Raw genomic sequence first — 136350 nt, 5'->3', positions numbered from 1 at the left:
ACACTTCTGGGCAGATAAGAGATAAGGGCTGTCTAGCGTGTGACGTTAGTTTGCTGGAAAGATTAACTCCTTTGTAACTGGTTAAAGAAATAAGCTGCTCTCTGTTTGGGACATTGAAAATTGAAGGAGTTTTGTTCCTTTGGTTTTAAGAATGACAATTAAGAAGATCATGGATGTACAAGAAGGGACTTTATCTCTAGACATGTTTCAGAAAATAATGAATGGGATTAACTCAATAAAACAAGAACTGAGAAATAATAGACAAGCGTGGAGAATTGAATTTCACGAAATGAGACAGGAGCTGAAAGAAACTCAGGATTCTATGAGAAAGGAGAATAAAGATAGATCTGGAAAACAAAAAAAGGATGGAAGAGAAATTAAAGGCAAGGTTCAAACTATGGAGATTGGCTTAATTATGGACATGAAAAAAGATTTGGATTTTCTGGCTGTGATGGATCCTGGAGACAAATATTATAGTTTGGAATTCAGCGCTGTCCTTGAAGGAATTGAAGAGATTGGAGATAAAGATATTATCGGTTCAAGAAAATTCTTGGACTGGAAGGATTTGATGGAACTTGAAATGGAGAAAGTTAACAGAATTAATCCCTGTTTTGTGTCAATGGAAAAACCTTCAAGAGATGTACTAGTGTATCATGTGGAAAAGAGGAACAGAGATGCGGCTTTGCAACAACACTTCAGTGATACGTTTGGATTTGATGGTAAGAAAACATCTGTGATGGAGGAAATTCCTATCAGACTTTTATTATATGACTATGACAGCAAGATTTTTGGGTGCGTAAAGATGGAAGATGGAAGATGGACCCAATATGGATAATGACAGAAGAGCGATTTAAAATTACTGGACTTAGTAGATTTGATGAGTTGGATTAATTGGCATGTTTATTTAGAAAAAAAATTGATTGACATATATCTCAAGGATTGGAAACTTCTCTTTGACTTTTTGTGGAAGATTAAAATGATATGATGTTAATGAGATTTGAAACCAACTAAGATAACCGTTGGAGGAAGGTGATTTTATAATCTATTAAGAGATAGGTTTGTTATATATTATAGATTTATAGCTGAACTATGACAAATCGGAAGTCAATATTCTTTCTTTTTTATATATATATATATATATTTTCTTTCTTTTTGTATTGTACTAGTTATTGATCTGTGTTGTTTTCTTTTGTATTGTTTTGGTTTTGAAAATTGGAATAAAAATTAATTGAAAAAAAAAAAAAAAACAAAGTCTAAAGAGAGAGAGAGAAAACCCAGACTCCTTTTGGACTTTTTTCTCTGAGTTCTCATAATCTGTTGAAATTCATTAAAAATCAGCCACATTCACAGAGGACCTGTAATTCTGTTACTGACCTTGCCCCACACTCTGACCTTCATCTTCTGCAGTTTTAAAGTTGAAAAAATGCCTGGCTGATTTTTAATTAATTTAATAAATTTTGTATTGAACTGAATGATAATGTCAGGCATGCTCAGTAAGAACCAACTGTCAGTGTTCTAAAAGCCAGACTCACAGCTGCTTGGCTTGCCTAATCAGGGGGCCACACCCACACCAGACTTTGATTTCATGTGAGACAGTCATGGCTTCCCTCAGAGAATCCTGGGAAGTGTAGTTTGTAAAGGGTTCTGAGAGGAGACTCCTATTCTCCTGACAGAGGTCCAGTGGCCAGAGTGGTTTAACAGTCAGCCACTCTGATTGAAGCTCTGTGAGGGCAACAGGGCTCTCCTAGCAACTCTCAGCACCTTTCACTAACTACACTTCCCAGGATTCTTTGGGAGAAGCCATGACTGTCTAAAGTGAAATAAAGGCTTGGTGTGGATGTGTCTAGGGACAGCTTTGGTTTAAATTTGTGTAGGAGACTACATGTGCCTGTTGTAAAATAAAACGGTGGAGGAAATGCTGAAAAGCAATGATACTGTTCACAATGTTTTCCTTTTGGAAAGGAAAGGGGCTTTCCCTCTGCCCAGTGCCCACCCATCCAATCTTCTCCCCTCCCCCTCCTCCCCTTCCTGCGCCTCCCCCAGGTCAGTGTTGGACTACGACCTGGGAGATCAGGGTTCAAATCTCCACACAGCCATGAAGCTCACTGGGTGACCTTGGGCCAGTCACTGCCTCTCAGCCTCAGAGGAAGGCAATGGTAAAACCACCTCTGAATACTGTTTACCATGAAAACCCTTGTCATAGGGTTGCGATAAGTTGGGATTGACTTGAAGGCAGTCCATTTTCATTTTCAAACATGATTACACAGAAATAAATCCCATTGAACTCAAAAAGTACACAACTGATCAAACCCACCCTCCCTTCTCCTCCCTCCTATCCCCTCCCTCTTGCCCCTTCCCTCCCCCCTCTGCCTCCAATCTCCTCCCCCTCCCCTCCTTTCCCCATGGTCAGTTTTACCTATCTTAAGCATGATTGCATGGGAGTAAATACCATTGAACTCAATAAGCATGCAAATGATCAGACATGCCCTCCCCTGTCCCTTCCTTTGCCCCTTCCCCTCCAATCCTCTCCTTCACCCTTCCCCTCCTTCTTCTCCCCTCTTCCCTCCCTTTCTCCTTCCCTCTTCTCTCCCCTCCCCCTGCTCCTCCCCCATGGTCAGTTTTACCTATCCTAACCATGATTACATAGGAGTAAATCCCATTGAAATCAATAAGCATGCAAATGATCACACCTGCCTGTCCCCTCCTTCCCCTCTCCTCTCCCTTCCTCCTCCCCCCTCTTCCTTCTTCTTCCTTCCCTGCCTACTCCAGCCATCCCTCCCTCCCCCCCAGTCAGTTTTACCTATCGTAAGCATGATTGCACAGGAGTAAATCGCACTGAACTCAATAAACATGCAACTTATCAAACCTGTCCTCCTCCCCTCCCCCTCCTTCCTGCTCCCATCCCCCTCCTCCCCTCTGCCCTTCCTCTCGTCTCTCCTCCCCCTCCCCTCCCCTCCCCATCCCCTGTGGTCAGTTTCACCTATCCTAAGCATGATTGTAGGGGAGTAAATCCCATTGAACTCAATAAGCATGCAAATGGTAAATCCATTCTCGGCAAGCTTGCACAGGATCCCATTTGTTACCTCTCGGATTAAAAAGCAGAGAAATTCACTAATAGGCAAAAACCCTTGTGGTTTAAGAATGCACCTATAGCCCACATATATTTCTATGAAACTTTAAAAAACAGAGAAATTGGGCAACTATAGTGAATGCACCAGGGGAGCAGGAGACCTGACCTCCTCTCTGAGATATTGGAGTGCCCTACAGATTTGTCAAAATGCAAACACAATTTGGGTTGGTCTTTCACAGTCCAATCCACTTTCTGTGTAGCTTGGAAGAATTTGGTAACATGTGCCTCTGAGCATATGGTGAGTGGTGGCAACACCTGCAATCAGTCCAAATAACAGAACCAAGACATGTGCTGGTCTTTTTGTGCAAGGGTTTTTGCCTATTAGTGAATTCACTTAACATTTTGATACCAATGTCCATGACACTGTAATATCCTTCTGCTGATACCTAATTCAAGTTCATTAGTGAAAGCAAAAAACTACAAGGGATTCAGAGCCTACATCTGCTTCTTCCTTTAAAATGTAGTATTTTATTTAATGTACATTTTTGTCTTAATCATCATGGATAGAGAGGAGGAAACACCATGTAAAGACAACTCCCACCACTATATAATTGTAACTGCAGGATTTTTCTCTCCATTTTTGATGCCTATATAAGCTTACAGATAAACAATCAAATGTGTCACTTAGGTTAGTTTATGTAAATTGATAACGCTTTGAATTTTGTTTGTGTATGCTGAAATGGAAGTGAGATGAAAAGTACAACCTAATAGTGGTTTTGCAGTGCAGCAAAACAGTTTTCATATACTTGTTTCCTGTGTAAATATGAGTCACAGAAAACGCTGTGGATACTTATGAGAATTACAAAGCTGAGAGCTAATGTGCTCTGTGGGACTTCTTTCCTATTATAATAAAGATTACATAAGCATGTCACCCAAATAAAATGGTTGCCAGTGAAAATCTAGAAGTGAATGGGTACAATTCAGCAGACACTGTATATGGGAGACTTTCATTCATTTCAGTGTTCAGTGGATTCCTTCTAGAATTACAGCTTCTTATTCTTGTTATGCCCTCAGAGGTCATTTGTGAAAGAGATGCTACATATAGACCAGAAGACTATTATAATAAAATCAGTTTGCTTATCTCAAAATTATTAGGTCATGACAGGGAGAGGGAAAGCAAAACAAAAGCCAGAAAAAGACCAAGAACAGCAAAAAAAACCATAGATACAGGGAAACAAAAGAGGGTGAGTGGGGTATTCCAAATCTATTTCTCTATTATGAAGAATTTCAGATTCGCCACCTAATTTCCTTCATGGATCTTATATGTGAAAAACACTGGGTACATATTGATATAAATTTGCTAAAACAACACAGTCCTAAAGGTATGCCCTATATTAAACAAGAAGTAAGAAAAGGTGCCAAAAATATGAATTTAACCATGACCTCAATATTTGGAGTATGGAGATATAGGAAAGAACTTATACTACCTGGAATTTCCCCTCTAATTCCAATCAGTAATCACCCGGAGTTTTACAGATTAGATAGACAGTTAGATGATAAAATTCTTATTGAAAATAAACTGTTTAGATTAATGGATTTTTATGCAAATGGTCACCCTTCCACGTGACAAATGGAAAAACAAACTCAAGGATGCAGGTATATCATGGATGTGCTGGTACCAACTGAAATCATTTATTAGGAAAAATCATATTATAACACAAGGAACCAGACAGCTGATGGAAGGGGAAAAGTTGATACTAAACATAGAGGGAATGGGAAAGGGCATGATCTCTAAACTATATTGATTCCTAGTAGGGAAAGATATGGGCCCCAACCTAGCCTTAAAACAAGTGTTGGAATCAGATTTGAAATGCCTGATTGAAGAAGAGGAATGGAAAGCGGTATATAGTAGCGGTGAGGGCAGCAAAAAAGAGATATTTTGCTGCCACAATTAAGGAATCTCTCTCCCGCCCAGCGGAGCTCTTTAAAATTGTATGAGGGCTTTTACATTCTGGCCCTCGGGATATTATAGATTCATCTGTAGCCCGCTGTGATGAGTTCGCGAGGCACTTCCAGGATAAGATCGCATGCATTCGCCGGGACTTAGACTCCAATATTATGGCAGTGGGATCTAATGAAGCATCCAGAACACGGTCTTATCCTTATTTATTGGATGAGTTTCAGTCTGTGCAGCTTGAGGATGTTGACAAGATCCTTGGACTGGTGCGGGCGACCACATCTGTGCTGGACCCTTGCCCCTCTTGGCTGGTGAAAGCTGGCAGGACCGGAACCGCCGGCTGGGCCAAGGAGATAATAAATGCCTCTTTGAGAGAGGGAGTGGTCCCTGACTGCCTAAAAGAGGCGGTAGTGAGACCGCTCCTGAAGAAACCCTCTTTGGACCCAGATAACCTGAACAACTATAGACCTGTGGCGAATGTTCCATTCTTGGGCAAGGTGCTGGAACGGGTGGTTGCCAGCCAGCTCCAGGGGCTCTTGGATGACACTGATTATCTTGATCCATTTCAATCCGGTTTTAGGCCCGGTTTTGGCACTGAAACAGCCTTGGTCGCCCTGTATGATGACCTTTGTCGGGAGAGGGACAGGAGGAGTGTGACTCTGTTGATTCTCCTTGGTCTCTCAGCTGCTTTTGATACCATCGACCATGGTATCCTTCTGGGAAGACTCACGGAGTTGGGAGTTGGGGGTACTGCTTGGCAGTGGCTCCGCTCCTACTTGGTGGGTCGCCACCAGAAGGTAGTGCTTGGGGAACATTGCTCGATACCCTGGACCCTCCATTGTGGAGTCCCGCAGGGATCGGTACTGTCCCCCATGCTTTTTAACATCTACATGAAGCCGCTGGGTGCGGTCATCAGGAGTTTTGGGGTGGGTTGTCATCAGTACGCTGATGACACGCAGCTCTATTTCTCCTTTTCATCTTCTTCAGGTGAGGCTGTTAACGTGCTAAACCGTTGCCTGGCCGCAATAATGGACTGGATGGGAGCTAACAGACTGAAGCTCAATCCAGACAAGACTGAGACGCTGTTGGTGAGTGCCTTCTCTGCCCAGATGGTGGATGTTCATCCTGTTCTTGATGGGGTTACACTCCCCTTGAAGGAACAGGTTCGTAGCTTGGGAGTTCTTTTCGATCCTTCCTTGTCTCTTGAGGCCCAGGTGGCCTCGGTGGCACGGAATGCTTTTTACCATCTTCAATTGGTAGCCCAGCTATGTCCCTATCTGGACAGTGACGACCTCGCCTCAGTTGTTCATGCTCTGGTAACTTCTAGATTGGACTACTGCAATGCGCTCTACGTTGGGCTGCCCTTGAAGACTGTTCAGAAACTACAGCTAGTCCAGAATGCAGCGGCCAGATTGCTGACGCGGACCAGAAGGTCCGCTCATATAACACCTGTTCTGGCCCGTCTGCACTGGCTTCCTATTTGTTTCCGGACTAGATTCAAAGTGCTGTTTTTGACCTATAAAGCCCTACACGGCATGGGACCACAATACCTGGTGGAACGCCTCTCCCAATATGAACCTACCCGTACACTGCGCTCAACATCTAAGGCCCTCCTCCGAGTGCCATCCCATCGAGAAGCTTGGAGGGTGGTGACTAGAACTAGGGCCTTTTCAGTGGTGGCCCCCGAACTGTGGAACAGTCTTTCCGATGAGGTGCGCCTGGCGCCGACGCTACTATCTTTTTGGCGCCAGGTGAAAACCTTTTTATACTCCCAGGCATTTTAAAGTGTATTTTAACAGTATTTCACTATTATCTTGTATTTTGGATATTGTTTGGTTCTTTTATTGTTTGTTTGTTTTTGGTTCTTGATTTATTGTATTTATTGTACTTATACACTGTGCTTGTTTTATCTTTTATGTACACTGCCCAGAGAGCCTTCGGGCTTAGGGCGGTATATAAATTAAATTAAATAAATAAAATAAATAAATAAATAAAGGTATGTGGACAAAATTTCCATACAGATCCATATTCACTTCCCACAGAGAAAACGCCTTAAAATTATACAAAAATGGTATTTAACTCCCCTATATTTAGCACGGATTTCTAAATCAAGTTCCCAAAAGTGTTGGTGAGATTGTGAAGTACAAGGCTTGTATCTACATATGTGGTGGGAATGTTGTTAAATTAAAGGCTTTTGGAATGAGGTACGGGAGGAAATACAAAAACTGACAAAACAACAATGTTATTTTAGCCCAGAATTAGATTTAGCCCAGAATTAGTGAACATTTTCAAGGGATAAAACTTGGATCTGCAATACAAAAACCTGATAGGTTTTGTGCTGGCAGCTGCCACATTGGTGATTACCAGACATTGGAAGACTTTGGACGGACAGACTCTGCAAAAATGGCACCGGAAACTTTAGGAAATAGCCCTACTAGAGAAACTGACATAGAAAATAAAGTTGGCAGAGGTGGAAAAGAAAAACAAGGACTCTTTTGAAGTGGAATGATGGCATTTTATTTTAGCATCCACATCAGATTTGAGAATGGGATCGGTACCTTCCCTATTTAGTATCACTATGGCTTTCTTGAGGTTGGAGGATCTCATCTGCAATATCTGTAAAATAAAATATGAAAATTATTAGTTATAAGGGGTGGGGAAGAGGAAGAGCGGATAAAGGTGCATTTGTTGTTTGTTATATGTAAAATGGAAATAAACAAATAAAAAAGGCAGAATAATTATAAAACAATGTATTTATTATTTGTTTCTTAATTAATTTATTATATTTATTAGTTGCTCTATAATGAAAGTTCATAAGATGAACAATAATATAAAACCACAGAAATTCAACAAATACACAAATTAGATAACAGTACAAAATAAAACTCAGCCATAAATGATAATGCAGAGATTAAAACAAATTCATCCATAATCATAAAATCAAAACAAAGAGAGATACAAAATAATTAATGGAGCTCAAATATATAATGACAGCATTGTACATAGGAACAGAGAAAGCTGATTTGGGCCACCTAGCTCAGGATTGTCTACACTGGCAGTTAGCAGCTTTCCAACTTCTTTCCCAGCCCTAGCTGGAGAAGCTGAACCTGGGGCCTTTTCGTGAAAAGCTTATGTTACCTCTGACAGATTCTAAAAGGAGATCGGGGCAGCAGCAGTCTTAATCTGGCACTGTCAGTGCCAGTGCCAGGCTATTTTGCGCCCTAGACAAGGCTAACTACTTGCACCCCCCAAAAAAATTGCTAACTTCAATTTTCAAAAACAGATGTCTTGTAGAAAAAATTAAAAGCACAAAACTTGAAACTGCTAAATTTATTTTAGTTGCATTTTTTCCACGGGTTAAAAAAACTAATCTGTATAAAACTGTGCCCCTCAAAGGCAGAGCTTGGAAAAGTTACTTTTTTGAACTACAACTCCCATCAGCCCCAGCCAGCATGGCCACTGGATTGGGCTGATGGGAGTTGTAGTTCAAAAAAAGTAACTTTTCCAAGCTCTGCTCAAAGGTCAGTACTGAGCCCCTCTGAGGTCTGCGCCCTAGGCGGCTGCCTAGTTGGCCTAATGATAGCACCGGTCCTGGGCACTGTAAATATATTACATAGGCACCATGCAAGCCCCTCTGGGGAGGACATTCAACAACTGGCAGGCAACTACTGAAAAGACCTTCTCCCTCATAATCAGACAGTCTCCCTAGATCAGATTGAGGGGGCCACTCGAAGGAGGACCTCAGCTGATGACTTCAGGGCCAGGGAAGATATTTGGAAAGAGATGCCACTATATTCTGCACCTACTGAAGTTGCTGGGCTGTCTTCAAAGGCTGCCCCTTTCATGCCATAGAGGCTATATGTGCATGTAGTGACAATTACAAATCCAAAAACACCCTCAGACTATGAACTTGATCCTTTATGGGGAGTTCATCCCCTGCCAGAACAGGGTGAACAATGTTTATCTGGAAAGAGAAACCATCCACTAGAAGCATCTGTGTCTTATTTGGACAGAGATAAATTCATTACTGGAATCAGGCAGAGTTCTAGCTCCTCCACCACTTCACCTGGTTTAATTGAAAAGAAGAAAGATGTGTTATCTGCATATTGATAGCTTATCAAATAGTTGCATGTTATCTGCATATTGATAATGAAGGGTTGCTATAACCTCTTCAAGTTAGCTTGGCATATTGATGACAACACTCTAAATTCCCGGACTACGTCATATTGAACAGTGTGGAGGATAAGATAGATCCCTGTGGGCCCCAAAGCATAAGTGCCATGGTGTCAAACAGAAATTGTTTAACACTGCATTCTGGAAATGGCCATCTAGATGCAAGTAAAATCACTGAAGCAGAATACAACCCATGACATCTTACTCAGACAACCTCTTCAGAATGTTAATATGGTCAATGGCCTGGAAAACTACTGTTAAGATCCAAGAAAAGCAAAAGGATCACACTCCCCCCATCTCTTTCCCAACAGAAGTCACCTCAAAGGGTGAACAAAATGGTTTCATTGCCAAACCTAGGTCTAAACTCCATTTGAAATGGAGTCAGAAATTCTGTTTGGAGTTTACTTCAATCACATGCTCAAGTACCTTCCCCAAGCATGGGATATATAGGGTGGTATCCAACTAACTCATTTTGTTGTCCAATGGCCTATAGCTGTTAAAGGTTTCCCAGTCCAAAGGGTTAAAGTTTTCCTAGTCCAAAGTCGTGAGGATTGACTCACAACTGCTCCTTTAAGGAAAATGGGATCTTCATAATTTACTACTTCTTGGACCCAGTTGACTGTCCCCTCCTTGCCAGAGGTAATAAGCCACAAGGGGCAAGAGACAAGCCAACAATGAAGAAGGGCTGTAGCTTAGTAGTAGAGCACATGTCTTCTATGCAAAAAGCCCCAAGTTCAGTACCCAGACTCTTCAGGTAGGGCTGTGAAAAAACCCCTATATAAAATAATAGGGAGCCATTACTAATCAATGCCAACAATACTGATCTAGATGGACCAATGGTTTCACTAGGTATAAGGTATATGTTCTTATCTATCTATCTATCTATCTATCTATCTATCTATCTATCTATCTATCTATCTATCTATCTATCTATCTATCTATCTATCTATCTATCTATCTATCTATCTATCTATCTATCTATCTATCTATCTATCTATCTATCTATCTATATCCCTCCCTTCCTCCCAGTAGGATCCCAGAGCAGCAAACAAAAACACTAAAACATCTTAAAAACAGACTTTAAAATATATTAAAACAAAACATCTTTAAAAACATATTTTTGGAAAAGGTTTAAAAACATCTTAAAAAGCAATTCCGACACAGATGCAGACTGGGATAAGGTATCTACTTAAAAGGCTTGTTGAAAGAGGAAGGTCTTCTGTAGGTGCCAAAAATATAACGGAGATGGTGCCTGTCTAATATTTAAGGGGAAGGAATTCCAAAGGGTAGGTGCCACTACACTAAAAGTCCATTTCCTATGTCGTGCGGGATGGACCTCCTGATAAGATGGTATCTGCAGGAGGTCCTCACCTGCAGAGCATAGTGACTGACTGGGTATATAAGGAGTAAGACAATCTTTCACGTATCCTGGTCCCAAGCTGTATAAGGCTTTTACACCAAAACCAGAACCTTGTACTTGGCTTGGAAGCTAATGGGCAGCCAGTGCAATTCTTTCAGCAGCAGGTGATATGTTGGTGATACCCTGCCCCAGTGAGCAGTTGCACCACCCCATTTTGCACTAGCCACAGCTTCTAGACCAACTTCAAGGGTAGTCCCACATAGAGTGCATTACAGTAATCTAGCCTGAAGGTTACCAGTGCATGGACAACAGTGGTCAGGCTATCCTGGTCCAGAATAGCCACAGCTGTCTTACCAGCCAAAGCTGGTAAAAGGCACTCCTAGCCACTGAGGTCACCTGGGCCTCTAGCAACAAAGATGGATCCAGGAGCACCCCCAGACTACGGACCTGCTCTTTCAGAGGAAGTATGACCCCATCCAAAGCAGGCAACTGACCAATTATCTGAACTCGGGAACCACCATCCCATAGTGTTTCCCTCTTGCTAGGATTGAGAGTCAGTTTATTGGCCCTCAACCAGCCCACCACCGATACTAGACACCAGTCGTGCTTACATGGCCTCTCTTGATTCAGATGTTACAGAGAAATAGAGCTGGGTTTCATCACACCTTGCCCCAAATCTCCTGATGACCACTCCCAAGGGCTTCATATAGATGTTAAACAGCATGGGGGACAAGATGGTACCCTGCAGCACCCCACAGCACAACTGCCAAGGGGTCAAAAGACAATCACTGAGTACTACTGGAGCTGGGATTGGAACCACTGTAAAACAGAGCCTCCAATATCCATCTCACCAAGTCAGCTCAGAAGAATGCTATGGTCAATGGTATCAAAAGCTGCTGAGAGATCAATTTAAGAATAACAGGGTTGTAAGGGAGCAATCATTAATACAAATCTTTGTCCATACAGAATGTCAGATTATATTCCTATAATGACTATTTGTCAGAAGGAGGATAGATAGTTAAGTGTGTGTGTGTGACACTGGCCAGTCAGCTAGGTAAGTGGGTAAGATGGTGAGTTAGCCATTCTTCATGTTCAGACAGAGCACAGCAACTTGTTTTTTTATTTTCAACCCAACATTTACCACCATCTGCAGAGAAGCCAAATGTCACCGAAGTCCCCTTTTTAAAGAGGATTTAATATTAATGATCAAACACATTTTCATGACAAATTTTGTTTTCATGACAAATTTTCACAATAAATTTTTGCCAACAAGCTTCTTTTCAGTTTCCTTGTCTGAAACTCAACAATAACAAAGTTGCCAAGTTACAGCAGTACTTCTTCTGCACTTTCTTTCAGAATAATCACATTTCCCATAGGGGGTATTATTCCCTATATTTATAGTGTGTATGTTAAAATATGTGAAAAATTAGTTTGTGTTCAAGACTGCCTTTGATAGGATTATACTGTTCTCTGAGGCAAGGCAAGAGACCTTCAGCTCCATGGATGATTTTTTGTTTTTCTAGATGACTCCAGATGACTCCACCTATTCAGCCTAGCTAGGGAGAGCCAATCAGGACAGGCCTGCCTCCTTGATACATCTGAGGGGAAGCTAGTAGAAGCTTCTATATGTTTCAAGAAAGGGAGGTGGAGGTGTAGCGGACAGGTATAAATTCTACACTTTCCTTAATCACACCCAGGCTGAAGTTTACCTGAAAAGCTATCTAATTGCTACATATATTAACATATAATTATATTATCTTTCTTCTAAAAGCGATAATGTATGTCCACCCTCCCCTTATCTGATGTGTCTGTCAGACTGTAAGCTTATTGAGGGCAGGTGCCTGTCTCTTTTTGTAAGAACTCAGTAAGATGCTATACATTGATGGTATGGTTCAAACAATAGATCTAATAATTATTAAATTCTCAGGGAAAGAATTATGACAAAAAAAGGATTTCAATGACGCACATGACAACACGTTTGTTATGTAAGTTGCACATTGTGGTGTTATGTTGGTCACAAGAACTGTTGCATGTAAAACAGACTTCAGGTGATATGTCATATTTTCTTAATGATAACAACCTTAATTGTTAACTTAACAATTACTTAATTTAATGATAAATAATCATATATTTATTAATTTGTATTATGTATGTATTATTTGTATTATGGTCTTATTGTGCATTTTTATAATACTTGTAGTTTTACTTTTCTGTGCACTGCTTAGAGATCTTTTTATATACTAAGTGGTATAGAAATAGTCTAAATAAATAATAATAATAACCTCAAAGAAGAGAATAAAGTTAAAACTTAGACTTTTTTATTTTCATTTGTTGAGGGGGGAGAAAAGTATGCCAACAAAACACACTCAACGAACATTAGTTTTACTGTCCTAAGTTCATCTGACTTTGTTCCTAACATAAAATTTCTTTTCAGTTTACCAAATGAGAAAGCAAAACTATAAATATAATAAAAGGTCATAAACCTATTGCCTATTTTATTGGAGAAGTCTTTAACTGAAGATTAGAAAAAAACAGAGAAGTTCTGAGTCATCTTGCAAGCCACACTTCTGGTTTATTTATTTATTTATTTATTTGATTTATATCCCGCCCTTCCTCCCAGCACTTATCTGTAAAATGCCATCTTTAAAAATTATTGCCAGATAATGAAACTCTGCAAAATTATATTTAAAATGATATGAACATATTAATTATATATGAAAATGAAAAATGGGTCTGTAAATTGACATTTTCATGGAATTACCCAGCACAGTCATATGCAGTCTTCTTTGTTCCAGCTTGCCACATGACCTCATGACAAAGCATTGTCAGTGAGGCTACAGTCTTACAGTTCTACTGCTTTCTTGTGGAGGAACTTAAGGGCTGACATGATAATCTGTATGGACCTCTAATTCCATTTTATCAGAATCTGTTGTAACCATACACCAGTCTGCTTGACCCTTGTGGGTAAGGGTACAGAAACAGAAACTCCTTAAATCTGTTCAACCTAGCATTTGTTTGAAATGGGTAAATACATGATTGACAGAATGAGAAAAACTCACATCAGTTGTTATCTGAGCTTGTGAGAGTAGGGTGGAGAGGGCTGCTCCTGGTCTCTGTAGCCTTCCTCTTGCTGTATGAAATGCAGGTAGTCCAGGAGAGGATTGCCAAGACAGCAGCAGATTAGAAGATTTGCTCAGGCACACATATGTATCGGGGCAGCATCACAGGAGCAGAACACCCTGAAGCACTGCTATAGAGGAATGAGGGCAAGAGAAGAACACAAATCAGAATTTAGGATAGAGCTCAGGGAGAAGTATATGTCAGACAGAAGCCCGAAGAGGCAGAGGACATGAGAATACAGAGTTAAAGGGTTAATGAGAGAAGACCAGTCAGTTCTGGATGAAAAACCCTGGTGGTGAGCCAGTCAAAGGTAGTGCTAGAGAAGGATAATTTGAAAAAACAGAACCAGAGAGAGATTCTGTGATGAGAAGGTGCCTAAATCCATGGTGGAGTTTGAAGTAAGAGAAGGCTCTGAGGGCTCTTCAGATAAGGAAAACTGTGATGCAGATGAAAAGCAAAACCTAACAGTGTCTTTTTTCTTCTATCCTATGAAAGCAGCAAAATTATTTTAAAAAACACACTTAAACTTGATTATAGCTGGGGATGACAATTAAGGGATTATGGATAGAGACTTAGGCTACAGTTGTAACTCCACTTACCTGGGAGTAAGCCACATTGAATTAAATAGAACTTACTTCTGAGTAGACAAAGTTAGGATTGGATATACACCATGGATTCATTGGCCTTAAACATGATCTATTTGACAAGTATGAACTGTCTGGAAGCATGGTCCATTCTAAATGCAGAAGTTAAAGTTATTGTCCATGGAAATCTTTTTACACAGTAAAACTGGCACGATTGCTTTCCTATTAATCCTGCCAATTGAGGGGAAAAGCAACAGAAACATACATTGTGTTAACTTTCGCATGACCAGATTAGGAGCACACAAGTCATTTCCACAAACTTTAACAAAGGGAACATCTGCTTCAGCTGTCTTGTGGCAAGACATATTAAGGTTGCTATCTGATGGTCAAAATTAAAAAGTATATTTTCTGCATTTAAAGTTATAATTATTATTTATTATTTAAAATGTATATACTGTACTGCTTTTAATTTCAAAAATAAATGCCAGGGCAGTTCACAAACAAACAAAAGCCAATTATAAAAATACAACTACCTACATTGCTTGTTTGTAACGGTACTCACTGTTACGGAGTGCCATCACCTCTCTTTTTGCCACCCATGGCAGCCATTTTGTGCTGGTACTCATGCCACTGTTACCACAATATGAGTATTGGTGCTTCATTTGCCCCCAAAATACACTGACTGTCCATAATTAAAATGCATAGTAAAACAACTATATTGAAACATCCATGATTAAAATATATAATAAACAAGCCCACTGAAACAGCATAACAGTTAAAACAATCAAAGTAGGAGATTCAGGTCAGGAGATCAGGGAAATGCTTGTCTAAACAGGTGTGTCTTTAAGAGCTGTCTATCAAGTTAGATACAGAGTTGAGCATGGATCTGAAATATGTAGGTTTTTTGGACCTGTATTGTGACTGTTGCTTGTAAATTGACTTTTTCTGGTTTCACCTGTGATATCAGAATAATTAAAACCAACTGGAAATGTGATGGTGAGGGCAAATGTATTTTTTTCTCATTACATCTATGTTCCCAAGATAAACTTGATCTAAGCTTCACTTCCATAGCTTTCACTGAAATTAATATAAAGTTTTATACTGCTTTTGAATGGATAAATATTTGCCATCATGGAATGCAGGGGAAGAATGGCAAACATTAGCAGTTGTCTTTGAGATATATAGAGTTTGTATTGTGATGGCAATTATGATCATAGGAATCAAAGCTACCAGTGGGTTCTTATGGATATTACTATTATTCATTTCAACATACAGCACCATCAATGTATACAGCACCTTACAGTGTTTTGTAGATAAGACAGGTCTTTCCATGCTCCAGTTGAACTTCCAATCAAAATTAGATAACACTGAGGAAGACAACAGAGGAAAGAGCCCAGACACAAAGGAAACAAAGAATGACTGTATTTAAATTTAGTTAAGCCAGGTTGAAGATGAAAAAATTGGATAAAGATTTGGGATTGTATTAACACCATGGACTCACTGGATGACCTTAAATCATAATCTAGTTAATATTTCAGTACCTAATACAGACTCTTGTTTAAGCCACTGCATTAATTCTTTCTGCATTCATTCATTCATTCATTATCTGTTCACATTGCTTTTTTATTCCTATCAAGTCAACCCCAGAAGGTGCATACTCCATATTTCTCTAAATTGATCATATAATCTCCACTCAATAACATCCCTCTTCCAGACATTGGCTTCCAGTTCCTGCTGGGAGGAAGGGCGGGATATAAATCAAATAATAAAAAAATAAATTGTCGTAACCTTTTATCTTTGGTGCTCACCATCTTTAAGAAAGTCAAACATACCCTTTATATGTGTGAAAGGCTGTAAACATTTATTTTCACCACGCTGAGAATCTAATAAGTGTTCTAGTCTAGTTGCACCTTGTACATCAGAGCAAAAGAGAACTGGAGCTTGAGAGTCTGTGGTTACAAGAAGGTTGCGTGCCTGTCCACAGAGGCTTACAAGGCATAAGAATTAGTTCTTGTAGGCCAGAATATAGCTGCTTTTTGACACCCAGAAGGAAAAGCATAGTCAAAGTGATTGCTATAACAAGAGGAACCAGCAGGCGTCTCCATAGTTTCTTTTTCTGCACTGAACGGTGTGAGAGGGGGATTCCTCAGATGTAGGGAGTGTGCATTTGCAATAACAGTTTATATGCCCTACAGAAGTTAACAAATAGCACTTTTTCCTGAAAATTATTTTAAATTGCTGACCCTGAGGAATGTGTTGGCATAGCACAATTAAGCTAATGCAGCAAGTCTCAGGAAAGCTTCAGATGATACCTGGCTGCATCTGAACAGGATGTGCAGTTTCTCCATGCTTCCTATTCTTCTGGAACAACAGTACATCTAAATGCTGCCTTCCCATCTGTCTCACCTTGTTAGAGAGGCACAAGCTTGTGAGTCCTTGATCAGATTAATTCAAATATATACTAGAATGTAGTAATTATACTGTCAGCAAAGGTGAAAATGAGAGAACAGTTGAATTAATACAGGTTTTTCCTTAAAGAAATGGAATAGGTTTACATTATATTGTTGGGAAAAGGGACTTAATTGGTCTGCTTGTCTCAAGGTATCCATACTGAAATTAATGAGTTTGCCCCTCTTTTCCTGTCCATGGTACTCTGATCTGGATTCATTCCAATAGCTGGTTGACCCTGCTTTTGTCTTCTCTGACAGCCCACCAGCTGAAATTGGAATGGGAAAGTTGTAGCTCTCTAAATGTTATTGGATCAGCTCCCATCAGCTTCAGCTACTATGCCAATGGCCTGGAATGATGGGAACTGTAGTCTAACAACATCTGCATGGTCACAGGTTCCTTGTCTGCGATTTACAGTTTCCACGTTTCACTATGCTACATGTGTATGTATAGATGCATTTTGCGCTAACCTACAGTTAAGATTCTGTACTCTGAGCTACTTAATGCACCTTAATGGCAGATCACTTGTATATAGATCCAGCCTTGTACATAAACTGCTTATACCTTCTCAGTATTGGCTTGTTTTGTAGGCACATAGACAAGAAATCTGCAAAGATACACATAGTGCTGCCCCAGACTAGTTCCTTCCTCAGCAAAAGTGCACTGCTTGTTCACTACTGTGATCCTTAATCTAGCTTCTCTGCTGGTGTTGGGATACTAGTGGGGAGTGCTCAGGGTTATTCTTGGAAGACAAGGAGGAATCTGCTCTCCCTGAACTCAGCACATTGCATCCAAGCAGCAGATCCCTCTTTGAGCAGGAGTGTGCTTCTTTCATCATTTCTGTGATTTTTAACCTATCATTTTCACTGGTCTCCTGAAAGAGAATGATTTATCTTATGCTGGATTTATTTCTTTGCAGACTTATAAAATGCCTCTCAGCAAAAAGTTACCAAAGGGTTGCACAATAAAATAAAATAAGAAATACAAAAAGTTACAAACTCAATAAACTAAAGGCAATAAAATCATTTCTACAAAAAAAAAATATGGACGGCCTTCAAGTTGATCCCGACTTATGGCGACCCTATGAACAGGGTTTTCATGGTAAGTGGTATTCAGAGGTGGTTTACCATTGCCTTCCTCTGAGGCTGAGAGGCAGTGACTGGCCCAAGGTCACCCAGTGAGCTTCATGGCTGTGTGAAGAATCGAACCCTGGTCTCCCAGGTCGTCGTCCAGCACTCTAACCACTATGCCACACTGGCTCTCAATTACACAGTTATTAGTTTCAGCTTTAACAATTCAAAGTAGGTATGAGGCAAGAATCAAGAAGAGTACCACCTAAACTTTAGGTTCTAAAGAGAAGCATAAGATTTCAATACTGGAAGCCGGAATTCATGACTGGTAGTGATGCAGTTATGACTATGCAGATGTATAACTGCCCTCCTTTTGCTTTTTGTATTGTTTTACTAATTGTACTACTACTAATTTATTTTAATAGTGTCTGCACATCTGCTTTTTCAAACAATAAAGTACTTTGCATGAATACTTAAGTGGGGATTAACTGTCACTGTTTCTCTTTGCTTTGACCCTATGTGGTGGACATTTTGCCTGTTCAGTTTTTCTTGTATTGAGTCAGCAAATATGGAAGATGCTTCCTTGGAAAAGGCCCTTCAACCAAGCAATTTTTGCTTGGAAAGGAGAGACAGAAGCAGGTTTTTTTTATACTTCAAATGTCTGAGGGAACTTTTTCCCCCTAAGTCTCACAGTCACATGGAATGGGGGGGGGAGGGAAATTGTCCAGATCACAATGGGGAAGGAAGGAGATAAACGTCCCCCCTCCCTGTGCCGCGGTCACAATTAAAAACAGGACTCCTCCTGCCTGTAAAACATAAAAACAGAGAGATCACTGCTGCTCAATTAACATTTAGTGTGATATGTTGATTGGCCCTTAAAAACTTGTGCTTTGTAAGATTTTCATTTTCTAGCTTCTTTAAGTCTTTCAGACAAGGAACAGAAAACATAAAAGAGAATTATAATGTCAGAGTCATTCACTGCAAAACCATGTGTCTTTTCCTAGAAGTTGATCACTGAGCAACTGTTCTACAAAGTTGGCAGATTTTCATGTTTGACCATTGCCTTATGACAAATGTACAGTGTGTATAGTCTATGACAGAATGTTAAGCCAAATTTGCGAAGACATGCGTGGGTGTTCATGTTGATTTGTAGCTTCTAAGTGGAATGAACTGCATTATATCTGAGAAGAAAACTGGGGTCAGGAAGGATAAATAGATGTCATTAATGGAATTATTGGCTCATTTCTAGATCTGGACAACATCATGCTAAAGGAAATGTCACAAGATTATTATTTTTTAAATGTAAGCTACATTTGAAGGACCACTGAAGGATCAACGCTAAAATGAGTTTAGTCAATTATACCATCTAAGGGTAGAAATATATTCAAACCCCCCACCTTTTTAACTGTAAAACCTAGAGGGAGCAGCTTGAGTGCATTTTTTTTAAAATTCAGCTTCAAAGAGATTTTGCAACTGATCAGCAGATCAACCCTTCCCCCTCCAGGTGTGGCTAATGGAAATGCTTTGATCTGGCAACTAGTGTGTTTACAACCTATATCTATATTTATCTTTTAATCAGTACTGTTAGGTCCAAACCCAACACGCAAGTCGCCCTGTCAACCCCAACTTGCTTATTACACCCGGGAAGAGTGTGGAGTTGAGTGCAAATGAACCCACTATCAGAGATCAAGTAACACGAGACAAAAACCTTTGCAAAGGGGACCCAATACTTACAAGCCGAAGCAGGCCAGCATGGGAACCTCGTTTATTGGTGTCATAGGGTTTATATAGGCTCACCCCGAAGTTTACAGTATCGGGCATACGTCACAAAATACAAAAGAAGCAGTTGCTAGACACTATAGCTTTGGGGCAGACAAAAGGAGGTAAAGGGGTGTAGGGGGAAGGACGAAAGTGGAAACACTAAGATTATCTCTTAGATTCCATGTCTGCATACTTCGCATGTCCTAGAGATAAGCACTATGCAACTACAGAAGAAGGGAAGAGTAAAGGGGTGGCCGGCTGCAACCGGGCGCCCCATGGGTAGGAGACAGACATGAAAATTACTACGCTTGCATATCAAAGGGTTTCACAAGTCAAGATCTGAGGGGCAGCGGAACAGCTTATAATATTTCTATGCAAGGCACCTTTATAGCAATAAACAAGGTCATAGGCATGGATGTGATACAAGAGATACATAGTAGGGAAGTTTCCAGCTTAAACCGGCTTTTATTATGCGAGCCACTGGAATGTAGGTAAGGGTCAGGTCACCAGGAAATAAACCGACATTTTATATCAAAAGTCAAATAAAGGCCACTTTGGTTCTATTTCCCATAAAGCCCAAGCTGGTTTAGATAGGACAAGTGAACTATAGTTTTACAAGCACTGGGGATTTCAATTTAACCCCAACAGTACTAACTACATTAATACATTTTACTCAGAAACAAAAGGACATGTTAACTTCACTTTTTTTGTCTGATTGAAGAAGACAGGATATTAGAATGGTCAACTTAAGAAGAAAAACAATCTACAGTCTAAATTGAAGGAATACAACATTACCTCCCATGAGCTTAGGGATATACATCATACCACTACATGACCATCATGTGATCATTGCTCAGTATCATCTTCAGTCTTCTCTGCTCTGGAGAAAGAGCAGGCAAAGAAAGCATAGGGGTTGCAAGTCAGGAAATAGGAATCTTACTTCTGCTATTAACTCCAAATGGCCTTAGGCAAGGCACTCTTTCTCAGCCTCATTCTCTCCCCTGCCTCCAAATTGCAATATGGGGATAATAATTTTGACCTAGGGTAGAGTACATATAGCCCTCCAGATGTTGCTGGATTCCAACTCTCACTAGCCCCCTGACCATTGGCTCTGCTGACTGGGTCTGATGGAGTCCAACAATATCTGGAGGGCCACAGCTCTCCATCCCTGTTGTTCTAAGGATTACAGTACAACAGACAATGCATGTGAAGGAGTTTGAATGCTTGAAAGTGCTATATAAGTGTTAAATATTATTTATTTTAAAGTGTCTGCTTCTCTTTCTCCAACTATATCTAGTATCCCTCATTTCCCTACATTCCTGCAACTCCCACTGATTTGCCTAATTTCATGTTTTCATATATTTAAGTATCTATTACCTCAAACCTTCTAAAAATCAATGGGTAAAGTTAAATGTTTTGGCTGAATCATACCCAAAGCCTTTGCTGAACCTTATCAGCTATTCTGCTGCCCTTCTTGCTTTTCAATCCACTCTCCCACTAGCCATCTGCTGTCCATAACTAGTAAACCTTTGAAGCAGGAGCTATGCCTTTTCTGTTTTGTACACCATCTAACATATTACTGGACCTATATGATGATTATTACACAGTAGCAGAAACAAAGGTAGCAGAAGATAGTACTGAATATCATGGGAGGTTTAGACCATAGCCACAAATTTAGTTTTATATATATTTGGCAATACTTTCCCCATTGTCAGTTAGTGTGTTGTGCATCTTTGAAAGGAGAATCTCATCTCTTCTAAGGTCCAAACCTAATTGCAGGCCTTACCTATTCCCAATATTAAATCAACCCACTCTTTGCTGGTGCTAGCCAGATGCTACATTCTCTCATGGGAGATATGCTTTCTCTTACTGCATCACCATCCACCATGGAAAGCTGGGAGTGATCAAGATCCTCCCCCCCCCCCGGGTTTTCCTTCTCCATTTGACACTTCCTTCTGCAAACACTAGAGCATACCATAAAGGAAATGCATGTCAAAGGAAATGTGGGACTCTAGAGACACAATCTAAACAAGTTAATTATAAAGCTATCCAGACCAGAGACCAGAATGAGGGATAAGGATAACTGTACTGCCAGAGATTGTTATCACCATGAGCCTCCTCAACACTGACAAAGAGGTAGAACCCATTCCTGAAGCTGCAAATAACAACAGCTGTAGAGGGAAAGGGTTCAGATTTCTGAACCACTGAAATGTTAAAGCCTCTAGTATCCAACTCAGTGGGAGGGCTCACACTTAATGCTAAACTGTGGTTTTGCATATGAAAATGACCCATAGCAAACCTTGAGCATTCTTGTCACTCTCCTCTTTCAGCATGGCCACAAGGAGGAGATTGGAGATCAGAAACTGCCTCTTCTGTTTTAAATTAGCCAGTTTTGTGTTATATCAAAGCTCTAAACTGTGGTTAATTTTAACTATCATTTGTTGAAACAAACCAGCTTCTTAAACTATGGTTTGAAGTTGCTTTGTTTTAACAAAACATAGATAAGATTAATCACAGTTTGGATGACACAACAATCCTTGTTAATCTAAAACAGAAGCAAATGCTTCCAAACTCCTCCTTACAGCTATGCCAGAGAAGGAGGCTCCAAGGGTTTAGCATTACATCCAATCAGCCCAATGCATTCAATATTAATCTAACTGTGGATATGATACTTGGTCAGTATTAAGCAACTGATGATGGCACCACAGTAGTGAACATATCCCATAGTACATAATATTGTTGAATCACATTAGAAAGTACTATGTCAGGCTACACTATACAACAGGATTGTGTACTGCAGCAGGCCTGCATAATTTGTGACGTCCCAAAGTGAACACAGCCTACCAATCCAGCAGTGTATTGTGGTTTGTGTTGAGCATTTGTTTTTCAACCCTAGTCAGGAGGTTTATCAAGCCCCTGATGAGCCACTATATGCAGCTAGTCTAGTGTGTGGGCTGTAGTCAGCTTGGCAGCCGCAGGTCAACAAATTGTGCAGGTCTATTGCAGAAGTGCCTCTCTTTAAAATCCTGCAGTCAAGCATCACTTTACAAAAAACTGCCACTGACTCCATCTTTTACTTTAATAAAATAACTTTATGTAAAAAAAAAGTTTTAAGTTTTGATGTATACTTCAAATGAGAGTAACTAGTGCAAGACAGAGTAGGAAACATATGTATCCTTTTGGTCTTGTAATCTTTTTGAGTATAGCCAACACACTATACATTCCCAACTAAACAAGCTGCTGAAAGACCCCTCTTACACTCTCCAGTATAGCATATATAGTTAGATATATATTGTTTTGTTGATAGAAACCTAGATATTTAAATTCAGCCAACTCTCGTTACAGGTTCCAAGAAAATGTAAACCTAAATTCTACTTACGAGTTAAATTGCAACCCAACTGATAAGACATGACGGGAAAATATTTTACTCTGTCATTACATCTTTGGATAAATCCCAATGTGGAGAAAGTCAATGAGTTGTGTCGTTGTTATGCCCTGTTTTCCAGTACTTAGTGAGAAAAGGGACTCTTTCATGAAGAGAGTGAACTATTGCTTACTGTGATGCTGTATATGAAGGAGGGATCACCTGTGGATATCTGGACATTTTAGGGGTTTGAAAGTGCAGACACATGAAAAGGTTATTAAAGAAGAAGATCTTATCAGGAGACCATATATATTTATTGGGCTGGCAATAGAGATGGATAGAATCAAGTGCAAAGTATTTAACTCAGTGTCAAAATACATTACAGGTTCTGCTCCATAATTAATTCAGAAGACAATATGGACTCCAATTAATTACAAATATGTCCTTATAAGGAACAGATTTGAGGCTTTAAACTTAGTTGACAGAGAACCAGAAGAACTATGGAATGAAGTCAGAGATGTTATCAGGGAATAATGCAAACAGACAGTACCTCTAATTAAAAAGAGAAAAAGACTTCAATGGATGACTGAAGAAACTCTTCAAATGGTTAAAGAGAGAAGGAAAGCAAAAGCAAAAGAAGATAAAAACACGGTCAGAACCCTAAATGCAACAATACAGCAACTAGTACATAGGGACAAAGAGAACGATTACAATAGTTATTGTATAGAAATAGAAGAGGACAACAAAAAGGGTAGAACAAGAGCCCTATTCCAAAAGATTAGAGAAATTAAAGGCAAATTTAAACCAAGAGTAGGGATGTTGAATAATCCACAGGGATGACTGACCGAGATGAAATAAAAGGAAGGTGGAAGCAATACACTGAAAAACTCTATAAAAGAGATGAGATACAAGGATGACAGATTCATTCACGGAGGAACCGTATGATGAAGAACCAGACATTTTAGCATGTGAGGTAAAAGCTGCTCTTTAAATACTTGGAAGAAACAAATCACCAGGAACAGATGGCATACCAATAGAGTTGCTACAAGCTACTGAGACTGAATCTGTCCAAAGTTTGACAAAAACTGGTCAACAAATATAGAAAACTAAACAATGGCCCACAGACTGGAAGTGTTCAATGTACGTCCCAATTCCAAAGAAAGGAGATCCCAGGAAATGCATACATTTTTGAACTATTGCCTTAATACCCCATGGAAGTAGAGGAATGCTTATGATTCTACAACAAAGGCTCTTACCATATATAGAGCGAGAAATGCCAGCCGTCCAAGCTGGATTCAGAAAGGGAAGAAGTACCAGAGGTATATATCGCAAATATACGTTGGATAATGGAACAGACCAAGGAATTTCAGAAGAAAATCACGCTGTGCTTTATAGATTACAGCAAAGCCTTTGATTGTGTAGATCATGAAAAACTATGGAATGCTTTAAAAGAAATGGGGGTGCCACAGCATCTGATTGTCCTGATGCTCAACCAATACTCTGGACAAGAGGCTATTGTAAGGACAGAATACGGAGAAACCGATTGGTTCCCAATCAGAAAGGGTGTGAGATGGGTGTATATTATCACCCTATTTGTTTAATCTATACGTGGAACATATCATATGGAAAGCAGGATTGGACCAAGATGAAGGAGGTGTGACAATTGGGGGGAGAAATATCAATAATTTAAGATATACAGACGATACCATACTACTAGCAGAAACCAGTAATGATTTGAAATGAATGATGATGAAAATTAAAGAGGAAAGCACAAAAGCAGGATTACAGCTGAACGTCAAGAAGACTAAAGTAATGACAACAGAAGATTTATGTAACTTTAAAGTCGACAACAAGGACATTGAACTTGTCAAGGATTGGCACAGTCCTTAACCAAAGGGGAGACAATAGTCAAGAAATCAGAAGAAGGCTAGGAGACTGGGGAGGGCAGCTGTGAGAGAACTAGAAAAGGTCCTCAAATGCAAAGATGTATCACTGAACACTAGTCAGGATCATTCAGACCCTGGTATTCCCAATCTCTATGTATGGATGTAAAAGTTGGACAGTGAAAAAAGCGGATAAGATAAAGATCAACTCATTTGAAATGTGGTGTTGGAGGAGAGCTTTATGCATATCATGGACTGCAAAAAAGACCAATAATTGGGTGTCAGAACAAATTAAACTAGAACTATCACTAGACGCTAAAATGATGAAACTGTGGTTATCATACTTTGCAGACATCATGAGAAGACATGATTCACTAGAAAAGACAATAATGCTGGGAAAAACAGAAAGGAGTAGAAAAAGAGGAAGACCAAACAAGAGATGGATTGATTCCATAAAGGAAGCCACAGACCTGATCTGAACAAGGTGGTTTATAACAGATGCTCTTGGAGATCACTGATTCATAGGGTCGCCATAAGTCGTAATTGACTTGAAGGCACATAACAACAACAAAAATGTACTTATGCATGGCGATGTAATTGGCTTATTGCAGGGCCCTGTCTGACCAACTCAACAGGTATGAGGGGACTGGCTCTTCCACCACTGTCCAGAGAGCCATTTAGCATAAAGGATCTGTTTAAGAGAGCCTAACCCCCTCTGTGTTCAGAGCCTCTGAATGCCCTCTGAAGTGTGTCTCACCTCAGCTTTGCTGTCCTTTCATCAACAGGTGAAGCTACACTGGTTTGTCTAGGCCTTTGGGAATAGGTGAGGTGCAGTTTACAAGGCAATTTGCCTTCCTAAGAGAATGTAGTCCCAACAGATATGCAGTTCCCCCCTCTCTATTCAACTGACTAATACTACCTTCAACAATAATCAATAAGTGGTTATATACACTCCTCTACCCCAAAGGCAAACAAGTATTCACACATGTAACAGTGTTCCTCTTTCCCCCCTCACCTCCGTTGCCCTTTCTACACAGAGTAGGAAACTATCATGTGATAAGAGGTCATGAATCTGAGACTTCCTGTTTTAAGGCAGATGTGAGTTTCTCAGATTCCTCATCTTCTGGCAATGGTCCTTAATGGTTTCCTGCTTTGGAATATGGGCCTGACTTGTAATTGCTGAATTCATAAGGGTGAATGGAATGTTGCTATTGTTCCTGCTACTGTGTGTAGTGAGCAGTGAATTCCCTGCATCAAATACAATTCTCCTTTCAGTCAGCTGGTGCCCATTTCCACAGGGGCTCTTTACACTTGGCAAAGCAGCCACATTCATTCAAGTAAATTAGAGCCAAGCCCAATTTTTTTGTAACAAGATACATTTTTGTAGCATTTTGTACATATTTTTCAACCAGCTCAGAAATAAATGCATTTCTATTCTCAAAATAACTGTAAATAATAACGCTTCTGTTGTTGATCAGCAGAGACCACAATGAGAACTGCAGATGCACTTAGCTATTGTTAAGTTATACAATATAGTTTGGTTGCTATTATTCTTATATGTATTGTTCCTTTAACAAAACATCTGCCAGATATCTTCAAAACATGAATTTTACTTTAGAAGATCTTCCACAAATGTTGGAGGCATATTAAAGGCAGGATATTCAAGAAACAGTGTCAAGTATTCAGATCAGTTTATTAAAATAAAAGTCCTGTACAAAGATTTATTTATTTATTATTTTAATATTAGATTTATATCCTGCCCTCCCAGTAGCAGCCGAGGTTAAAGGTGTGTGTGTGTGTGTGTGTGTGTGTGTGTGTGTGTGTGTGCATCTGACTAAATTAAAAAGACTTCCCAGTAACTGCCGAACAGAATTCTGTGTCCCCACCCACCCCAGTTCCCCTAGGATTATCTGATAAAGGGCAAACTGGAGCCAAAGGAGAATGCAAAAGTCAATAGATAAGATTTAACCCTTAATTGGATGAGTGTGTTTGTATCTAAAACCTCATAGGTCAAAGTTCTTCCTAATGATGTAACTAGTGACAAAGCAGTATGTATCCCCATGTACCTTATTCTCTAGAGTAGTAGCACCAGATCTTAGTCATAAAGCATATTCTGTGTAGCTAAAGGGATACATCAATGTATATCCCCCATCCTTTCCTCACTTTTATTTATTACATTTATATCTCACCTTTCCTTTAAGGAGGTCATGGTGGTGTACATGATTCTCTTCCCGCTTCATTTTATTTCCACAATAACCTTGTGAGGTAGGTTAGGCTGAGAGATTGTGACTTGTCCAAGGCCACCAAGCAAGCTTCATGGCAGAGTGGGGATTTGAACCAGGGTCTCCCAGGTCCTACTCTAACCACTACACCACACTGGCTGTCTCAACAGAGGACCATATTTCTACAAGAGACTATCTTTTTCTAGGAGCTTATACGTACTTCAGAAGTTCTGTAAGTGTATGCTACCTGCAATTTGGTGATAATTGTTGCTGGCAAAAGCTATACATGTGATCATCAAATAATTATATTTCTACTGTTACAGTGATGGATATGTGAAAGGAGTCATCATATTAGGTCTCTGTCGCCTTAAAGGCCTAAGGTCCTTGATTTGCAGATTAAGCTATATGGAATTTCATACACACATTTGCAGAGAACAATATGTTTATTTAAGATGGTGGGTTCAATACGTCTGTTGCATTTTTCAGTGTTTGGCTAGTACAGAATTACATTATAGATCATAATCCCAGGATCACAGTCAGATTCCTGTATTGTTCCTGCGTCTTACCATTAACTGTCACGTCCTATGCTAATAGCCTCCAGGTTCTTCTTAGCAGTGCTCCTCCCTTCTCTTTATCGTTAAAAGTATTTGCAGTGCTTCTTGTTCTTCTGTGTGTGGATATGCTATATGTCAAATGTATGCTATGAGGCCTCAAATTGGTATACCAGTCATCATGTATTGACTTGACTGGAGGATATAAGATAACAATATTTTAACTGAATAGCCAAGCTCTAACAACTAACGTAAGTCCCATTGATTTCAGTGGTTCTACTCTAAACATGTCTACTTCTGGATCCAACTCATTAAATACAAACAAAATATGTACATATTTGTCCTTTGTTTGATGTTAAGGTGGTGTGAACATCATACTTCTTCCCTGATTTTGCAGTTGTCCTTCATATTTCATGAAGGCTATACATACAGTAGAATAAACTCCAGTCCTGAAACTTCAGTAGTTCTAACTGAATTCAAGAATTGCTGCAATATAATTGCAAGTATGAATCACAGGTTCAGTTGAGATAAATAAAAGAAGTAACTTCTTAAAACAACATCTAATTAACATATGGATTTCACTATCACAATGTGGCATAGTTATTAACTAAGGGGGGGGGTTCTAAAAAGCAACAAGAGGTAATTGTAACAAAATGCTGCAGTGCAAAGTGCTGGTCAGAATTCTAGTCTCTCAGCCATGCCCTTTCCCTGGATACTCTGTTCCTCCCATTCTGTTTTACCGTCATCAACAAACATGCATGCTCAGCCCTTATTGGGGCTGTTTGGGGGGCCTTCCCTTTGTTTTGCTGAGGCTTTTTTGTATTTTGGTAAACCTTGGGGTTTCTCCAAGCCTGCAGATACCTCCCTCTCACATACAGTTTTGGTTTTGTAAGGATCAACACTCAGAGCATGAGTTTGCTCTTAGTGTCTATGATTAAACAAATTAGGGTGCTTACAGAGAGAGATCTGTTGTAGAATCTGTGGTGTTCATGGATGCACCACTTTTGCACTGTCCATTTAACATTTTCACCATCAAAATGCCAGCCCATTTATTTATTTATTTTTACATTAATTCTGGGTTTCCTCTTATTGCAGAAAATCCATTAAGTAAAAATAGCCTATTATTATACATCCACAGTCATTACTGGTGTGGAAGCTCATTATCACATTTTTTTGGTGGTGGTTTGTCAAAACTATAATAAGGTTTTGGTGGCTAGTCCCTAACGCTAGACCCCTACTTCCATTTGCTGCTCACCTGACACAACCTAGCCATTTTGTTTCTGGCAGTGCAAACTATATTTCCACTGTTTCCACTGATTGACACATGCTGAAAGTACACTGGCATTTCCAATAACCCTTCTCATAGTACCTATTCTCTAAAGATATCATCGCATGTGGCGGATTACTTTGAAGACTGTAATCAGTTACATACATCAGGAGATAACGTGGAAGATTTCTATCAGAATATAAATATAACTAAATATCAGTCTTGCACAAGACCTCTGTAATAATTAAAAAACACCAAATGGAAATGAATGTTGCCTCCTGCCAAAAAAATACAAGCCTCCATTTTGCCCTTTGCAAAACATGATAACTAGGGGCTGATGTTTGTTTTCTTGAGCGCTTTTTGTGGGTGGATTTTGTTTTTAAGGTGAGCATGCACAGGTACAGAAATACCTGGAGGCATGCTTAAAAAGGGAAATGGTCATGGAGGGTGTGAGAGTAGCAGTTGAGGAGAGGGGGTCAGAAACAGAGCACAAAAACGTTCAGTCAGTGACTTAAAAAAGTAGTGTGTAGAGATGGTTCCGTGCTAATTGTGCATACAGAAAAACAGAATTTGAATGACCCATTTACCACATAAAGCCTTAACAAGGGATAGGTTTTTCAATGGCTTTTAACCAGTCTAGCTATGAGCAGCACATTTCAGAATATCAGATGCTGGGGACAAGTAACTGGGTTGTGACTTGTGAGTGCCCGGAGGCACCAGGAGGATCTCTGTTGGCTAGCTCCTATGTGTAGCGGTATTATTGCACATATTTTCTATATGTGTTTATACATGCAGACGCTCACGAGCATAAAATATCCAGCTTTTTATAGAGTATGAACGTGGGAAACTGAACAGTGAAGGGCGAAAACGTCTCCTGCTTCTGGAGCTGGAGATTGGGTAAACTAAAATCAGTTTTCTCGGTTGGGATTTTTGAGGGCTTTGGGATGCAGAAAGAAAGGGAGGGAAACAGAAGTCCGTCCGCTGTGATAGGGTGGCTTTCTTTGCACTCTCCGTGGATTGGTTGCCTTCCCCCTCCAAGCAAGCGTCTCCCCCTCCTCTCTTTCCACTGCAGCCCCTGCGGGGTTTAAAACTTAGAGATTCGAAGCTGTATAGACTCCTTCACCGCCTCGCCCTCGACAAGGAGCTTCTTGGAGGCGCGGAAAGGGCGGAGAGTATGGTCAGCCTGAGGGGTCTGAGCCTGTGGGCGCTGCTGTCGCTGGCGGTTCCCGGCGGTTGCTTCCCTCACGGGGGGCTCCTTTTCCCCTTCGGCTTGGAGCGAGGCGACGCGGAGTTGGAGCCTGGGGATGATGCGAATTCCCCGCCTTTGGAGCTCAGCACTCCGCTGCACTTCTACGGCTCCAGCGTCAACTCCCTCTATGTAAGTGCCTGCGGAGCTATGGGATGGGAAGCAGGCTGAGGGGAGGAGCGGCGAGTGAGTCCAGGCAAGGGCAAGAACATGAGGGGAGGGGGCAGTGGCCTGGGGAAGGACTAAGGCAGGGATCTCCATGGAGTGCTCCGCAGACAGTGCAGGGCTGAAGGACGAAAGGCAGAGTGAGGAGGGGTTGCTGTCACTGCTCTAGAAAATGGGGGCGGAGGGTCTGCTGTCCAGGCTGCTGGCCAAGCCAAACCGGGCGCGGAGTAAAAGGCTCGCTGCCTGTGGAGGATTTAATTCCTAAAAGGGAGAAATGCTGGGTCTTAAGCCTGTTTGGAACTCCAGCCCTTTGAGCTGGGGGAGGAGCTCTTTGATTCCAAATGTGTTGCTGTGGCTCGTTTGTGTTTCCTCCTTGGTGAGGGGAAAGCCTTCTGCCCATGTTCAGAGGCACTGCCATTCCACCATATGAAGCACTTGTAATTCATTCATCTCAGAGTTGAGGCTTATTACTGAAAAACGGATGCCAGGAAAAGGCCAGGCTCATTAAGCTGTGGTATGTAGGCTTCCAATAAACTCTTAAAACAAAAGGCATTTTCCCTTGTGTCTGTGGTCCTGTTACAGCAGGGTGTTCTTAAACCAAGTGGCGCCCCTTGTATTATGTGGTGCTGGGGTGTTCCGTCATTAAAGGCTGATAGAAGCATAGTTCATCTCATATTAAAAATAGGGGGACACTTGGCAACTTCTGACAAAAGGCTTTGGTTATAAGGAGAAGAAACTATTGCAGGAGCAGGTCAAGGAGATGGTTTTTGGGTGGGAAGGGGACGGACTGTCCAGAACCATTTTGGCAACTAGACTAGATTTTTGCTAATTCCAAACAAAATAGAAAGCAGATGGGCTTTGTCCTTTCCAGGACTTGTCATCCCCACTGGAGGAGGGAATGTTGCAGTCATTTCAGCGGTTTACACCACTGTACTGTAGGTTATCCAAATAAAACGATGACTGTATATTTGAGTACAAAGGGTCAGATCCTGCTGTTCTGAATAATTGGCATTTTTCTCTTGGCTCTATATCAGCCAAGGATTAGTTGCATGGTGATTATTTTCTGTTGAATGCATTTCTTTTCTTAGACTTACCTTACTCTTTCTTTGTACGGGGTGGGTGGGTTTGGAACCGAGCTAGGTTAGATTATCTTTATACTCAACTGTTTTGAGGAATTATGTACCTTTTGTAGCATTTTTTCAAGGTTCCTGGATGGTGTGGTATTTCAGTGTATTTGTGTTTTATTTTGTTTTATTGAAACGGTCAAACACTTTGAATAGTGTGGTTGTGGTGAAATATAATCCCAAACCATAGTTTAGCATTATGACTAGACACAAATTTCTTACTCCCTCCTCTTACATCCAGCAGTTAGTAAGTTCTGATCCTTGTTTCCAAGTTTGTCTGAAGGAGCAAATTATTATTTGTGCTTGCCTGCAAACAAGGTTGGTTTGTGATTTAGTTTGCTGATAAATGCAAGCCATAGTCTGCCTAATCTGACAAAGTGGCAGTCTATAGTTTGTCAACAATAAGGATCATAATGTACTCAACACTGTGTAAGGGAAGAAGGTTGGGGAAGCAGAAATGTGCGAGCATGAGATTCATGACTGCACATTCTTAAAATACTATACCATGGTTTTATCATTAACATCTGAATTAACATTCACTAATAGACAAGGAATTTCTCTGCTTTTTAATCTGGGATCCTATGCAAGTTTGCTGAGAATGGATTGATCATTTGTATGTTTATTGAGTGCAATGGGATTTACTCCCCTGCAATCATGCTTAGGATAGGTGGAACTAACCACAGGGGAGGGGAGGAGGAAGGGCAGAAGGGAGGAGGGTGTGGGAGCAGGCAGGAGGAGGAGGGCAGGTTTGATCATTTGCATGCTTATTGAGTTCAGTGGGATTTACCCCCTTGCATTCATACTTAGGATAGGTGAAACTGACCACAGGAGATGAGAAGGAGGGAGGGAGGACTGGAATGGGCAGGACAGGAGGAAGAAGGAACAGGGGGAGGAGAGAGGGAAAGGGGAGGGGGAGGGAAGGAGAGGGGAAGAGGGAAAGACAGGTCTGATCATATGCGTGCTTATTGAGTTCAGTGGGATTTACTGCCCTGCAGTTATGCTTAGGATAGGTGAAACTGACCACTGGGGGGGAAGAGGGGAAAAGAGAGGGGAGGGGAAGGAGATTAGAAGGAGAGGGATGAGGGGCGAGAGGGGGGAAGGAAGGAGGAGGAGAGGCAGTTGTGTAGCGGCAAATTCAGAAGTGCAGGGTCCCTTCATGATAGTCACAACCACACACCCTTCTAAGATTATACAACCTTCTAGGATTATAGAATTGTCTGGCCAGGTCTGTATACTGCTTTCTGCTTCTCTATTCTTGTTAATGCCTTCTCCCACAACAACATATGTTCCTAGGAGCTAATCAGCATGAAAGGGGAATGTGTTAGCTATTGAGAAGAGTCTTCTCAATGGCTGGCTCACTTCCTTTCACTCTGATTGGCTCTAATCAGCAGGAAAGGAAAAGGAAGCACGTTAGAAGATTATTTTCAGTGACTAAAACGCTCCCCTTTCATGCTGATTGGCTTGTGGGACACTGGAGAACAGGAATGTTGCTGGGACCTGGCTCCCAAAAAAGTAAGGGGTTTAAGACCCTTGATGATTATACCCCTGAGGAGAGGAAGGCAGGTTTGATAATTTGTGTGCTTATTGAGGTCAGTGGGATTTACTCCTGTGCAATTATGCTTAGGGTAGGTGAAACTGACCTGAGGAAGGGGAGGGGTAGGGAGGAAGGTGAAGGGAGAGGGAGAAGAAGGAGGGAGGTGGGCACTGGGCAGAGGGAAAGCCCCTTTCCTTTCCAAAAGGAAAACACTGTGAACAGTAACATTGTTTTTCAGGGTTTCCCTCACCTTTTTGTTCTACAGCAGACACATTGAGGGCACATCTACACAGGCGTTTACTGTGTGTCTGGTGCTACTCATCCTCTTTTAATTTGCGTGGTTCACATGATGTTACTGGCAAACAGAAGCTATCACACAGTTTCCCCCCTGTAAATCCATACTAACCTAACCCTCTGATAATCCAAAAGGCAAGGAAAAAACATCACTCCATATCTCTAGGGCCTGCAGACACTTTTAGGTGGGTGTGTCATTCGTTCTTCTCTCCATGCCCACTCCCTCTTCCTCCCTTCTTTCATTTCATTTCCTATGGGCTAAAGAGAAACTTCCGCTGCTCTCTCCCATTCTGCAAGCCTTTTTTAGTTGCTGCAAATGGTGTCTTATTTTTCTTTTCCCCCCAGCTTGTGCACAGGGCTGGTGCCAGACATGCTGGGGCCCTTAGGCACCAGCTTGCCCTTGGCCCTGGCATGCGCGCGCACACACATGCATGCACCTACTTGTTTCTCGCAGGGAGGGAGCTTCTTCTGCCCGCCCGTTCGCTGGCTCCATCTCTCCTGTCTTTTCTGGCTGCGCGGGCTGCTATGTGCACACATCACTGCCATCAACCAAGATGGCAGTGGAAGCTTCAGCCCCTTAGAGAAACCTTGGCCGCCATCTTGGTTAATGGCAGTCCTGCGTGCGCAGCCGCAAAGGGCAGGAGAGACGGGTAGGTGGAGCCAGCTAACAGAGGTGGAAGAAACTCCCAGCAATCCGCGGCAGCTACTCTGCTGTGGATCGTGGAAAAGGAGCACTCCTCCTCCCTCACCCTATCAAGAGGTCCCATGGGCCCTCGGCCACAGCCAAACCTGGCCGCCCTTTGGGACTGGCTCTGCTTGTGCACAAAGGTGTAACACTGCTCAACCAAAGATTTATATTTCACCTGTATCATACCAGTGAAAATACAAATAATCGCACTTCCGGGTTGTTGTTTTTAAACGAAACTTACTGGTAGAACAAACTGAGCAAGCTGGATTGCCAGAGGGAGTGGAAATGTTAAATTAGAGGGCCTGGTCTTTAGGAAATTGCGTGATTGATGCTTCCCCTCAAGTGTGACTAGAAAACACTGTGTTTGCAGCTGGCATTGAACCCTTACTGTGGATGGTGCAAAGAAAAAACAGAGGTAAAAACAGCATCTTTAACACAAACTTATGCTCCCATGTGGATAGTCTCCCACCCAGATTCAAACCAAAGCTGTCCCTGGCCACATCCATATCAGACATTTATTCCACTTTAAATATTCCTGGCTTCCCCCAAAGAATCCTGGGAAGTTTAGTTTGTGAAGGATGCTGACAGTTGTTAGGAAACACCCTGTTCCCCTCACAGAGCTACAATCCCCAGAAGAGGGCATGACTGTTAAACCACTCTGGCCACTGGAGCTCTGTCAGGGGAATAGGAGTCCCCTAACAACTCTCAGCACCCTTCAGAAACTATGCTTCCTAGGATTCTTTGGGAGAAGCCAGGACTGCCTAAAGTGGAAAAAATGTCCGGTGTGGGTGTGTCTTCCTGATTAGCCAAATCAAACAGTTGCTAGTTTGGCTTTTAGAAAATTGACAGTTGGTTCTCACTGAGCATGCTTTTGCTATCATAGACTCCAATGTTAAATTTCTTACATTAATTAAAAATCAGCCATACATTTTTTAAATCTTTATACTGCAGAAGATGAATGTCGGAGCATGGGGTAAGGTCAGTAATAGGATTACAGGTACTCAATGAACATGGCTGATTTTTAATTAATTTCAACAAGTTATGAGACCACTGACAGTTAAAAGTCTAACAGGGGTCTGGATTTTTTTTTCTCTTGATTTGGACTTTAAACTTACGATGTTTGGTGTATCACCATAAAAACTTAGAGGGTTGTTAAGCAAGCGTTTCTGAGTTCAGGACAATAAGTTTTGTAAAAGTTTGTTTTGAAATGAGCTTATGGGAAGCAGCAGAATGGCAAGGGGGTATTGTCAGATTAACATGGTGGAATGTGAAAAACCATGCTGGCTATGTATACAGCCACTCCCATAGCTGTATAATTATTTTTAATTCGTACACTATATACTGGAGTATAGTAGTGGTTACCTTTTAAAGCCTTACATGGCTTGGGACCCAGGTACTTGAGGGGCCATCTTCTTCCATAGTTTTAAAAAAATCAGTATTGGTTTCCTACAGAATAAAAACTGTAATACCTAAGTAAGCCCTGCCTACTTGCTTTAAAATAGGACTGGAGGAAGAACAGAAAGAGTTAGAACACAAACACAATTATTTTTTACATTCACTCCAAAGTCCCATTGATTTTCAGCACATTCATAACCATGTCTACTCAAAAGTAAGTCCTATTGAATTCAATGGGATTTACTCTGGGCATATGGGATTAGCATTGCTTTTACAAAAGCAAGTATTGGGAAGGTTTTCAAAACACTGCCCAGGATCTGACTCCTGCACACAAGAGGAAAAAAACCTGAAATGTATATACTTACCCAATTTATGAGATTTTCAGATAAACAGAGGGGGAAACCACCATTTTCTGGCATTACAATGAGGTTTTCTAGACACTGCCTCAGGTCAATCAAACTGAAACACAACCCTGGCTTCACTGATTGTCTGCAATCCTGAACGGGTGGGGTTAAAGCTACAAAGTGCTATACAGTACTGTTTAAATAAAGATTTAACAGTCGGGGGCCAACAGAAGTTTTTATGTATATCTCAAGAACCGGACCACCTAGAAACTTTTTTTTTTAAAATTAAAGCTGAGAATCTGGGCCACCTAAGGGGCTAAACGGGAGCCGGGTGGCATGCAAAGAATCCGGGTAAAGCCCGGCTAACTGGGCAATATGGCAACCCTACTCATATTATTGTTGGGACATGCCACAGTGTGCATCGGTGTACATGTTACAGATATATCTACAGGAGCATATGCAAATTAATATTTGATATAGTGGATAACATAATCAAAAGGTATGACTTTCTGCTGGCTTCAGGGAAATTAACTCTACACTGATCTGATTGGAAAGACAAGAAACTATGCTTGGCCTATAAGGCTTTTCTAGTAACTAAATGCACATGTATGTATGTGTGAAAGATATACATAAACAGAACAGTTAACATTATTCCCTAAGATATTGATTACTTTCATGGTGTTGCGACTTCACAACTTGTAATATTTAGTGATGTTAACTTGGCTTAATTTATTGTTGAGGAAACTCAGGCTCATGGGCCTAATTAAGCCTATCAGTTCATTTTAGGCTAACCATGTCAATCTTATCAGTGCCTGATGTCATATGACTTCAGGTGCAAGGATGTTCAAGGAAGAAAGGATCTTTCTTTGCAGCTATGACTTGAACCTGAAGTTCAAGGGGCAGTGAGGGCAGCAAAAAGAAATATTTTGCTGCCACTATCAAAACATCAGTCTGCTGCCCAGCGGAGCTCTTCAGAATTGTCCGGGGGCTATTACACGCTGGCCCCAAGGGCATGATAGAACCATCTGAGGCCCACTGTAATGAATTTGCTAGGCACTTCCAGGATAAAATCTTTAGCATCCGCCAGGACTTAGACTCCAGTGTTATAGCAGGTGAATCAAGTGAATCCAGAGCACAGCCTTGTCCCAATTTCTTGGATGAGTTTCAATTGGTACAGCTTGAGGAGGTTGACAAGGTGCTTGGACAGGTTCATGCAACCACTTCTGTGCTGGATCCTTGCCCTTCTTGGCTAATAAAAGCTAGCAGGGATGGAACAGCCGGCTGGGCCAGGGAAGTGATTAATGCCTCTCTGCAAAAGGGGGTTGTCCCTGGCTGCCTGAAAGAGGTGGTTGTGAGACCACTCCTGAAGAGACCCTCTCTGGACCCAGAAAATCTTAATAACTGTAGGCCAGTAGCAAATGTTCCATTCCTGGGCAAGGTCCTTGAATGAGTGGTGGCAGGCCAGCTCCAGACATTTTTGGATGAGACCGATTATCTGGATCCATTTCATTCGGGTTTCAGGCCTGTTTTTGGCACAGAAACAGCCTTGGTCGCCCTGTATGATGACCTCTGTCGGGAGAGAGACAGGGAGAGTGTGACTCTGTTGATTCTCCTTGATCTCTCAGCGACTTTTGATACCATCGACCATGGTATCCTTCTGGGAAGACTGGCTGAGTTGGGAGTGGGAAGGACTGCATGGTTGTGGTTCTGCTCCTACTTGGCGGGTCGGCTCCAGAAGGTGGTGCTTGGGGAACATTGCTCAGCACTCTGGACTCTCCAGTATGGGGTTCCACAGGGGTCAGTTCGGTCCCCCATTGGCTGCCTGTATGTTTCTGAGCTCGATTCAAGGTGCTGGTTTTAACCTATAAAGCCTTACACAGCTTAGGACCACAATACCTGATGGAACGCCTCTCCCAACACGAACCCACTCGTACACTACGCTCCACATCCAAGGCCCTCCTCCAGGTGCCTCCTCCGAGGGAAGCTGTGAGGCTGGCAACAAGGGAGAGGGCCTTCTCAGTGGTGGCCCACAAATTATGGAATGTTCTCCCTGATGAGGTGTGCCTGGCGTTATCTTTTCGGCGCCCGATCAAGACTTTCCTCTTCTCCCAGGCATTTTAGCATGTATTTTTAGATTGCTTTTTAAAAATGTGTTTTTAAATTTGTATATTTATTTTTAATGTTTTTATTTGTTGTAAACCGCCCAGAGAGCTTTGGTTATGGGGTGATATACAAATGCAATAAATAAATAAATAAATAAATAAAATAAACCTTGAATCACCTATATGCTCCAACCCACCTGTTGCACAGCTTGTGGTTGGTCCAGATCTTCATTGAAAGCCTGTGCCTTGTTCTTTCCATCATTTCTACAAGCTTCTGTTTTCTCAACAGGCTTCTACCTTCTGCACACACCCCTCTGTGCCCTGAACCTCCCACCCCCACTTTGCCCTACAACATCATCCAACTGTTTACCCCCACTTTGCCCTACAACATCATCCAACTGTTTGTCTAACCAGTTGCCAACAAAATATTCCTTTTCATATACTTCACTTTTTTTGTGAAACATTGATTTAGTTTAATTATTGCAGTAAGTCTTGCCAAGTAAATCTACACTGGTCAAACCCTACTTGGGGAAGGCCACACTCAGTGGTAGAGCGGTTGCTTTGTATGAAGAAGGTCCCAGATTCAGTTTCTGGAATCTCTAGGCAGCCCTTAGAAAGACTCTGTCTGAAAAATCCTGGAGAGCTACTGTCAGCTAGCCAACTGTCTGTTAGATGGACCAATAGCCAGTCAATGGCAGCTCCCTATGTACTGAAGCTGTCACCTCCTCTTTCCGTACAACATCTTGATAATTTCTTTCTGGACATAGCAGATGCTAGCCTTCATCTAGAGCACCTTTCCCCAACCTGGTGCTCCCCAGATGTTTTGATGTGGACTACAACTTCCATCAGCCCCAGCCAGCATAGCCATGAGCCTTTCCTATGTAAATGCCATCTCACCTGATCATCTTTTGTGACCTGTCTCAAAACCTATTATTTCATAATATCTATTTTATTTGTTCCCCTTCTGCTTTTACTCTCTAATGCTGCACAAGAAGCCAAGCTCACATTCACCTCCACCACCACCCCCATTTTGATATGTGATGCAAAGTATTATGTTTGGGTTTGGGAAACTCATGTTCAAATCCCAGCTCATCCAGTAAGCTCTTAGGAGATGGCTTTGGGGGTAAGTAATTGTTTTTCAGCCCCAGGTATGCTGCCCTGAGCTTTGAGGTGGATGGGGAGGAAGCAAGTGAGATAAATGGATATAATATGATGGACACCCTTATATATACAATTATTAATCATATTTATATATTGCTGGTCTTGGACCGAATTAAAATAAATTCAATTCAATCATATTTATATAGCATATTTATATACCTATATTTAATATTTATATAGCCAATTAAGTGTAGTCCAAGCTACCATTAAAGTAGATTTATAAATATGACATGTTTACAATGATTTTTGAGATTTCAAAATAAACCTTTTAAAAAAATCTGTCATGTAATATAGAATGTATTTAGCTGACATTGGCTTCTATTTTCTGTGGCTTTTAGAGGGATGCGGTGCATGTACTTTTTTTTGCTAACTCCTGTATGTACTTGCTCTGAGTGACCTAGGGCCAATCTTTCATTTTATTCTTCTGGATGATCAATCTAATGTCAATTTTCCTAAATTCCCTGTTGGATCCTGCTCATGAAATTATTCCAGTAAAAATTGCACTTTTTCTTATACAATGTTTTCTGTATGCATTCATTCGATCACTTAAACTTATTACATATGGAGGAAATGGCACATGTTGAAATCAGCCCCTCTTTGAGAGGATGGCTTGTGGAACATGTTCTTGTCCTTGGGTTATCTTAGTTAAAAAATGTTTTGAGAGAAATGAAAATCTGCTCTATGCCATTGGGATTGGGTGGGACAGAATAATAATCTAAGCAAACAAACACAGGCTAGAATGAATTGTCAGGATATGAAAAAATTCCATTAAATTTAATAGTATTTGATTCTGCTCCTACTGGGATCTAAATTTCAGAGCTTGGAAAAGTTACTTTTTTGAACTATAACTCCCATCAGCCCCAACCAGCATGGCCACTGGATTGGGCTGATGGGAGTTGTAGTTCAAAAAAGTAACGTTTCCAAGCTCTGCTAAATTTAATATTCATTACCACCATCATCTAGATTTTCAAGAAGGAGTTTGACCATTTATATTTTTGGGTATGATTTGAAAGCACATGGGGCCACTACCTTCTGAAACTAATTAGGTCTGAGTTTGGCTAGTGCCAGGACAGTGACTTCTTTCAAACCACTTGTATGCCACCTTGAATCTCCCAGGGGCTTTCAGAAAGTCACATGACAGAAGAAAGGGGGGTATTAATATACTGCCTGCTTAATAGCTACTGAGCCAAGTTCAAGGTTTTGTTGTTAACATTTATAGCCCTAAACAACTTGGGACTAGGATACCTAGCAGACCGCCTTGGCCAGTACAGAACAAGCAGATCTTTACATTTTTCTGAGGAACCCCTACTAGTTGTTCTACAACCAGTGGATTGTCATTTGGGGACAATGCAGAATTGGGCCTTCTCAGTGGGAGCTTCCACCTCCCTCAGATAATTCATGAGGTGGAAACAACAGGGACATTTCAAAACCTCTTAAAAACCTACATGTTTATCCAAGCTTTCCTGGATTCTTGACTCTTATTTTTCAACTTTGTTTTGTATACTTCTCAGTTTTATTTGTGATATTTTGTTTTGTTTTAATCTAGTTTTAGGAAATGTTATTAAATATAGTTGCTGTTGTATTTTTATGTAAACAACTTAAGAGTATTTATATTAAGCTGTAAGAATTATATAAATAATAAAATAATTTAAGAAAAAAATAACCCCCACCTGCATTATGGATCAAAATGATCCATGCTATAAGTGTGTCAACCATCAAGTAGTTCGAACCTTAAGCCACAATTACAAATACAACACAATTGCAACAAGTTGTTTTGCAAATCCTTACAATAACAGTCTTGTATTATTTATTTATTTATTAGATTTATATCCCACCCTTCCTCCTAGTAGAAGCCCAGGGCGGTATGAGCTCATTTATACTGTATGGACATAGAAGCTGAGTCAAACCGTTGGTCATACTGTCCATACTATTTGTTCTTGATAGTAGCAGAACAAAGTTAACTTCCAGGTAAAAGCCTTTGCCTGCCCTACTGCCTTTTAATTGGAGTGCTAGTGTTTGGATTTGGGGTCTCTCCTTGCAAATTGTGTGCTCTACTGCTGAGCTCTGGCCTCTCATCCACCACTGAACTATGGCTTCCAGGTATTAATTACACACAATGGAGGCACACATTAGTTAATGTGAGAAGGTGAGAATTTTATTGTTGGAGACACTGGACTTCTTCCCCCAAACTCCAAATCTATTCAGCTGCTTTCCCTTTGCTCTTGTTTCATGTTCCTCCTCCTGACCTTGACAAATTCCTTTAGCTAACTAAGGCAGAACTATGTATAAAGTGTATGGCATGTTTTCTTACATCCCATAAATGTAACTTAGCCATCTATGTAATTCCAAAGTACTGTATCCTAAAAATATATCAAGTGGTTATGTCCTGTCAGATTAAATTGAGTTATACCTTAAAAGGGAATAATAAATTCTACAGCTGTTGTTCTCTCCAGACTTATGTTCAGTTCCATCTCCTCCTAAATTTCATATACCTTTCTAATAATAAGTAGTCTTACTGTAATGTGAATATATAAGTTTGGGCGGGCAGTTAATTTTATTTGTGTTTAAATTCATGTTCAGTCATAATGCTTACAGTTATGCTTAATCAGACTTTAAATACATTTCCTTACTTGGATTAAGCTGGTAGAGTCTTTCTTCTCATCCTACTGGGCTGCTTCCAGATGGGATCTTTACTTTATTGTAGAATTGGGGTTGCTTGTGCACAGTTTTTTTTTTTGCAGCATCCACATAATGTCATTGTTATCAAAATACCTGCCTATACTTAATCTTAATCCAGATTTCCCCTTACCATGTGAAATCCAGTAAGTAAAAATCCATTATACATTTGCACAACTGCTGATGTGGAAGCATGTTAGTGCATTTTTTTTTTGTGAGCAGTTTGTCCCATGTGTGGTGGGTGGTCTCTTGCCACAACCCTGCTACCATTTGCTCCTTACCCAAGCACAAACTAGACATTTTGTTTATGATAGTCTCCAATAACAAATAAAAGACTCCTTATTTCCATGGATTGTCACATACTGGATATGCTGAGTTCAGTTCAGTGCAAAACAAAAGTAACTCAACTAGGTCAAGAGGAGGTGCCTTATGTTCTTTTTGCCTGCCTGCCTCTCCTAGATGTTAGGCTGACTGGTCTGTAGTTCCCTGGTTCCTCCTTTTTGCCCTTTTTGAAGATAAGGACAACATTAGCTCTCCTGCAGTCATCCAGCACTTCACCAGTCCTCCATGATTTTGCGAAGATAATAGACAGCGGTTCTGAGGGTTCTTCAGCCAGTTCCTTCAATACTCTAGGATGCAGTTTATCGGGCCTTGCCGATTTGAACTCGTTCAAAGTGATTAGATATTCCTTGACCATTTGTCTATCAACCTCAAGCTCCAATCCTGCCCCTTCTACTTCATGTTTCCCAGGAGGGTCATAGACCCTTTTTTGGGTTAAGACTGAGCCAAAGTAGGAATTAAGCACTTCTGCCTTTTCTTTGTCATCTGTGATCATTTTGCCATCCTCATTGGGTAGCTGTGCCACCGTTTCTATTCTCTGTCTTTTACTATGGACATACCTGAAGAAAGCTTTTTTGTTGCTTTTAGCATCCCTCGCTAACCTCAGATCATTCTCAGCTTTAGTCTTCCTGACGCCATCCCTGCAATTCCGTAATACCTGCCTGTACTCTTCCTTTGTGGCCTGGCCTTCTTTCCACTTCCTGTATGTGTCCTTTTTTGTTTTCAGGTCATCTCTAAGCTTTTTGTGAAGCCATATTGGCTTCTTTTTTTTATCATTAATTTTTATTCAAAGTTTCAAAAAACAAAACAAAACAAAACAAAAACAAATTAATAACTAATACAATAAAATAAAATGTTGACTTCCGATTTGTTGCAGATCAGTTATAGGTCTATAATATATAACAAACCTGTCTCTTAATATATTACAAAATCACTTTCCTCCAGTAGTTATCTTAATTAATCATCAAATCTCATTAACATCACTTTATTCTTTCCGCAAAAAGTCAAAGAGAGGTTTCCACTCCTTGAGAAATATATCCATCGATTTTTCTCCAAATAAACATGTCAATTAATCCATCTCATCAAGTCTGCTAGGTCTAGTAATTTCAATAGCCATTCTTCCATTATCAGTGTTAATTCCATCTTCCATCTTCCATCCTTGCACCCATAATAATCTTGCTGTCATAGTCATAGTCATATAATAAGAGTCTGATGGGAATTTCCTTCCTCACAAATATTTCCTTGCCATCAATTCTGAATGTGTTACTGAAATGTTGTTGTAAAGTCATATCTCTGTTCCTCTTTTTTACGAAATGCACTAGCACATCTCTTGAGAATTTTTCCATTGTCACATATCTGTAATTAATTCTATAAATTTTCTCTATTTCAAGCTCCATCACATCATTCCAGTCCAGAATTTTTTTCGAAACATTGATAGCTTTATCTCTGATATCTTCATCAATTTCTTCAGGGACAACGCTGAATTCCAAACAGTAATCTTTATCTCTAAGGTCCATAAACTCCAAATCTTTTTCCAGTTCCACATTTGATATATCTGTTCCAATCTCCAGGACTTGCATCTTCCCTTTAATTTTTCTTTCCTCTTCTATTGCTTGTCTAGTTATATCTTTGATCTCATCAACTTCCTCTCTCATAAAATCCCCTATTTCTTTCAGCTCCTGCTTCATTTTGCCAAATTCAATTTTCATCTCTTGTTTGCCATGTCTCAGTTCTTGTTTCGTTATCTCAATCTCATCCATTATTTTCTGAAACATATTTACATCCAGGGTCTCAGCCACTTTCTTAATTGTCATTCTTAAAACCAAGAAGAAAAAACCCCCTTCAATTTCCAATATAGCACTATTCCCAAGCAAAGAGCAATTTATTTCTTTTTCCAGCAACAAAGGAGTTAATATTCCAGACCTGATGACATCATAATGTAGACAGCACAAACTGCCTTATCTCTTATGTGTCCAAGAATGCAAAACAAATTTAGTTCACAGCATCCAAATAGTTAGTGGCATAAAGAACAAGCAGATTCGTCAAAATGAAGTAGACCAGAAAAAATAGTCCCAGACATATAATATTCAAAAGTTCATATAAATCAATTTTTTTCTCCTCAGATTAGATGCCCCTCATCCGTTTGTATCTTTATAATGCTCAATTCCAGGCCAGCTTTTTGCAATAAAAACAAAGATAAGCTATTTCGATTTCCTTCCGCCTTAATTCCGTGTATAAAAGAGAAAAGTTATAACTCACCCAGGGATTCTTTACTGCTGATTCTTTTAACAAATCTCTTTTACTGCAACAATTTAATGCTTGCCTGTTAAAATCTGTTTTTCTTTGAAGAAAAGAAAAACGTCTCGCTTAATCAGTTTGAGCTTGCTTGAAATTCCCTGGCTCCGTCCGACGTTGCTGGCTGGTCCTGCGTTCATAGGCGATCCTAATGAATTCAAGTCCCCCAACAAACACAACGAAGCTTGTGGATGATCTCTTCGTTTCTCCCTTGCCTGGGAGAAAGTTTTTACCCAGTCAAAAAAAACCTTTTGACTGGTTTTAAAACTGAAAAAGCTTCCTCTGAGACGAGAGCTCGTCTCAGAGGCAGGCACAAGCGAAGCAATCCTTCCCGGAAGTCCATATTGGCTTCTTCTGTTGTTTCTCCCCTTTTTTGCTTGTTGGAATTGCTTGCCATTGCACTTTTAGAATTTCGTTTTTTGGAAACCCCCACCCATCTTGGACTCCTTTTCTCATTAGAGTGGCTTGCCATGGAACCGTACTTAACAATTGTTCTGAGTTTATTAAAATCAGCTTTCCTGAAGTCCAGGGTGCACTTATGGCTACTCTCAGCTTTTGCGTCTGTTAAAATCAAGAATTGTTGAGCCTCGGCTCTCCCTTCAGGGGCAGGAAGGGTGGAGGCATGAGTTGCAGGCGCCTCAGCTGTCTGAAGGCGTGGAAGAACCAGCAATTATTGAGGCTGAGCAGGACCTTGGGTGGGGAAGCGAGCCTGAACTTGGGCCAATTCCCACTGATAGCGCGATCTCAGAAGCAGAGAGAGAGCCGCCCCCAGTTGTCGCAGAGGAGCTGTTGGGGGAAGTTCAGGAGACTCTGCCAACTCCTCCCCAGCCAAGCAGTTCTCAGGATGCCAACAGCGTGACGCAGCCTCCTGACCTCGAGCCTACTCCGGAGCAGGTGTCTTCCGATAAACCGTTGGAGACCCGCCCCTCGTCGCCTTGCGCCCGCTGCTGTGAGAAGCGTACAGGGCAGAGACAGGACTTGCGAAGGAGTCAGAATTACGCTCGAAAGCATTCCCTACTTAAGCTGGCAGCGCACGGGGGGGGTGTTGCTGAGTCAACTTTCTTCACACATCATAGAGCATGTGTAGAGTGTAGCTAGGGATTCTAGTGAGCCAGTATAGGTGTTTCTTATGAAGCGCAATGCCTTTGATGTATCCATTACTTTAATAAAATTCAAATTCAGTTTATTGTAGGGCCATAGGCCAACACAAATACGGTATGCAATGCAAGAATATAACACAATATTATCATAATAGGACGGTTAAAATTGTTGGTTAATTTACCAACACAAATACAATGTACAATACTAGAATAAAACTCGGGATTGTCATAGTAGAACAGTTAAAATTATTAATTAATTTGGTTAAATTTAATTTAAATAAAATTAGTTAGTTGCCTAAGACAAAGATGGCTCTTAGTTTCTGAGCCGCCAGAGCAAAGAGGGATACCTTATGTGTTATCTCATGGTTTAAATCAGATAATAGAGATAATATTTTTTCCTCATCCGTAAGCATCTCGCTGGAATCAAGCCATTTCTGCAAAAAATTTACTCTCGGGTTCTGATAGATTGGGCAGTGTAGTATAATATGCAGGAGATCTTCCGCTCCGTCAGAGCCACAGACACATTTTCTTTGATCCTTTGGGGTTTTGGATATTCTGCCCTCTCTATCAGAATTGGGTAATGTAAAAAAACGAAGAGCCGTAAATGCACGTCTGAGAGGCACTGGTAAAGCCTGTAAGAGGTATGGAGAGCAGACATGGTCTTTTTTGAATTTCCAGTACCATGTGGCAGTACTGCAGTTAATTAAAGTCAAATGATCTAAATAGTTACAATGGTTAAAAATTAACTCACGGAGTCTCTTGTTTGTGTATATATGTGTAAATTGCTGGCGAGTTATATCATATCTTTGTAGAATACCTTCAATTCTACTATTCCAAGTGGTATGGAAGAGAGGATGAGCAAGACATATATTAAGTAGTTCCCTGCCTTGGTTTAAGGTGGGCGATTTCGTAAATTTTAAGAGGGCTAAATGTATTTGCGCACTCAGTGGCGGAAGGCCAGTTTCCGCTCGGAGCATGGCTGCTGGAGTTCCTTGGGGTAAGAACAGTAGGCGCCTTAAGAAATTGTTTTGGATCGTCTCCAAGGCTAAAGTTGCTTTTTCTGCCCAGCCCCATATCATTGCGCCATATAGAACTTGAGGGATTACTTTGGCCTCGTAGATTTTTAAGGCCGGGAGGATCAAATGGCCACCAGTGGAGCGAAAGAACTTTAAAATTGCACCCACTGTTTTTAAGGCTGATTGTTTTACAGATTGCCAATGATGTTTCCAAGTAAGGGTGTCCGAGAAAATTACTCCCAAGTATTTAAATAAGTGGCACTGTTCCAGCTGATGATTACCCAGTGACCATCTATGGCTCACTGGCCTTTTTCCGAAGACTAGAATTTTTGTTTTCTGGAAGTTAATGTTAAGCCTCTCAGTTGTACATAAATCGTATAGTTTTCTCATTGATTTCCTCAAACCAACAGGGACTAAGGAAAAGAGGACCATATCGTCCGCATAGAATAAAGTGGAAACCTTCTTTTGCCCAATGGAAGGTGGGAAGTGCTGTATATCTGATAAGTCTGAGATTATATTGATTAAATATGGATTGAACAATAAAGGGGCTAAGGGGCACCCTTGTTTGACGCCCCTCTCTACCCCAAATGGTGGTGTCATGTGGCCATGTTGGTTTACTTTAACCTGGGCTACAGTGCCTGTATTTAGAGCTTTTAATAGATATAAAAGGCGGCGATCAATGTTCATATTATGTAATTTAGTCCATAACCTGTCTCTATCTACAGAGTCAAAAGCTGCGGCCAGGTCTATGAAGCCCGCATATAGGTGTCTTGTGGGGTCAGATATAGATAGGGTTGCCAGAAAGTTCAGAGTTAGACAATGGTCAGTTGGAGAAGACCCCTTCCTAAATCCGATCTGTTCAGGAGGTATAAATTGGTTTGATTCGACCCACTGTTCTAGTTTATGGAGAAGATATTTACTGTAAAGTTTGGTCGCCACGTTTAGTAGGCTTATGGGATGATAATTAGAGGGGTTGGAAGGGTCGTTCTTTTTGTATATTGGAATAATGATGCTGTGTTTCCAGCTCTCGGGGATTATGCCAGAGTCATTGATTCTGGAGAATAGCGATGCTAAAATGGGGGCCCACCAGTCAGAGAAATGTTTATATATCTCGGGTGGTAGAAAATCTTCACCAGGGGATTTACCATTTTTCAGTGAAATTATTAGCGTTGTAATTTCTGCAGTTGTTACTGGGGGCCACAAGGGAAGAGATGTAAAATCAGTGTCGGGTTGTTGAGATTGACGAGGGGCTAAGCTGGAATATAGACTCAAAAAGGAGCATGCCAGGCTGAATTCGTAATATGGTGTACTTTATTACTGATAGATGAGCCCATTCCCGAGTTAACTAAGTTCCAGAAAAGACGTTCTTGTTTTGCAGAGGCCGCGGTAGCCAATCTCTGCCAGCAGGAGGCTGCAAAATCTAGTTTCTTGCATCTTAATAGGCTTTTATATGTGGCTTTTGTAGATCTAAAGCAAAGAGCATAGGAGCTGACAGTTGGATTTTTGATTAATAGCCTCAGGTATAGTTTAAGTTTTCTTTTTGCCATCTTACACTCTTGGTCAAACCATATAGGAGGGGGATGAGGCTTATTAAGTTTCAAAGGCTTTCGAATTAAAGAAGGTCTTAAGGAAGAAAGAATGTCTTGGAATGCTTGTATTGGATCCAGAGCACCTTCCAAAATGCCCTTGTAGATCGTTTGGTATGGGTCGGACCCTAACTGAGATGCTAAATGTTCTCTCAAGGACTCTGACCAATAAGCTCTTCTCGGAAGTTCAGAGGGTGTCTGATGGACAAGTGGTGAGGGAGAGTGGTTCGTAGGCAAAAAGGTTAATTGAAGAGGGAAGTGATCGCTCTCTGGTCTATGTATCACTTTAAAATCAGTTATTACAATTTGAGAAGGGGAAGATACAATCATGTAGTCAATTATGCTAGATCCCAAGGCGGACCAGTATGTAAAAGAGCCGCGTGTGGAATCTACACAGGAACCATTTAATATTTCTAAAGAATGTTGGGCAACAAGTTGTAGTAGAAGGGATCCCTGTTTATTTGGCTTGTTATCTTGAAGAGTTTTGAAATGATTTAGATGATTGTTCAATGGGGCCCAATTAGAGGCCTCTACATTATAGGACCCAGAGTTCCCGATTCTGGCGTTAAAATCGCCACTTAGAAGGAAACAGTCTTTTGGAAACAATTCTTCGAGGAGGGACAAAAACTCTTCCAATTTGAGCCACTCATTGTTGTTCTCTGGGCTTGAAGCATATGAAGGGGGGATATAGACATTTATGCAGATCAGTGGTTCTGCCAATATGTCTTTTATCCTAATGGCCTGAATTAATTGGGACGGAGTTGGTAAAATGTCGACATTCGCCGAGTAGGTGTTAGAAATAAAGGTTACTAGGCCTCCTTTTGGACGGCCTCTCCCTAAGGGTTTTACCACTGGGGTAGAGATAGCATAATAGTCAGATAAAGACGGGGCATTAGGCGAGGAAATCCAAGTTTCCTGTAGGCAAATGATTTTATGTTTGCTTAAGAAGTCTAGGAAATCGATATCGTCTTTCTTGTTAGCCCAACCATTAACGTTCCATGAAAGAATGGATGACTGTCACTGAGATGTGATTTCGTCGAATAAGGATGGATGTGCTACGCAGCCATTTGGGGGGTAAATCAACTTATTACATGTTAAGAAGTTTAGTTGTCTGTTGTGGTGGGGTTCAGGCTCCTCGACTTTTATAGGGTTAGTCGGGGATCCAATTTCATCTGGCTCCAGTAAGCGCATTCTATCCCACCTGCCCAGTGGGTCAATTTTTGCGTGTCTGGCTAATTCATAGCGAGGTGAAATGGTTGGGTTAATGGTGTCACTGCTTGCAGAGCAAGAGGGGTTTGTCAGTTTAGTCTTCTCAGGGGGCAGATTATGGGGAGTCTGATTTATATTGTCTATGTCTGGTGGAATTCCCAGTAGATCATCTGTCACCCCAGGTTGAATAGGCTTTTGAAGCTTCGGAGGTGACGCTATTACTTTAATAAAATGAGATTTAATTGCACCCGTGTCTCAGTCTCTTGGTTCCAGCTCTGGACGGGACAAGAATTCAAATACGGTGTGGTCACTTTCCCCCTGTTCCCGTAACTGCCACTTCATCCACCAAATCATCTCTATTGGTTAGAATCAAGTCCAGGATAGCTGATCTTCTGGTTGCTTCCTCCACTTTCTGTAGAAGAAAGTTATCTCCAACACAAGTCAGAAATTTCTTGGAGGGGCCGTGTTTGGCAGAATTTGTCTCCCAACAGATATTGGAATAATTGAAATCCCCTATTACTACTACATCATGCCTCCTCGAAACATTGGCAATTTGCTTTTCAAAAGTTACATTCTTGATTGGGTGGTCGATAATAGACTCCAAGCACCACATTCCTTTTATTACTTGCCCCATTAGTTTTAATCCAGATACTCTCGGTGGAGCTACCAAGCTCATCTTCCTGTATTTCTGTGCGTGGATATATATTTTTAACATATAGCTCGACTCCACCTCCCTTTTTATTCCTTCTGTTCTTTTTGAACAAGTTATATCCTTCAACTGCTGTATTCCAATCATGGGAGTCATCCCACCAAGTGTCAGTTATACCTATCACGTCATAATTGCCCTCCTGTATTAAGAATTCAAGTTCGTCCTGCTTGTTTCCCATGCTCTGTGCATTAATATACAGACATTGAAGACCATGTGATTTATGGCTTGGCTTCCTTACTACATTTTTCTGAGGACTGTTACTGGTCCCTATTACAGCCGATCTCTCTGTTCCCATTACTGTGCACAAGCCGTCATCAGTCATTACCACCAAGTTTAGGTCTCCCCCTTAGGATTCAGTTTAGAGCCCTCCTGATGAACTTCTCCATGCTGTGGCCAAACACATTCTTCCCAGTCCTTGTGAGATGCAACCCATCACTTCCCAGCAGTCCATCTTCCAGGAAGCATAGCCCATGGTCCCAGAATCTGAATCTCTCACGTTGGACCACCACAAATGAAGTCACTTTCCATGTATTCTGTGACACATACAAAGTATGTAAACAAAGCAAATTATGCTGAGAATTTTTGTACATCAGAAGGATCAGGAGGAGAGATCATCATTTTTTTACAAAATTGTTATGTTCCTTATGTTCTTTTGGTTCTTGAACTAAGCCATTCTAAGTAATTAATACATATACATTGATTTTAAAAAGGGTTTTAGTCACAGAAATTTAGAAAAGTTACAGCAAGTTCTTTCTTCACAGGCAGAGTGTTTCAAACCCCCTTTGCATCGGGCTGGGGAGGATTGGGTTTTGCAGAGGTGTCCCTCTGCCCAGCCCAGACGGACTCTGTCAGTCACCCACCAGCCACCACCTGCAGGTTGATGCCAGCTGACATGGATGGGTGGAAGTTCTGCTGGCAGGATTCCGGCTGGCAATACACAGTGCAAAGCCCTGAAGCAGGGTTTTCTGGGGACCGAGGAGGGGTAGGGTTTGTCCCATTGACATCATATGACAACATTGGCCCCAATTCCCCCACCTTCCATTTCAGCTGCTGTGGATGCAGCAGTGGCCCTGCCGCTCCATAAACCCCTGCTGAGCTGTGCAGCAAAGGTTAGGATGGCTCCCTTAAATAACTTTATTAGGTGACAAGAAAGTGTTAATTTAAGGTATGTAAAATACAAAGTGGGTGTATTTATTTATTTATTTATTTATTAAATTTATTAGTCGCCCATCTGGCTGGTTGTTCAGCCACTCTGGGCGACATACAAGATAAAAAACAATACATTAAAATGTTTGAATGTTGTTCAGTGTTGTTCAGCATTCAGTGTTGTTCAATGTTCACACAATTTAGGAAAACTGTAGTTGGAGGTATGATCTTCTGTCAAGATGCAAATGGCCGAAGCAGCTACTCCGGGACTGGAAGGATTTGCTGTGTTGTGCATCTCCTGTGTGTAGTAGAAAAGCCATGACTGATGTTTTGTATCTTAGCCTTATACTTCTTCTAGAACTATATGAGCCATTTCTTATCACAGATTTACGTGCCAGCTAAGACGCTGTAATGCCAGATATTCCTAATGTTTGCCAAAGTTTCCCATTCGTTGATACCAAAGTTTCCTGTGTCATTTTTATAAATATAATTATATCAGAGCAGCTTTGAAATTTTAGCATTGGTTATGACACTTGAAAGTGTGCATGTCTCTTCTATTTGTCCTTTTGACATTCTGTGTATTTATCCCCAAACGTCATCACTGTCTCTGTTTGAGAAGAGCCTGGTGCAGGGATAGAATGACTGCTCTGGTGATCTTATCTTGGTAAGGGAATGCCAAGGATGCAATGTAATCAGCAAAAGATGTAATTATTCAGTTTTTTTCTCTTGACATTTTAAGTCTGTCTGTGCCTCACTGCCAGGTAGCAGAGACATAGACCATGGTAGATAAGGATCTGTGGTCTGGTCTACATGTGAAGCAGGAGGTCCCTGCAGGTAGGGATGGGTGACAAATTAGGTTTGATTTGGACTTTAATGTCAAACTACATAATTCACATTTCCTGAAACCATATGAAAACTGAAATGTAGCCCTCCTTTGAAATTCACACCTTTCCAACCACATAAATGTGTACAAAAATCTGTATATTAGAGGAAAGTGTGCATAAAAATGTATGTGTTAGTGAAAATCAGATGCATTATATTAGGCAAAACTCTGCAAAAATGTGTGTGAGAAATGTACACTAAAATGTGGACAAATTCTTATGAGGACTTAAAAAAAAGTTTGCAAACTGATGTGGAAATGTGGAGAACTGAACTGGGAAAATGAAAAACTGAGAGAAACCAAATTGACAGATATGTCCATCCAACTCTGCCTGCAGGAGGAAGACCATGTCTTTTAATTTATGTCCCGTTAAACCCTGCTGCAAATAGGGAACCAGCACAGCAGCCAAAGGGCGGAGCCAGAACTCCTCCTGTGGTGTACTGGTTTTCTATTTGTAGGGAGGTTTTTTTTAAAATTACATTCAGAAGAGATATCCACCAGCTGTAGTCTGAACCTATTCTACCACCTTGGCCTTCTGTTATTTTAGTCTTATCCCAGACCACATATTTACCAAATAATTTGATTGTCAGAAATGGAATCTATGTTTGCCAGCAAGTTCTACATGCATTACCCATAATCTTGCCCTTAGAGCCTAATTAAAGTAATAATGGGCATTGAGCTCCTCTCATTCCATGCATTGACTCTCTTTTTGATAGCATCTGTTTTCAAATGACATATGACATGACATCATCACATTGTGTTGTTAGCAAACCTCAGGAGCAGAGCTTGGAAAAGTTACTTTTTTAAACTACAACTCCCATCAGCATGGCCACTGTATTGGGCTGATGGGAGTTGTAGTTCAAAAATAACTTTTCCAAGCTCTGCTCAGAAGACATGAGTTTCACATACATTCTAGGAGGTTTATGAATTAGGATCTTTAGACATTGATAATAGCACATCTTGGTAGATTTACTTACACTTACACAGGTATTAGAGATGGGAATATTTATTGAACACAGAGAATAAAAATATATGCAATTCACAAGTTGTGGGGAATAGTTCAGCAGCAATACGTATCAATTAACATCAGTGGGGATAGCTCAGTAACAATATGCATTTCTTTGGTGTGAGGGTGTTAGTTAAATAATTCTAACCATAACTAAACTGACACGCACACAACACACATACACATGAAGGCGCAGACATACTTGGCGTAAAAGAAGATAGGGGATGGGAGTGAGTTCAGTACAAATTTAGAGAGGCAGACTAGGAGCCAAGTAATGTCCATCTGGGCAGGGAGGACCAGAGGGTGACTTCTAAAACACAGAGAAAGGGCTCTTTCACATGGTGACTTACTGTGCGATTGGTGCTACTTGCATTCCCATTTAATTCGCATGGTTCACATGACGTTGCAGGCAAGGAGAAGCTATAATGAAGCTTTCCCCTTTAAATCCGTATCAATCTAATTCAACGATAATGCGAAAAGTAAAGGAAAAACCATCTCCACTTCGCTGCATTGATCCATGTAGGCACTTTGCTCTGATTATTTTTGCTAGGCGGGTGGATCATCACTTTCACATACTCCCCTTTCTCTGCCCACTAGACTCCCCATGAGTTTCATTTTGTTTCTGGCAGCTTAACCAGCCACTTCCGACTTGCTCTGTCCTCCTGCATTTGTTATAGCCTCCTTCCCTACCGTTAAGTTCCTTCCCTCCCCATGGTCCTTGAAACCAGCTCAGATATAAAAATTGAATTTCATACCCACTTTTAAAAAATAAAAGAATTTTACTATGAACCCATCAGGAGGAAATGAAACTGACAGGTAAAACGGGTGAATGATCAGCAATTATCTTCCAAATCTGACACTGGAAAGGAATGTGACAAAAGCCACAGAGAGAGAGAGAGAATGCTCATTTTTTAAAAAAGGGGTTTTACTGCAAACCTGTCAGGAATTGACAGACAGAAAAACAGATAGGTGAATGTTATGTTCACCAATTATCTGCACATCACTCACTCCCCCCTGAAATCAGTTTCATATCAATTGCACCCCAACACTCAGCCAGGAGAGGCATGCAATTGACAAGAAACAATCAAACTGACCAAAACATCCCCTTCTCCATTAGCAATATTGATACTCTGGATGCAGTAAACATGCAAAATAGGGGGTGGGGCCATGAAACAGCGACACAAATCCTTCCCAGAGGAATGCCGACTAGTGTGAATGGAAAGCAGCAGATTTGAAGGTAGGAAGTGTGAACTGTGCAAATCTATCGCAATGGCAAAAGCTGTGTCTTTAATTCGAAGTTTAGCTCCTGTGTGAATGATCCCAAAGAGAGAGAGAGAAAGGGAGCAGTTATGGAGGCTACATTTGTATGGAAAGTATCTTTGGCAAACAGGATAGGGAGCAAGATATACCTTTCCCAGCCCTGGTGCGCAGTCCTGAAGAATTAGAACTGGAGCAGGTTGAAGCTCGTGGGTGAGACAGAAAAACAGCAGAGGAAGCCCTGAAAATGACTTCTTGGATTTCTGCTTCAGCTAGTGAGGTTCCAGGAATATCAGGAACTGTAGTGGAGTCCTTAAAAGGGCTTTTGAATCCTTCAGTAGGCAGGGGTCCAGAGAAGTAGGAGTCAGAGGTAGTGAAGAAAAGCAGGGGAATCAGACCCCTGGGTTCTGGCTGGCAGCGTAGAATGGTATTTAGCATAAGTGATTTCAAGCAGAGTGACATTCAGCAGAGTGGATCTGGGGAGCTAGAACTAGCACATGTAATTCAGCAAGTGAATTCATAGTGGAGCTGGGCAATTAAAACCAAAAACCAATTTCTTACCCTCCTGGACAAAAGCTTCAATACAGAATCCAACATTGATTGGATCAAGGAGGTGAGTCCTATGGTCAGGGTGATGGGATTTTTTTGTTTGTGGAGACAGGTGGTGGTATTCACTCCTCAGCTGGTTTGATTAGATCTAGATTTGAACAGTGGGCTTGTTTCCTGAAGGCCATGCTATTGCAATTATATTTGGATTGCGATGATTAGATTGCCAAAGGTCATGTCCTGTTCACATGATTTGCAACATGACCTCCATTGGTGCAACTGATTTAACTTCATGGGCTACTTTTTCCATCAGATCTCAAGCATCCCACTTACAAAGTGAACCAAACTGTAGCCATTTTTAAAATAATAGAGGTGATAGTGGGATATGGTACTTCCCAGGCTCATAAGCCAGTAGCCAGCCTGCCAGCAGTGTCTACTTCATCCGGCCAACTACGAGTGATCTCAGGAGGGAGCAGCAAAATTCATGGCACATCATGTCTCATATTGTGTGAAACCAGGTATTTCTTGGAAGAAATGGAAAGACACTGGCTACTTTGTGTTACACAAAGTGTTTAGACATGATATACAAGATTTGGGATTAGGTTCTCCCAGTTTAAAATAATGTTATAGCATCCTGAGGGTCTAAACTGGATCAAGGCTATGGCTCTGGGCAAGGGGGCATTAATCCTTTCCTGATGACATTTTCCCTTATGCCTGAAAATGTCAGGTGCTTTAAAGAAACCTGTATATTTCCCCCACCCCACCCTAGGGCAGAAAGCACCGGGGGGGGGGTTAAACAGGGAAATGCATGGGGATAAGGGGTTATAACCCCTACCCCTGGCCAGCAGTGTGATCCTGATCCAATTTAGGAACATTTTGCCCGCTATTTTTTTTTAAAAAAACCACACACCATGATTTAGGATGCTGGTTCTTTGTTAATCTGACATTATTTTAGGAACAGTTCATTAAGCATCAAAGTTTAGGGGCTTCTCCCATCAACTAAAACCTTTCTGTTCACCCAAACTTTCTTTGACCATTCGTGCCAGTTCCTGTTGCCTTTGGTTGCCATGCCTTGCTACTGAATTTTATTGTGTTTTTTTAATTGAATTTTGCATACCAACTGACATCAGGTGTGGGACAGATAGGCATGGCTTGTGGGGAATAGCCTTGTGGGCCAAATTGGAACTCTTGCTGGGCCTAGTCAGGCTGGAGGTTGAAGCAATTTAATTTAGAAAAAAATTGTAAGTAGGGAAAGACATGTATGAAGTGTATAAAATTATGCATGATAAGGGGAAAGTGGGCAGAGAGAAGTTTTTTTCCTTTCTCATAGCACTGGAACCTGAGGTTATCCAATGAAGCTGAATGGAGATTTGGGACCAAAAAAAAAGAAAGAGTTCTTCATTGCATAGCACATAGTTAATCTGTGGAATTCACTACCAGAGATATAGTAATTTTATTTATTTTATTTATTTTATTTCATTTTTAAACCGCCCATAGCGAATAGCTCTCTGGGCGGTGAACAAAACAAGATTAAAATACAATATTACAATAAAATTACAATAAAATCAGCAACAAGTTAAACGAAAAACATTAAATGAAACACATTGAACATTAAAATGCCTGGGAGTATAGCCAGGTCTTAACCTGGCGCCTAAAAGAAAGTACCGAAGGCGCCAGGCGTATCTCCTCAGGTAGGCTGTTCCACAGTTCGGGGGCCACCACAGAAAAGGCCCTAGATCTAATAACAATTCTCCGGGCATCCTGATGAGTTGGTACCCGGAGGAGGGCCTTGGATACTGAACGAAGTGAACGGGTAGGTTCATATCGGGAGAGGCGTTCCACAAGGTATTGTGGTCCCACACCGTATAAGGCTTTATAGGTCAAAACCAGCACCTTGAATCTGGCTTGGAAACAAATAGGCAGCCAGTGCAGGTGGGCCAGGACAGGTGTTATATGTGCAGACCAGCGGGTCCTCATCAACAACCTGGCTGCCGCATTTTGCACTAGCTGAAGTTTCCGAACGGTCTTCAAGGGCAGCCCTACGTAGAGCGCATTACAGTAGTCCAGTCTAGAGGTTACCAGAGCGTGAACAACTGAGGCGAGATCGTCACTGTCCAGATAGGGGCGTAGTTGGGCTACTAAGCGAAGATGGTAAAACGCATTCCATGCCACCGAGGCCACTTGAGCCTCAAGCGACAAGGAAGGGTCAAAAAGGACCCCCAAACTACGAACCTGTTCCTTCAAGGGGAGTGTAACCCCATCTAGAACAGGATGAACATCCACCATCTGGGCAGGTAAAGAGCTCACCAACAGTGTCTCAGTCTTGTCTGGATTAAGTTTCAGTTTATTAGCTCTCATCCAGTCCATTATCGCGGTCAGGCAACGGTTCAGCACATCAACAGCCTCACCTGAAGAAGGTGAAAAGGAGAAGTAGAGTTGCATGTCATCAGCGTACTGATGGCAACGCACTCCAAAACTCCTGATGACCGCACCCAGAGGCTGCATGTAGATGTTAAAGAGCATGGGGGACAAGACTGACCCCTGAGGGACTCCACAATGGAGAGTCCAGGATGTCGAGCAGTGTTCCCCAAGCACTACCTTCTGGCGACGATCCACTAAGTAGGAGCAGAGCCACTGCCAAGCAGTGCCCCCAACTCCCAACTCCGCGAGCCTCCCCAGAAGGATACCATGGTCGATGGTATCAAACGCCGCTGAGAGATCAAGGAGAATCAACAGAGTCACACTCCCCCTGTCCCTCTCCCGACAAAGGTCAATCATACAGGGCGACCAAGGCTGTTTCAGTGCCAAAACCGGGCCTAAAACCGGATTGAAACGGATCCAGATAATCGGTTTCATCCAAGAGCGCCTGGAGCTGGCCGGCGACCACCCGCTCCAAGACCTTGCCCAAGAACGGAACATTCGCCACCGGTCTATAGTTGTTCAAAATATCTGGGTCCAAAGAAGGTTTCTTTAAAAGAGGTCTCACTACTGCCTCCTTGAGACTACCAGGGACTACTCCCTCTCTCAAGGAGGCGTTTATCACCTCTTTGGCCCAGCCGGTGGTTACAGCCCTGCCGGCCTTCACCAGCCAAGATGGGCAAGGATCAAGGGCAGACGTGGTCGCCCACACCATTCCAAGCACCTTGTCCACTTCCTCGAGCTGCACCAACTGAAACTCATCCAACAATGAAGGACAAGACCGCGCTCTGGACACTTCAGTGGAGTCATCTGTCATAACATCAGAGTCTAAGTCCCTACGGATGCAAGCAATCTTGTCCTGGAAGTGCTCCGCAAATTCGTTGCAGCGGGCTTCTGATGTTTCCTTAGTATCAGGAGGGCCAGAATGTAAAAGCCCTCGTACCACCCTAAAAAGCTCCGCTGGGCGGCAAAGAGATGATCTGATGGTGGCCACCAACATGGATAGCTTTAAAAGAGAATACATCAGATTCATATAGGATAAGGCTATCAATGGCTAGCAGTCACGATTATGATGATGTATGAATTTATACCCTGCCTTTCTACCAAAGTGTACAAGGTGCCTTACACAAAACTGACATGGTTGAAAATGAGATAAAAGTACAACCTAAAAAAAGACAAAATGCAACCTAGAAACAAAACAAGCAAGCACCTACAACAATTAAAATCAGGCAAGTAGTTTTGAAAGCAAAGCACACAAGAGAAGATTAGGAACTCCAAGATTGTACTTTCGTCCCTTCCTCTGGCTCCAGTTCCTCCCTGATAGCCTTAACGAGGGTTCCTCTTGATGGTTATACTTCTTCCAGGATCAGCGCTATTCCTGTAAATATCAGTCACTATGGAACAATAGTGAGAGTGGGCTCTTTTCCTCATGGTCTGTTTGTGGGCTTCCAATAGGCATCGAGTTGGCCTGTACTAGTATTCCGGACTAATTCAGCTTTGAGAAGAAAGGCTGAAGAGTTGATTCAGTGATGTGGCCCTGAGGATCTCCTCTCATAATTGCAATGACAATTGGTCGATCAGCTGCATTATAACTATTTTATTGAAGGCGATGTTGAATGGATTCACACTGGTGAAAATTATTTGCATTTACCTATGTATCCCTGATGTTCATGGCATATGTGGAGGCATAATTGGTAGGGCAGGGTCATATGTATGTATTTGGTTTCAAGTCTGACACCGAAGTTACTTTCAGACTAAAAATGCTACTGAGTAGTGTTAACAGTTTGTGTCTAGCAAGTCTTAACTCTTTGGATCTTTGTAACAGTTTACTAATCTTTTTTCATTAGGTTCTTACTAATGGCATCATTGCAGTGACTGAGCCATCAAGGGAAGAAGATTATCTTGGTCAATTTCCAGTCAGTTTTGGAGGTATCGCTCCCTTTTATGCCGATTTGGATACCACAGGAGGACATGGGAATGTGTACTATAGAGAAGATTCATCCCCAGATGTCCTCCAGCTTGCTGCTAAGTATATTAAAAGAGGCTTTCCAGAGTCTGCCTTTGATCCAAGCAATGTTGTAATTGTTACCTGGGATTCTGTGGCTCCTTATGTAGGATCTGGAGAAGATCCCACTTTGGAAGTGAAGGTGAGCATGTGACAGTCTAGCAATGGATAAATTAGAAGTGAAAAAGCTATATGCAAACTAAGTGAAAGTGCACTTCTATATACTATATACATAGTAAATGGATATAGATTGTAGCCTAAAAATTGTGAAGTATACACTTTGAAAGAGATGCTCAAGAGAAATACAGGTTATAAACTGATCTTAGGTTATATGCAAATTCAGAACTTCAAATGAGATGTGTAAATATTAATGTTTATGCAAAACATTTTGTGTTACTAGGAATAAGATTTAAGAAAGTCATTGGATAGGGTATTAGTATTTACGTACACACAATGAATTTAGCAATAGATTATTTTTGTTGCTCCTTCTTGTCCAAGATTTTAGGTTTTAGGTGCAAGCTGATTACTTTAATGGCTCATTTCCCATTTATTTCAGTGTTTGTGAATGACATCTGTATTTCCATGTATACAATTTGATTTACAGTAATTAATTGATTTTATGGAAAACCTGGGGCAACAATTGCAGTGACATCAGTGTGTTTCACGTGTTCTCACACATAAATGCATGCCTGAATTGTATATTTCTCCCTTCTTTTTTACGTCTATTTTTTCTCTATAAAAAGACTGCAGTTAAGACAAAATGAGTAAGGTCAAAGCATATTAACTTCCAAGTAAGTTTTTCTGTTTTAAGCAAACATTTGAGATTGTGCTATACTTCTTCAGCTACTTTATACACTTAATTATATCAGGCATGAGCAAATAAAATAGAAAAGAGAGATGTTAGACTTTCCTGTTGAATGCCAAAGTTTCATTTGTTAATACCCAACAACTTTTATTTAAGACAGAATTGTTTTACTTTGAATTTAACACTCTGGTATATACACCGCTGGTCTTGGACCGTAATAAAGATTTTATAATTTACAGTTTTGCCCATTGTGTGCCATAAATGATATGCTTCTACAAGTATATGCTCATTTTGCTTCAAATGATTTGTTAAAACTATCTTAGTGCTGCTGAAGCCAGGGCAGGGGCTGGTAAGGGGGAGATCTGCTCATAGAGCAGAGATCCAGAGGATCACACAACTAGTTCCTCATGCCCAGGGAAGGAGAGACTTTGGTCTTGAATGCCCTATACTTTCAAAAGCAGTTTATGATTTGGCACAGGCATATGCTGTGCAATGGAAGGGAGGAATCAAACCCCCAACTACATATGGCCTGGGCTGCCTTCGACATACCTAAAATCATGCTTTGGATCCTCAGAAGGACATTTTCATTTTATTAATTATAAGGTTCTGTGATGTTCAGTGACCAAAACAATATTTGTTTTTGCAAGACTAGTTTTGAGCAGAATACTTCTAAAAAAATTCTTGATTCCATATTCTGTAATAATTGAATCCATTCAGCTTGTATTTAAAGTCTCATCTTTATATCTAAACTTGAAAACTTTTTCTACAATTAAATAAATTTTAAATCTTCTTCACAGAGAAACACGTTCCAGACTGTTTTAGCGTCTTCTGATTCCAGTTCCTATGCTGTTTTCCTTTATCCAGAAGATGGTTTGCAATTCTACAGTACACATTCTAAAAACGCTAAGGAAATTATCCCAGCTACTGTTGGCTTTAGTCAGCCCTCTACAAATTATTTCTTATGGGTAAAAGCTGGAACATACAATATAATTGCTAATGAAGAAGAAATAATTGGAAATCTGCCAAAGTATGTTTTTTTATTTTTTTCTTTCCTATAATAATTTTATTGTATAAATGATGTTGCTAGTACTCTTCCATATCACAAACGTTGTTAATCTTCATGAAGTTGGATATTCATTTCTAAATCGGCATTCTTATTTTATTTGGTGGGAAGTATTCAGAAATTTTGAAACCTTCTCTCTTCACTGGTTACTGCCACTGATGAAGCTCCATCAATATGCATGACATTTTACAGACCTAAAGCAAGAGTCCTATTCTAAAAGGCAGACTAAAATTGGGCAGTCTAAATAGAAAGCAAAGGGAGAAGGGGTGGTGGTGGAAGAGCCATTACAGTGTGAATGTTTTTTTATGGTGGTGTGAACAAATGAGTTGCTCATACATTAAGGCCCAACATAGGTGGCATGGAAGCTGCTGAAAATCAGCAGTACAATTTCACCTGGGAAGCTGTTTGCATGAAGTGATGACTAAATATGTCAGGATAGTTGTTTTGGCAATCAAAAGTTGGAGAAGCAATTTAGCTAGAGATTTCTTATCTTTTAGGAGCAGCAATTTGGGAAAACAAGGAGTCTGGGCATTTGAGATTGGTGGCTCAGCTAATATCCTGCCAGCCAAAATCACCCAGATTCCTGCCAGTGCAGAGTATAGTGACTATGACCAGTTCCAGGAAGTGGCTACAGAACCATCATCTATATCACATCAAGATTCCATCGAAGTAAGCCAGCCAGAAGTATCCTATGATATTTCTAGCAGAGGAGATCAACTGCACACTAGCTACAATGTACCTCCACCAGCAGCAGAAGATGGTTTTCAGTCTTCATATCAAACTTTAACAGAAGGTCCTCCAGCTGAGCCTCCACTCCCAACAGGAAAAAGCCCACCTCTCCAGTTTCCAAGCCAGCAATTTCCCCGGCAGCACACTCAGATTTTCGACGTGGAAGAAGCTGATGGCACTGGAATTGGTAAGGTCATTTGATATTGAAAAGGTAATTTCAGGAACCGTAGATGAGAACATAGTGATCTGATCAAAATCCAACATCCTGTTTTAAGACACAGGTATACATCCTCTGAGGCCAATTTCTCCTCCCCAGAAACCTTTAAGCTCTAAGAGACCAGATCTTCTCAGAGTTTAATATTGCAGGGGGGAGGAGTATGAATTGGACATGTCTCCTCCAAACCAGTATTTTGAAATAGGAGAATCACGTTCAAACACATTGTTTACTGCAGGTAGCAGACATACTGTAAATACCTGCTTTGTAACACTGGAAGCAGCCTTCAGAATGTGCCATTAGCAGGCACATGGTTCATGAGGAAGTTTTTATAGCTTATGTAGCGGACAGATCCATGGATCGCTGCAGCAACACTATTATGATTTCTGGCACTATCACAATGAGTCAACCAACATTTTAATTCACAGCACTCTCCTTCCTAGCAGTATGTGTGTACACGCGTGCGTACACACACAAAATGGGTGGATTAGGATACTTTGTGAATGAGAAAGGCAAAATTCTGAAATGCATTATTCTGAGAACTTTCTTCCTCTCTCTGCAGTGTTCCGTTACAGTACAGATGTCCAGCAAAGCTGTGCAAACAACCGTCATCAGTGTTCAGTACACGCTGTTTGCAAGGACTATCCAAACGGCTTTTGTTGCAGTTGTATTACTGGCTACAAAGGAAATGGCAGACAGTGTGTAGCAGAAGGTAATTTGAAAATTGTTTCAAAACTGACCACTCTAATATATAGCACAACAATCTTGAAGACCCTTTTCTCTCCTGAATACAAGTGTAAATTTCCTGCAATACTTCGTGCAGGGATGCATCAAACATGCTGCAATGATAAAAGAAAGTGCTGTCACCTACCACATTTTCAAATTAATACTTAAATATAAAAGAGTTGGTTAACCAAACTTTATCAGTTTACTCTCTTTATCAAGTAATCTTTTATGCTCATATTGTCTTTAAACTTCTTACTGAAGAAAAGCTGAGGAGAACCAAAGATCTGCTACCCTAGAGAAACTCATTAAATTGTCAGAAAATACTAGATGCTAATACCACAGTGGATGATCAGATAATAAAATTATGCAGTTCATTGAGAGATTTAGATGTCATGGCAAACTGGTTTAGCAAACTAGGAAGTATCATATTGAACCAAGTGTGTAAGGAAAGCATGGGCTTGATCCATTCTTGTCAGAACCAGGCAAGAACATTAAATTTGAAGGAGGAGGATTTGTGCACAAGACAGGAGGACCATGGGGAGAGCAAACAATATACTTAAGCTGTTCATGTGTCCAAAGTGAATTAGGTAGTGGCTAGTATTTGATTATTGGTTCCCATCATTCTACTATATCGTTAGCATCATGTGGGGATTTTTGTTCGTTATACACATATGAAGCTTGCAGTGCACACCATCAACATGTTGTCTAGTGTTGTATGTGTGGGGGGCTTCAGAGCTTTAAAAATATACATTTATCAATCTGGGTTAGACATGTTCACTTTATTATGTTGAAATAAATTGCTGTGTTATAACCTGGCTACTTTGGTTTTGTTGTATAAGGTTCTCCTCAGCGAGTCAATGGGAAAGTCAAAGGACGAATCTTTGTAGGGCACAACCCAGTCCCAATTGTATTTGAGAACACTGACCTTCACTCTTATGTCGTGATGAACCATGGACGTGCATATACTGCCATCAGCACAATTCCAGAAGCTTTGGGTTTCTCCTTGCTTCCTCTTGCCTCTATTGGAGGTGTAATTGGATGGATGTTTGCTGTGGAGCAGCAAGGATATAAAAATGGATTCAGCATTACTGGTAAAATTTATTTTTGCTGTTAAAAAATTTTATGCATCTGTTTTTGTAGTGAATTCACAAGGGCTCCATAGTAAAAATGTTCGCTGTTGCCAGCAATCTTTGCTTCAGAAGGCAAGCCTCAGAAATATGTTATAATGCTGTAGTTCCTCCATGAACCATTTTTACAACAATTTTTGCAACAATAACCATCTCTGTTATCAAGGAAAAGGCTTGAAAATTGTGATCGTGATAACACAGGCTCTAGACAAGAGAGAGTTACAGTTGTATTTGTTTTCTGAGCTGCCCTGTGATGTTTAGGTGGCTATATAAATTCAGTAAGTAAATAAATGATAAAATTTATGGAATTGCAGTTGTGCAGGCAGCAAAGATGCTGTAAACCCAACTCTCACTGAGCTCTCTTCCCTCTGGCTGCTTGAGTTAAAAAAGTGTACTAGTCACAAGACATTCTCCAGCACACAGCCACCAGATCATCGTACTACCTGGAGTGAAATAACCCTTGTTTTTTCTTAAGTAGTTTTGGTATTGCAACAAAGCTAAAAACTGATCAGTACAAAGCAGACAGACAGGAAACTCTATCCAGCAAAGGGCAACTTCAGGCTTTTCTTGAATTTCATTGTTTACATTTTTCCTTTAAAACAGCTGCTCCCCACTGATACTGCTTCAGATAGTTCTTTTGTTTGCAAAGTCACAAGGGAGAAAGTTCACAAGTTTCCTAAATTAAAACATTTAGCTGACATTTAGAAGGTAACAGTATTTACCCTGAATTTTTTTAGTAGGAGAATTTATACTGGAAGAAGAACCAGTTCTGAAATCCATCCTCTTTTTCATTGAAAGCAGGACTGTTTGTTAGCCCAACTTTTCATAGCAACAAGTGTGTGAAAAGTGACTTTTTTTTTTAACGCTATATTCAGAGCCTACTAGATTATCTTGACCCATTCCATTCTGGTATCAGGCCTGGTCATGGGACTGAATTGGCCTTGGTCACCCTGATGGATGACCTTTATCAGGAGAAGGACAGGGGGAATGCGACCCTGTTATTCTTACTTGATCTGTCAGCGGCTTTTCATACCATTGACCATGGTATCCTTCTGGGTTGACTTGGTGAGCTGGGTATTGAAGGCACTGTTTTACAGTGGTTCCGATCCTATATCCAGGGTCGTTTTCAGGGAATAGCATTGGGTGATTGTCTTTCGGCCCCCTGGCAGTGGTGCTATGAGGTGCCACAGGGCACCATCTTGTCCCCCATGCTGTTTAACATCTATATGAAGTCCTTGGGAGCAGTCATCAGGACATTTGGGGCAAGGTGTCAGCAATATGCTGATGATACCCATCACTTTTTCTCTGTAACATCTGAATCAGGAGAGGCTATGCAAGCCCTGGACTGCTGCCTGGACTCTGTGGTGGGCTGGTTGAGGGCCAATAAACTGATTCTCAATCCTAGCTGTGGGTTGGTGATTCCCGAGTTCGGTTAATTGGTCAGTTGCCTGCTTTGGATGGGGTCTTACTCCCTCTGAAAGAGCAGGTCCATAGTCTGGAGGTGCTTCTGGATCCATCTTTGTTGCTAGAGGCCCAGGAGACCTCCGTGGCTAGGAATGCCTTTCACTAGCTTTGGATGGTAAGACAGCTGCAGCTGTTTCTGGACCAGGATAGCCTGACCACTGTTGTCCATGCACTGATAACCTCCAGATTGGATTACTGTAATGTTCTCTATGTAGGGCTACCCTTGAGGTTGGTCTGGAAGCTGTAGCTGATGCAAAATGCAAAGGTGAATACTGCTCACTGAAGCAGGTTATCACCAACATATCACTCCACTAATGAAAGAATTTCACCGGCTACTTATTAGCTACTGGGCTAAGTACAGAGTTTAGTTTGGGACCAGGATACTTGAAAGACCATCTTATCCCTTATATGCCCAGTCGATCACTGTGCTCTGTAGGTGAGGGCCTCCTGCAGATACCATCTTATCAGGAGGTCCATCCCACACAACATAGGAAATGGACTTTTAGCATGGTGGCACCTACCCTTTGGAATTCCATCCCCTTAAATATTAGACAGGCACCATCTCTGTTATCTTTTCGGTGCCTACTGAAGACCTTCCTCTTTCAACCAGCTTTTGAGTAGAGACCTTATCCCAGTCTGCATTCTGGGATGCTTTTAAAGCTTTAAAAAAAATGTTTTTAATGATATTTTGTATTAATATGTTTGTAAAGGTTGTTGTGTTTTAATATATTCTGAAGTCTGTTTTTACAATGTTTCAGAGTGTTTTTAGTGCTTTTGTTTGCCACCCTGGGCTCCTACTAGGAGAAAGGCTGGGATATAAATCAAATAAATAAATAAAATACTAATTTAGTACTAATTGCACAGCATATAGTTCCAATGCAATGCATTGCCTTCTTCAGAAGGGATCATTGAACTGAAGAAACATCACCCATTTCTTAAAATACCAACTATTGCAGCAGGGACAGCTTAAAATAGCTACCCCCTTTAAAAATTGTCTAAGCTGGGCATTAACACTCCTAGCCACAAAAGCCACTTGGGACTCCAGTGAAAAGTTGGAATCTAGGAGTACTCCCAGACAATGAACCTGTTCCTTCAGGGAGAGTACAGCTCCTCTCAGAATAGGTCATACACTGAATTCCTGACATGTGAACCATTCAACCACAGCACTTCCATCTTATGACATCTGGGCTCCTGCTGGGAGGGGCGGAATATAAAACAAATAATAATAATAATAATAATAATAATAATAATAATAATAATAGCAGCAACAACAATAACAACAACAACAATTATTATTGTCTCTGGGAGCAGGCCCTCCTCCACTTCTGCGGGGAGTGGGTGTTGCACATTCCCAATCCAAACCTCACCTTGGATTGACATGCATTGCTAATTTCAGTTATTTTCCTTTCAAAAATAGGCCGTAAATATGAACACTTGAGCATGAATGAGTACACAATATATTTTAATTTTAAAAAATGTAAACCAGAGTTTTCCATCTTCAACTTTGCTATCCTACTATAGTTTCACTTCACCCTTGAAATTGACATTTTTTCTCCATTTCCTTTTTTTTTTTGGCTACTAAATTGTAGCCAGTATCAGGTCTAGGAACTTCCATCTGGTAGAGATGGCATTTTAGAGCAGCCTGTGGTCAAGGTATATCCAGGAAATAGAGAGAGGTGGGTTTATATACCATTGTCAAATGACAAGCCAGTCCCCAAGCCAAGTGAGAATAGTGCTATGTCAGTTCACACCTGAAAAGGCTAACCTACAAACATTTCATTCTCCTCAAGGTTTTCCTAATACTTGCAAGGAATGATTGCAAAAGTCCAGATAGATTTGAGACAAAGAGGGGAATGTTCATCCATTCCTAATCAGAAGTAATCCTTGGAAACCCTTCCATCCCTTCAGTTTTTGGTAATATATATTTTTCTATTTAATTAGAAGAACTCAAGATTTGTCATTTATAAATAGATCCTGTAATATAGGTGCGAGAGGATCTTTAGTTTAGGGAAGCTGAGGTCTTGTCCATAAGTGTTGCAGTAGATAAGTGAATGTTTAAATAAACACAGAAATAAGAAATGATTTCATTAATCTTCTAGGTGGTGAGTTTACAAGACAAGCTGAAGTTACATTCCTTAACAGCAATGAAAAGCTGACCATTAAACAAAAATTCAGTGGAATCGATGAACATGGACATCTTACAATCAGCACAGAACTTGAAGGCAAAGTGCCTGAGATCCCATTTGGTTCTTCTGTGCATATAGAGCCCTACACTGAGCTCTATCACTCTTCTAGTTCTGGTGAGTTCAATACTTGTGAAATCTTACTACTTTCTTCTTATTGTAACTTGCTTTATAAGCCTAGGGCAAGAATGAACACTGCGTGATGAACCCTCTATTTTGTCTTGACATAGCTAGAACAGTTAACTTTCTTGACTAGAGGAGGCTCACTATACCATATGAAGACCCTGTGCTTTAGATTAATATATTTTCATTGATCATATCCAGTGGATCATGGCCAGGGCTTTTTTTGTGACAATACTCACCAATACAGTGTACCAACATCTCTTTTTTGCTGCCAATGCCAGCCATTTTGTGCTGGCACCCACAGAACTTTTATCAAGCGATAAGTACCAGCACCTCATTTTTTTTACCAAAAAAGAACTGATCATGGCTATGATGTATCTGAAGACACACATGACTGTGTGTAACATCCAAGCAACAGCATTGTCTGCTATGTGATTTTAGGCAGGAAATGGAAATTGTCATGTTTATTACTATATTGTAGACAGCAGCTTTTCTGCATATCAACTGTTCAGCGGAAAATAAGCTTCCCATCAAATAACTGGTTCCTGCCAATATTTTCTACATACAACAGGGAAATTTATACAATTATGTTGTTGTTGTTATATGCCTTCAAGTCGATTAGGACTTATGGCGACCCTATGAATTAGTGACCTCCAATAGCATCTATTATAAACCACCCTGTTCAGATCTTGTAAATTCAGGTCTGTGGCTTCCTTTATGGAATCAATCCATCTCTTGTTTGGCCTTCCTCTTTTTCTATTCCCTTCTGTTTTTCCCAGCATTATTGTCTTTTCTAGTGAATCACGTCTTCTCATTATGTCTCCAAAGTATGATAACCTCAGTTTCATCATTTTAGCTTCTAATTATAGTTCTGGTTTAATTTGTTCTGACACCCAGTTATTTGTCTTTTTCTCAATCCATGGTATCCGCAAAGCTCTCCAACACCACATTGCAACTAAGTTGATTTTTCTCTTATCCACTTTTTTCACTGTCCAACTTTCACATCCATACATAGAGATCAGGAATACCATGGTCTGAATGATCCTGGCTTTAGTGTTCAGTGATACATCTTTGCATTTGAGGACCTTTTCTAGTTCTTTCATAGCTGCCCTCCCCAGTCCTAGCCTTTTTCTGATGCGTTTTGGTTAAGGACTGTGCCAAGGTATTGATAATCCTTGACTAGTTCAGTGTCCTCATTGTCAACATTAAAGTTACATAAATCTTCTGTTGTCAATACTTTAGTCTTCTTGATGTTCAGCTGTAATCCTGCTTTTGTGCTTTCGTCTTTAACTTTCATCAGCATTCATTTCAGATCATTACTGGTTTCTGCTAGTAGTATGGTATTGTCTGCATATCTTAAATTATTGATATTTCTCCCTCCAATTTTCACATCTCCTTCATCTTGGTCCAATCCTGCTTTCTGTATGATATGCTCTGCGTATAGATTAAACAAATAGGGTGATAAAATACACCCCTGTCTCACACCCTTTCCGATGGGGAACCAATCAGTTTCTCCATATTCTGTCCTTACAGTAGCCTCCTGTCCAGAGTATCGGTTGCGTATCAGGACAATCGGATGCTGTGGCACCCCATTTCTTTTAAAGCATTCCATAGTTTTTCATGATCTACACAGTCAAAGGCTTCGTTGTAATCTATAACACAGGGTGATTTTCCTCTGAAATTCCTTAGTCTGTTCCATTGTACATAACAGGAAATGTCTGTATATGGTGTTCCTGTCATTCTTTAAAAATCCCTAGCTTTTTCATATTGTATTTAAATGTAAAAGCTCTCTGTGGAGGGGATTCGTATTCTCTATGGCAGCTTAGAACAGAAGAAAACCTCCTCTCTCATGTATGAGTGCAAAGGATTTGGAATTCCCTCCCTAGGGAGGCAAGAATGGCTCCCTCCCTGCAGTCCTTCTGTCAGCAGGTGAAAACTTTTTTATTCCGAAATGCTTTTGGAACTGTTGGTTCCTAAGGATGGGGTGGAAGAGGGTGTTGTATCGTTTTACTGTTTTATCTATACTATCTTAAAGTGAGTTTTGAATTACTCCAATTGGAACATTCTAAGACCTCCTGTGATGAGTTTGCAAAGCACTTTGCAGATAAAATTGATTGTCTAAAGAGTTTGATTCTGCACGCTATGGATACAGTGAGCGAGCCAGAGTTGGCCAGTGGTGCTCTGGTGGTGAGGGATCGGTTCCAGCTTCTTCCTTCTAATGAAGCGGACAAGGGGCTTTCAACCTTAAGGCCAACCTCCTGCTTACTTGACCCTTGCCCGTCGTGGCTCATTATGAGCTGCAAAGACAGTCTGAGCGAGAGGATCAAGGTGGTGGTAAATGCATCCTTGGAAGAGGGCGTAATGCCATCAGCTCTCAAGGAGGCAGTAATAAAACCAATTTTAAAGAAGCCCTCCTTGGATCCCCAAGATTTGAACAACTTTTGCCCAGTCTCAAACTTACCATTCTTGGGCAAGGCGGTTGAGCGGGTGGTGGCGAAGCAGTTGCAAGCGCAATTGGAGGAAGCAGATTATCTGGATCCATTTCAGTTGGGTTTCAGGCCTGGACATGGGACTGAAACAGCCTTGGTTGCCTTGATGGATGATATGAGGAGAGCATTGGATAGGGGTGAGTGCACCTTCCTCATCCTCCTGGACCTCTCAGCGGCTTTTGATACTGTTGACCACGGTATCCTTCTGGATCGCCTGGAGGGGTTAGGCATAGGGGGCACTGTATTGCAGTAGTTCCATTCCTTCCTCTCTGATAGGCACCAAAGAGTAGCATTGGGGGATGAGGTTTCGGATCCTTGGCCTCTCACTTGTGGGGTGCCACAGGGTTCCATCCTCTCCCCAATGCTATTTAACATCTATATAAAACCACTGGGGACTATCATCAGGAGATTTGGGCTGCAGTGTCACCAATATGCGGGTGACACGCAGCTCTATCTCTCATTTAAATCTTCACCGAGGTTGGCTGTAGAAACCCTATCCAAGTGCCTGGAATTGGTGAGTGGCTGGATGGGAAGGAATAAGCTGAAGCTGAACCCTGACAAAACCGAGGTACTGTTTGTGGGAGACAAGGGAAGGTTAGGGGATTTCGACCTGGTGCTCAATGGGGTACAATTGTCCCTGAAAGACCAGGTCCGTAGCCTCGGGGTCATTGTTGACTCCCAACTGTCCATGGAAGCTCAGGTTTTGGCTGTGAGCTGGGCAGCACTGTATCAACTCCATCTGATACAGAGGCTACGCCCCTACCTTCCCAATCATCTGCTCCCATCAGTGGTACATGCCCTGGTCTCCTCTCAGCTAGACTACTGTAATGCGCACTACGTGGGGTACCCTTGAAAATGGTCCCGAAGCTGCAACTGGTACAGAATGCGGCGGTGCGCCTGATTAAAGGCAGCCGCCAGCAAGATCTCTTTCAGCCACTCAGCAGCTATCAGTGGACAGTGTCTTTGTCTTGTATAACAGAGATGAACAAATTTTTTATTTTTTATCTTTTTCTTTAGTTGCTGCTTGTGTTTATTGTTTGTTGTCTGATTTTATTGTTGATATTTTGTATTTTAACCTTTTTGTACACCGCCCAGAGAGCCACTCGCTATGGGCGGTCTATAAATGAAACAAATAAATAAAAAATAAATAAAATCACTCTAGTGCTAAAAGAGTTGCACTGGTTACCAGTTGCTTACCGGGCCCAATTCAAGGTGATGGTTTTGACCTTTAAATCCCTATATGGTTTCGGCCCAGTCTATCTAAAAGAGTGCCTCCAGCATCATCAGCTGTGCCGCCCAACAAGATCAGCCTCAAAAGATGTTCTCTCCATCCCATCAGTCAAAACAGCCAAACTGGTGAGGACTAGAGAGAGAGCTTTTTCAGTTGCGGTGCCCACCCTGTGAAACTCCCTCCCAAATGATCTCTGCCATGCCCCTTCCATGATGAGTGTCTGCCGGGCCTTGAAGACCTGGGTCTTCAGGCAGGCTTTTGGGGTTGGCTAGATTTTATCTTCATTGTTTTTAGATTTTTAATGCCTACGTATTGTATGCCTATTTTGTACGTCACCCAGAGTGGCTGGACAGCCAGCCAGATGGGCGACTAATAAATTCAATAAATAAATAAATTCAGTAAATAAAATAAACAATTGTATATTTAAATGGTTTTATTATTGCACATAGTGTTAATCTAGATTTTTAATGTAGATTTTAATGTAGATTTTTTGTTTGCTTGTAATTATATGTACTTTTATATTTGGAAGCCTCCTTGAGTTCCAATCCTTGGAAAAAGTGTGGGATAAAAATAAAGATAATAATAATAATAATAATAGTTGAATAAATTCTATTTACTGGGACATATCCAGTGCTGCGGCTCTCCTGGCACAAGGGACTTTACAAAACATTATTTTTAGTTTCCTTCTTATTAATATGATATTCTTTCTTTGTTTCAGTTATCACATCATCGTCTACTAGAGAGTATACTGTAACAGAACCAGAAAGAGATGGGGTATCTCCATCTAACACAGTTCCCTACCAATGGCGACAGACAATCACTTTTGATGAGTGCATTCACGACGACTCTCATCATTCTCTTTCAGCCACTCAGCAGCTATCAGTGGACAGTGTCTTTGTCTTGTATAACAGAGATGAACAAATTTTGCGATATGCAATGAGCAATTCAATTGGTCCAATTGGTATGTTCAGTGATAATCTCTGTGGTTTGTTTCCATTATACTGTTTTAAGATTCGTTAGATGCCTGTTTCTTTTGCCCTTCAAATGGAAGATATTATACACAGGATTTGTCCTGATGGATCAGACCCAAAGGTCCATCTATTCCAACATCTTGCTTTCCCACAGAAGCCAACCAGATGTCTCTGGGAAGCCCATAAAAAGAGATTTAAGGTGATGGCCCACTTTTGCTCCCCATTCAGTGGCATACAGCTTGCAGAAGAGCAGAGAAAATTATATCAAATGTTACACTTTCATAGTAGATGCAAAGCTACAGCCATTATTCTGAGACATGTGGCACATGATTAACTTTTTATGCTTTTGATTCAGGAATGGGGAACTGCTGGTTGATGGTGCCTTGGATTCAGCTCATGGCCTCCCTTGTTCAGCTCTGATGCCCTACACAGCAATCGGGCTTATAGAAAAAAAGTTCCCGTTTGTGCCAATGGGATTTTTTTTTCTAAGTCAAATTGCCACACAGGAGGATTTTTATCTTGAGGAGAGACAGAAGAGGGAGAGAGAAGGGGTAGGTCTTCCAGTTACTGGCTCTGACCTTGCCTACGTTTTGGCTTTGATCCTGCCCACCACTGTCTCCAGCCCCAGCCAACCCAACTACACGATTCCAAAGTGGTCATCCCTGAAGAAATGCACCCCTTGAACATAAAAAAGGTTCCCTTCTCCTTCCATAGTTGAGAGAAACTCCTGAGTTTCTTTCTCTATGAATAATGAATGAACTTCAAAATTTTAAGACAACAGTTTTGGACTACTAGTTATACACCTTTAGCATTCACCACTGTCATAGCCATAGTGCTGGAGACTTTGCTGGAACCTTTTAGTTTAAATAGAGAGTAACTCTGTAATGTCAAACTAGTGATAGACAATGTAGATTCTAAGCATTTTAGGCTGTGCTCTCCAGAGCTGTATATTACCTGCCCAGAGGCCAATCCTTGCATACGTATAGTCTCTGAGTCCATTCTAACACAACAAATCTGGCTTTTAAACAATAGCAGTAGTAATAGTGAGATCACTGCATTTTATGAGAATTTTAGTATCTTCTTTGACCTCTTTTCAGATGGTGCAGGTGATACAAGCCGCAATCCCTGCTACACAGGCACTCATGGCTGTGACACCAATGCAGTTTGTCGTCCAGGAACAGGCAATCAATTCACCTGTGAATGTTCTGTGGGCTTCCGAGGAGATGGCCGTGCATGTTATGGTACGAAAATATATCTCTTTAGAAAAAGAAATCTGACTTCCATCAAGTAATCCGACTGAATTCACTTGTAGCATCTTTATTGTTGCTGAATATTGACTTTGCTGTGGATTCACTATAACACAGCCATGGCAAATATTCTTAGGAATATTTTTATTTTTCCCTTATATAGTGCCTAGCAGAAAGACTCACAAATTGATGAGGGCATCTGAGCCCTGCCTCAACAGAAACAGCACTGTAATCATATTGTACTAAAACTGACATGTCTCATTTTTTAGAGAAAGAGACCAAGAATAATTTCCAAAATGTCTGATAACGTTTGAACATCTTACTATGCTTAAATGTGCAGTAACTTTATAAAGGTTGCAACAGGTTTGAAACGTTGTGCTCATTTAAGAACAGTAAATGTTGCATCTGATTTGCAAAACATGTATGCATTAGATATATAATTAAATGGTAATTCAAATGGTTTAGGCTCTGGGGATACCACATTTTGTGTCCATCATGAGAACAGTACTCCCAAGTGAAAGTTTTATGTATATATAGAATTAAAATGTGTCATGCTGTCATACTGTGCAGTTTGCAGTGTCACAGACAGGTGGTGCTGTAAACTGCACAGCATGAGCAAGCCATGCTGGGCTGGGGGGGGAGGAGGAAGGAAGGTGGCTGAGATCGAGCAGAGAGCGGAAGAGCATGCAGACACTGGTGGCCTGGCTGACCCACAGATCCGCTTCATGTGAGGCCTTGGGTTGCCACCACAAGGCCTCCCTTGCTTCGGGCTGTGGGGATGGGAAGAGACCTAAGAAGAGCAGCAGCAGCAGCAGCCTGGGTGGCCGGGTGAGTGGGAAGCTCATAAGTGGCCTAGGCAGGATAGCGGCAGTATTTGTTGGGGCAGTGGCAAGGAGAAGTGGTGGGAGACTGCAGCAGCATAGGAACAGGGGAGGCAGGCGGGTGAGGAATGTGAACAGGCTCATGGCATCTGAGATGTACCAACACCTGCAGGCATTGAGGGGTATTGCAAGGGAGGGTTGGCGAAGGGAGTGAGCTGCCGGGGGGGGGCGCGATGGTTTGAAAGTGCCAGCGGTGGTGGGAGGGAATAGTTTGGGAGTGCATGGAAGGGTTGGCACACAAGGCATGCAGGGGCAAAGCTCTTAGTTTCTAATGTATATGTCCTGTCTTTACACAAAGTTCTCCCATACAAGGCCCTAGTCATGGTTACAACTACCACAATATTACATCGTCAGGTGATTGCATACCATTCCTTGTGCCCCAGATGACCACTGTTTTTAGTAGATGTATGCCCCTCAGATCTTGGAAATTCTACATTCTGTCTGTGGAGAGAGAGAGCAGGAGGAATTCCCATTTCTCTGGTCTCTGCTATAGCATTCCTAGTGTGCTGTAATATCTCTTTAAGGTCTTGGAATTGTCAGTTAAGAACAGTTGGAGTGCAGTTGAGATGGGTGATGCATAAGCAGATGTAAAGACTGTGCCCTATAGAATGGTGATTAAAGTATACTATTTTTATTGTTAAAGAATCAAGATGTGTTTATTGTGAAATACAACACATTATATGGTGTCAGAAGTCCAAATTGGACTCATTTCGGCCTCCAGCTCCTCTGGTATTGCAAGGTAATCTGGCTGAGACATGGAAGCGATGGGAGCAAGCTTTTATTTTATATCTTTCTGCAGCTGGAGTTGATAATGTTGCTAAGAATCGACAAATTGCTATTTTATTACATTGTGTTGGAGAGGAAGAGTTGGCAGTTTACAACACTTTTGATTTACCTGAAGAGGGGCCACAAGACATAGAAGAAGTTCTTGAACAATTTAGGATATATTGTACTCCTCGTAAAAATGTGATATTTGAACGCTATGCTTTTTGGAACCACTCTCAGAGATACCAAGAAACTAGTGAACAGTTTGTGACTGAGCTTAAGCTTAAGGCTAGTAAGTGTGAGTTTGGTGCAACAGTTAATGATATGATACAAGATAAGATTGTGTTCAGCGTTAAAGATGAAAAATTGAAGAAAAGATTGATTGCGGAACCTGAGCTTACTTTGGAGAAAGCGATTGAAATATGTCGTTTAGAGGAAATAACAAGAGTTCAATTACAAGCTATGTCAACTCCCTCAAGAGATGGTCAAGAGCTACATACAGTATCTGTGATTGATAAAACCCATGGGAAAAGTCCAGTACAGGCTTTTGGATCTGATAAGTTTCAATCTAAAGCTAAATATGAGCAGATTAAATATAGTAGATGCTCCTGTTGTGGTACTGTGCATCCACCTCGAAATTGTCCAGCGTTTGGAAAAACCTGTTATAAATGTCATATGAAAAATCATTTTGCTAGAGTATGCAAAGTAAATTTAGTCAGTGCCAAAGAGGGGCAACAGAATTATTCCATGCATGAGCTAGATTTAAACAGTTTGTTTATAGGAGAATTAACCTATGAAGCTGGTGAAGATTTGGTGAATGGATGGTATGTTGATATAGTTCTGCAAGGACTCTCAGTAAGGCTTAAGTTGGATACAGGAGCTGAAGCAAATGTTTTGCCTCTACAAATATTTCATGAGTTACCAGACAAAAAGGTGTTGTTTAAAACTGATGTTTATCTTGTGTCTTATGGTGGGACTCGTATAAAGCCTCTGGGAGCTATTGCTCTTGATTGTCGTACTTCCAGAGGGGCAGCAAAATTCCTACAACAGAGGATGTTTTGAGCCGTCTAGCAGGAATGAAGTTTTTTACTATTTTAGATGAAAAGGATGGTTATTGGCAAGTCAAGCTAGATGCACATTCTTCACGGTTATGTACATTTAATACACCTTGGGGACGATATTGTTTTAATCGGTTGCCATTTGGGCTTAAGTCTTCTAGTGAAGTGTTTCAACAGAAAAATGAGGAAGTTTTTGGTCATAGAAGGGGGGTTTATATGATAGCTGATGATATGATTATTGCAGCAGCAACCTCAGAGCAGCATGATCAGATTCTTTGTCAAGTTATGGATACAGCACGTACTAAAAACATCAAGTTTAATATGGATAAAATTCAATTTAAGGTTGACTCTGTAAAGTACATGGGTCAAATAGTTACTGCTCAAGGAGTATGTCCTGACCCTGATAAAGTGAAAGCTATTTCTGAGATGAAATGTCCGCAAGATAAACAAGGTGTTCTTAGATTTTTAGGGTCTGTGCAGTATTTATCCAAATATATTCCGGGTGAGGCAGAACTGACAGCACCTTTGCATAATTTATTAAGAAAATATATTTTATTTAAGTGGATGCCTGAACATAAAAAAGCTTTTGAGTCGCTTAAAATGCAACTATGTCAAGCACCTGTACTGCAGTATTTTGATATTACCAAACCAGTTACTGTGCAAGCAGATGCATCAAAAGATGGTCTTGGAGCATGTTTGCTTCAAGGAAATAAACCTGTGTGTTATGCGTCAAGGTCACTTAGTTCAGCAGAGCAAAATTATGCTCAAATAGAGAAAGAGCTACTTGCAGTGTTATATGCAATGAGAAAGTTTCATCAGTATGTATTTGGTAAAGTTGTGTCAGTTCATACTGATCATAAGCCTTTAGAAATAATTTTTAAAAAGTCAATTGGTAGTGCTCCTGCTCGTTTGCAGCGCATGTTATTACAGCTTCAGCGGTATGATCTTAATGTGATATATATCCCAGGTAAACATATGTATATTGCTGATACATTATGTAGGGCTCCTGTGGATATATTTACAGATGTTGAGGATTCTATAGTGGGAGAGAGAGTAGTACATGGATTGGGCACACTTGTCATTCATCCAAAGGGGGTGGCTGTTATACAAGAAGCTACAAAGCATGACTCCCAACTTCAAGAAGTGGCAGTGTTTATAAAAAATGGATGGCCTCAGTATTTGAAGGATGTTCCCAGTGCTGCAAAGTCTTTTTGGCATATTAAAGACTCATTGCGCTATCATAATGACATTATTTACTTGGGAAACAAAGTAGTTATCCCTGCTTCCCAGAGGCAAGGTGTTCTTTCACAGCTTCATGTATCTCACCAAGGTATTCACAGAACTAGAGCTAGGGCAGCATCTGTGATGTATTGGCCTGGCATGTGCAATGATATTGAAAAGGAGATTGGAAATTGTCTGGTGTGTGCTCGTTATGCTCCATGTAATCAAAAAGAGCCACTTAAGCCACATGAAATTCCTAAGTTACCATGGCAGAAAGTGGGTGTGGATATTTTTGAATATAAATCGTCTCCTTTCCTTCTTGTAGTAGATTATTTTTCAAAGTATCCAGAAGTATTAAGTTTATCTGACAAGACGGCCAAGAATGTGATTGTTAAACTGAAAACTATTTTTGCTCGTCATGGAATTCCGAGCATGGTTGTGAGTGATAACATGCCTTTTTCTAGTAGAGAGTTTCAGCAGTTTGCTTATGAGTGGGGATTTGAACAGTGTTTTAGCAGTCCGGGATATCCACAGTCTAATGGAATGGTGGAAAGAGCTATTCAGTCAATTAAACAACTTATTAGGAAAGCAGAGGATTCATGTGTAGATACACATTTAGCATTACTGGAATATCGTAATACCCCAGTTACAGGAATGTTATATTTGCCTGCTCGAATGTTAATGGGCAGAATGCTTAGGAGTACCCTTCCAATAACAGATGCTTTATTGTATCCTAAAATACCCACTGGTGTGCACAGAGATCTGCAAGAAATATACTAAAGGATTTACACAAAGGTGATTCAGTATTTATTCAGTCTAATGAAGGCTGGCTTCCTGCTACAGTTATGGAAAAGTGTTCACAGCCACGCTCATATCAGGTAGTAGTACCAAATGGTCAGCAGTATCGTCGCAATAGACGCCATTTGAGGTTTCAACAACAACCATCTGACACTTATAATAAGATAGATGATGTAAGGCAAAATGAGTCTGGAGGGCAACTAGATCAATTCTGTGATAATGATACTGTTGCTGTAAATGATGATATAATAAATCAAGAAGTCAGTGTTTCTCATTTTGAAAATAAACCTGATGTATATGTAACATCTAGAGGTAGGACTATTAGTCCTCCATTGAAATATAAAGATTATGTGTGTTAATTTTATTGTTTTATTGTACAGGTGCTGTAATATCGCTGTATTTGGTTTATTGTTGCTGTATTGGTTTATTTGTTTTGTTGTTTTATTGTTTTATTGTTACAGAACAGAGATGTGCTGTAATATCTCTTTAAGGTCTTGGAATTGTCAGTTAAGAACAGTTGGAGTGCAGTTGAGATGGGTGAAGCACAGCATAAGCAGATGTAAAGACTGTGCCCTATAGAATGGTGATTAAAGTATACTATTCTTATTGTTAAAGAATCAAGATGTGTTTATTGTGAAATACAACACATTATACCTAGGTAGCTACTTCCAGAATTCATGTACGAGTAGGCAATTCATACAGCATGACATTTCCTTTTTGTCCACTTCTATGTACAGGCAATGCACACAGTTTGACTGCTGCTACAGAGAGTTAGAATAAACTATGGTTTAATATGAACATGCTCCTGTGGCTGCCATACTTCCAGAAGCTAAGCCATGGTTGAACTTAGCATTTGTTTGTTTCTCTTGGTTGCGAATGATAACCAAGATTTATTCTTGATTTACCTCTTGTGGTTTGTTGGTAAGACAAACCATGAACTGAAGTGCAGATGTAAAGCTAAGCCAGATAATGGCTTGTTTCCCAGCAGCACAGAAGCAGGGGAAGCGCAAAACGGCCAAAATTTCAGTAGCATGCACTAGCACACTGTGCTTTAACATTAAACTATAGTTTATTTTCACTATGGTTTAATGTGATGAATGAGACCATAATATCTTAGATACCTTCATTTCACCTTTAATTAAACCCATTTAACATGTAGCATTTAGATCATAACAACACTAGAAATGTTGTCAATGCCATACTGTCAGGCCCAGGATGAGACTCAGGAACCAGACCAGGGGTTGTAAGTAATTCAGTTTTTATTAGAGTAATGTCCAAACAAAGACTGCGTCTTCTCATGAAGCAGTACAGAATTACAGGTCCTGCGGCATTGGGAGAAAGTTGACAGAGCAAGGGGCTGCTTTCCCGCCGGTTCTTTAAGAAGGGGCCAAACAGGCGCGCAACCTTTCGCTCCTCCTTAACTGCCCCTCAGGCACTACCCGCCTTCCCCCCTTTCTCTCTTGTCTTTTCAAGTGCCTTCGTGTGCATGGCGAAGGGGGAAACATTGGCCCCTCCTCTTCTGAAGGTTCCGATTCCAGTATGGGGGATGGGGGGGCTGATGGTAAACTGACTCGCGGCTTTTCTGCCTTGGGCAGCCCTCCCTCTTCCCCCTTCTGTTCTGAGCTTTGGAGCAGGGGAGGCGTGGGAATGTCTAGGGAGGATTCTGAAACTCCAAAGCTCTCAGGCTCTCCGTTGCTAAGCAACCCTATCTCTGGCATTTCCTCTGCTTCATCTTCGCTCCACTCGGGCGAAGTTGCTCCCCCTCCTCCCTGCCATCCGTCTGAATCCTCTTCTTCCAACCCCCCGGGACCCCAACTCTGCCTCCCGACATCATCCCCTCTCCCAAGCTGCCCCCCCTTTTGCTGACTTGGGGCGGTGGGGAAAACGTTGATGGAAAAGTTTTACCAAGTCTGGAGCATGCACGCCAACTTCATCTTCCCATGATCTATCAGCTGGTCCATAGCCTTTCCAGTGAATCAAGTACTGCAACTTGCGGCGTCTTATTCTGGAGTCTAGGATTTCCCAAACTTCAAACTCAGTTTGCTCATTTACCAGGAGTGGAGCTCCGGGAGGCTCCTCCGGCCGTAACTCACTGGGAGGGGCGGCTTTTGTTAACAGGGATCGATGAAACACAGGATGTATTTTAAACGTGTCAGGTAGCTTCAGTCGGTATGCCACGGGGTTAATTTGAGTTTCTATTTCAAAAGGACCCACCCTCTTGTCTTGTAATTTTCTACATTTACCTGGCATTTGGAGGAAGCGGGTGGACAGCCAGACCCGATCTCCCGGCTGCAGGGGGGGCCCCTCCTTCCTGTGCAGGTCAGCAACTCGCTTGTACTCCGTTTTGGCTTCGTTTAACTGTTGTTTCAACGTTTGTTGCGCCGCCTGCAATTCCCTAAGAAAGTTCTCTGCCGCCGGTACCAGCATACCCTCTGAGCTGCTTGGAAAGACTTTAGGATGGAATCCATAATTAGCGAAAAACGGGGTTTGTTGAGTGCTGGAATGCAGGGAGTTGTTGTAGGCAAACTCTGCAAAATGCAAATATGATACCCAGTCAGTCTGTTGATAGGACACATAACTACGTAAATATCTTTCCAGAACGGCGTTCAAGCGTTCCGTCTGGCCGTCTGTCTGGGGGTGATGGGCGGAGGAGAGTTTTAACTCCGTCTGCAGCTGTTTCCACATGGCTCTCCAAAATTTGGCTGTGAACTGAGTTCCTCGGTCCGAGACTACACTGTTTGGCAACCCATGCAGCCAGTAGACTTCTTTGATGAATAACTTGGCCGTTTCTTTAGCCTCTAAGGCCCCTGCACAAGGAAGAAAATGCGCCATTTTGGTGAGTAAATCTACCACTACTAGAATGGCTGTCATTCCTTGGGACTTGGGTAAATCAGTTATAAAATCCATGGATAGGTCCTTCCAGGGTTCGTGTGGGACAGGTAACGGTTGTAACAGTCCTGCTGGTTTTCCTGTTTGTGTTTTTGTCCGCATACAGACAGAGCAGGACTTTACATAGTTTTCAATATCCCGACGCATTTTAGGCCACCAAAAGTCCTTGGCCACGTTCTGAATGGTTTTGTAAATCCCAAAGTGTCCCGCCGTGATGGAATCATGGCACTGGCGTAGGATTCTGAGCCTTAATTCCCCTTCTGGCACATATCTGGCTGTTTTGAACCATAACAGTCCATCCCTCCAGTGGAAAGTTACTTCTGAGTCTTGATCTTGTCCCGTCTCCTGCCTATATCTTAGCATGTCTACATCTTCTTGTTGTGCCTTTTTGAGTTCCTCTTCCCATGAAGGCTGACACGATCCCAACGTTAATTTCTCTGGCGGGATCACGTACTGAGGCTGGTCATCTGATTCACTTTCTTTGAATTGTGGCTGTCTGGATAAGGCATCTGCTCTCTGGTTTTTGGCTTGGGCATGATAAATAATCTTGAAGTTGAATCTAGTGAAGAACTGGGACCATCTTATCTGTCTCTGGTTCAACTTTCTGGCTGTTTGGAGGCTTTCCAGATTCTTGTGGTCGGAGCGCACTTCAATCTGATGAGAGGCCCCCTCTAGGTATTGTCTCCAGTTCTCAAAAGAATCCTTGATGGCCAGCAGCTCCTTCTCCCATACTGTGTAATTCTTCTCTGCTGGCTTTAACTTCCTAGAGAAGTACGCGCAGGGGTGCAGCTCCTTTCCCCCTTGGTCTAATTGCAGAAGGACCCCCCCGATGGCAAAATCCGAAGCATCTGCTTCCATGACAAAAGGGCGGGTCGGGTCAGCAAAGCGCAGAATGGGCTCGGAAGCGAACCTTCTCTTCAGCTCCTCAAAGGCCTTGGTGGCATTCTCTGTCCATTGAAACTTCTTCTTTCCCCTTAAGCAGTCAGTCGGAGGAGCTGTTAATTTGGAAAACCCTGGAATGAACTTTCTGTAATAGTTGGCAAACCCTAGAAACCTTTGTACATCCTTTTTGGTAACAGGCAGGCCCCAGTCCAATATACAACTTACTTTCCCTGGGTCCATCTCCACTCCTTCCGCTGAGATTCGGTACCCAAGGAAGTCCAAAGACTTGAGGTCAAATCCACATTTCTCTAACTTGGCATACAAGTGATTCTCTCTCAGTCTCTTCAGCACCGTTTTCACATGCTGATCATGGTCTTCCTGGTTCTTTGAGAACACCAGGATATCATCTAAGTAACAGATTACATACGTGTCCAACAGGTCTCTAAACACGTCGTTCATGAACTTTTGAAAAACTCCTGGACTTCCACAAAGCCCGAACGGCATGACCAGGTACTCAAATTGACCATAAGCGGTCAAGAATCCCATTTTCCATTCATCTCCCTCCTTCATTCTGATCAGATTGTACGCTCCCCTCAAATCCAGCTTCATGAAGACTTTTGCGGAGCGCAGTCGGTCTAGCAGCTCTGAAATCAGGGGCAGCGGGTAGCTGTTAGGGATGATGATCTGGTTCAATGCGCGATAGTCGTTACAAGGTCTGAGTTCCCCCCCCTTTCTTTTTCACAAACAATAGTGGCGCTCCAGCAGGGGACTGTGAGGGACATATGAATCCTCGCCTCAGGTTTTTATCCAGAAATTCCTTCAGGGCCTCCCTCTCAGTCTCTGTGAGCGAGTAAATTTTCCCCGATGGGATGCTGGCTCCTGGCACGAGATCAATCGCACAGTCGTAAGGGCGGTGGGGGGGTAGAGTCTCTGCCTCTTTTTCATCAAATACATCTTTGAATTCCTCATACTTCAGCGGCAGGGTCACTTGCTCGCTCTCCTGCGCTGCCGCCGCCAAGGTGTTCTTGATTCCTTCGGGTTGACAGTTCTCCTGACAATACTGTGAGGTGAACCACACCACCGCCTCCTTCCAAGTTATCTTGGGTTCGTGCTTTGCTAGCCAGGGCATTCCCAGAATCACCTCAAAGTTCGAGAGATCTGACACGTATAGCGAAATGAACTCTTCATGCCCAGGGATTTGAAGTTTCACTTCCTCCATGGCTTGTGTCACCCCTCCTGACTTCAGCGGTCTCCCATCGATGGTCTCCACAGATAGGGGAGCGTCCAGTTTCCACCGGGAAATTCCATGACGCTTGGCTAGCTTTGCATCAATAAAATTTGTGGAGGCTCCACTGTCAATCAAGGCAGTAGAATTAAACACCACTCCTCTGGAAGTTGTAATCCGAATAGGTAAGACCAACACCCCTTTTGAGGGAGGTTGGATCGTTGGAGGGCCTTTATACAACGCGGCCCCCAGTCCACCGGCCTGCACGTGGACTGGGTGTTCTAGTTTGCCGACGGCTCGGCTTTCCCCCCTTTCAGTCCACAGTCTCTGGCCACATGGCCCGGTCTTGAACAATAAAAGCATAAACGTTCTCGACGTCGTCTTTCCTTTTCTTCTTCTGACAATCTTGGCCTAGCCCCTCCTTGTCCGTCAGTTGCATTACCTGCCGCCCCTGCAGTGGAAAGGGCCTTGCTGCGGGATGCCGAGGCTGAGTATTTCGGGACCTCCTGCTTTTTTTCCAGGCGTCTTCCTTCCATCCGGTGATCTATCTGTAGGCATAGCCAGATTAGCCCTGGCAGGTCGGTGGGAGGGGTGGTCCTGGCCAGCTCATCCAGGATTTCAGCATTTAATCCACTCCGGTACATAAGCATCAAAGCGGCATCATTATAACCCGTTTCCTGGGACAAAATTTTAAAAGCGTTAGTGTACTCGGAAACAGTCCCTTTAGCTTGCTTCAGAGCGCCTAGCTGCCGCGCTACTGTTTCAGCTCTTTGCGGGTCTTGAAACATCTCGGTCATCTCCTGTATAAATCCTCTGTATCTTCTTAAGACAGTATCCTTTCTCACCAGATATGGAGTCACCCATTTTGCAGCTTCTCCCTCCAGAAGGCTAATCACGAAGGCGATTTTAGCCACATCGTCTGGAAATTCTGTGTGCCTGACATCCAGATATAATTCACATTGAGCCACGAAAGTTGCCAACTGATCACTCTGTCCCGCATATTTTGGGGGCAATCCAATGGGAACCTTTACTGCGGCAACTGGAGGGGCTGTTCGCATCTGGTCTATCGTGGTCTTCAAGGCTTGATTATCCATTTTCAACGCCTTGACGGCTGCTAGCAGGGCTTGGACATCCGTCTGCAAATCAGCTACCTTAGTCCTCAAGAGTTTCACTTCTTCCATCTCGGAAGTGGGGTTCGTTCCCCCCCCTGCTCCCTTTGACATCTTGTCCCAGTCAAGTGAAGAGAGCGTTGAGGGTGATTGAGGTGGCTCTGTCAAGCTGTCAGGCCCAGGATGAGACTCAGGAACCAGACCAGGGGTTGTAAGTAATTCAGTTTTTATTAGAGTAATGTCCAAACAAAGACTGCGTCTTCTCATGAAGCAGTACAGAAATACAGGTCCTGCGGCATTGAGAGAAAGTTGACAGAGCAAGGAGCTGCTTCCCGCTTGTTCTTTAAGAAGGGGACAAACGGGCGCGCAACCTTTCGCTCCTCCTTAACTGCCCCTCAGGTACTACCCGCCTTCCCCCCCTTCTCTCTTGTCTTTTCAGATGTCTTCGTGTGCGCGGCGAAGGGGGAAGCATCGGCCCCTCCTCTTCTGAAGTTTCTGATTCCAGTATGGGGGATAGGGGGGGGCTGATGGTAAACTGCCTCGCGGCTTTTCTGCCTTGGGCAGCCCTCCCTCTTCTCCGTCCTGTTCTGAGCCTCGGAGCAGGGGAGGCGTGGGAATGTCCAGGGACGATTCTGAAACTCCAAAGCTCTCAGGCTCTCCGTTGCTAAGCAACCCTATCTCTGGCATTTCCTCTGCTTCGTCTTCGCTCCACTTGGGCGAAGTTGCTCCCCCTCCTCCCTGCCATCCGTATGAATCCCCTTCTTCCAACCCCCCAGGACCCCAACTCTGGCTCCCGACACATACAAACTATCTGGAATTAATGGTTTGCATTGACATGGTGATATCACCCCAGGCTGTGGTTAGTGAGCAGGACCACACAAAAAGCTTAACCTTGTGATAGCCATAATGTGGATAAATTTTATAGTGGATGCCACAATTCTTATGTGAAGTCATGAGGCAGCAGCTGTTATTAAATTTCTCATTAAATCTCTGCCATAATAACCAAAGAAACCACTATGGTGCCATGGTAAGCATGTTGGTTTTGATTTAGTGAACATTACTTTAAATCTCCACTCAATCTTGAAGTTAGGGAAAACTAGACGCAATGTTAATCATGTGCTTTGTTTTTTCCTTTACTAAATAGCAGCTGTGGGGAGGACTGGTCCAGATTGGGAATGCGGTATGAGGGGAGAGGGGCTTTAACTCTTTAACTGATCCCAGTCTGGAGTGGATCCTCCTGCAACTGCTATTTGCCTTGTAGCCACAAGGATCCTAATCAAAATAGGAACCAGAGTGAGGGCAAAGAGTTAAAAGCCCCACTCCCTCTATACCACCGTCTCAATTCAGATTGGGACCCTCCACAACTGCTGACTAAACAAACATGCAGGGAACAAATATCTGATTATTGCTATATCTGGTTGGCTTTTACTGTCTTGGGTCAAACATAATTCCTCCAGTATTTTCGGTCAATATTGGTCCCAGGCTATGGTCCGAAGGCACATGAGGCCACCACCTTGCTGAAGCTAAACAGGCCTGGGTCTGTCAGTTCCTGGATGGGAGAATGACTGGGAACCACATGTATGCTGGCTTGGATTCCATGGTGAAAGAAAGGCGGGGTATAAATGTAATAAATAAATACATGGTAATAATATTTTTAATTGAATGCCTACTAGGAGGCTTTGAGTTATTTTCTGCTCAGAATTGCCCACCTTTGAAGGAAAAGCATGTGGGGGTGATTTTGAGCAGAAAATAGCTGAAGGGGAAAGGATATTAGCCTCACTTTCACTCATAATCACAGCAATCCTTGAGGCTATTTTGGGTTAAAAATAAAACCCATCAGGGAAAATATTATCTGCAACTGCGTGTTAAGTCTAGTTTGGACCTTGAAGTTATAATACTAAATTACTGTACCGGTGTCCTAGGAATTGGGCAGGTGCAAATGAACCAATATTCTAATGTGGTAGGGTCAGATTGTGTGTTCTTATCAATTGCACCTTAATATGTTACTTGTCAGATGCTTTGAATCCTGCAATCAGATCAAATTCATTTATTTGTATCTAGTTGTTAGACTAGAGGTTCCCAAACTGTGGTCCATGAACCACCAGTGGTCCACGAGCTTCATTCTGGTGATCCACAGCATGTCCGCATTAAATATTTATATTGATTTTATTGTATTCTTATTGCTTCTTTTATTGTAGTGTATTTTATTGTATTACAATTTGAATGCTATGGAGTGCAAATTGTAATACAATAAAATGCAATATAAGAAATAAAAGAAACAATAACAATACAATTAAAAATCATACAGCATCAAGCACAGTGCATTGCAATTGCTACAGCAGGCGCACAAAAAATTAATTGTCTACCACGATCATGGGCAATTTTCAAGTGATCCATGGGGAAAAAAGTTTGGGAACCATTGCATTAGACCATCCTGCAGTCACCTACAATATCTTTGTTGTAACAGGCTTGCAATACATAGGCCTCTCTTTAGCCGAACTCAGCCTAAGCTACGTATATGTCATATCCTATGCTTCAAGAATTATATTAGTGACCTCTGTGAAATAATGTTATCTCTCTGTAGATGTAGATGAATGCCTGGAGCAACCATCAGTGTGTGGCAACAATGCAGTCTGTAATAATCAGCCAGGAACTTTCCGATGTGAGTGTCTAGAGGGATATCAGTTTTCAGCTGATGGACGAACATGTGTGGGTGAGTTTATTTTCCAAAACTTCCCATTATTGTTTGTAGAAAGCTGAGATCTAATAGAGGAAGTACCAAATTAATTTGATACTTAAATTTAAAAACCATGTTTTTTAATTAAGAAATATCAGGAATGTCAATATTGTTCTTTAATTTTTGGAAGGTAATATTTAGGATTTGTAAAGGTTTATTGTTGGCTTGGTCTGCCAATGTGACCTTGTGCTTTGGATATCATTCCAAATTATGCATCTGGCCTAAACTTCTTTTTAACTCCTGCAAAGTACTGGTTCTTCCCCTCACTAAGGGTGCCAAATCCTGACCCAAAGGCTGCATGCTATTCCATGTCAGAAACTTCACATTCTGGGATGGGGTCTTGCCTTTTTGTTCTGCAACACCACAACAATCCATTATCTCACCCACCACTTGTTATGGGATAGAGTGTATCCTGCTTGCAACAGTAAACAGGAAAGGAGGCTGGAATGAATGGATTGCAGTGGTACTGGAGCCAGAGATACCATTCCTGAATGCTTTTTTCTGAATGTTACCCAGACTCATTAAAGCAAAGTTACAGACTGGGATGAGGAGTTGTCTACCTGACACCTCACTTGCATCACGGGGCAACTTTTTAAAAAAAGCGTACTGTGATGTATGTGCAATAGTCCTGTGTGACCTCATTTACAGTCCATATTTGAACTATGTGTTCTTTGCAATGGAGAGTTCCAGCTTTGTATGTTTATATTCATTTAAATTGAACTAGGTTTCAATACAATTAAGGTTATTATTTTATTTATTAATCAAAATGACTGTACTCCCTCCTTTGGGTGGGGGGATAAGTTCTGTAAGCCTGAGATAGCTGTGCTGTTTGCTCCGTTAATAACATTCTATCTAAACAGTTTTAGTGAGGAGCACTGAGAGGAAGAAGAGAGACTTGCAACTGTAGCTGATCTAAGAATAAACTTCTTTAATACATGGAGTCTAATGAAATTCATAGTGAAGTTATGTAATACAAGAGGGCAGAGCCGGTTCTAAAGGGCGGCCAGGTTGGGCACTGGCCCAATGGCCCCTGGAGCTACAGGGGGCCCCTCAGCTGCCCCTCCGCTCCCCTTCTGCGATCCGCGGGCCCCCCACCTACTCCCACCTACCTTTCTGCTGTCTTTTACCATTGCCCTTAACGAAGATGGCAGCCGCGGTTTCCCTAAGGTACTGAAGCCCCTGCCGCCATCTTAGTTGATGGCAGAGATGCTCGCACGTAGCACACACATGTGCCATCAACAAAAATGGCGGCGGAGGCGTCATCCCATTAGGGAAACCGTGGCCGCCATCTTCGTTAAGGGCAATGGTAAAAGACAGCAGGAAGGTAGGTGGGGGTGTGGGGGGTGTGCATGATGCACGCATGCATGCACACACACACTGGGGGCCAGGGCAAGCTGATGCCCAAGGGCCCCGGGATTCCTGGAGCTGGCCCTGCAAGAGGGCTTGTGGAAGCTTTACATGGATAGCTTTGTAGGATCTGCCAAACAATTGTATTAAACATTTGCTTTCTTTCATTTAGTTCTTTCAGCATCTGTCTGAAGGAAACTTGGGCTTGAAACTATGGTCAAACATTTCCTGGATGATTTTCTTTTCCTCCAGACATAATTGGCTAGCTCACTTTTTAGTTAAGGATAGCAGATAACAGATTGATTCTGTGCATGCTCACTTCAAAGAAAATTCAGGGCTGGCCCTACCATTAGTCAAAGTGAAGTAAGCGCTTCAGGTGGAAGATGTTGGGGACAACAGCAGCAGAATGCCTGTTGAATTAAGGTTCAACTGCAAGTCCTGGGCTGGCCCTACCATTAGGCAGAAGCAGTCACCTTGGGCAGCATGTAAAGGGAGGTGTAGAGCAGCAGTGTTATGTTTGAAGTCAGAGCTGTGGGTGCTATGTAGCCTGCTCTGTTCACATTTCATGGGAGAAATGGTCAGATTGAGTGCTCTTTAGGATGCTTTACAGAACAAGCTGTGAAGGCTGTATTGGGCCTTCAGCATTTCTAACCATTTAAAAAAAATAAAAAATAAAGCTGCCCTTAAAAATATTGCTGTGTATGAGTTATGAATAGAAGAAATGTTTTTATTTCTGACATGTTTTGAATAAAAAAATATCTCTAGAGTTATTTTAAATCCCAAATGTCAAAACCAAGTGGTGACTTGTGTTCCATTTGGTATTGTTTTCTATTGGTTTAGAACTCATTCATCTGTCAATGTTTTTATATAATACCAAGTTACTTCTATAGTTGGTTGCCAAATTACAATCCTAGGTAATCTGTAGCTTAGGTTTTAGTAAGGTAGTAAATCATTTTCTGTGTAAGCAGCAGATAGTGCAACCATTTCTGAAAGCCCTCCAGAGTTTTATTCTCCCTGCAAATGTTATTGCAGATAAAGTTTCAAACCAACCTAGATTTGAAGGGTATGGAGGAGAAGAAGCTCTGATCTTTAGGGATTCAATCCCCCGATCAGCTACCCTGTCTGACAGATAGCCCTTTAATCATCGTCTCATTCTGGATATCTCAGCAGCTCTCAGTACCATCAACCATAGTATTCTTCTGAACTGGCTGTTCCGTTGGGACTTGGAGGCATGGTGTTGCAGTGACTCCAATGCTTCCTGAAAGAACAGGTTCAGGAGATGGTGCAGGGGGACTTTTGTTCCACTCCTTGGCCATTGGCCTTTAGGATTTCTCAGGGTTCCATTTTGTCCCCCATGCTGTTTACATCTACATGAAACTGTTGGGTGAATTGTGGGCTGAAGTGTCGCCAGTAAATGGATGTGGATGATGATGATGACCCATCCTTCACCAGCAGGTCCCAGGGCGTGTTTCAGAAGTCCAGCAAGCCCTATCACTGACCTTAAAAAAAAAAAAAAGCTCTGAAGGCATACTGACCTTTAGGAATGAAAATGTGTAGGTGGCAGTTGGCTTAGAATGGTTGGAACATTTGTCCAATGCTGATTTTACCCTATTTTAGTCTATGTTGATTTGTCTCAGTGTAATCAGGTTCAGTAGTTTTATTGTTGAATTTTAGTTATTGTTATTGATGTATGTTAGTGATTGTAAAACGCTTTGTGAGCTTATTGTTCAGTGTAAAATTTTATATATACACAGCATAATGTTTGTAAAGGAATCTACCGAAGATTTTGGTTGAGTCTTTCTAAATTTTTTTTGGTTTCATTTACATTTCCCTCTGTTAAAAAATATTAAAGTGTGGGTTTCTTCTTTGCAGCTGTTGAACGTGTTATCAATCATTGTGTGACGGGCACACACACCTGTGATATCCCTCAACGTGCCCGCTGCATATATTCTGGTGGTTCTTCTTACATCTGCACATGTCTATCAGGCTTCTCTGGAGATGGACGTTCCTGTGTGGGTGAGTATCACCACTTACTCAATTTTCATTGTTCTTGGAGGCCTTTGTGCAACTTGGTTATCTGATCCCTAATAACTTGTTTGACTTCTTGCTTTCTGTAACAATTTTTTGAGTTGGCAATCAACCAGAATAAAACACAATTTTTTAAGGAGAAAAAGAGATGTTTCCAATCTCTGCTGCTTTCACCACTCACATTTCTCCACATTTTAATCTTTTTTGAATTCCCTTTTCATTATTGTTAAGAGTAAATATCACCAGTGTTGTGATAATTGATATGGATATAGAAATATTGCTATTCCGAAAAACATGTGAATATACAAATGGCAGAAATAAACTGATGGATGCTGACAATACCCACCTTTTCAGATGTTTACAAGATGCATCTGAAATTGTCAGCATTCTCATTTGCATATCAGCAGGTGCACGATTTCTGATATTCAGTATAATGTTTATAAAGGGCATTAATTGCACGTATCTTAAAAGTAATTATTACTGGAAATGCATCACCGATGTGCAATTTTTTTTGATAGGAGGGTCTTAGTTGTTTTTTTAGACTCTCTATGTCATATTGGGTCCTGTCTCAAGGAGCTGATTAATTGGTTGTTCTAGCTCAGCACATGGTTTGCTGTTGCAAATTATCACTCTGTCATCCCCCCCCAAAAAAACAAAATCATCTTAACAGACTATTTGGTAGTCTGGACATGTTCTTGTTTGCTATGATTCTATACATCAGAACCATTTGGCAAACCCACAATCTATTCATATATAAATAATTGTGAAACTTAAAACAAGTTATTTGAGTGAAGAATCAATGGACACTTCAACTCATTGTACCATTCATTGAACTTTGACCAATGTGTGTGTTGTGGCTGGTGGATGAGACACTTGTCTTATGGAAGCATATGAAAAAGGAAAAAGGATGCCAGCCCAGGTCTTTGTGCAGAGGCCCTAAGGCTGGCCCTACATGCATATTTTTCATTTCCCTAAAAGGGATATATCTTAGAATGAGAAGGTACTGTTTTGATCTTTGCTTTGTTTTGTTTTATAGATGTAGATGAATGTCAATTGAGCCGCTGCCATCCAGATGCTTTCTGCTATAACACACCAGGGTCCTTCAGCTGCCAGTGTAAGCCAGGTTATCGTGGGGATGGTTTCCAATGTGTAACAGGAGGTAAATATTCATCTTTAAAAATTCTAACAAAAGTATACTGTTAGTGCTTTTCCACTTAAATAAATAGAGGTTGTTTAATAACTATGTATTGTGTTAGTCTGGTTGATAAAAAAACTGAATTCTTTGGTCAATCAGCAATTACTTTATTGCTCTTAAGTTTATCAAGATTTCTTTTTTACTTTAAGACTTCTTACAGTGAAATCCTTTAGGTGCCTGCTCAGATATAAGCCCCATTGTATTCACTGGGGCTTATTCTGAAGTGAGTCTAGGAATTCAGCTGGGAATAACATATTTTTGAAAATTTTGTCTTTTGTAAATTTTGGCTTGCTTTCTGAGTTAAACATTGCCTTTGCTAGGTTGTGATTTTTCACTAATACATAATGAAATGTTGTGTTACATGTACAATGAGCTAAGTAAGTGCCTATATCTCTAATGTGATGGGTTGGTGCAATAGAAAATATTCCATACTGTTTATATTATAGTAATTCCAGAAAGATGAGTGATCTCTCTTCCATTTTTCTATTTATTTTGTTTGAAAAATGTTCTTTCCTCATCAGAAAGAACTTGCGCTCAGTTCAGAAGTAATGCAGTAATTTTGCTTAGCATTATTTTTCTAATTATATTATGTTTTCTTTTGAGTTTTAACTTGTGATTTTGAATTAAGATTGTGTTACCACATGGATTTCCTTCTCTGAATCAGGAGCCATGGGCATAAAATGGATGTGTATCCAGATTGGGTCATTAACATTTCTATTGTGTAGTACATGTTATCGGTCTTCATAAAAGCATATCACTGCTCAAAGGATCGTGCTGGAACTGGGCATACAGAAGAGGTGAATGCTGAATTTTAGAGAAAGAGACTATGTACCAGTAATATGAGAGCTATATATAGAAAGGGAGGTGATTGCAAGGAAGAGAAGGGAATGCTTTATTCCTTGGTTGCTATCTCTTTCTGAGAGATGAAAGCCATGATGTGTGAGGCTGCAGTGATAGAAGACTAGCCTGGAACAGGTGTGTAATATGCAGGCTTAAAATAGTTTGGCAAAGCAGTACTTACCCCATATTAGGCATATTATTTGTTGGTCCGCTATGAAGAAATAACTGAAGGCTATGAGTAACTGAGTATGAGGGATTCAGATAAAATTATGTTCTATTTCTGCTTCATGGAACAAATGTTCAGTTCTTAAAAATATTAAGAGCAGTCTTATGAACAGGCAGTCCTGTGGTAGAGTGCCTAGGATCAGATGTAAGTTGACTTCTTGTGCAGTACAACTGATGTGGTGCCAATGGTGCTAAATTAAGCTTTAAATGACACTGACACAGAACCAGTTCTTCGGAATACTCTGCTGGTAAGAACTGCTGTTAGCTACTCACTGATTTCTCTGGACTTGGAAGGATGGGAAAGAGAGAGGCCACATATGACCATATTTCATAGCAGCCTAATAGTTTTTCTGTCCCCAGTGGAGAAGAGAAAACCTCTGTTCCTGATGCTTTCAACCTGTTTGGTTTCTGTAGTTAAGGAATAAAACTATTTTGGCTGCAGTTATAAATGTCACTGCAGCTGTTGTAGGCCTGTAGGACTATGGTCTAAAACATCTGTGTTACCAATTTATTTTTTTAGTCAGTTTAAATGTTCAAATACTGCTTTCAGCATCTCTAAAGTTAAACAAAGGAATTTTATTCTGCAAATATAGTAATTATTTCTACACAGCAAATCTGCTTCTTGAAACAGCTATGGAAATTGCCTGCAGTTTACATATGCTCAGCACATAGCCAGAATTACTGGTGTAAGCTGTGGCATTCCAGCTGCTTTTAAGAATGTCTGTACTTCATTATTCTCTCATGCTCCATTGTTTCATTACAAAAAGAAACAGATGTTCAAACCTTGTCATCCCTTCATCTCCCATAGACTGTATTTACCAAACAGAAGCAGACCCAGGCACTAGGGACTGTGCCTGGGCTAGGGACTATGGCCACTAAAAACCATTCACCAGAATTGTTAATGTGTGCAATCCAATTCACATGGGAATTGCATTGGTGGCAAAAGTCTGTATCGTGTTTGCAGTTCTCCATGGTAGAAGCCAAATTAAATGGATTACGAAACAACAATGTAATGGTGGTATGTTAGGTGTTCTTTGAAGCCACATAGCAGCATCACTTAAAGTTCAGATGACTTTCTAGGGTACCCTGAACGATGTGATCATGGAGTGGGGTGGGGATAGACTGGATCAGTGCATACATTGTGGCCATTGTATGTAGGCTATTTTTAACTCATAGGGGGCCATTACCACATGGTGGCAATGAACTGGGCAATTGTCTCCATACCATAGTGGAATAATAACAATAAAATTCTGTGATAGCATGGAGAAGGTTGACCTGTTCTACATGGCAAGCCACTTCACAGAAACTGCTCACCATATGTTGACAGCTACAGAATGGAGTGGTTTTAAAGTGTCATTTATGCAATGGTTGTATCATGTGCCCTGTCCCTCTGTGTTTTCTTCTTAAAGATTTGCTACCACCTTAGGAATGCATTATGACTTGCATTACAGCTTGCCTAAGCAGTAGAATTAATCTCTCTACCACCAGCCTACAGTGGCTTCTAAGATTAGTCCACTGATGTTTTAGTTTCTGGCATCTTTTCAGCTACTGCTGAATATTCAAGAATGAAGTTAGAGCTGCTCCAATTCACAAGGACTGTTGCTGTAACCCGAGAAACTACATTAATGGATATAGCATAGCTTAGGATCCCTTTCTATAGTGTTGAACTGTTTTGGGGCTGCCCTGGTGCTTGACCTAACTTTCTAAAGAGGATCTTATGTGGCTATGACCAAATTCTAGCTTAATTTCAGCCAAACCAAAAGACAAGCATTGTACATGTCATTGGATGTGCAACAGTCTTACTGATCTTGAGGATTAGATGCAAGAGGACCCAGCATATGCCATGCTGGTGTAGGTTGGGCTGCCCATTTGCAATTGTGTATAAAAGAACTGTTGAGAAAAGCAGTATGTGCAGTTGAGTTTTCATTGCCTGACTCTGTTATCAAGCAACTTTATGTAAACTTTATGTGCATTTAATTATCATAGTTTGTTTTATATTGTTGTGACTCGCGCTGGGACCTACTGGTGAAGGGCAGGTAATAAAAGTAATCATCATAATCAGCATCTACATTGTTTGCACAGAGTTGCATGAGAAACCCCATATTTTGAGTAGGAATCCACCTCCCAGCACTTACTGGAAATGGATAGGAATTCATCCCCCTGTATTTGATCACCCCAAAGTGCTGGCCAGCTGTTTGGCTGGTGAACCATTTCACCTGCCACTTCTAATGCAACCTGTATGACCTTCAGTCTATCTTGTAGAACTCAGGGGCAGTAAATTTGGTAAGTATATATTGGCTAGAAGCCACTATAATGGAATCATGTAAATGAGATACTACAGAAATGAAAGACATATGGACAATTCTTTTTTTCTTTTTGTTTTGTCCCTTATTTGCAGAACTAGAGAAGACAAAATGTCAGCGTGAACAAGAACAAATTGTGGCCTTGGGGCCAAGAGGACCCAGGCCAGTTGGCCAATTTGTTCCTCAGTGTGATGTCTATGGGAATTATTTGCCGACTCAGTGCCACTCTAGCAGTGGATATTGCTGGTGTGTAGACAGAGATGGGAATGAAATTGAAGGTACCAGAAGTGGCCCAGGAATTCGACCTCCATGTAAGTTACACCCAAGCCATTACATTTCTGCAACAATTTCCCTCATTTAGATGCTCATAGTTCACTGGGATCATAGATGTATGCCTCTAATGCAGCCCTGTTCCATGGTTACATATATACTTAAACTGATATGCTGCCTGTGTTGTTAAGCCACGTTCAAAAGGTTGACTTGACCAAGCACAGCAGTAGCTATTATAGCTTTCCAAATAAGTCCAAAAAAGTTACTCATATGCAAAGGTTGTTACTGGCCTACTTGCCCACAGTTTAGCTTTGTTAATCACATGGGGTCCCCCCAAAAAAGCAAGCAACTACCTTGGTTTCTTGGAGCCTGTTCTACTCACCAAGGCAACTGGACAGTTAGCTCTTTACAAGCCAGTAGGTATTGGTAGGGACTTGGAAACAACATGCTGATATTCAAGTGGAAATCATATTTATACATGCTAACAGGATTGCCCACAATTATATTCCACTATTAACTTTTTCTTTCCACCGATGGCTCTAAAAGAAGTAGAAAATGTCTACTATGGAAGGATTATTTTCTCTCTCTTTTTAGATGATACTTATTATGAAGACTCTTTTCAGTCTGTCTTTGCAAACAGTTTTGGAACAACTGCCATAGTCACTCTGGACAAGGGAGTGTGCCCCTGTTGGCTTTCCTGGGACCCTCAGTGGCTTTCAATATTGTAGCCATGAGGGGTTTAACTCAACTTCCTTCATATTCTTTCAGTGCAAGAGGTGACTGGACGATCATGCAAGCGAGTGCCGCCCCCCCAAACTCTGTGTGCTCTGGTCACACTCTGCCAGCTGCTGACTAGATGACTGTGTGAAGGGCCTGTTAGAAGTGTACAGATGCATGCATGTACAGCTCCTCAGTATGAGGAAGGAATACTATGCCATTCCTTTATTAAGTTCTATATAGAGATGACCCCCTCTAGAATGCACACCTTAACATGGTAAGACGTTACCGGGAGGAATGCAGAAAGACAATACCTCTAGTTAAAAAGAGAGAAAGACCCCAATGGATGACTGAAGAAACTCTTCAAATGGTTAAAGAGAGAAGGAAAGCAAAAGCAAAAGGAGATAGAAACACGGTCAGAACCCTAAATGCAACAATACAGCGACTAGCACGTAGGGACAAAGAGAACTATTACAATAGTTACTGTATAGAAATAGAAGAGGACAACAAAAAGGGTAGAACAAGAGCTCTGTTCCAAAAGATCAGAGAAATGAAAGGGAAATTTAAACCAAGAGTAAGGATGTTGAATAATCAACAGGGGAACACACTGACTGACCGAGATGAAATAAAAGGAAGATGGAAGCAATACGCTGAAGAACTCTATAAAAGAGATGCCAGGATGACAGATTCATTCACGGAGGAACCGTTTGATGAAGAACCAGAAATTTTAGAATGCGAGGTGAAAGCTGCTCTTAAAATACTTGGAAGAAGCAAATCACCAGGAATAGATGGCATACCAATAGAGTTGCTACAAGCTACTGAGATTGAATCTGTCCAAATTTTGACAAAACTCTGTCAAGAAATATGGAAAACTAAACAATGGCCCACAGACTAGAAGCATTCCATATACATCCCAATTCCAAAGAAAGGGGATCCCAGGGAATGCAGTAATTATCGAACTATTGCCTTAATATCCCATGCAAGTAAAGTAATGCTCAAGATTCTACAACAAAGGCTCTTGCCATATATGGAGCGAGAAATGCCAGACGTCCAAGTTGGATTTAGAAAGGGAAGAGGCACCAGAGATCATATCGCAAACATACGTTGGATAATTGAATGGACCAAGGAATTTCAGAAGAAAATCACTCTGTGTTTTATAGATTACAGCAAAGCCTTTGACTGTGTAGATCATGAAAAACTATGGAATGCTTTAAAAGAAATGGGGTGCCACAGCATCTGATTATCCTGATGCGCAACCTATATTCTGAACAAGAGGCTACTGTAAGGACAGAATATGGAGAAACTGACTGGTTCACCATCAGAAAGGGTGTGAGACAGGGGTGTATTTTATCACCCTATTTATTTAATCTATACGCAGAACATACCATATGGAAAGCAGGATTGGACCAAGATGAAGGGGGTGTGAAAATTGGAGGGAGAAATATCAATAATTTAAGATATGCAGACACCATACTACTAGCAGAAACCAGTAATGATTTGAAACAAACGCTGATGAAAGTTAAAGAGGAAAGCACAAAAGCAGGACTACAGCTGAACGTCAAAAAGACTAAAGTAATGACAACAGAAGATTTATGTAACTTTAATGTTGACAATGAGGACATTGAACTTGTCAAGGATTATATCAATACCTCGGCACAGTCATTAACCCAAATGGAGACAATAGTCAAGGAATCAGAAGGCGGCTAGGACTGGGGAGGGCAGCTGTGAGAGAACTAGAAAAGGTCCTCAAATGCAAAGACGTATCACTGAACACTAAAGTCAGGATCATTCAGACCATGGTATTTCCGATCTCTATGTATGGATATGAAAGTTAGACAATGAAAAAAGATAAGAGAAAAATCAACTCATTTGAAATGAGGTGTTGGAGGAGAGCTTTGCAGATACCATGGACTGCAAGAAAGACAAATAATTGGGTGTTAGAACAAATTAAACCAGAACTATCACTAGAAGCTAAAATGATGAAATTGAGGTTATCATACTCATTATTGGACACATAATGAGAAGACATGATTCATTAGAAAAGATAATAATGCTGGGAAAAACGGAAGGGAATAGAAAAAGAGGAGGACCAAACAAGAGATGGATTGATTCCATAAAGGAAGCCACAGACCTGAATTTACAAGATCTGAACAGGATGGTTCATGACAGATGATAAGATGATCTTGGAGGTCGCTAATTCATAGGGTCGCCATAAGTCGCAGTTGACTTGGAGGCACGTAACAACAACAACAACAATATGGAGATGCCTTTAGAGAGTGCCCAAACTACAACTGATCAACAGTACTGCGACCAAGTCTTGATTGGGGGCAGGGAGGATGTCCTGCACATATAATGCCAGTTTTACAACAACTTTACTGGCTTCCAGTTTGTTTCCAGACCCAAGGCCCCCCAGAATTCATCCTGCTATGCTCGGTGTAGGCACCAGGCCTATTCTTCCTGATTTATATATATGTAAAATAAAACCATTGACAGTAAGAGAAATAACAAATATTTGATAGTGTAATATGAGCAGCATGGGTGGAGAAGCATCCCTTCAGGAAAAAAAAATATTGTTGTGAGTTTGGGGGGCTGAGATGGCTAATTCCTATGAGTCCCCTTCCAGCCTCTGATTTGGAATCCTGTGCCTTGGGGTGAGAAACTTGCTCTGCTGGTCAGATGCGTTTCTTTTGTTAATCTAAGAGAGTGACCAGATGGGTTAATGAGTCTATCAGGTGCCCATCAACTGGTGAATGGGCCAGGAGATCCTTTTGTCATTGAAACTCTTCAGAAGAGAGTCCCCCCACTCCTGGGGCTGAGGAGAGGCTTGTGTTTTTAGTGTGTGTCTGAGAAAGGCTGGGGAACTGGAGGCAGGCAGGGAGACTGTGCTCTGTGCACCGTGGCTTTAGGATGCCTCCTGTAACCCTGATGGAAAAGCTGGATATTGGACTGCTGATGCCTTGAACCCCTCCATCCTAAGCTCAGGTTGGAATGTGTGTAAATAAATAAACCATATTTCATAAAGACAGCACAGTCTCCGCTGACCTTCTTCCCAAGGAAACCAAACCCAGGGCAAGTGCAGGGACCCATGGAAATCTCACCACTCGGAGATTGGGGTGGCGCGCAACATTATAGAAAGCAATAAACAGCTCTCATTGTCATGCAGTGCAATCCTATGCATATTTATTCAGATGTTAAAGAGATCAAGGAGGCTTAGTTCTTAGTCAGAGTATGTAGGATTACTATTTCAAAAATATGCTTCATTTCAATTGAAATCTGTGGTACTTAAATGTGCTAAACTTTGGCTGAATCACATCTAGTGTATTTTAGAGCAATCATGCCTTGCAGATGCAGTTTAGCCTCATTGTGTTTGTGCAATCTGATTGCATGTGTTTTCTATCATTTGTCAACAAGGTCTAGGCACAGTTGCTCCTCCTACTGCAGTTGGACCCTCTGTAAAACCAGATACCATTCCTCTGCCTCCAGGAACACACTTACTCATTGCTCAGAGTGGAAAGATTGACCATGTCCCTCTGGAGGGGAATGATATGAGGAAATCAGATGCAAAAGCTTTGCTGTATGTGCCAGTAAGTCTACCCTGAATGTGGTGGGACAAATTACATTAGTGAAAAGTGAAGTTTTTAACTGAAGAGTTACACTATGGAAAACTAACATTTCAAATCCATTATCAAGAACAATTATGTGACTTATAATATTATGTGTTGGTCGTCTTTTTTAAATTTTCTAGTGATTATTTTGTTTTTTTAAGATTAGGTTTCAGCTACTAAAAAAGAAGAAAATTAAGTATCCTGAAATCTTGAAGTTAAGATTACATCTTTATTTGTATTAAAAAGGGGTCCCCAAAGAAGAGTGAGTTCCTGTTGCATAATATTTTTACAATATTTCCTGCTTCAATGGTAACTTCTCAGGACTATTATAAACAAACTTGTTCTGCATTTGGAGCTAATTTTGTTGGCTTCCTAAGCAAGTCAAATTGTCCTATGAACTTTCTAATATTTTAAACAGTGTTTGACATTCTTAAATTTTAGTTGCTCATACTAGCTGGCTATAATGGTTTATGTGGCTTTTAAACATTCTCCACTGAGCTCCCCCTTTATCTTCCTGTCTGTGTTCTCTCTCCCCTCCTCCTGTAATTTTTATAATCTATCTTGATAATTTCCTGTGCTCTGGTCAGTCTTCTGTACTCTTCAATGTGTTTCTTTTCCAGCTGCTTCCTTTTTGTCTGGCATCAGTGGACAAGTAAGTCTATTTCCCACACTCCCATTTTCTCTTATTTTTGAATGGAGCCTCCTGCTATGTGATGGCTCTTAATTTCACCACTTGCCTTTTGAGTCTTGCGCTTTTTTTTACCTATGGTGATTTTACACCTCAGTGTGTCCCCTGTTCATTCTCAGTACTCTAATAAGATATTCTAGTTACAGTTGTGAGCATTTTTTCCCAACTATCCTGGGAGTTGTTTAAGAGAGCAGCCAAAAGATGCAAGGAAATGCAATGAATGATAGTATTGGTTGAATGAGCTAAAGTTGTAACAGTGACAAGTTTTGATATGTAAAGATAGAATATGATAAATGATAACTGGGTCTCTGTTATGGGTGCCCATTTTGTATGGTTTTTGTTTTGTTTTAATCTTTATTGTGTACAATTTTTATTATGTACATGTTCAATTTTATTGTAAGCTTCCCTGAGTACCCTATTATAGGGTAGAAGGGCAGGATAGAAATATTTTAAATAAATATATCTGCTGTCTTTTATGTTTTTATTGTACATCACCTTCATTGTACATCACTTTCTGCTTGTGCAGAAGTTGATCAATACATTATTAATTATTAATATTTATTAATTATTAATAATCATAATTGTAAAACTAAAAGTGGGGGAAATTCTCAGTAATATTAGAATTCCTATAAGCAAAAATGAGGATATTGGAATAGAACTTTATGCCCCAATAAATGTTTAACTGTACACATGATTCTGTGTAACAAATTTCTGGATTCTTCAAAAGCATGCCTGTCAGTGTGTCTGCATATGGCTTGCATTTGGTGCTTGTGAACCTCTCAAGGCATTAACCCACCTCAACCGTATGGTGCACTCTAAACTAGCAGGAGCTCTGTAAAGCCTCACAGTGAGGCAACTTTCCCAGCTCTCCAACTTTTTAATTGGAGATAGCAGAATGAACCTTGAACGTCTTGCATGCAAAGCATGCACTCCATCATGGAACCATAGCCCTTCCTATTTGCGGAAAACCTTATTTGTTATGTTAGATGAAAATGTATTACTTTGGATTCAAAGCATAGAGTTGGATCCAAAGAACCAAGCAGACAAAAAATAGCCACTAGTGCTGTTCTGCAAATGCTTGCAATCAATTTCACTCAGTGCTATAATAGGCAAGTTCCATTTCAGTTTTCTTGCTTCTGCTGGTATATGACCTTGCATAAGCTGTGGCATAAGCAGTACAGCTTTGGATTTAGTTCCCTTTTCTCATGCAACACTCATGTGCAGAAGGTGGCTGACTTGTGGACCTGCATATTTTGTTGCACTCCACTGGAATGGTTAATCAGAAATAATGTAGTCCAACATCTGGAGGGTCACAGGTTGGCCACCCTAGCTCTGCTGTGTCCATTAGTACATGTGGCTCCTATACACAAAATATGAAATGAAACAGTCTTCCTGAGCTGCTTCTGCAGATTATTTTTTGCCTGGGCTGAAGGAGGTCCTGAAGCTTCAGGTGAGATGCTGCTCCTTTCCCCTCTGCTATGATGCTCTTTCCTTTTGCTGCAGCTGTCACCTTCTTTTAGTTTTGCCAGTTTGTGTTTGATCCTTTTGGTTTGTTTTCTCACTAGCCTTTTAAATTCACTATTTCCCTAACTATTTAGAGAGTAAGTTGTTTTAGCTGATCTAATGCTTAACCATTTCTTCTAAAGCATTAGAAGCATGATATATTTTGAGACTTGTAATAGTTTCTCTGACTTGCAGGATAAAGTTGTTATTGGAGTTGCTTATGACTGCTTGGAGAAGATGGTGTATTGGACAGAGATCAGCAGCCCATCCATCAGCAGAGCAAGCCTAGGTGGAGGAGAGCCCACACCCATTATAAAAACAGGTAGGAACAGATGGAACTAGTTACTTAATGCCATGTTGGATACAACCCAGTGGTAAAAAACTACCATAATGTCTGGTCTTCCAGTAGGTATGTTCAGTAATTTGTTCAATAGGTTACTTTTTAAAACACATTCTATAGACTGGATCATATTTATAAATACAAGTTTGTTTTATTTAACCAAGGGTTATTGTAAACGACTATATAATACAAATAGCAAAAATGTATGAACCAAATTGGATCACAGTAGTCAAAAGTGGGTTTTAGACATGACAGGAACTGAAACTTAAATTTCCTGTGCCATATTTTTCCTTCTAGTTACGTTTATTGTATTTTGTACATTTTGTGTGCCTGTCATAATTTTAATTTGTATATGTTCTGAAAGTTCATAGTTGGATTGTTCTGCAGGACCATGTTTTGTCATGTAGCCCCTTCCAGCTTTCATCTGTCTTTCCAGCTGCATTGCCTGTGAATTGTAGGAGCTTCCCAAGCTCCACAGCTGCAGAGGCTGCTCTGCAGGGAGAAATGCTCCCCCTTGCTGCCATTGAATAAATTGGATCTGTTGTATATATCATCATACGGCTGCCTCTTGCCAGGATCTGAGCTTCCAGTTCCTTTCCTGACAGTCTTAAATGATGATGATGATCATGATGATGATGCAATCAAATTGGAGAAAATTAGTCTTGAGCTGGGGGAAGGAATGCTCACAACTTGTAATGTAAATTCCATAGCCTCCTGATGTAGGCTAGGTATATGTCCGGCTGCTTGTCAACAAGGCGTTTTCCTCTAAGCCACACACAAACTTTAAATCTCTTAGCTTGACAGCTTAATAATGGAATATAGCCAAGGAGTAGATCGTCCTCCTTTTCTCAAGGCATCTGACATCCAATAAAAAATATATGCAAACATATAAAATGAGGATTCGTTTCACAAGCCATTCCTTAGGCAAGTAATGAATGGAAGCTCCCTTTGTCTCTCAGTCTAAGAAAGAAATGAAGGAATAATTTAAAAGCGAGTATTTTTCTACACTGCTCACAGGCTATTGTAATTAAGCAGTCTATAAATTGTTGAAATTAATAAATAACTAAAATGGCCAATGGAGGATGGGTCAGTTCTCTATCCAGGCCTCCAGCCAGATTCAGTTCCCACCCCTGGACTAGAACCAATGGCTGGAAATTGTATGTTAGGTGATTTTGCCTAAACATTAGAGCTGATTGACAATGGAAATGTTGCTATTGTTGGGGGTGCGTGGGCTTGGCTGTCCTTTGCTGGAAGTATTAAAGTAGAGCCTTAACAGTCTCTGTAAAGGATGCTATAGTTGCTTCGTGCCTTGCAGATCATGCACTAAGTAGAGGATTTTAATAGCTGATGTCCAAGGTAACTTCCACCTCTATGATTCTACCTGTGACACCAGCCTCATACTCAAGATTTTGTGCTGTGCTAAAATCTTACGATAGTTTGAAGTGCTGTTTAATGTGTAGAGATAAAAATTCTGTGTTAATTTTAATTACTATGTGGGCAGCCACTGTATGTCCCAGTTGATCCAGGAATGATATTTGCAACCATAAATTATTGCATAATTAGATAAAGAAAAGATAACTATTCTTTACTCTTAACTGTTGTTTACTCTTCAAAGAAGAGTAAACATAACTATTCTTTACTCTTCTTTGAAATGAAAAATAAATGGATTGTGGATCTGGAGTGTTGGATGTTCATGATGTTTGGTTTCATGGAAGGCCACACTGACCATTTTTATGTATGACTTTTAGTATGCTTGTAGATAGATAAGAACATAAGAAGAGCCTGCTGGATCAGGCCAGTGGCCCAACTAGTCCAGGATCCTGTTCACCCAGTGGCCAACCAGATGCCTGTGGAAAGTCTGCAGTGCAACAAGCACACACACCCCACTTGTGATTTCCAGCAACTGGTATTCAGAAGCATACTGCCTCTGACTGTGGAGGAAGAACATAGCCATTATGTCTAATAGCCATTGATAGCCTTATCCTCCATGAATTTGTCTAATCCTCTTTTGAATCCATCCAAGTTCGTGGCCATCACTGCCTCTTATGTGAGCGACTTCCATAGTTTAACTACATGCTGTGTGAAGAAGTACTTTCTTTTGTTTGTCCTGAGTCTTTTAACATTCAGCTTCATTGAATGTCCAGGATTTCTAGTATTACGAAAAAAGGAGAAAAAAAATTCTCTATCCACTTTCTCCATACCATGCATAATTTTATACACTTCTATCATGTCACATCTTACTCACCTTTTCTCTAAACTAAAAAGCCCCAAATGCTGCAAGCTTTCCTCATAGCGGGTAGATAGACAGACAGACAGTTGGAATAGTGTTTGTATAGTATTTAGCTCAAATGGAAATATATTCAGAGATTTTGTCTCAGTTTTGAACTGTCTGCTATTTAAAAAATAAATAAAAAGTTTTGATCTTCTGAATGTATCAGAACACCATTCAGAAGAAACTATAACACGCATTTTGAACCTATATGGTTTGTTTTTAATAATTTTTTCTTCAATCTATGTTTGAGCTCAGCAAGCCCTGGGGCCAAGATAGTAGGTCATTATCTGGTATTTCCTGTTGCTTTAGACCTGGTCACTGTCCAAGGAAAACTATGTACATGCATTGAGTTGTTCCAAACTTAAATCTGCTCTCAAAGATTATTAACCACTCTGAAGTCTAAATTCCCATGTTAGCTAAGATCAACGCTGTTCGTTTTTTAAGCTTGATTACTTTTCAAAAGTGGTTTTTTACAGGTCTACAGTTTAACTCATTGCTCCTGTTATCAGAAGATGTATTGCTTTTTCTGCCCTTTTTATTGGCATGCTTTAGATGTTTATAAATGTACCTCAAGCCTGTTCTGTTTTCTAAGAAGATAGAACAAAATCCTGTGGTGTAATGGCATTTTCATCCCTGAAATCTGTTCTTCCTTTAGGATTTCTCCCACACACAAAGTGGGTCCAGGTACCCACTTCTAGGTCTTTCCTTTTAGGCCTCAGTACTGAAGGAGCAGATCTATTTTGGAACAGTATGGTAAGATTCACATTATCAGTAGGAATGTACTCTGGTTTGTTTCAGATTTTTAAATATATAGGCTTGAATCCAACAAAGTTATTGTGGAAGTTTTTCCACTTGCACTAACACAACAGAACGTGCCCTCCCCCTCTTCCCCTCATGCACTCCTAGGCTCCCATCAATTTTGGAGGGTTAGGAAAAACCCCAGAGCAGATTCTGCAGGGAGTGCACAGGGGTAGGAGATGATGGGGAAGTTCTGTTGCACCAGCAGAACTCATTCCATTTGCACAGTGACTTTGTTGGAAATAACCCATTGGGGAGGAGTATGTGTTTACTAGGGGCTCCGCTCCTGCTTGCTTCACTCACCTCTTCTCTCATGGGTCATCAAAACTCCCTCCACTGCCAGGCAGCTCCCTAAACTGCCCCTCAGCACTTGCAGCAGCCCTATCACCTACCTTCTTGCTGCTGCTGCCGCTGCCGCTGCCGCCACCACCACTGCCACTCACCCACCTCTCTTGCTGTTGCAGTTTGCCTTGCTTTGCTTGCCTTGCCTGTAAGCTTCACTGCCTGTGCAGAAGCATTCACAGGTAGCGTGAAGCTTACAAAAATATAATATAGGTTTATATATATATATGCAATTATGCAATACAATCCTAACCATGTTACTCAGAAGTAAGTTCTATTGAATTTAAGTAAGTGGAGTTAGGAATGCAGCCTTAGTGAAATAGCATGAAATGGAGACAATAGGTATAGTATAAAAAAATACAATATTTTGGTGGAAACAGAAGACATTTTGTTTGCAACTCTGAAAAATATGTGGGAAGAACATCCAGTAAGAGTTATATCAGCAGCCATATGAGAAAAATCCATTTGAAAGTTCAGAGATGGTATAATATTAATGATATACTCACTGATATTTTCTAGAGTTCCATACCCTGAATGGATGGAGGAGCTAGTGGTAGTCTGGCAGATTAGCGGCGTGGCCTAGCAGGCATTGGTGAGGCCAATGCATTCCGAACTCAAATGTGCCAAAAGCAGAAGATGGAAATTAAAATTGCATGAAAACAAAGGGTGTCAATTGACAAAAGCGGTGTCACAAGCATTCTGTCAACATAAGAGGCAATATCAATTTGAGTTTGTTCTTTGTCCTCTATCAACTGCTTTTACCAGTCTGACTTTCCCCTCTCCTAAAATATTGATATTTATTGATACTTTCTTTCAAAATATTGATGATTTGAAATATTGATAATTTGAAAGAAAATATTGATAAAGGAAAGGAAAGTAATTTTGCCACTTCCTTTTTTACTGTGACTAAGGCTGGCCAGTTTTCATGTTGGCAAGCAAGCAGAGACTGCCTGTTTTCCTTTTGGAAAGGAAAAGAAGAAAGCAGCTTTCAGTGCCCCCCCCCCCCCGAGTCAACGTGGGTGAGACTTGGCTTTTTTCCTCCCACTTGGAGTTTGGATTATTTGAGTGGTGGGGTGACGGAGGGAGGGAGTGCTGTACTGCTATGCTGTACTGTGAATAAAAACAGTAAAAGAATAATATATTCAAGGGAATATTCGAGGGGGAAAGCCACTGAAGTTCGAAGCAAACTGGATCACTCCGCAAAGATGGAGAATATGCAGACCATTGAAAAATCTAGTGCTAAATCTCAATTCAGCAGAATTCATCCCTACCCAGAACTCTTCCCTACTCTTCCTTTCTAGTTACAGGAAAGCACCTCTCCCCATACCTCTGAGCATTACAGACTGCTTTTACCTCATCACTGAACAGTTGCAATTTTATTTATTTTATTATTTATTTATTATTTAATTTGCATCCCGCCCTTCCTCCAAGCAGGAGCCCAGGGCAGCAAACAAAGCGCTAAAAACAATTTAAAACATCATAAAAACAGATCTTAAAATACATTAAAACAAAACAGCGTTAAAAACATTTTTGTTTTAAAAAAACAACTTTTAAAAAGGGTTAAAAACATTATTAAAACATATTAAGCAATTCTAACACAGATGCAGACTGGGATAGGTCTCAACCTAAGAGGCTTGTTGAAAGAGGAAAGTCTTCAAAAGGCGCCAAAAAGATAGCAGAGATGGCGCCTGCATAATATTCAAAGGGAGGGAATTCCACAGGGTAGATGCTGCCACACTAAAGGTCCGCTTCCTATATTGTGCAGAATGAACCTCCTGATAAGATGGTATCTGCAGGAGGCCCTCACCTGCAGAGCGCAGTGATCGACTGGGTATATAAGGGGTAAGACGGTCTTTCAGGTGTCCTGGTCCTGAGCTGTATAGGGCTTTGTACACCAAAACTAGAACCTTGAACTGCTCTCAGTTGCTCTCTAGTGGTTGTTACTGTGTACCTGTGAACCCTGCACATTGCTCTTATGTGTGTATGAGTCCACCCACAACTCCAAGAAAGCACACAAAAAGGTAGAACAAAGGTTGGTTCATTGAAAAAGGAAACAGGAAAAATATGTTTTAATTATAATAAAAATGCAAGCAGCTTCTAACTTAACAAACCATTATTCCTTAATTTTAAACAGCATAAGAGAAACCCCTGTCCCTAAATACTTCCAAGATTGCATACATTCACACCAGAGAAGGCAAGCAAGCAAGCAATAGAGATATGCATAGATATATCTTTCCTGAAGGAAATCAGGGCATTAGGTCAGAGTAAAGAATGATATGCTTGGTGAGAGTCAGTCTCTTTCCCCTCCTGCATATTGTCACATGGCTAAGCATATAATTCTTGTCCCTTTCCTTACCCTTTGTCCCGAGCTGCATGTTGAGATGATTTTAGGGAGCATTGTGGAAGTCATTAGAGCCCTGAGAGGTGCTAAATGGAAATGGACTGCCTTCGATCCCGACTATGGCTACCCTATGAATAGGGTTTTCATGGTAAGCAGTATTCAGAGGGGGTTTACCATTGCCTCCCTCTGAAGGTAGTCCACCCCAGCTGGCTAGGGCCTGCTCAGCTTGCCACAGCTGCACAAGCCAGCCCTGTCCTTGTCCGCAACTGCCAGCTGGGGGGCAACTGGGCTCCTTGGGATTATGCAGCTTGCCCATGGCTGCACAGGTGGTAGTGCAAGTAACCCCTGAGCCACTCACTGGAGGGGGATGATCTTTAGCTGGCCATTTACACCCAGGAGACACGAGCTGGGATTTGAACTCACAGACTCTGGACTCCCAGTCAGGCTCTCCTCCCCTTTGTGCCATACCAGCTGTTATGAGCGGTGTCCGAGGTAGAGCTTAGGCCAACGAAACTTACACAAAATAGGAAATTATTTCATGTACCCAGTCACTCATCCACATACCCCCTCCCAATTTACATTCAGCTCAATGTAACCTCAGACTTTCTCATGAGATCACATTGTGAGAACTTTAAGCTTTTTAATATGTTGTAGTGCCTCTAGCATTTCTCCCCTCACTGCTGCTGACCCCCGTATTGCTTGCTCCATTGCCACTCCCTCTTTTGCTTTCCCATCACAATCCCTCCACATTGCAAAATGTCAGAATGGCTTGATGCAGGACAGAGCTATGTTTGGTGGGGTCTTTGCATAATGGCAATGTATTGCATCTTTTCAGAAGCAGTAATAATAAAGAAAAAATGAAAGAGGGATCATAGTAGTTTTTGGTGTTGGTGAGGATTTTAGTTAGATTCTATCTAACTTCTCCCCAGATTTCAAATATATTATTATAACTATTAGATGCTGGAACTTCTGTCACAAATATTCATGGACTTTTTCTCCATGAACTATTTGGGTACATGGAGGCTTTGGCAGGATGCGCCCTTATAATTTGTTTCCTGTCCTCAGTGGGTTTTTCTACCAGATTTGGAACTGAAGACCATTGCATTACTACATTAGCAAGAACAATCTGAAAACATTTTTTTTTAAATTAGAAAATTATTTTAAGCTTGAGAACTATGACCTAAGACATTTCCATTGTCTTAGTAAAGCAAGCCTAATCACAGGAAACCCCACAATAAGTCCCTTGTTGGCTGATCTCCATCTTCAAGTCTAAATTTGCAGTCATTTGCTTTTACAAATTTAAGGCCTTTTATAATCTATTGTGAGGCTTTTTTTTTTACTTGTCACTACTTTGAGCTATTGATAGAACTTATGTTTTATGTGGTATTTAAGATTGGGAAAATCTAATGTTTTACAGTCTTGCCTTGTTCTACTTTACTTTGGCTTTATAAGAGTTGGTCTTTATAAGAGTTTATATAAACCACCAACTTACTTAAAAAATCATGATGTTATACAGTAAAATAATTAAAACATAAATGGCCAACACTGAAGCACATTAATTATCTAAAAATACTTAGCAAAGCAGAAATGTTTTCAGACAAAATATCAAAATTGTAAGAGCCTGTCTGATTTCAATAGGAAAAGTGCTCCAGCCAAAAGCTGGACTGCAGCATTCTGCCCTAGCTGCAACTTCTGAATCAACCACAAGGGTAACTCCACATAGATTGCGTTGCAATAGTCCAGTGTAGAGGTTACCAAAGCTTGTAACACTGTAGCCAAGCAATCCCTGTTCAGGAATGGTCATAGCTGGTGTACCAGTGAAAGCTAAACCTTCATTGGGAACTGGCTGAAATTGGGTAGCTGTTAGTGGCCTGTTGAGTGCTAACATGGGGGAGAGCCTTCTCTGTGGTAGAACCCCACTTACGAAATTTCCTCCTGACAGAGATCTGGTTGTCCCCAACAGTGTTTTCATTCAGGTGACAAATCCTTTTTAAATCATTTTATTCAGAACTTTGGCTGGAAGGGAATTTTATTGTCCAACAATTGGCTGCCAGTTGCAGTATTTATTGCCTATTTGTTATGACTGTATATTGGTTTTAACTATTGCTTTATGCTGGTTGTATTTATTTGAATATTGTTAGCCACCCTGGGCTCCTTTTGGAGGAAAGACAGGATAATAATAATTTTCATTATGAGTTTGTCTCTCCAAATAAGAGCAGTGCTTGCAATATTTTAGATGAAATATTTTCATATTTCAGGATTCCATTTTCTCTCCCTCCCTCCTTTCACACAGATTTGGAAAGCCCTGAAGGAATAGCACTTGATCACCTCGGGCGCACCGTCTTCTGGACAGATTCTCAGCTTGATAGAATAGAGGTAGCAAGGCTAGATGGCAGCCAGCGCCGAGTGCTGTTTGATACAGATCTTGTGAATCCCAGAGCCATTGTCGCAGATCCTATGAGAGGGTAGGTAAACGACTAATGAATATGCTGAGGACTTTTTTAGAACATACTTGTTAATAGGTCATTTTATTTCAGTGGCCTTTGTCAGATTCTTTCCATATGCTAATATTTTATTTATTTTAAGTACTTTAGATTTGCCCAAGAAAGTAGCTTTAAAGTGGCTTACTATCAAAAACAAAAAGATAAAACAAAAACAACCCAATAACATAACATTTTAAAACTTAACGCTTGTATATAACTAAGTCCTACTCAGAACAGACCCATTGAAATTAATGAACCAAAGTACGTTATGTTCATTAACTTCTATGGGTCTACTCTGAGTAGAAAGCATTGGCTATAACCCTAAAACAACAACTTAGCACTCCCCTTTTTATTAGTATTAGTATTATTTAAACAGAGCTGGGGAGATAAATAATTCAACCAGCAAATCAGCCAGTTAATGAACACCATGCCTGAAGGCCAATTGAAAAAGATAGGTGGCTGTGCCGTGTTCCAGTCCTCTTCACACCCATAGGATTGCTGGTAGTTCTATCAGCCAACTCTCGGATCTCCAGTTGCTGCTTTTTAATGCCAGATCGGTAAATAATAATACCTCCCTCATCCATGATTTGATTGTGGATGAGGTGGCCGATCTGGCATTTATTACCGAGACCTGGGTGAGCGATCTGGGAGGTATTAATCTTACCCAGCTGTGCCCATCTGGGTACTCGGTTCAGCATCTGGGTAGATCTGAGGGTCGGGGAGGGGGAATCGCTGTGATCCATAGAAATTCCATCCCTCTTGTTAGGCACCCTATCCATGTGGGTAATGGTCTGGAGTGTCTTCATATTGTGCTGGGTCAGCGAGACAGACTGGGAATACTGTTGGTGTACCGTCCACCCTGCTGCCCAACAGCTTCCCTAACTGAGCTGACAGAGGTGGTCTCGGATTTATTGTTGCGATCCCCTAAACTCTTGGTATTGGGGGATCTCAACATTCATGCCGAGACTGCTTTGTCTGGAGCGGCTCAGGACTTCATGACCGCCATGACAGCCATGGGGCTGTCTCAATTTGTTACTGGCCCTACGCATATGTCGGGGCACACTCTAGACTTGATTTTTGCCACTGGATTAGGGGATGGTGATCTGGGAGTAAGGAATTTTACATCTATTCTTTTGTCATGGACAGATCACCGCCTATTGAGGTTCAGGCTCACAATGTGTTCTCCCCTCTGCAAGGGTGGAGGACCAATTAAGATGGTCCGTCCCCGGAGACTGATGGATCCTGAGGGTTTTCAAAAGGCTCTGGGGAATTTTCCGGCTGATAAAACTGACGCTCCTGTCGAAACCCTGGTCACTCTGTGGAATACAGATATGACTCGGGCAGTTGACGCGATCGCCCCGGTGCGCCCTCTCTGCTGCAGAACTCAATTGGCTCCTTGGTATACCTCGGAGTTAAGAGTGATGAAGCAAGATAGGAGACGGCTTGAGTGCAAATGGAGACGAACTCCCGACGCCTGTAGTCTTGTACTTGTGAAGGCCTCTACCAAACTCTATGTGAAGGCAGTGAGAGCAGCAAAGAAGCAGTACTTTGCTGCCTCCATTCAGTCATCTTCTAACCGTCCAGCGGAACTTTATAAAGTTGTCCGCAGACTTTTACACTCTGGTCCTCGGGACGCAATGATACCATCAATAGCCCACTGTAATGAGTTTGCGAGACACTTCCAAGACAAGATTATTAACATCCGCCGGGACCTTGACTCCAATATTGCTGCAGTTGAATCCATTGAGGTGTCCGGAGCACAGTCTTGTCCTGTTTTATTGGATGAGTTTCAGTTGGTACAGCTCGAGGATGTGGACAAAGTGCTTGGACAGGTGCGGGTGACCACTTCTGCTCTGGATCCTTGCCCCTCGTGGCTAATAAAAGGTAGCAGAAATGGAACTGCCAGCTGGGCCAAGGAGGCGATTAATGCCTCTTTACGAGAGGGAGTGGTCCCACTCTGCCTAAAGCAGGCGGTGGTGAGACCGCTCCTAAAAAAACCCTCCTTGGACCCTGATAATCTTGACAACTATAGACCGGTAGCTAATGTCCCTTTTCTGGGCAAGGTCCTAGAGCGTGTGGTCGCTCGCCAGCTCCAGGTTCTTTTGGATGAAACTGATTATCTGGATCCATTTCAATCGGGCTTTCGGCTGGGGTTTGGTACAGAAACGGCCTTGGTCGCCCTGTATGATGACCTCTGTCGGGAGAGGGAAAGAGGGAGTGTAACTCTGTTGGTTCTCCTTGATCTCTCAGCGGCTTTTGATACAATTGACCATGGTATCCTTCTGAAGCGACTTGCGGATTTGGGAGTTGGAGGCACTGCTTGGCAGTGGCTGTACTCCTACCTCGAGAACCGTCTTCAGAAGGTGGTGCTTGGGGAGCATTACTCGAGGCCCTGGGTACTCCAATATGGGGTCCCACAGGGCTCAGTTCTGTCCCCCATGCTCTTTAATATCTATATGAAGCCGCTGGGTGAGGTCATTAGGAGTTTTGGAATGCGTTTTCAGCAATATGCTGATGATACGCAGCTCTATTTCTCCTTTTCATCTTCTTCAGGTGAGGCTGTTGATGTACTAGACCGCTGCCTGGTCGCGATAATGGTCTGGATGAGAGCTAATAAACTGAGACTCAATCCTGACAAGACTGAGATGCTGCTGGTGGGGGGGTCCCCTGACCAGATGGTTGATGTCCGACCTACTCTAGATGGGGTTACACTCCCCCTAAAGGAGCAGGTCCGTAGTTTGGGGATCTTATTAGATCCGCTCCTGTCTCTGGAGGCTCAGGTAGCCTCGGTGGCACGGAATGCATTCTACCAGCTTCGGCTGGTAGCCCAACTACGACCCTATCTGGACAGGGAGAACCTTGCCTCAGTTATCCATGCTCTGGTAACCTCTAGACTGGATTACTGTAATGCACTCTACGTAGGGTTACCTTTGAAGACGGTTCGGAAACTTCAGCTGGTGCAGAATGCTGCGGCCAGAGTCCTCACTCGGACTAAAAGATCTGATCATATAACACCTGTCCTGGCCGCACTGCACTGGCTACCAATACGTTTCTGGGCCAGATTCAAAGTGTTGGTTCTTACCTATAAAGCCCTTAATGGCACCGGACCGCAATACCTGATGGAGCGCCTCTCCCACTACGAACCTACCCGTTCACTGCGCTCGACGTCGAAGGCCCTTCTCCGGGTTCCAACTCACAAGGAGGCCCGGAGAGCAACAACGAGATCTAGGGCCTTCTCAGTGGTGGCCCCCGAATTATGGAATGCCCTCCCTGACGAGATACGCCTGGCGCCTTCTTTGATATCTTTTCGGCGCCAGGTAAAGACCTACCTCTTTGCCCAGGCATTTTAGTTTTAGTTTTAGTTTTGGTTTTGTGTTTAATTTTAATGTTATCGTTAATTAGTTGTATGTTCTATTTTTGTCTTAATCTGTTTTAATGTGTTTTTATATTTACATGTTTTATCCACATTCGCTGGTTTTAAATGTGGTTTTATCATATTGTACACCGCCCTGAGAGCCTGTTGCTATAGGGCGGTTTAAAAGTGTAATAAAATAAATAAAAATAAATAAAAATTCATGGTCCCTGCAACATAGACAATTGATGCAGGTCCAGTATAAGGGAGTTCCATAGCCATGGGGCCAGCACAGAGAAGGACCTCTTTCTGGTGCCCTTTCCTAAGGGGTGGGCACACCAGGAGAGCCTCCGAAGTAGCTTAATATGCAGGCAGGATGGTGTGGGTTTAAGCATCCCAATAAATATCTTAGACACAAAATATTTAGGGCTTTAAAGATCAAAACTTTAAATCAGGCCTGGAAACACCACTAACCAGGATATATGATATAATAAAGGCGGTATAGATGCTGCCTGCCTCATCCCCGTTAAGACTTTGGCAGCCACATTCTCATTCAGCTGAAGTTTCTGAACTATTTTTAAAGGCAGCCCTATATAGAGCGCATTATAGTAGTCTAGCCTGGACTACTATAGTCCAGAGAAGAATGCAAAAAGACAATACCTCTAGTTAAAAAGAGAGAAAGACCCCAATGGATGACTGAAGAAACTCTTCAAATGGTTAAAGAGAGAAGGAAAGCAAAAGCAAAAGTGGATAGAAACACGGTCAGAATCCTAAATGCAACAATACAGTGACTAGCACGTAGGGACAAAGAGAACTATTACAATAGTTACTGTATAGAAATAGAAGAGGACAACAAAAAGGGTAGAACAAGAGCCCTGTTCCAAAAGATCAGAGAAATGAAAGGGAAATTTAAACCAAGAGTACAGATGTTGAATAATCCACAGGGGAACACACTGACTGACCGAGATGAAATAAAAGGAAGATGGAAGCAATACACTGAAGAACTCTATAAAAGAGATGCCAGGATGACAGATTCATTCACGGAGGAACCGTTTGATGAAGAACCAGAAATTTTAGAATGCGAGGTGAAAGCTGCTCTTAAAATACTTGGAAGAAACAAATCACCAGGAACAGATGGCATACCAATAGAGTTGCTACAAGCTACTGAGACTGAATCTGTCCAAATTTTGACAAAACTCTGTCAAGAAATATGGAAAACTAAACAATGGCCCACAGACTAGAAGAGTTCCATATACATCCCAATTCCAAAGAAAGGGGATCCCAGGGAATGCAGTAATTATCAAACTATTGCATTAATATCCCATACAAGTAAAGTAATGCTCAAGATTCTACAACAAAGGCTCTTGCCATATATGGAGCAAGAAATGCCAGACGTCCAAGCTGGATTTAGAAAGGGAAGAGGTACCAGAGATCATATCGCAAACATACGTTGGATAATGGAAAGGACCAAGGAATTTCAGAAGAAAATCACCTTGTGCTTTACAGATTACAGTAAAGCCTTTGATTGTGTAGATCATGAAAAACTATGGAACGCTTTAAAAGAAATGGGGGTGCCACAGCATCTGGTTGTCCTGATGTGCAACCTATACTCTGCACAAGAGGCTACTGTTAGGACAGAATATGGAGAAACCGATTGGTTCCCCATCGGAAAGGGTGTGAGACAGGGGTGTATTTTATGACCCTATTTATTTAATCTGTACGCAGAACATATCATACGGAAAGCGGGATTGGACCAAGATGAAGGAGGTGTGAAAATTGGAGGGAGAAATATCAATAATTTAAGATATGCAGATGATACCATACTACTAGCAGAAACCAGTAATGATCTGAAACGAATGCTGATGAAAGTTAAAGAGGAAAGCACAAAAGCAGGACTACAGCTGAACGTCAAAAAGACTAAAGTATTGACAACAGAAGATTTATGTAACTTTAATGTTGACAATGAGGACATTGAACTTGTCAAGGATTATATCAATACCTTGGCACAATCATTAACCCAAATGGAGACAATAGTCAAGAAATCAGAAGGCGGCTAGGACTGGGGAGGGCAGCTGTGAGAGAACTAGAAAAGGTCCTTAAATGTAAAGATGCATCACTGAACACTAAAGTCAGGATCATTCAGACCATGGTATTTCTGATCTATATGTATGGATGTGAAAGTTGGACAGTGAAAAAAGCTGATAAGAGAAAAATCAACTCATTTGAAATGAGGTGTTGGAGAAGAGCTTTGCGGATACCATGGACTGCAAAAAAGACAAATAATTAGGGGTTAGAACAAATTAAACCAGAACTATCACTAGAAGCTAAAATGATGAAACTGAGGTTATCATACTTTGGACACATAATGAGAAGACATGATTCATTAGAAAAGATAATAATGCTGGGAAAAACAGAAGGAAGTAGAAAAAGAGGAAGGCCAAACAAGAGATGGATTGATTCCATAAAGGAAGCCACAGACCTGAACTTACAAGATCTGAACAGGGTGGTTCATGACAGATGCTCTTGGAGGTCACTGATTCATAGGGTCGCCATAAGTCATAGTCGACTTGGAGGCACATAACAACAACAACAGCCTGGACATGGCCAGAAAATGAATCAGCCTTCTGTGGAAATGGGCATAGTTAGCATACCAGTGAAAGCTGGTAAAAAGCACTCCTGGCTACGGACACCACCCTATTCAGCACCGAATCCAGGAGTACTCCCGAAGTATGTAACTTGGTCTTTCAGGGGTGTCACCTCCATCCAACACCAGGTGTAAACCAGCTTCTGGAGCAGGGGATCTCTCTACTCACAGCACCCCCCATCTTGCATGGATTCAGCCTCAAGTTGATGTGATACATCCCAACAAATTATCTTATCCCTTAGTTTTCCAGCACAATTTTTAAAATAATCTTAGAAAATGCTAATAGGTTAATTATGTGAACTCAGAAGCGTCTGTTAGCTTTTCTGATCAGATTGTTATAAGTGTTTACAACTTAAGAGTATTTTTGGCCTGAATTATGTTATAATAATTTTGTATAATGGAAATTCTAAGTATGTTGTTTAACGATCATACAGGGCAATCCTATGCATGTCTTCTCAGAGGTAAGTCACATTTTGTTCAGGCAAGTTTGTACAGGATTGCGGCTTAAATATACCGTTTAACAGTTTAATTGAAACCCAGTCTTGTACTTGCTTGGATAATAGAGGCACATGTTACCAAATTCTTGCAAGCTACACAACAAGTGGATTGGACTGTGAAAGACCAACCCAAATTGTGTTTGCATTCTGACAAATTTGTAGAGCAGTCCAATATCTCAGAGACGAGGTCAGGTCTCCTGCTCCCCTGGTGCATTCACTATAGCTGCCCAATTTCCCTGCTTTTTAAAGTTTGATAGAAATAGCTGTGGGCTATAGGTACGTTCTTAAACCGCAAGGTTTTTAGTGAATATAAGAATTAAAAGTGTGAATGAAGTGAACACAAATCTTGATGGATGTGGGAGACAGTTGGCAAACCTAAGAATTTGCAGTTGGAGGAAGGCAGGGCGGGAAGGACAGTATTGTTCTGCTATGAAGAGCATCTCCCCCACTGTTTATTTATTTATTATTTGATTTATATCCTGCCCTTCCTCCCAACAGGAGACCAATTGCTGTTGCCAATTTAATGATTTTCCTACTAAAATCTAGTGTTTTTAGGCATGTGTCTGGTGGTGAATTTTCCTGTCTAGTGGCTAGTGGGAAATCTAGTGGATGTTAAAACATTTTATGGTCAGAATCTGGCAATTTTTACAAATACTTCAATTTCTCTCTCTCTCTCTCTCTCTCTCTCTCTCTCTCTCTCTCTCACACACACACACACACACACACACACACACTATTATGTGTTTCATGAAATTGCCTAGCCAAAATCTAGCCTTTTTTAAAAAAAATCTATTTTAGGAAATTTTCTTGTATTTTTCATTGTTTGCATTTCCTATGTAAAGTCTCTACAGTACTACTTGACTTTGTTTCATTTTTGCTGTAAGCCATGACTAGTTGGCTACCCTTTTGATTGAAAGCATACCAGAGTAATTTACCCAACACAACACAATGAGCCAGTGAGAGAGATTTTTAAGTCACGTTTCCAGATCCTCTGGTGTGCTTCTTTTTTTTTTTTTTTTACAATAATTTTTATTCAAATTTTCATAAATAAAACAAAACAAAATCAAAAAACATTCAGAGACAAAAAACAAAACAAAACAAAAATAATTAAACAGTAAAATAAAATGTTGACTTCCGATTTGTCGCAGATCGGTTATAGGTCTACAATATATAGCAATCCTGTCTCTTAAATTATATTATTGTTTTTTTATCTTTTTGTACACCGCCCGGAGAGCCTTCGGGCTTAGGGCGGTATATAAAATAAATAAATAAATAAATAAATTATAAAATTACTTTCCTCCAGTTGTTATCTTAATTAATCATCAAATCTCATAAACATTACTTTATTCTTTCCCCAAAAAGTCAAAGAGAGGTTTCAATTCTTTGAGAAATATATCTCTCAATTTTTCTCCAAATAAGCATGTCGATTAATCCATCTCGTTCAAATCTATTAGGTCCAATAATTTCAATAGCCATTCTTCCATTATCAAAGTTAATTCCATCTTCCATCTTCAATAATCCTGTTAAGTCCAGTAATTTCAGTAGCCATTCTTCCATTATCAGTATCCCATAATAATCTTGTTGTCATAGCCATAGTCCAAATAAACATATCGATTAATCCATCTCATCAAATCTGTTAGGTCCAATAATTTCAATAGCCATTCTTCCATTATCAATATTAATTCCATCTTCCATCTTCAGTAGTCCTGTTAAGTCCAGTAATTTCAGTATCCATTCTTCCATTATCAGTATCCCATAATAATCTTGCTGTCGTAGCCATAGTCATATAATAAGAGTCTGATGGGAATTTCCTTTATCACAAATATTTCCTTGCCATCAATTCTGAATATGTTGCTGAAATATTGTTGTAAAGTCATATCTCTGGTGTGCTTCTTTTTTAAAGACAAGGAAGTTCTTGCCAATTGGCTTACTGGGAAGGAAAATGTGCAGACAATATTCTGTCCAATCAAAGTGTGATGCAGCATAAACAACACCAAAGGAGTCATGATGATTAGGAACTATAAATCTTAGAAATAAATGGCCTGAGCATGCACAGAGTACACATGCCTCACCAATGAGGAATCTCTGTTTGTATTTAATAATAATGATTCCACAACGGGTATCCTTTATATAAACAGTGCATCTTATAATCATCACAGGTCAGGCAAAGGCCCATCTAGTCCAGCATTCTGTTCTCAGATTAGCCAACCAAACACAGACACGCACGCACACACACACAGAGAGCATTTTTTAAACTTAAAAAAACCAGAAATGCAAAAACCCCATACCTCACGGCACATTAGATTTTATCAATAATTCAGAACTTTATGGTAGGATGACTTGCCCGATATATGTTTACTTCCTAGTCACTGTTATTTAGTTTACACAACTCTTTTGAATGTGGAAAATACTGTATTTAAATTGATTTGCTTTTTTACAAACTTCACAAGTCATAATTCCTAATTGAAATGCATAAATTGGGGTTTTGTTTTTTGTCATTCGTATGAAAACATTTTCCCCAGAAACCTCTTTTATAGTGACCAATACCCCAACCCATGTGCCCCCAAGGTTTGTCTGTGCCCCCCATGAAAATTGTCTTGCTACACACCTGAAGACCCTGTTTATGAAAACCACTGTATTCTTTGCTTCTCTTCATTTAATAAAATATTCTTGAATATTTACTTGTGTGAATACAGCATATGATCAATTACTGTTGTACATAAAATTGCACATCTGCACACAGCTTCAGTTTATACAGAGTTTTAAATCCTGCCTGTTATGATTACAAGATGGGTGATACCTGTTACGATAGTAGTGAACTGTTGCCCTAAATGTTACAGTCTAGCAGTAGTGCTGGTGTCCCAGAACAGAACAATGTGATTGAAAATATAATAGGAACAATCCCATTGTGAATTTCTGGGAAGGTGACCTAAGCAGAGTGGGTAGAGCAGAGCTTGATGGTGATGGGAGCAACTGGATAAGGAATTATCCAAAAGAGACAATTTTTAAACACAGAAAACTGATGCAAACTCTCTGAACATTTTAATGGTAATAAAACACACCACTTTGATGATAGTAAAATCAGAATCAGATAGCTTATTTAATTATATTTCAAATTCTTTTTTGCTCTTTGCAGTATGATGGAGCTGACTTGTAAATACATGTACAATATTTATAATAGTTTATTATAAATTGGCAAATTGTATGTATCAAACAGTCCCACTATATCAAGCAAACATTTCAAAATATGGGGTAGTCCAACATAGCAAACATGTAATAGTTTAATTGTTGTTCTGACCCATTTTGTAATCCACCTTTGGGTCCTTAATTTGAAGAACTAGCAAGATATAACTTGAATCAGCAAATAAAATAAATGTTGAACGTCAGTGTCTGTTTAGAAAGGTCCTTGAGCAGACTGGAATTTGTGTGTGCAAAAGCAATGTTTAAATTGTTGGACTTTCTCAGAAACATCTTAATTGCTCTTATATGGTACACATCAAAAACAATATTTTAAACAGTTGGAGAAAGGCTGATCCAGGGACATGTATTGCTGAAAGTTTTTCAATTTAAGGCTGCAATCCTATGCACACATACGTGGGTGTAAATCTCACTGCACTTAGTGGGGCTTACTTTTCAGTAGGCTGCATGTATAGGATTGAACTGTAAAAGGTTATTTCTGCTGAATAACCAGAGCAAAGGCAGAGAAAAGGAGGACTCTCCAAAGATGTATGTTTTTATTAGCCATTTTTCTTTTTGATTGAAATAAGAGGAATGTGTCTGAAGATATGCAAATTATACAGGCATGGAACTACCTGTATAATAAAGCCAGGTAGGTTAAACAGTGTTCTACCATTATATAAACTCAGAAAATTCTGTTGATGAAATCAAGACAGTTTGTCCCAAGTATATGAAATTAGACACACAAGAGTATCTGGTAAGCCCTATGGGATCTCCACATTTTGGGAGTATCTAGTAAAAATGTGAGACATAGAGCACTTAAAAATGTTGTTTTGAAGTGCAGTTTTCACTTGATTGTGACCATTTTTTCCACATCTGAAACATACCAGCACTTCTTTTTGCCACTTGAGTCTTTCTGAAACAATTGACAATATTTTGTCTTTGAATATTTTCAGGCTTTGGTGAAAACCTATTGTGTGTTCATAAAATTAGGAGGTATTAAAGTCCACATAATTAATAGTAAGTGGGCAAATTATACAACATAGATCACCTAAAGAGTCTAATTTTTCCTTTTAAAAGTTAGAATTTATAATCTGGCAATGGTAAGCAAACTGTTAGATGCATAACTTGTAACAGGAGTAACCATTTGGATTAGCCCAGCTCCCCTGTCACTTGCCCAGCTCCCCTGGCTAACCCTGCTGCCAATGGAGAGATGTCAGCACTCACCTCCCCCTTCTACCTGGACCCTCAAAAATGGGTCATTTCAAGTGTAGGGAGGAGGCAAAGCTAAGCCATCTTGGAATCTGCTAGATCCTGAACCAATCTCACTGCTGTCACTCTATCGCTTCATGCCTGACCATTATGTCCCTCCTCCTTCTGCTATGGCTGTCATGAGTGACAGGAGGAGGTGGTGGTGGTGGCCCCACCATTCCACAAAGCCCTGCCAGAAGGGGGAGAGAAGTTAGGATTATGCCCTAAGTCTCATTGATTTCATTGAAACTTACTCTTTTTCTTGACACCTTACTTGCATGCAGTGGTATGATTCTTTTTATTTGTATATCCAGAAATCTTTATTGGACAGACTGGAACAGAGAGGCTCCAAAAATTGAAACCTCATATATGGATGGCACAAACAGAAGGATTCTTATTAAAGATGATTTGGGACTACCAAATGGGCTGACATTTGACACTTACTCTTCATTGCTGTGCTGGGTAGATGCAGGTAAAGGTTTATCCACAATGTACAATGATCTCAATGTTGCAGTTCAGCATAGAAAGTGCCCTACAATTATTACTGCACTTGTTGTCTCCAACTCTGAAATAGGTTTGGCTGAGATATAGGTCACCAAGGATTAGGTATAGAGTTATTTATTTCCTGGAATTAACCTGGGCTCAAATACCAGCAGTATTTCATTTTCCTAAATAGACAAAAGGTCAAGGTCCCCACATTTGTCCAGATTTCTCCCTCAGAGTTTTTTGGCAGATCACAATTTCACCAAACAAAAACAATCTTTCCAAAAAGAGAGAGCACAGAAATTGAGAACGCTATCCCAGATGGTAGTTTTGCCCCATTGGCTCCTTAGCCAGGCACATACACCAGATGTCTGAACCTACAGTCCACTTGTACTGAGTACAACAATATATCAGTAGATACATCCTCCTACCATTCTGTCTCCACTGTTGGAATAGGTATACTTTTGAATGCCAGTTGCTGGGAATAACAAGTGTAGAAAATGCTGTTGCGCTCAAGTCCTATAGGCATCTGGTTGACGACTGTGATAATAGGATGCTGGACTAGATGGGCCATCGGCTTGATCCAGCATAATGCATAATTTCTTCACCTGTCACATGCACAGGCATGATTGTTAACTGAAATTTTTGCATATTGTTCTTCTGGTAGCCCGTAGGCATATTGAGAAGGAGGAAGAGGATGGCAGTTAAGAACCTCCTTGAGGAACAGAACCATATTTAGGTAGGGGCCATAGCTCAATGGTAGAGTTCATGCGTTGCATGCAGAAGGCTCAGGTTCAATCCTTGGCATCTCCAGACTGGACTAGAAAGATTCCTCTCTGAAACCCTGGAGAGCTACTCTCAGTCAGTGTAGACAGTACTCAGCTACATGACCAGTGGTCTGACTCAGTAAGGCAGCTTCCTTTGTACCAAAGGACGTATGGGGCTACTCTTTACATCAAGCACAAGGAGGCTATGATAGAGGCAGAACCAAGATCTATATTGTGGACCTTGTGTGTCCCTTATAGTAGAAATCTTAGCAAATAGTAAAGGGGGGCAAAGTGATCACACTTAACAAAAATGATTTCTGGGATATGATGTAGATAAAATCTAGCAGGGATGAGCTTAGAGGAAGGTTAGAAATTGTAATTCCATACATACTGCTTTTCTTGCGTCATTGTGCTTTTTCTCTTACACAAGGACTATTTGTCACAGACAAAGACCCATTTGTTTTATTGCATGCAGGCACCAAAAGGGTTGAATGTATGGATCCCAATCAGCTTGGTCGGCGAAAGATCCTTGAAGGAATCCAGTATCCTTTCAGCATTACAAGCTATGGGAAGAATTTGTTTTACACAGACTGGAGAAGGTATGATGATCTGTGTTAAAATTATTCACTTATGCTTTACATTCCATACACAATTCCTTTGGTCTCACAGAAACTGAGTTTGTCATTTTGGCAGTCTCTGTATTTTTTTCTGAGAGGATTCAGTTTTCTCTCCAGGGCAAACAGATGGAGACTTTTTAAAGAGGATGTTTTTGTGTTAACTGTTCATTCTGAATATGGTGAACGGGTGCTAGAAGGTAATGTCCCTGCCTTATGGCAGCACTAGCTCTAATGTGTAAAGCAGAAGCTGGTAATTTGAAGCCCTCCTCCTTCTTCCTACTGAATATGCAGCTACTGAATCATAATAAAAAGCCTCTAAATGTAGCTATCGTATGTGGAAAGTTGAACATTTAAATCTTTGAGGATTACTCTGGACAACAACATTCCTGAAATAAGAAAACAAAAGTTGGGAGTAAACATTTTGAAACTTTAACAAGAGTTTGGCTTCAAAGCTCTGTCTGTGTGTGTTTGTGTGTGTGTGTGTGAGAGAGAGTGAGTGAGTGAGTAATGGCTGTGCAAGCGTTTACCCCAAGGATAAAAGCTAGAAGTGTGTGTGGGCAACCCCAGTCAAAATTGTTGGCAATAGAACCACTCTTCTGCTTGCAGGGAGGGAGGGGGCAGAGGACTGGACCGAGTCCTACCTTGTACTCTCCCAAACAGATGACTGGACTTTTAACCTCAGGGAAATAGATGCATGTACCACTTATTTGTGTGCAGGATCTAGCCTGGGATACTTGCATGCACAGGTATCCATGCCTGGATTAAGATTACTGTTTCAGTCATAGTGTCTGGAATGACCCAACGGATCTAATTTCTGCCTTAAGTCTGGAGGTTCCCTACTCTCCTATATTGTCAAGGGGTGCTTTTATATTAGGAGACATTTAAGTTAGCCATACAAACACAGGATTGGATCCAAAGACTTTCATGAATGAAAACATTTTTCCATACACAGAATAGGGCCCTTGAATCTCAGCTGCCAAATCCTCAAAACTAACATTTTTAAAAGGAGAACATTAATCAGTGTTGGAACATTCTACTGTGGTCATGCCCATGAATAGGCTAGCATAAATCAATACATTTCCACCTTCCCCTCCTACTCCCACCCACTGAAATTGTTCCCTGATACTAAAATACCTTGTGAAAGTTAGCATTCTGCACCAGAGTTCTCATGCCCTTCCTCATGTGCAGAGCTCTGGGTAGGAAGTTAAAACTATTTTTAATTGTGGACTTCCGGGAAGGGTTGCTTTGCCTGTGCTGCCTCTGAGCGAGCTCTCGTCTCAGAAGAAGTTTTTTCAGCTTTAAAATTAGTCAGAACGCTCTTTTTGACTGATAAAGATTTTCTCCCGGGCAGGGAGAAACGTAGAGATCAACCCCAAAGCCTGTTTTTGTGGGGAGGACTGGATTTCATTTATTTATGAGAGAAAGTTCAAACTGCAATGCCGGACGGACTTTCATCAAGCTCTAGCTGATTACAGCGACACGTTTATCTTTTCTTTAAAGAAAAAACGGACTCTAACAGGCAGATAAGCATCCTTCTTTCTATCTTCTTTTTCCACTTAGCTTAAATTGGTGCAGCAAAAAAGAGATTTGTCAATGAATCAGCTGTGAAGAAATTCTAGGTGAGTTTTGGCTTTTCTCTTTCACTAACGAAATTAAGGAGGAAAGAAATCGAAAAAGCTTATCTTTGTTTTTATCGCAAAAAGCTGTCCTGGAGGTGCATTCTAAAGATATCAACGGAAGAGGGATTTCTATTTCGAGGAGGGGGAAAAAAAATTCTTTTTGGTCTATTTCATTTTGATGAATCTGCTTGTTCACGACGCCACTAATTGTTTTGATGTTGGGAACTAAGTTTGTTTTGTATTCCTGAACACATAGAGATAAGGCAGGCTGTATTGTCTACACTGATACAAGCAAGCCTGAAATATTAACCCAATTGTGGCTGAAATAATTTTTGTCTCTGTGGTTTTAAGAATGACAACCAGGAAAGTGAATGAGACCATGGAAGAAATTATGTTTCAGAAAATAATGGGTGAGATTGAGATAATGAAACAAACCCTGAGACAGGGTAGACAGGAGATGAAAATTGAACTTAACAAAATGACGCAGGAGCTTAAAGAAATAGTGGATTCTGGGAGAGAGGAGTTTGATGGGATAGGGAAGCTACAAGACCTGGAGATTGGAACAAATGTGAAATTTGAAAAAGATTTGGATTTTATGGATGTTAGAAATAAAGTTGACTGTTTGGAATTCAACGTTGTCTCTGAAGAAATTAATGAAGATTTTGGTGGTAAAGTTATCAATGTCTTGGATAATTTTCTGGACTGGAATGATGTGATGGAGTTTGATATAGAAAAAATCTATGGAGTTGGCTACAGATATGTGACAGTGGAGAAACTCTTAAGAGATGAGCCAGTGCATTTGTAAAAAAGAAGAACAGAGATATGGCTTTGCAGCAATACTTCAGCAACATCTATTCTGGATGTTGTTTGGTTCTCGTATTGTTTGTGTGTTTTTGTTTTTTTGAGTTATTATATTTATTGTATTTATATATTGTGCCTGCTTTTACCTTTTATGTACACCGCCCAGAGAGCCTTCGGGCTTAGGGCGGTATATAAATAAAATAAAATAAAATAAATAAATAAATAAATAAACATATTCAGAATTCTTATTTTATTTTATTTATTTATTTATTTATTAAATTTATATACCGCCCGACTAGCAATAGCTCTCTGGGCGGTGAACATAAAACAGCATAAAAATACAATAAATAACAAAACAATACTAAAATACAAGCAACAATCCAACACAATAAACTTGACTGGAATGATGTGATGGGGCTTGACATGGAAAAAATTTATGGAATTAAGTACAAATATGTGACAGAGCAGAGATGCACCCAGAGCAGAGATGTGACTTTACAACAATATTTCAACAACATATTCAGAATTGATGGCAAAGACATATTTGTGATGGGGGAAATTCCCATCAGACTCTTGTTATATGACTATGGCTACGACAGCAAGATCATCATGGGATACTGATAATGGACGAATGGATACTGAAACCACTGGATTTAACAGGACTATTGAAGCTGGAAGATGGAATTAATATTGATAATGGAAGAATGGTTATGGAAATTATTGGACTTAACAGATTTGACGAGATGGATTAATTGATATGTTTACTTGGACTATGGCTATGACAACAAGATTATTATGGGATATTGATAACGGAAGAATGGCTACTGAAATTACTGGACTTAACAGGATTATTGGAGATGGAAGATGGAGTTAATATAGATAATGGAAGAATGGCTATTGAAATTATTGGGCCTAACAGATTTGAATTAGATGGATTAAGCGATATGTTTATTTGGAGAAAAATTGAAAGATATATCTTTCAAGGAATTGAAACCTATCTTTGACTTTTTGTGGAAAGAATAAAATAATGTTTATGAGATTTGATGATTAATTAAGATAACTACTGGAGGAAAGTGATTTTATAATATAATTTTAGAGATAGGATTGTTATATATTCTAGACCTATAACTGATCTGCGACAAATCGGAAGTCGATATTTTATTCTATTGTTTAATTGTTTTTGTTTTGTTTTGTTTTTTGTCTTTGAAAATTTGAATAAAAATTAATGATAAAAAAAAACTATTTTTAATCGTTTGTCCTTCCACTCCTATATTTTTTGTTTTATTCCATTCTTCTCCTTTCTGTTATCTTATAGTTTATTTCTGTGCTGCCTTTCAGCCCAAAAGGCCCCCAGGGTGGCTGACAAAGGCTTGCACAAATACAAAATTCAAATATAGAATAAAATTAAAATTACAGCAAATTTTGACAGTCATATTTGAATAACTTGTTTACACTAAAAAACTAAAGCCTAAACACACCCACCCCATGCCTAAAAGCAAAATCAGTCCCAAAAAGTGCCAAAGGAGAGCTGCAGGTTTCCTGGGCAGAGAAGGTAGAAAAGCTTACTTTTGATGGTGACAACAGTTTCTTCCTTGCAGCCCTACCTTATCTTCCTACTGTCTATTTTTTAAAAAATTGTTTTACTGTTTTCTGTGCTTTAGAGATGCTGTGGTAGCAGTGGATCGTACCATCTCAAAAGAGAATGATAATTTTCAGCCTCATAAGCGCAGTCGTCTTTATGGAATAACTACAGCCTTGGCTCAGTGTCCACAAGGTAAGTGCAGGACTTTCCCCACATTTATAAGCAGCTATAAATATAGATATATAGATTGCTTTTGCCTTTTTCTTCTTTGTCTTGATTGACTAGCTTAGACAAGCATATATATATTTGTTTCCTTGATACATGAATTTACAATACAGGAATTTACAGCCGAGGAGACTGAAGTATTCCTTGCATTAAGATGGTTTTCATGATTTATTTTATTTATTTATTTATTGTATTTATATACCACCCCATAGCCGAAGCTCTCTGGGCGGTTTACAGTAACTAAAAACATTAAAACAAATATACAAATTTAAAACACATCTTTTAAAAACAATTTAAAACACAATTTAAAAATTTAAAACAATTTAAAACACATGCTAAAATGCCTGGGAGAAGAGGAAAGTCTTGACCTGGCACCGAAAAGATAACAGTACAAAACGATCTTAGACTGCATTGGTCAGACTTTGTTTTGGAATCTGAACTTGACAAATACCTTGACTGTTTCCAGTTGCCCGTCTCACCATGCCAATTATTTAAGAGAAGATATTAGAAAGTAGAAGCTGGTAGGCTGATTCAAGTAATTTATTTCAAATGCATGTGTTTTCAGTTAAATAAACAAACAGTTACTTCTCCCGAATGGGCTCTGTGAGGTTGAAAAATATTGCAGAGATAGTATTTTTGTTCAAAGGAAAACCCCTGTCTTTGTTAGATTCATAAGCATATTGTGTCCAGGAATGCAGTCCTAGCTGCTTAGTTTATTGTTTCTGGATGAACAGATTTGGTTAGTGCTTGAAGTTAAGTTTCAAGACTTATACCAGGTGTAGAATTTTGGGATGCAAAATGGGACTGATTCTTTTCTAAGAAAATGCAGGCTATGCATACCAATATAGGATCATCAAAGGGCCAATCTCTAGCTGTGGGCATATTTCACAGGAAAGCATTTTTTTTACAAAAAACTTCCGAATATGTAGTATTTACTTCTTTGTTCTTTTTTTGAAAATTCTGAGTGTTTTCCACAAACAATTTCGTCCCTTTTTACTTCCTTTAAGATTTCTGCCCGTTTTGCTACTTTGCTGGTTTTGCTGACCTACAATCCTGAAATTATACAGCCACAAGAGTGCCTGTATACTATAGCCAGCGTGGATTTTTCACATTCCGCAATGTTAAATTGAAAATACCCCCATGCCATTCTTATGCTTCCCATAAGCTCATTTCAAAATAAAACTTTACAAAACTTATAGTCCTGAGCTCAGAAATGCTTGCTTAACAACACTCTAAATTTTTGTGGCAATACACAAAACAGAGAGAATCGAGAGTTCAAAGTCTAAAAAGAGAGAAAAAACCCCCAGAGCCCTTTTGGACTTTTTTCTCTGAGTTCTCATAATCTGCTGAAATTCATTAAAAATCAGCCATGTTCACAGAGTACCTGTAATCCTAACACTGACCTTGCCCCATACTCTGACCTTCATCTTCTGCAGTTTAAAAGTTTAAAAAATGCCTAGCTGATTTTTAATTAATTTAATACATTTTGGCTGGGATCCTATGATAAGACCAGGCATGCTCAGTAAGAACCAACTGTCAGTGTTCTAAAAGCCAGACTCACAGCTGCTGGGCTTGCCTAATCAGGGGGCCACACCAGACCTTTATTTCACTTGAGACAGTCATGGCTTCCCTCAGAGAATCCTGGGAAGTGTAGTTTGTGATGGGTGCTGAGAGGAGACTGCTATTCCACTGACAGAACTTCAATGGCCAGACTAGTTTAACAGTCAGCCACTCCGATTGAACGTCTGTGAGGGGAACAAAGTGTCTCCTAGCAACTCTCAGCACCCTTCACTAACTACACTTCTCAGGATTCTTTGAGAGAAGCCATGACTGTCCAAAGTGGAATAAAGGCCTGGTGTGGTTGTGGCCAGGGACAGCTTTGGTTTAAATTTGGGTGGGAGGCTACATGTGCCTGCTGTAGAATAAAAAGGTGGGGGAAACACTGAAAAGCAATGATACTCTTCACAGTATTTTCTTTTGCTATCACTGCTATCTTTTTGGCACCTTTTGAAGACTTTTCCTCTTTCAACAATCCTTTTAAATTGAGACCTATCCCAGTCAACATCTGTGTTAGAATTGCTTTTAATATGTTTTCTTTAACAATATGTTTTTAACCTTTTTTAAAAACAAAGATGTTTTTAAAGCTTTTTAAAAAATGCTTTTAACGTTGTTTTGTTTTAATGTATTTTAAGGTCTTTTTATGATGTTTTAAAGTGTTTTTATCATTTCTGTTTGCCGCCCTGGGCTACTGCTGGGAGGAAGGGCGGGATATAAATAAATAAATAAATAAAGGAAAGGGGCTTCCATTCTGGCCAGTGCCCACCCACCCAATATCCTCCCCCTCCCCTCCCTGCCACTCCCCCAGGTCAGTGCTGGACTACGACCTGGGAGACCAGGGTACAAATCCCCACACAGCCATGAAGTTCACTGGACGACCTTGGGCCAGTCACTGCCTCTCAGCCTCAGAGGAAGGCAATGGTAAAACCACCTCTGAATACCGTTTACCATGAAAACCCTATTCATAGGATCAACATAATTCAGGATTGACTTGAAGGCAGTCCGTTTCCTTTTTCAAACATGATTTCACAGAAATAAATCCCATTGAACTCAAAAAGTAAGCAAATGATCATGTTACCAAATTCTTCCAAGCTACACAGCAAGTGGATTGGACTGTGAAAGACCCAACCCAAATTGTTTTTGCATTCTGACAAATTTGTAGGGCAGTCCAATATCTCAGAGAGGAGGTCAGGTCTCCTGTTCCCCTGGTGCATTCACTACAGGTGTCCAATTTCCCTGCTTTTTAAAGTTTGATAGAAATATCTGTGGGTACGTTCTTAAACCGCAAGGTTTTTTGCCTATTAGTGCATTTTTTATCAAATGGCAGAACTACACATTATGAAGACTCGGTCTGCAGTTGAAAATGGCATCCATGTATTTTCTCCCCTCCCATGTAATGTTTATTATCACTTAACTTTGCGCTGTGACATCATCATGTACATTTCTTTACCGTATCATTAGCTAGTGAACAGAAATATCGCATGATGTCACAGTGTGAGCTGGGCTAACAACATGATATAGAAGAGGAGAACTCAACATATTGGCAGGCCTGCAATTTCCATTACAACCAATTCCAGGCAGGAGGGGATGGAGGAATGCATATGGCAAGGCTTACTACTGCTTGTGGATATAACCAGCCCATAATTGAGTGTGTCCAAACCAGGTCAATTTTTGCTTTCCTCTAATACTGTTTCCTTCACATGTGTTTTTATTCCCTTTTGTAGGACATAACTATTGCTCAGTGAACAACGGAGGTTGTACTCATTTATGCCTGGCTACCCCTGGGGGCCGTTCTTGCCGGTGTCCAGACAATACCATTGGAGTGGATTGTATAGAAAGAAATTGAAAGATACAGCCTGGAATGTGTTGAGGCAGCTGCCACCTTTTGGCAATATACTGTCAAATACTAGTTAAATGGCCAGCCACATTCAGAGAAAAATATGATCTTCATGCTGCCTGCAGCTAGAAACCACAAAGCACACATGGAACAGCGGTGGCTACATAATGAAATGCTGGTGTATCTGTGCAACTATGCAACTTCCCTTTTTTCTTTTAAAGACAAGTTTAGTGACCAGCATTTATTAGGTACCATCTCCTAGTCAAATTGTTGTACAAACTGTACTATGGAGCGTTCAAAAGCATAAGAGACCAGGATCTCAGATACCCACGATAACTTGGTGTGTAAGAGTATTTTGACAATTTATTTACAAATTCACTTTTTATAGGTCACCATTGGTGCAGCTGAGTTGTAAGCATCTGAATACATTGGAAGCTCGATATAACATGTCTGATTGTACTGTGGAATCGGATATACTGCAGTATGACCATGTCTCCCAAGTAAAATATTGTATACCCTATTTTTCTGTTTGTTAATACTTTGTTTTTTTATCCTCTGTGCTCCTTGTGCCTGGGGAGTTCTCCATTTGCTTCCCCCGGGTGTTTCTGAATCTTACTTCCTCTCAACATTTCAAAAAATCTCTTTTTCTGATGTCCCCCCCCTTTTTTTTTCTTCCTGACAGTTTTTTTTCTCTTGAGCCTCATTCAAGTTCTTACATTACTGTCTGTGGAGCTTTATTATTACAGTAACATTTTTCCCTATGTTATCCTTCCTGCTTCTTCCTTCCCACTCACTTCCTCAGTGGGTTTTTTTGCCTCTCTAGGAACCAGTACAGTACTGGCTGGCTTTAACCCTTATATTATAGTTTTCATTACAGTGCAGAAGCCCTATAACACAAGTGCATCCTTGGGCTCCCAACCCCCGTACTATAATGAGCTTTCACTATATTGGGGCGGTAAAGGCCAGGGAATGAGTGTGCAGTGGTAGAAATTAGAAGTGTAAGGTGATACTTGCAATAACAATCAATAATTTAAGTGAAGGGAACCCCATATTAAATAGGCTTGTGTTCCAAAAGTATTTATAATTACAATCACTCCTCTTCCTTCACTACTCATTTTTAAAGCTGTCAATGTAATATTATGTCCTTCACCAAAAAAAAGAAAAGAAAAAAAGCAATTTAATATTAAAAATTGTTTGCTAGTCTGTACAGCTTAGTTGTCTTGATACCACTTTAGGTAGTTATTCAGGTTTTCGGTGATTTCCAAAAGAAACTTTGTGGGGGGAGCAAAAGGGTATGTGTGATTCATTGACCACTTATATTGGTCTAGTTCCTCTGATTTCAGTAGGACAGTATCAGGGTAAAATGCCATTAAATCATCTCCCCCTGCTCAAAATGCCATTGAATCACCTCCCTCTGCTCTTTGAATGGGCTTTTGGATTTCTACAAAATAGCATGAATCTGAACTTTAAAAAGTGACTTTTCAGATGGAAACTGTCAGATATTTTTCATTAGCTTTTTAAAAAAACTTTTGATACATCCTTATTTCATTAGTCTGGTAATTGTTCATTTCTAAATGTTTTTGTTGTAGTTTTAGATATACCTTACTTTTTCAGATGCACTGAGGATGGTGAAACAATTAGTGCATTGACTTCCTGGATAGAAAAAATAATTGGAGCCCACATTATGTGTTGGTTGCTAGCAAGCAGAATGCACTCGTGCTGGAATTAGCAAAGCAGGATGTAGGTTAAAGGCTGATGAGCATTTCAAAATCTTTCTTCTAAAGCATTTTAAGATGCTGGTAAAGTACATCAAAAGTAGAACAAACAATCATATGGTGATCACAACTGCTTCTAAATACCTATCTTTAGAGTGCAGCAATTTAATAATAATAATAAAATCTTTATACCCCAGAAGGCATTGCTTACAAGGCTACACAATTATTAAAGCAGAGCTAATTTTGAGCCTTCAGCAATGTGACAATTTTTTCATTTTATATTTATCATTAAAATATCAAATGCTATATTATTTTTTTAATTTTTGTATAACTCTTATATCTTTAATGCATTTAATTCTAACATGTCTACAAAACTGTAAATACCAAAAAATGTGCTGAACCAAACCAAAGGTGCTTTTTAATAACTGTTCTTCCAGAGTTATTTCAATTTCAGGTGACAACAGAAAAAGTTTACATGCTGTACAGCTAATCACAGCATTGCCAATAAAAATGTATGTTGTTTTTGTAAAAAAAAAAAGTTTTTGTACTTGCAGAATAACACAGTGTTTTAATTTTTTTATTAAAAATTTTTAGATACACTTTTTAAACCTATCTGTATCTGTGTTGCTGTCTGGCTGCCAGGGTCTAATACATACTTTTCTTACATAGTGGACACAACGAAGTTCTGTAAATTACTACTGCTTCTACAGATTTATCAAAGCATACTTAGCAAATTATTTATATGCAATGCTCTTGGAAAAATCCATTAACTGCTAATTGAGCGTGTAGTATCTATTCACATAAAATATTTGTCCGTGTGTATAAGCCCAGGATCTATTGGCAGCAGCCTGTGTTTGTTCAAGGTAACGTGTATACTACCGTAAACATAATTTTGTAATACCTTGGTTCTGCAGTGGACTATACAGATATGGAGGAGTTCCATATAGAAACCAAAGTTGTTGAAATCCTTATGCCAGTCCCAGTTGCCTCATTTTTAGGCAACAGAAGATTATGGCTGAGACAGAGATCCAGAAAGTGTGAAGGGGCAATTGATCTACTACCTTCTTACAGAATTTTATGCCTAATACTTGTCCTGGCTTAATGGTTTTTAAAGAGCATTGACAGACATCAAGAAAGAGGACATTCCTGTGTCCTTTGTGGACTCTGCAGCTCCTCATACAGAATTCTGCTCTGTACAAACTTGAGGTGCTACCTGGGCTGGCCTTTTCCCTTATCTATGTGCCTTAGTTTTGTAAGGAAATTTCTTTATTCTTCACTTGTTTGGGTGTAAATTACTTTGATAGGTCACTGCTTTCTAGTGATGGTCCTACCACTTAGCCATTTTATAAGCCTCTGGAGGATAGAATTGGAGAGACTAGTTGCTCATATTAAAAACATAACAAAGAAGCCTTATTAATCATGTACCTCAATCATTAATGTGATAAATACTAATAAGATTTCTACCATGGCTTAGAGGACTATTTGAACACATCTCCTGAATTCAGTGCTCTACAACAGTGGTTCCCAACCTTTATGAGCACGGGACCCCCTTTATAAGCTGAAAAAAAATTGTGACCCCCTCCCCCCAGGGAGGCAGGCTGGCTACCAGGAAGGAAGGGGGAAAGCAGCCTTTCTTTGCAGGCTTGCTTCTTTTTGCTTCACAATAAGCCCTCTCCGCTCATTCTAAGTAAGGGTGTTGCCAGTAGCGGCAGTGCAAGGAGACGGGAATCAGTGATAGTAATCCCCTCTTCTTCCTGGTAGCTCCACCCTCAGCCTCCTTTGGCATCTGCCATGTATTTTATAGGCAGATGCCTGCCCTTAGTGCGCCTGAAAGACGCTCTGGAGCTTCAGAAAAGGCCTCCCCTCTTGTTTGGAGCAAGGGGGAGGTGTCATCTGCAGCGGCAGTGGAAAGCAGACAGTGTAGAGAGAGTGAAGACTTTTTAAAAAAAATTAATAAATTCATTTCTTTACTGTTCACGGCCCCCTCTGGATTACTTCGCGGCCCCCCTGGGGGTCCCGGCCCCCAGGTTGGGAACCACTGCTCTACAACATTAGATCCAAGTGAGGATGACTCGTGTTTAATTTCATGTGTTGGTATAGTGGTGCAGAAACCATTTTCAATTGATGTGGCCCCATAGTACTCTTGTTAATATCTAAAAGGGAACCATGATAGTTGATAAATGACATGCCATTGGTGCCAGCCCCCAGGAAAGGGACAGTGCTGGAACCATGACATTTGAGTGACCTGTGTGCTGTTTTACAGACTTACAGGAATGACACAGGACTGAATTTTGTCCTTTGATAACATATGGATCATTCAGGCCTAAAGAGTCTTCGTGTAAGATTTGTAGTACCAGGAAAATAAATGTTTAGATATGGTTTACAGACTGGTATTCAGCACAGTTTACAATATTACATTTTCACGTCCTACAGTCTAGGGCCTGCATATCTTATGAAAACCCTCCTTCCATATGTTCCTCTGTGCTTTCACATGCTTCATGTCTTCCCTTTTACAGCTGTGAAGAAGATAAGGTCTTGGATGTGTACCTTTTCTGTGTTAGCACTAATATCTATGCTTGCATTGGAAGTGCCTTTAGTCATCTCTCTGTTGTTGTTTCGCGAACTAATCATAACCTAGCTGTTCAGATAGGTGTTCAATGCTAGGTCAAGGTGATTAGATTTGAACTTTTGCCATCTGCTTTCGTCACTGAGAATATTCTTCTGGCTATATTTTATGTGTATTTAAATACTGTTTTAAAAAACATTTTTATCATTTTTAGTATGTGCAGTGCTTTGTGTTTGACTAAGTAAATGCTGGCAGTGTAAATGTTTATTTAACACCAAAGTCTCCTTAAATTCCACAGGCTAAGCAAATGAAAGCCAGCAGTTGGTATTTGCTATATCTCAGATTTTGGAATGGTTGAAAATTGACCCCCAAAGAAACTGAATAATCTGAATTGCTATTAAATTGTTTGGACTGGCACTGTCCCATGCAGTGGGGAAATGCTTAGCAATAAACGTTAATGGTGCTGTATTAGGTTTTGCTGCCTGTGATTTATTATCTTCATGGAATGCACTCCTCAGGGTACTGCTGCCAGCTCAAGGGAGGCTGTAAAGTCACAACCTCTGGAGGAGTTTTCCATGCTGGAAAAGTGCTTTTTTGACATTTCTCCACTTGCACAATTTTGTCACAAAACACAACATTAACTCAGTTGGAAGATAATTAAGAATGACAGGAGATTAGAGGATAAGAGGATAAATGGCCCCTCAATGACAGTGTCATACATCTAGGGTTAAACATGGCCTAATTCTGAATATAGCGTTTTGTGTTGTATTGCTGTGGCCTAGATCTTATAGCAGTAGCAAAACATGTCAAATGTTTAGAGGAGCTTGGTAAATTTTAGCCCTATAAAGCAGTAATAGTGACAGTGCAACTTTATATGGGTGTGTCCATTTGAACTACTACTTTACTGCTTCCAATCAAATAAGAGGCCATCCAAAACAACACCTCAAAGCCAGTTTTAAACAAGGTTGTCTGCGTGGGCTGTTTTTTTTTTTTCCCCCAGTGACTTCTGGAATTGGTAGTTTGCTAGGATTTTGAGTGACTGTGTTTTGGTTTGAGTTTGGTGATTATTAGTTTCTTCAGAATCTCAGTTCCCATTGCTCTTTGGGGCGAACACCACAGTGAAGCTAGTTTATGTGTATAAAGTCACATGCCTACTTGCACAGTAGTTAAGGCTGCAATCTCTATACAAGCAGTGGGGTACTAATGGTTTCCAGCAGTTGTTGGACTTCATAATCCCGTAATCCCTGACCATTGGCCATGCTGGATGAGGTTCTAGTCCAATAACAGGTGGAGGGCAACCAGTTCCTTATTCCTGCTCTACACAGTCATCTGGGGGCAAATCCCATTGGACTCAA

At 40.8% G+C, this 136350-nt stretch overlaps 1 protein-coding gene across 1 annotated transcript; it reads left to right on the top strand.

Annotated features, from left to right (window-relative positions):
* Positions 1–29923: 29923 nt before the first annotated feature.
* NID1 (nidogen 1) lies at positions 29924–135450 on the top strand. The gene is made up of 20 exons (XM_061624553.1): positions 29924–30208; positions 58914–59213; positions 60674–60903; positions 61437–61855; positions 62445–62594; positions 63448–63699; positions 67299–67499; positions 71944–72186; positions 73294–73437; positions 86856–86984; positions 90228–90371; positions 91420–91542; positions 95042–95257; positions 99345–99517; positions 101925–102051; positions 110116–110287; positions 121541–121698; positions 122952–123075; positions 127175–127287; positions 130602–135450. The coding sequence occupies exons 1-20, from the start codon at positions 30005–30007 to the stop codon at positions 130721–130723; spliced, it is 3744 nt and encodes a 1247-aa protein (XP_061480537.1). The 5' UTR covers positions 29924–30004; the 3' UTR covers positions 130724–135450.
* The last annotated feature ends 900 nt before the right edge of the window (positions 135451–136350 follow it).

The sequence above is a fragment of the Rhineura floridana genome, chromosome 4 (assembly GCF_030035675.1).
Source record: "Rhineura floridana isolate rRhiFlo1 chromosome 4, rRhiFlo1.hap2, whole genome shotgun sequence".
NCBI lineage: Eukaryota > Metazoa > Chordata > Lepidosauria > Squamata > Rhineuridae > Rhineura > Rhineura floridana.
The sequence above is the reverse complement of the archived record's forward strand: the minus strand, read 5'-3'. Positions and strand labels throughout refer to the sequence as shown.

Bases quoted from the DNA above. Each gene is read 5' to 3' on its own strand.
- NID1 (XM_061624553.1), top strand. From the start codon at position 30,005: ATGGTCAGCCTGAGGGGTCTGAGCCTGTGGGCGCTGCTGTCGCTGGCG. The intron at 86,985-90,227 runs GTGAGTTTATTT...TCTTCTTTGCAG, and splicing joins TGATGGACGAACATGTGTGG to CTGTTGAACGTGTTATCAAT. The intron at 90,372-91,419 runs GTGAGTATCACC...TTTGTTTTATAG, and splicing joins AGATGGACGTTCCTGTGTGG to ATGTAGATGAATGTCAATTG.